This window comes from Aedes aegypti, chromosome 2 (genome assembly GCF_002204515.2).
Source record: "Aedes aegypti strain LVP_AGWG chromosome 2, AaegL5.0 Primary Assembly, whole genome shotgun sequence".
Classification (NCBI taxonomy): Eukaryota; Metazoa; Arthropoda; class Insecta; order Diptera; family Culicidae; genus Aedes; species Aedes aegypti.
In genome coordinates, this window is record NC_035108.1 from 356,587,576 (window position 1) to 356,731,754 (window position 144,179).

The 144,179-nt window shown below is 39.1% G+C and overlaps 6 protein-coding genes, 4 long non-coding RNA genes and 1 other non-coding gene across 24 annotated transcripts; 6 read left to right on the forward strand and 5 right to left on the reverse strand.

The window, feature by feature from the left end:
• Positions 1-6,055: 6,055 nt before the first annotated feature.
• LOC5573389 (manganese-transporting ATPase 13A1) lies at positions 6,056-32,995 on the reverse strand. Its single transcript, XM_001654510.2, has 6 exons — positions 32,363-32,995; positions 25,528-26,206; positions 15,427-17,280; positions 14,805-15,144; positions 14,465-14,741; positions 6,056-6,768 (listed from the first exon to the last, which is right to left on the reverse strand). Exons 1-6 carry the CDS (start codon positions 32,642-32,644, stop codon positions 6,652-6,654), a joined length of 3,549 nt encoding a protein of 1,182 aa, XP_001654560.1. The 5' UTR covers positions 32,645-32,995; the 3' UTR covers positions 6,056-6,651.
• Positions 32,996-37,586: 4,591 nt separating this feature from the next.
• On the forward strand, positions 37,587-37,912 carry LOC110675895. The gene is made up of 2 exons (XR_002499895.1): positions 37,587-37,725; positions 37,783-37,912. It is a non-coding gene; the product is annotated as an uncharacterized LOC110675895 (long non-coding RNA).
• A 1,281-nt stretch (positions 37,913-39,193) lies between these two features.
• On the reverse strand, positions 39,194-39,854 carry LOC110675896. The gene is made up of 2 exons (XR_002499896.1): positions 39,562-39,854; positions 39,194-39,504 (listed from the first exon to the last, which is right to left on the reverse strand). It is a non-coding gene; the product is annotated as an uncharacterized LOC110675896 (long non-coding RNA).
• A 358-nt stretch (positions 39,855-40,212) lies between these two features.
• LOC5573384 (TBP-related factor) lies at positions 40,213-41,553 on the forward strand. The gene is made up of 3 exons (XM_001654511.2): positions 40,213-40,477; positions 40,542-40,621; positions 40,903-41,553. The coding sequence occupies exons 1-3, from the start codon at positions 40,373-40,375 to the stop codon at positions 41,420-41,422; spliced, it is 705 nt and encodes a 234-aa protein (XP_001654561.1). The 5' UTR covers positions 40,213-40,372; the 3' UTR covers positions 41,423-41,553.
• Positions 41,554-49,506: 7,953 nt separating this feature from the next.
• Positions 49,507-49,578, forward strand: Trnap-cgg. Its single transcript has one exon. It is a non-coding gene; the product is annotated as a tRNA-Pro (tRNA).
• A 205-nt stretch (positions 49,579-49,783) lies between these two features.
• LOC5573395 (mitochondrial-processing peptidase subunit alpha) lies at positions 49,784-64,389 on the reverse strand. Its single transcript, XM_001654512.2, has 4 exons — positions 64,189-64,389; positions 63,606-64,124; positions 53,106-53,998; positions 49,784-50,161 (listed from the first exon to the last, which is right to left on the reverse strand). Exons 1-4 carry the CDS (start codon positions 64,242-64,244, stop codon positions 49,989-49,991), a joined length of 1,641 nt encoding a protein of 546 aa, XP_001654562.1. The 5' UTR covers positions 64,245-64,389; the 3' UTR covers positions 49,784-49,988.
• A 2,587-nt stretch (positions 64,390-66,976) lies between these two features.
• On the forward strand, positions 66,977-67,655 carry LOC5573394. Its single transcript, XR_002500794.1, has 2 exons — positions 66,977-67,094; positions 67,157-67,655. It is a non-coding gene; the product is annotated as an uncharacterized LOC5573394 (long non-coding RNA).
• A 179-nt stretch (positions 67,656-67,834) lies between these two features.
• On the reverse strand, positions 67,835-76,056 carry LOC5573393. 4 transcript variants are annotated; one of them, XM_021846363.1, is made up of 4 exons: positions 75,947-76,056; positions 75,734-75,893; positions 75,086-75,516; positions 67,835-69,422 (listed from the first exon to the last, which is right to left on the reverse strand). In XM_021846363.1, exons 2-4 carry the CDS (start codon positions 75,826-75,828, stop codon positions 67,942-67,944), a joined length of 2,007 nt encoding a protein of 668 aa, XP_021702055.1. In that variant the 5' UTR covers positions 75,829-75,893; positions 75,947-76,056; the 3' UTR covers positions 67,835-67,941. The 4 variants fall into 4 exon arrangements, with proteins under 4 accessions (XP_021702055.1, XP_021702054.1, XP_001654564.2 ...); XM_021846362.1 differs by having other exon boundaries at positions 75,734-75,879; positions 75,947-76,038; XM_001654514.2 differs by having other exon boundaries at positions 75,734-76,017.
• A 3,782-nt stretch (positions 76,057-79,838) lies between these two features.
• On the forward strand, positions 79,839-89,310 carry LOC5573392 (hydroxymethylglutaryl-CoA lyase, mitochondrial). The gene is made up of 4 exons (XM_001654515.2): positions 79,839-80,034; positions 80,096-80,368; positions 80,426-80,594; positions 88,666-89,310. Exons 1-4 carry the CDS (start codon positions 79,978-79,980, stop codon positions 89,142-89,144), a joined length of 978 nt encoding a protein of 325 aa, XP_001654565.1. The 5' UTR covers positions 79,839-79,977; the 3' UTR covers positions 89,145-89,310.
• An 8,719-nt stretch (positions 89,311-98,029) lies between these two features.
• LOC5573391 (myosin-2 heavy chain) lies at positions 98,030-134,438 on the forward strand. Of its 11 annotated transcripts, XM_021846368.1 has the most exons (20): positions 98,031-98,345; positions 98,483-98,588; positions 107,254-107,551; positions 121,712-121,919; positions 121,982-122,228; positions 122,293-122,516; positions 122,577-124,012; positions 124,273-124,738; positions 124,794-125,118; positions 127,232-127,391; positions 127,482-127,633; positions 128,352-128,631; positions 128,690-129,081; positions 129,265-129,377; positions 131,519-132,431; positions 132,501-132,706; positions 132,761-132,893; positions 132,953-133,177; positions 133,789-134,043; positions 134,110-134,438. In XM_021846368.1, the coding sequence occupies exons 4-20, from the start codon at positions 121,738-121,740 to the stop codon at positions 134,212-134,214; spliced, it is 5,814 nt and encodes a 1,937-aa protein (XP_021702060.1). In that variant the 5' UTR covers positions 98,031-98,345; positions 98,483-98,588; positions 107,254-107,551; positions 121,712-121,737; the 3' UTR covers positions 134,215-134,438. The 11 variants fall into 11 exon arrangements, with proteins under 11 accessions (XP_021702066.1, XP_021702067.1, XP_021702065.1 ...); XM_021846374.1 differs by having other exon boundaries at positions 98,030-98,588; positions 134,113-134,438; XM_021846375.1 differs by having other exon boundaries at positions 98,030-98,588; positions 124,294-124,738.
• LOC110676877 lies at positions 115,211-135,345 on the reverse strand. The gene is made up of 3 exons (XR_002500796.1): positions 135,196-135,345; positions 131,591-131,594; positions 115,211-115,265 (listed from the first exon to the last, which is right to left on the reverse strand). It is a non-coding gene; the product is annotated as an uncharacterized LOC110676877 (long non-coding RNA).
• Positions 135,346-144,179: the final 8,834 nt, after the last annotated feature.

Here is a 144,179-nt window from a genome sequence, read left to right on the forward strand (position 1 = left end):
CGAGTTGATATCCTCTTTCTGGATATTCTAATAAAAATTTTTAGCTCGATGAGCTTTTCCTTATACCTGATAGATTACATTCAACTTTTCGCAGTAGTTTATGAGAGTAACTTAAGTTGTTTGATGATTATTGACCACCCTATTGATGGCACATATAGGGAAAAGCGGCCATCCAGGAACCGGGAGAAGAGACAACGACTCATATACGGTGTCTGTAGATATGTAAAACGAAGGCTCCAGCAAGTCTGAACAGATGATGATGTTATTACGCTAAAGTTTTGTGTCATCGCCGCAGCCTTTCGGGTGTTCTCCGATTTTCCTCCCGTGGTGTTGCTCCTGCAGCAACTGCATATCCTTTTCCCTAGTCGGTAGGATACATGTGCATGTGGAAAAAAGTACAGAAACTGTAATTCTGGAAGCCATAGCTATATGTTATGATGGACGTTGCCGTCGTCGTCGTCGGAGAGGATCGTATGTGCGGTATACATAGTGAACCCATTTAGGGAGTTTTTATTTTTAGATCGGACGTGTCGTCATCTTCTACATTGTTCTGATTGTGCCTTGCAGCAGTGTAAGGTTTTGCTACAGATGCAACTGAGACAATTATTTGAATGCAAATGACTTATGCAGATTATTGTTAACTACATATTGAATTATGATGCGGCTCAGGTCGGTACGCAAATCTAACACGAAAAATGCAACTTCTATTATTGATAAATAAAAGTTGAGTAATGTTCCGAAAAATTTGACAACCAATTTTGCTACATTTTGATCAAATGTTGAGTTTTCAAAATAGAATCTCTCAGTTGTTGGGGAACGTGCCACCTAAGCCAATATTATGAAACATATGATTCTACAAGAATATCAAAAAAATGTTTTGAAAAACTTTTTTTCTCTTCTCTTCTTTTCTCTTCTCTTCTTGTCTCTTCTCTTGTCTTCTCTTCTTTTTTCTTCTCCTCTCTACTCTTAACTTATCCTATCTTATCTTATTTTTAATTATAATACCTCGAATTTCTCCTATAATTACTCTAGGGATACTTTTAGTTATATGCCTCAATTATTTATAACTCGTTTTTTAAATATAAAACGAAAATCTTCAATACGGAATACAATATTCCCCTGAAAATTTTCACAGTCAACCCGTTTTACGTTATCTCTAAAAAATACTGTGGCACAGAAAGCTGCAGAAAAACGAAAAACATTTTCAGCCACGATTTAAAGTCTATTACAAGAAGACTGTTACTAAAAACAAGTGAAACAAACGAGCAACTGAAAAGAAACAGACAAAATACATCATCAGTGCATCAATTTGGGTTAAACCATTTATAATTCAATTTTATAACAAATACCATTCCAGCTATAGCTTCAAGTCTCGAATCTAATTATCGACGCTTTTCTCTGCCCACATATTGCATTAACATCGGAAAGCAATGCATCAGATCAGCAGGTCAAAACTGATCCCCCGTAAACTACGTAATACAGAATCGGAAAACCCCGCCGATATGCGGCCGAGTGCACATCGACATAAATTTATTAGATTTACAGCCATTAATGTCAACCGGGAGAGCTAGAAACTGGGACACAGGCCAGGCCGCCACAGATAGGATGTGGGAAACCGCCGCTCGGCCGCCCATTTGTAAACGCATTGTGGGCTCGGCGAAAAGTTACCCTTAATTGGGTTTTCAGTTTTGAAAGCTTTTGTCGGTATCATCAGACAAACAAGATGCACTAAATTCAATTAAAAGCGAAACATATTGCAGTTGGGAAAAGGGAAAAGGTTCTTGTGACTAAAAGGAGATGAAAATGCTCAATCGAAAATCAAAAACTGCTCCATTATAAATTAAGCAACTCATCATTAAAATTTTTAGCATGCTCCATAAATAAAAGAATTAACTCCATATATAACCTCAGTGGTCCCATTAAAACCACTAATTTAGTAATTTTAAGCGCAAAATTGTACCACCAAATAATTTTAAAATACACCATAACTATAAAAGTTTGCTCCATAGACACCACGTTATGTATAAAATTATGTTCCATAACCAGTTGTTTGTGGTTAAAACACACGCCTCTCACGCCGAGGACCTGGGATCGAATCCCATCCCCAAGATGGTAGCTTATGACGTGAAAAGTTATAGTGATGACTTCTTTCGGAAGGAAGAAAAGCCGTTGGTCCCGAGATGAACTAGCCAAGAGCTAAAAATCTCGATAATAAAAGTAGAAAAATATACCATTTTTATCCATAAAGAATTCAAATTGATTGCACCAAAAAATAATCAAATTACACCACATGCATCGAAAATACTCTATTAATATTATCATTTTTTTACCATGAGCTGTTTTCATAGAAGACCAATGGCTTCATAAGATCCGTAATTCGTGTGCCGAAGAGGAATTTGTAGAAAACTCAAGTTTCGTAGGGATCTTGGTTGCACCTGCAGCTGGATACTGTTGAGCAATACCTGGCACTCGATCCTGGAAGCAGGCTTGATAGAAACTCCTCTGCGATGCAAAGAGGAGGTGATTGTGCCGTTTTTTGAGGAGAAAAAAGTGAACTCAAAATTTTCAACACAGATCCTCAAGCGATTCGAGTGAGAGTGCAAAAAAATGCGAGGATTTTTTCAGGTACTCTCTCTCGCTTGTTGCGATGCTCACCTTTACTCACACTTCAAAAGGACTCTTGAGTCTGCCGCCCGAACAAAGCAGGCCTCAGGGAGTTTTGAGAGAATTTTACTCTGTTGTGTTTTGTGCTGCATCTTCCTCGCTCATTTTTCGTTGCTTCTCTGCTTACCTTTTTTTCACTCCCTCGCAAAGAGGCAAAGACAGCACGCTGCTCTAGAATATTTCACCGAACTCTGATGATGTTGAGGAGAATTATCAAGCCTGCCTGCTAGTGAAGACATCCGAAACGAATAACGCTCGAGCCACATTATGACGTATTGTCAGCGTTTCCAATTGTAGCTGGGTAAACTGAATGGATTGTTCCATGGAAGGCGTCGGAGGGCGTAACGGATGAACCTTCCCTGTACAGTTTCGATCCTTTCCACTGCATTATTATAATAAGGATTCTATACTATCGAACAATATTCCAGGGTGAAACGCACCAGTGAGCAGTGTAAATTCTTCAGTCAGTAGATGTCAGTAAACTCCTTGCCAAGGCTTCTGGAAGCTTTTCCGACTATGTATGATATGTGCTGCTGGAAAGATAACACTGCGGAACACGTTTTTGTCTCAAGCACCAAAATACCACTATTTACTCAATTAGGGGTTTCTGAATCCATTGCCGTTTTCAAAAATATCATAGCACGTCTAGTTTTAGAGATATTGACTGTTAAAAATGCTAAATTTGACGATTTCAGCCAACTTGCATACAAGTTTTCCAACTTGTATGGCAATTTATTGGCTTAATTTGTCACAAAATTCAAACTTCATGTGTTAAACACAACTTATCAACAAAGTTCATAATTCTTCCGCTGGTAAAATGTTATTTTTTGATGGTTCTGAAAAGTATTCCCTTGGCCCTATAAGAGAAACGAAGAATTTTATATGGTGACTGCAAGCGTGTTGAAAAAATCGATTTAAACTGAATTTAATGGCAAAATTTACAATCATATTATATCTCAATTGAAAGTTCAAGTCATATTTTGCATGATTGGTGGATTGAATCACAAAAAAAATTGATAAATTAAAGAAACGTCGTTGTCACATGTGTAACGTTCCTTTTTGGCTTGTGATATTTGCTTACGGTACGACAACACGTACCCATGAAGGTTGCTACAATAATGAATTTATTCACTCTTTCCAAATTATTCTAACATAGATTTTGGTTCACGGACGGAGACACTTGAAACCTCTTTATGTAGTTATTCTGTATGCGATCACCAATCAGTGATCGATGCGAAAAGACAGAGAGAAAGTTTAAGAACGAGAGAAATGAGAATTACTGGAGAAGGCCAAGGATGGAAAAAATCGTCTCTAGCGACAAACAATACGGTATTTGAACGGTCGAAGAAGGCTGCCGCTCTTGAAGCAGCATGATTTGAACACATCACCACGCGCGCATTGTACCGACATATGGAGCATCCGATGCACTGTTTGTCGCGGGACAAAGAGTTTACCGGATGTTGTTACAAGTAGCGATCAACTTGAATCATGGCACATTGGCGCTATTAATTGTGCTAAACCCATGCCCGAATGATTTTAGACTTTCAAATAATATATCCGAAAGGAAATCAACAGATAAAAATAGAATAATCCTCAGAATGATAAAACTACCGTTTTGTCTCAAATTCCGAACAGACTCATATTCCGAACATTCGGTTTTTGTATGGCGATTTGGTTGAAATGTTTCGCTGAAATATGTCACCAAATAACAAGGAAATGGCAGTCAATTGCAATCCAATTTTAACGTTTCCAATATATTTTTATCCGCGGGAGTAGCGATTACTCTCGAGTTTGAGACCAGTAGAACAAGCTCAGATAAATTTATTTGCGAAATTATGCATTTGAATCCTATTTATTCGTGTTGTTCGGAAGTTGAATCAGGGTGTTCGGAATATGAGACAGAATAAACACAATGTTCGGCATTTGAATCAAAATGTTGTTCCATACTTTTACGTAAAACAATACTAAAACTAATTAAATCAATAATATTATTGGTACACCCAACAGCTAACAGTTAGACTTCGCAAAGAAATTAAAATTTTCACAAATATCAGCCAATTTATGCCAATCAGATGCATTTGAAGTCACTGTTGGCCTTAAGTGTTCGGAATATGAGTCAAAACGGTATGACTCGCGAACACTTAATCGCTAGCACACATACAGAACGATGCATTAATTGCGGAGCGTAGTTTGTTGTGATATCTTAACGACAAAAGGTTAATCGTTGTTGCTATGATCGCACGATAAAGAACAACCACGATGCATCGTGGATTTTGTCATGATCACTAGATTTCCATCCTTGGAGAAGGCTGTTTGCGTGTCTATAAGTGAAATGGACCAATGCATGAGTTCATCATTTGACATTTTAGCGGTGCCGTGTTATTTATGTGACCATGGAAACCAGTGAATTCGGCACCGCTCAAACGTCAAATTCGTGAACTCGTGCATCGGTCCATAGGATGCTGACACTTTTATTGCTCTGCCAGGCTTTAAGTCATCGAAGTGCTTTATGAATTCATTTGCATTTGTTGCATAGGCACTTCGATGTCATTGGTAAAGATTACAGTGTTTCTCGACGGAGTGCCACCAGTGTGGTCTTTTGGACTTGGTAATGGGATTTGCTAACATGTGAGATGCACATGTCACACATGTCACAAGTGTTCCAAGGTAAACAAATTCTTCAACAACTTCAAACACATCCCCATCAAACACTACCTCAGCACCTACATCAAGCCTGACTCTATCTCTACCTGCAACCTTGTACTTCGTTTTGGTAGAATTAATGGTCAGGCCTATCCTCGCTATCTCCCTCTTCAGAGGCACGAATGCCTCTTCCACTGACCTGCGATCGATTCCAATTAGTTCTATATTGTCCGCAAAGCCAAGGAGCATGTGTGACCTTGTGATAATAGTGCCATTTCTTTGCACGCCAGATCTCCTAATAGCACCCTCGAGTGCAACAGTAAATTCAAATTTACTGTATGTAACGGTAGAACTTATTTATGGAGCAATCACATTTAATTGAGGAACATATCACAAATTGTAATGGTGAATAACTGCTTTTATTAGGAAGCCGTTTTTTAGTTTTCTATAATGCATTTTCAATTCATTATTGGTGCATTAAATAGACTGCATTAGTGAAATGGCGCGGGAAAGCCACCGAACAATGGCACTTTGTGTCGCCTCATTTCCCCGGAAGAGAACGGAAAATGTCATCATCAGAAATGTCATGCTTTAGTTTTAAATATATCGTTTTATATTTTAAAGGTTTTTGTTTTCTCCATACGACGAACCATACAACGTTACCCTCAACTAAAAAACTTCGTAAGACAGTTATATAAAGTGTATAAGTCAAGTAAACGTTTTTTTTGCTATGAACAGATTTCAATGGTTGCTTTCCAATTCGTTCCCTGCTTATTCATTTTATTTTATTGAATTATTTCATCTAGGTTCCCTTGCGGCATTTTACGTTTCTCTCAGCATTATGGACATCCTAACACAAACTCACTTTCATCATCGTGTGTTCTTCGCATAAAGAAGAAATTACCTCTCTCTCTACTATCCGGTAGTCTAGATGCAACTCGACGATAACTGCTGCCTTTGCTAGTCCAAATTCTTTACTATATTAATTCCAACATCAACATCAATCCCACTAATATACCAACCCTTCATTGAACGGAACAGAAAACACCCGACCTTCTTTTTCGGATTTCTGTTCGTATCGTTTTGAAGTTCTCGATTCAGAAAAAAAAATGAAATACTCTATCACACGCTTAACCTGCCTGATGGTCACTCTAATCGTAGATTCACAATAATATAGTTAAAATAACCATTGCCCTGTTCTCACAAGTGTTCGCGCTGCGCTTCGTGCATAATTTGCTCTAATATTATAATAGGTTTTAATGTGTGCCGCGACGCTAAGGATACCTTAGTTGTTGTGTTGCACTGGATCTCCCAGGATGCGCTCCTCCTGCTTCCCCAGGGGGTCTAGGCAATGATGTCCGTCTTCTTTCGCATCTCGCCGAACAGGAACGAGCAAACCCGGTCGACCAGATAGGCGAGCAGCATGTCCGCCACCAGGACGCCGACCAAAATCTTTCGGAACTGTGGAAGGAATACAACGGAAATAGATGGTATTAGAACATACAAAATTAAGAATCTTTGTGTTAGATGTAAAGTTAGAAAATAAATCTTATATGATATGTACAATTGGGTAGTCCCTGAACGAATGTAAAGAAATATCCTTTTATCTTTCCCAGATGGAGATTCTGATAAAATTCTAAAACGAAACTCCGCACAAACTATAAGAAAAATCTCTCGACGAACACCATGAAGGAATCTACGGACGAACTTCAAAGTAAATCCCACATACAATTGAACACATTCCACGAAGAAACCTTGCACAAACTTCAAGAGAAATCACTAGACGAACTAAAAGGACACACTCTAGGAGGAATCCATGAAGGAACTCCAGGAAGAATTCCTGGACAAATTCGAACTCTAGAAAGAAACCTTTTTCAAACTCCATGAAGTCCAGAAGGCATCCCTGGACGATCTTCAGAGAAATTCAGAATCGACCCCAAGAGGAATCTCTAGACGAACTACAGAAGAAATCTTTGGACAAACTCCAGGAGAAATCCCTTAATGAACTCCACATTAAAGGTGGTTCATTATCATATGAACAAGTCGAACTGTAAAATCTTATGTAACACTCCCAAGGAAACTTCAAGGGTAACTAAAATGCTGGTTCATCAGGGGTGAAACTAGCGATGGGCGATTTTGAATCGATATTCCGAAAATCGATTTTTTTGTTCCGATTAATCGATTTTTTGAATCGATGTTTGGAGCATTCAAAATCGAGTGAATCGATTTTCTTTATTCGATTATTTGTTTCGATTCAAAATGATGTAATTGCTTAGAATTTTTCAAGGAGTTGACATCGTTTTGAATCAGTCTTGAAGTGTTTAATATATAATTTTTAATTTCACTCGTCATTCAATCGGAGGAATTTAACAATTATATGCAATTTCATTTGGTCTTATTTTGAAAGCTTGTTTTTTCTAAATTTTCGCATGAGCTTGACATTCGAATCGATTCAAAAACATCGATTCAAATGATTCGATTTTATCGATGAATCGATTCGATGTATGGAATTTGAATCGATTCAGTAACATCGATGTTCTGATCAAATTTGCCCAACGCTAGGTGAAACATGCCACTATGAAAAAAAGGTATTTTCAAATTTGCTTATAATAATATTATCTGGAGCGCACTATGAAGGAACATTAGAACTCTCTGAGTACTCCCAAGTGGATTATTTGAGGGAAGTGCAGTAAAACCATAGGCGTAACTCCAAAAGTCACGGAGGAATCTTTGAGCGAACTCCAGGAAGAATCTTTGAATTTATTTCAGCAGTAACCTGTGGAGCATCTCTAGCAGGAATCTTTCGAGCAATTTCAGGAGGAATCAATGGTGCAATTTCAACTGACAATTCCAAGTTTAAGAATCCCTGGAACAAATTCAGGAGGACATCCCAGAACAGAAGGAATTTTAAATGAACAAATTGCAGGATGGATCACTAGATGAACTATATGAGAAATTCCTAGACAAACTTCAGGAAAGATCTATGGAAGAACTCTAGGAGAAATCACTCGACGATCTCCAGGAGAAGTGCATAGGCGAGTTCTGTATCGAAACCTTGCATGAACTCCAGGAAAAATCCCTGAATGAGCTCTAGGAGCACTTGTTGTACGAACTCAAGAAGCAACCCCTGGACGAGCTTCAGAAGGAAATCCTGGACGAACTTCAAGAGAAAACTTTGAGCACCTCAAGGAGGTCCATGTAGAATCCTGAACAAGCACCCGGTAGAACTTCAGGAACAACTTAAGGAGTAATCTCTCAAGCAAAAGTAGGGACAACTCCTAGCGAATCCCAGGAGCAACATAGGGTGATATCCCTATAATTCTAGGTGAAATCTCTGAGATAACTCCAGTAGAAATTCCTGGAGAACTCCAAGAGAGATCACTGGTCGTACTCACGACAACACCAGGAGCAATTATTTGATGATCTCCAGAAACAATCCAGGAAAAATCCATTACAAATTTCAGGAGAAATTCCTGAGCTCTGGAAGGAATCCCCGGACGAACGCCAAGAGGAACCCCTAGAAGAACTGTAGGAGCAATCTGTGTAAAACCTCAGAAGAAACTACTGGATAAATCCACGGAAGATTGCCTGTGCATCCTGGTGGATTTCAAGGTGGGTATCCAGGAAGACACTCGAGATAAATTTTATGGGAATCCATGGCGCAACTTCAGGGGAAATCATTGAGACAACTCCAGAATCCCTTGACATTCTCCAGAATCTCTAGCCGAACTGCAAGGTGGAACTTTAGAAGACATCCTGGAAGAACTCGAGAAGAAATCCATGAGCGAAATCCGGATGAAACCTCCGGATGGTTTATAGAAGAAATCCCTAGACGAATTTCAGGAAAAACCCCAAGACGAACTCCAGGAAATATAAATGGAACAACTTCAGGAGTAATCTCTGAGAATCAACTACTATCAGCTCTGGAGCAAACCATCGAGTAACTGCAGGAGAAACTCCTGAACGAAGGAGTAGTTGTACGAACTCTAGAAGCATGAAGATGAGTTGTATGAGCTTCACAAGGCATCCCTGAATTACCTTCAGGAGAAAACACTGAACAGTGGTCACACTGTTATGGGTCACCCACTATTATTAATAATCGTGACTAGGTGACCCATAATAGTGTGACCACCGTACACCTCCCGATATACTTTTTAAGGGAACTTAGTCTCAAACCATTACTACAGGTGAACACGCTCAGAAATAACTTCTGGAGCAAATTTTGAAAGAAGCCTTGGAGCAACTCTAAGCGAGCCCTAGAAGCAATTTCAGATGAAATCCCTGAGATAACTCCAGGATGAATATCTAGGACTGAGACAACTCCAGGAGCTATTCCTAAATGACCTTACGAAAAACTTCCTGATCAAATCCTAGGATAAAATGCATAAAATCTTTAGGCAGCGTCAGGAGTAATCGCTGAGACAAATCCAGGAGAGACTAACGAACTCTAGAAGCAATCTCTGATAAACTGTGGGAGGGCAGTCTTGTTAGACTTTGGGCAACACACGAAGTTCGGCTTCTGATTCCAGAAGGAATCCCAAGACAAGTTCCAGGACGAATCGCTGTATGAAATCCCGAACAAACTGCAAGAGGAATCTCTAGACGAACTTCAAAAAGAATCTCTGGGCGAACTCAATCCTTGGACGACACCCGAAAGAATTCCTGGATCAACACCAAAAGGAATTCTTAGAGGAAATATAGAAGTAATCTTTAGATGAACTCTAAGAGAAATCACTGGACGAACCCATGGAATAGTCTTTGGACACGGTTCTGATTAATTTTATGGAAAATATCAAGATAGGAATAATTCTGATGATTTTTTTCAAGCAGCTTCAGGCGAACACCTTAAGATAACTCCAGAAGGAATCCCTGGAGCAACTTCAGAAGCAATGCGTCAAAGATCTCAAGGAGAAATCGCTGGTTGAACTCCATGAGGGATGAATCCTTGGACTAACAGTACTAACGCTATGCGAAGTGCAGAACGAAACCCTGGACAAACTTCAGGAGGAATACCCTGATTCAACTCCATGAGGAATCTTTAAATGACCCAAGAGGAACATTAGGACTAGCTCAAGTTAAAATATTTGGATGAAACTGCACAAACCTCAAGCCAACTTTTTGGACTCACTCACGAAAAATTCCTTTGGCGAACTCCAGGAGCAACCCCGTCGCGTGCTGCTGGAGGAAATCATGAAGCAAGCAATTCAAAGAAGAATCTCTGGAGGAACTCCAGTAGGAATCGGTGGACGAATTTCAGGAGAAATCCCCGAGCTAATTCCAAGAGAAGCCTCTAAACAAAATGTCAAATGAATCCCTGGACAAAGTGCAGAAGTAAATTCTAGACGGAATTATATTACGAATTTCTACTCCAGGAGAAATTACTAAACGAATATCAAAAAGGATCTTCGGCTAAACTCCAGATCTAGTTTATGGACGAATTCCAAGATAAATCCATGGGCGAAATCTGGGACGAATCTCTAGACAGACTGCAGGAAAAATCTCCAGACAAGCTCCAGGATGAATCCCTCAACGAACTCCAGGAAATATCATTGAAAGAATTTCAGGAGGTATCTTCAAACGAGCTTCAGAAGGAGATAATGGACGAATGCCAAAAGCAAAAAGAATCGCTAAGCGAGTCCCTGCACAAACTTCAGAATTTTAATCCCTGGACAGTGAATTCAAGAATTGATCTCGGGAAGAAACTTTGGAAAAATCCCTGAATGAACTCCAAGAGAAATTCCTGTAAGAGCTATAGGGGGAATCTTTGGACAATCTCCAGTCCAAATCCCTGAACAAAATTCAGAAGGAATTCCTATTCATCCAGTAGGAAACCCTGGACAATCTTTAGGAGGAATTTCTGGTTCCATTCAATGAGGAATCCTTAAAGCAGAATCCATTCCAGAAGGAACATATATATGGACAAACTTCAGGAGTAGTCCCGGGGCAAACTTGGGGAAGCCCAGGTTGACTTCCGACGCGACTTCAGAAGAAATCCTTGGGATGTGTAAATATAGAAACTTCAGACTAAAAGGAACCAAGAAAACAACATTAGATCAAACAGAAATCAGGACTGCTTCAAGAGCTTTAATAAGGATTCCTTAGAAACTTCGTCTGGACAGGTGTCTGGTTGTCTCACGACATTTCTAAGATTTTCTTTGGAGATTCCTCGAGAGTATTACTCTATGTGTTTCCCATTATTTTCTCCAGAAATCAATTTGCGTGTATTTTTCTGGCGTTGCTTTGACGATATCTTTAGGTGTTCATCCGGTAATTTCAGCACGGACTTCCAAAAGGCATTTCTTCAAAATTGTCATTCAGAATACCTTTAGAAGTTCAACCAGGATTTTTATAAGGCTAACTCAAGAAATAACTCAATAAATAGGTCTGCAGTTTTTTATGAATTTATCCAGTGATTATTTAATGGCTTTCGCTAGGATTTCCTAGAATTTTACCAGTAACTTATCTAAGTATACCTAACTCCAAAAAATACTCCACAGTTTATTCCTGGCATTTTCAAGACTTTTTCTAATTATCTTAAAGGATTTCTTAAACATTTCAACCATTTACCAAAAAATATCTTCAGAAATTGTCTTAGAGATTACTTCTAAAATTCTTCAAGAAATTTCCCCAAGAACTAGCAAAGAAATTTTCCAGAAGCTATTGGAGAACCTCATGAAAAGACCTGATATTTTTTAAGAAAACCCTCATGAATTTTTCGATTAAACTCCTGCGGAAAGACCTGAAGAATTCCAGCAGGAGCAAGGATCTACAAATGACCTTCAGAGGAAAGTCTTTAAATAAATTTCTAAAGTATAAAATAGAACTATTACCGAACGAAGCTCTGAATAATATCCTGCAGGATCGCACTGAAAGAATTTTTGAAGCTTTTCCTCGAGGAATCTGACAAGGAATTCTTTAAGAACCTGTGGAATACATTTTGACCTTTTCATATGACCTGCTAACTACCAATCCTGCCCGCATGAGGGATCTCTAGATGAAGTTTAGGACGAATCTTTGGAATAATATTTTGAACAACTTCAGGAGAAATCTTAGGATGAACTCCCGAAGAAGTCCTCTGAACATCTTCGAAGATATCGCCGAATTCCTCACTAGAAAATATCCAAGAAGAAACTTAAGAGCAACTCCGAAGAAATTTTTGGAGCAACCCCAGAAGAAAATCGTAGACGAATTCAGAATCAATCCCTGGAGTAACTCCACCAGGAATATCTGAAGCAATTCTACAAGGAATTTCTAGGTGAAACTCTAGAGTAACTCTGGAAGTAATTTCTGGAGCAACTTCAGGAGAAATCTCTGGAGTAACTCCTAGAGTAAGGCGACGTCATAAGGAATCTCTGCATCAAATCAGCCATCGTTGGAATTCCAATTTTATGTCATCGATTCAGGAAGGATTTTCAGAGCAACTTCAAAACCCCTATAGCAATTCCAGAAGGAATCCTTGAAGCAACTCCAAGAGGAATGAATGGAGCAAATCTATGAAGAATCTCTGGCATTTTAGGAGCCACTTCAGAAATCCAGCAGAAATTCGACGAATTTCTGGATGAATAAGACCAACTCCTGGAATGAATTCATGAAGCATTTTAAAAGGAGCTTCAAAAGGAATCCCAGGTCGAACTCCAGAAAGAATCATTGGACTAACTCCAGGAACAAATTTAAATAGGTCGAAATCTTTGGATAAAATCCGGAATGAATCCCTGGACCAACTTCAGGAGCGATCTCTGGATGAACTCCAGAAGGATTATCTAGATGAATTGTAGGATTAGTTTTGAGACGAAATCCAGGAAAAAATTTTGATCGAACTTCAGGAGGAATGACAGTAAAAACTCTAAAAAGTTGGTCAAGACCAATACCAAATCCATGTATGAAGGTCAGAAGGAATCCTTAGATGAACTACAGAAAGAAACCATGAGGAATCCTTGGATAAACTCCAGAAGGAATCTCAAAACCGAACTCCGAGAGGAATCCTTGGACAAACTTAAAAACGAATCTGTGGGAGAAATGCAGGAGAAATCGCCGAACGAACTCCCAAAGAATTCGGTAGGCAAAGTTCAGAATCAGGAGAAGCTCTAGACGGAACTCTTGACCAAATTTCGAAAAGAATTCATCGAGAAACTCAAGGAGAAATGCTCTTCCAGAAGAAGCCCCGAGGAAATCACAAGAGGAACTCCCGAACGACTCTCTGAAGCACCTCCAGGAAAACCTTTAGGCATAATAGGCATAAGCGTTGAAATACTAAAGAACTACCTGGAGTAAATTCTGGATGAATACCTCTAAGCATCCCTTGGAAAATCGCTGAAGGAATTTTTGGACGAGGAATGTTTAGAGCAATTTCGATAGACTCCTGGAAAAATTTTTGAATGAATTCTAGGAGAAATTTCTGGACGAATAACTGGAAGAATTTTAGAAGTTTTTGCCTGGATAAATATGAAGAGACATTTCTGAACGACTTGTAGAATACTTTTTTGACATTTTAGATGACCTGCTACCAACCTTGCCTGCATGAGGGATCCCCAGATTAACTCCAGAACTGCCTGAACGGAGGAATCCCTAGAACCAATTAGGGAGAAATCCCTGGAGCAATTTTAGAAGGAATCATTAGAACGTGGGGGAAACTCCAAGGGAAATCCTTAGAATAACATCAGAAGGAACCCCTAGATCTACTCCAGTAAGAATCTCCAGAGCAAGTCTTTAGAGAAGCTTCACTAGGAGTCTCTTTAGCAGTTCAAATGGACATCCCTGGAGTACCTCACTGAGGCAGCAGGAATTTTTGAAGAACTTTCAGAATGAATCGCTGCAGAAAACAGAAAACATAGAGGGCATAGATCAGCTGTACGGGAAATCTCAAGAGCAAATTCATCGAACAACCACAAAAAAAATTTCTAGAGCAACACCTGGAATCTGTAGGAATCCCTGGAACAACTCCAAGAGAATGTCTTAAAGTAACTTCAGGAGGAATCCCTAAAACAACTTCAAAGGAAATCTCTGGAAAAACTCTAGGAACTCATCTTAGACAATGATTAGAGAGTATGCCAGCAAAAAATAACGAAGCAAATGTGAATAGCGATATCTACCTACTCACCCAACCCAATTTTCCAAATCATGACAACACATTAACACAAGGCCCAAAGGAGATACTCACATCCGCTTCGAAATCTATCACTTCGAAGGTGGTCAACAGATCCGGCACAATGCCCAGCGCCAGGCACAGCACGATCGCACTGGACGTGAAGATGGCATACGACAGCAGTCGGTTCTCCCGCATGCTCTCCATGAACGGATGGCCCTTGTAGTTGACGGCCACCGTTGCGATCTGCATCGTCACGCTGATGATGTACACCGTACTGTTGACGATGTTCGGTACGAACTCCTCCTTCTCGTCCGGTTCCAGATCCAGATTGAGCTTTACTTTGCCTTCCCTGGAATCGTGAAAACGGTGGATTAAACTTTGATAGATGTTAAAAGCTAAATAGGTGGCTTACCTAGGTGGCGATCGCAAGTTGGCCTCGTGCACGAGATAGACCAGTGCCGTGAAGTGAACGGCAAACTGGGCGAGGATCGTTGTCACCGAGTACAGATTGAAGATGTTCGGCAGTGGCGCTTGCTTGGACAGGACCTTGAGGGGTTTCGAGCGGGTAATGAAGAGGAAACATGCTGCCGTCAGCAAACCGTGCAACGTAAGCTGGGTGTCGCTGTTCTTGACGCCATCGATGTACAAGACCGATTGACAGTAGGCAGAAATGAGCGCGTTCAAGGCTAGGATCTTGAACATCTGGAGCGTTGTGACCAGCGTACAGCGGCCCTGTTTGATGATGTGACACACTGCAAAAAAAGAGAAGCGTTTGATTATTAAAAAAAAATGTGGAAAACATCATTATCTTCAAGATAATTTTGTTTCAAATCAAAGAAAGTATTACAGAATTTCAGTTTATAACAGAGTTTTTAATTTCCAGGCGAAACAAATCTCCGGAGAAATCACTATGGAAATCCAGAGATACAATACTGAAGAATTCCGAAAGGATTATATGGGGGAATCTCCCAAAAATTGCATGATACATTGGTAGTTATTGCAGTGCTTAGTTGCCCTGATAGAATTCAACTTACCGCAATTGATCGACGACGATCGGCTGGTGAACGGCGCCGCAATACTGGCATCACCCAGCTTCACAACCTGCACCTGCTCGTCGTCCATCTCCTTCAGAACCTTCTGCAGCCTCTCCTGAGTGGAACTCAAATTGTCCCGATGCTTCATGATGGCCCGTTCCCTCGGAGTCAGTGCTTTCCGTTCATCCTTCGCGGTGTCTTTCTTCTTTTCCACTTCCCCATCGGGTGTCGTCACGGCTCGCAAGTGACGCTTCTCGGACTTGGTCGGCGGATGACTCAGCAGCGAAACGCCAACATTTGCGTGCTTCAGGGCTCCGACATCGTTCGTTCCGTCACCGCACATCAACGTGTGAAACCCTAGCTGCTTCAGGGTGGTTATGACCACTTCCTTTTGTTTTGGAGCGAATCTTGCGAACACCGTGACGTATGGCATCAGCTTCAGCAAGTACGAATGCTTCTCGCTGTCCAGATATTGAAGTCCTTCGCCGGTGATGCAGAAATCGTGTTCCTTGTACAGTTCCTTAACCGTTCGATTTTCTACGAGGGGGATCCTCACTTCCCGATTGATCGATTCCCAGTACCAGGAATCATCCGTGTCGTCTCTCGTAAGAACAACGATCGTTCGCTTGGTGAATCGAAGTTCCTTCGCTACGTGACAAGCGGTCAGCGGATTATCACCGGTGATCATCATCACTTTGTGAGAAGCTTGAATAATTTCCTTGATGGCGTACTTTGAATCTGGCTTCAGTGGGCAGGAAATGATGATGAATCCGGCAAATTCCAGGTCCTTTTCAACATCGGCACGTTTCAGTTCGCGGACCGTGGCGTTATCGAGTGCCCCGAAGGACTTGTACCCCAGTGCTAGAACACGTGCACCACGTCGAGAGTATTCCAGATACGTTTCTTCGTAGTTCTCCGGAACTGTCTTTAACATCTTCATCACCACCTCAGGAGCTCCCTTAACTGTGCCAATATAGCACGTCTCGTTGCTGAACGGAACGAGATGTCCTGCCAAGACAGACATCCTTTTCAGCGAGGAGGAAAAGTGGAATCGGTGATAGATACGTAGAGGTTTGAACTTTCCTCGCTTGGGAACCACCGAATCACCCTTGGTTAAGTTCCAATCGATAGCTGTAAGTGTCGCTTTCTCAAGTGGATCCCCAACCAACCCATCATCTAACTGTACCAACGAATGGCAAGACCCCAAAACGTGAGCCGTAGCTTCCGGAATTTCGTTGATTGCCGTAATACTCGTGTCCTTCTTCAAACCCGCCACTCCTTCCACTACCAAGTTATCACTAGTCAACGTTCCAGTCTTATCGAAGCAGCAAATTTGTACCTTTCCAGCGAACGGTATCCGGAACGGTTCCGTACAGAAGACGTACAACTTGGAAAGCTGCAGTAGCGAGGTGTTCACAGCCAGCGACAGTTCGATTGGTAGATCCGGTGGGATGATCGATGTCAAGATCAACGTACACTCCAGGAAGAGCTTGTACCGGTTTCGTTCCGGATCTTCGGAGCCCTTGATCCACACGTACACCGCAGCCGCAACCGCGAATACCATTAAGAACAAGATAAATGCAAACGTTTCCAGATTGTTCTCCGTAACTCGTTTCACGCCGAACAAGATCGTCCGCAGCAGCTTTCCTTGCGAGGTGTTGAATCCGGTTCGGAGGACATATCCGATACAACCGCTGTCCGGGGCTCGCATTGCTCCCTTACTCGGCGAGGAATGTTGGACCACTTTGGTGCCACCGAATAGAACATACAGTTTTCCGTCCGCCTCGATGTCCAGTTCCTTCTTGTGCTCGTCGGTGTTCTCCAGCGATTCCTTCATCTGCGGAACGGATTCACCTAAAAGTATAAAAACAGAAACTGGAATCAAATCGTCCTTGCAGGAATGTGTAAGATCGTTTAGCATAAGCTAATTCTACATGGAATAGACATTTGGCAAAGCGGTGATTTGGCGTAATGGACATTTGGTATAAACAGTAAAATGTACTTTTGTTCATTACTATTCTTTATTCGTGCATGGACATAACAGACCTAAAGAATGTAATTTTGAAGAAGTTTATGATTATCGTTGCTAAACGATAATAAGAATATTAGACGAAAAATCATTCAACTAAGTTGCGGCTGTCAGTGGGTTAGTGCTTTTGAAATAGGAGTTTTAGAGACAGTGTACTTCAAAAAACTACAAAACAGGAATAATGAGACCAAAATTAGACCGAATGGGACCCAAAATCAAGACATTATAGAATCAAGTTTTCAAAAAAATATGTTCTTTTTTCAGAAAATACGGCCAGAAGTATTTTATGAATATCTATATAAATAAAAATGGAATGGTGTTCGTATGTCACGAAATGGCTTGAGAACGGGTGATTAAACTTACATGATTCTTCCACTGTTGAATTCGTCCAGAGCTCCGACGTGTTTGTGTGAAGAAAAAGTTTGGGAAAGTCATCGGGATAGTGAGAAAACGGGAGAAAACGAATCTGTCATTTTCTACACGGGACTTGCATGGCGTTTTTCAACAGCCTACTTGATGGCAAGACGAAGTTTGGCGGGACCACTAGTTTTTAATATTTAGGGAACTACGAGTAATATTGTATGCATTTTTACAAGTTTTTTGACAAAAACTAAATCAAGTATTTTTCCGAAATATTCAGTCATTGATTCATCGAGGAATTCCATGAATTCCATATACTTTCAAGACTCCAACCTGCGATATTCAATGATAATTCCATAAATCCCTCCAAATGTTTCGATCACGAATTTCGCAAGAAAATCATGGATTTCATTTTCGTATTTTATCAAATACATGAATTTTGTATTTTACCAAATACATGTACTCCGGAAAACAATCTCATAATAGAGTTTTTACAGGGTGACCACCAAATTTCGATTTTGAAATTCCCGCTTTTATCCCGGTTTATTTTACATAATTTTCCCGATTTTTTAATCCATTCTTTCCAATTTTTTTTTTTTCATAGTAATTTGATTGTTTATTAATAGCTTCACTATTGGAACAGTAAGTTGACTATTAGATTGTTCTAATCTATATCTATATGTAGAATCTTATTCTGAAAACTATGACATAGAATAGTATTCATCTTATCAAATCAACGGCGCTCTGGAGCTATCTATTATAGGAAAGATATGATTAACTGTGCTAATAAAACAGATCCTACTCTTCACACGACAGGGGTTTATTTTGAATGCTATTTGAACCATATTTACCAACAATATGCCCTTTAAGCCAAACTTCGAATTTTCAAGTTCAAATTTTAAGATCTAAAGAACCTGACAACCGTTCACATTTAAGATTTGATGGATTGGTTGCATTATGCTGATGATAAAACGATCAAAATTTCAGCTCAGAGCTCTGTTTGGTTGCCTCGTGCTGTTGAAATTTCGAGGTTTGGCTTTGTTTTATAATCATGTTAAGTGCATCTTAATGCTGAATTTCAGATAATTTGGCCGACAAAAGCCCCAGGTGCCTAAGTACATCATCAAGATGTCTTTATCGTAATTGAAATTATTTCAATTCTTAATCCTTTCAATTTTTTCATGAAAATAAAGAGTTCTCTAAAGCAAATAAGTCGTCGAGCGGTTTACAACCGTCAGAACCACCACGCTGCTGTTGTGCCCGAAAAGCGAGTTTTTTTTTTTTCACCAGTGTTGTACAAAATACACGACTGAAGTGTTAGAATCGTAAATGAGCCCTTATTCAAAACTTTGTCGATTTGATAAGTAGTGACATATTAAAAGTTTTTTTTTAATTAAGGTTTTTTTTCAAGATAAGTTGTGGTCAGCAGTATGCGGCGCCGCCATCTTTTCGAATCCAACATGTTCTAAGCACGGTAAATGGCTGGGCATGGCGTACCATTGGTACCTCGCGTACCTGCAGGAATAAAATAGACCCCTTTGTGTGGTCCTTAGCCTCTTGCCCAGCAACTCCTATCCCTACCTCCTCGCGGTACTGGCCGGGGTACGAGTAACCTTGGGGAAGATCGGGTAACCAACCCCCGGTGGGAACTTTGGTCGTATGCTGACAGGGAAGGGGGGGTTTGCTTCTGCAAACCTTGAGCGTCTGTACTCCATGTTAGGAGCGGCTCACAACAGCGTCTGTTCCCCATGTCAGGGGCGGCTGATCATCGTCCGAGTGCCAGAGAAGGACTCTAAGCTAAACTGCGCACTATGGCCCTCCGAACATTTAGGGGGAATGGTCCTCCGGAAATCTAGGGGGTTGGTGTCAGGCCCTGCAAGCCAGCCGTAAAAATACACCAGCACAGGAACGTCAACGAGAGAATACGAACCGGAACAATCGGCAAAGACCACAGCGACGAAAATGGACTTGCGATTGGAAACTCGGTACGTGGAACTGCAAATCTCTCAACTTCATCGGAAGCACACGCATACTCTCCCATGTACTGAAGATCCGCGGTTTCGACATCGTAGCGCTGCAGGAGGTGTGCTGGGCAGGTTCGATGGTTCGAACGTTTAGAGGTAATCATACCATCTACCAGAGCTGCGGCAACACACGTGAGCTGGGAACAGCTTTTATAGTGATGGGTGATATGCAGAGGCGCGTGATCGGGTGGTGGCCGATCAACGAAAGAATGTGCAAGTTGAGGCTCAAAGGCCGGTTCTTCAACTTCAGCATCATAAACGTGCATAGCCCTCACTCCGGAAGCACTGATGATGACAAGGACGCATTTTACGCGCAGCTCGAAGGCGAGTACGACCGCTGCCCAAGCCACGACGTCAAGATCATCATAGGAGACTTAAACGCTCAGGTTGGCCAGGAGGAGGAGTTCAGACCGACGATTGGAAAGTTCAGCGCCCACCGGCTGACGAACGAGAACGGCCTACGACTGATAGATTTTGCCGCCTCCAAGAACATGGCCATTCGTAGCACCTATTTCCAGCACAGCCTCCCGTATCGGTACACCTGGAGATCACCTCAGCAGACAGAATCGCAAATCGACCACGTTTTGATCGATGGACGGCACTTCTCCGACATAACCGACGTCAGAACCTATCGTGGCGCCAACATTGACTCCGACCACTACCTGGTGATGGTGAAACTGCGCCCAAAACTATCCGTCATTAACAATGTACGGCATCGACGCCCGCCTCGGTATAACCTAGCTCGACTGGCCCAACCGAACGTCGCTGCCGCATACGCGCAGCATCTCGAGGTAGCGTTGCCGGAAGAGGGCGAGCTTGACGAAGCCCCTCTTGAGGACTGTTGGAGCAACATAAAAGCAACCATCAACAACGCAGCCGAGAGCATCGTCGGGTACGTGGAAAGAAGGACATGTGACGATTGGTTCGACGAAGAATGCAGGCAGGTTTTGGAGGAGAAGGATGCAGCGCGGGCTGCAATGCTGCAGCAAGGAACGCGACAAAACGTGGAGCGATATAAAAGAAAACGAAAGCAGCAAACCCGCCTATTCCGGGACAAAAAGCGCCGCCTGGAAGAAGCGGAATGTGAAGAAATGGAACAGCTGCATCGTTCACAAGAAACGCGAAAGTTCTACGAGAAGCTTAACGCATCCCGAAAAGGCTTCGCGCCGCGAGCCGAAATGTGTAGGGATAAGGACGGAAGCACCTTGACGGACGGACGTGAGGTGATTGAAAGGTGGAAGCAGCATTACGATGAACACCTTAATGGCACGGAGAACACAGGCGCCGAGGGTCACGACAGCGGAGGAAGTGGCTACGTCAGCACGGCGGATGAAGGAAACCAACCTGCCCCCACATTGAGGGAAGTTAAGGATGCCATCAACCAGCTCAAGAATAACAAGGCCGCTGGTAAGGATGGTATTGGAGCTGAACTCATCAAAATGGGCCCGGAGAGGTTGACATCCTGTCTGCACCGGCTGATCGTCAGAATCTGGGAAACGGAACAGCTGCCGGAGGAGTGGAAGTAAGGGGTCATATGCCCCATCTACAAGAAGGGCGACAAACTGGAATGTGATAACTATCGTGCGATCACTATCCTGAATGCCGCCTACAAAGTGCTATCCCAGATTATCTTCCGTCGTCTATCACCAATAACAAATGAGTTTGTGGGAAGTTATCAAGCTGGTTTCATCAACGGCCGCTCGACAACGGACCAAATCTTCACTGTACGGCAAATCCTCCAGAAATGCCGTGAATACCAAGTCCCAACGCATCACTTGTTCATCGATTTCAAAGCGGCTTATGATAGCATCGACCGCGAAGAGCTATGGAAAATCATGGACGAGTACAGCTTTCCCGGGAAGCTCACAAGACTAATAAGAGCAACGATGGACGGTGTGCAGAATAGCGTGAAGATTTCGGGTGAACATTCCAGTTCGTTCGAATCCCGCCGGGGACTTCGACAGGGTGATGGACTTTCATGCCTGCTGTTCAACATTGCGCTAGAAGGTGTCATGCGGAGAGCCGGGTTCAATAACCGAGGTACGATTTTCACAAGATCCAGCCAATTTGTTTGCTTCGCGGATGATATGGATATTGTCGGCAGAACATTTGGAACGGTGGCCGACGTGTACACCCGCCTGAAACGTGAAGCGACAAAAGTCGGCCTGGTGGTGAATGCGTCAAAAACAAAGTACATGCTGATAGGCGGAACCGAGCGCGACAGAGCCCGCCTGGGAAGCAGTGTTACGATAGACGGGGATACTTTTGAGGTGGTTGATGAGTTCGTCTACCTCGGATCCTTGTTAACGGCTGAAAACAACGTTAGTCGTGAAATACGGAGACGCATCATCAGTGGAAGTCGCGCCTACTATGGGCTCCAGAAGAAGCTGCGGTCGAGAAAGATTCACCCTCGCACCAAATGTACCATGTACAAAACGCTCATAAGACCGGTAGTCCTCTATGGACATGAAGCATGGACAATGCTGGAAGAGGACCTGCAAGCACTTGGAGTGTTCGAACGAAGGTTGCTTAGGACGATCTTTGGCGGAGTACAGGAAAACGGTGTGTGGCGGCGGAGAATGAACCACGAGCTCGCTAGGCTCTACGGCGAACCCAGTATCCAGAAGGTTGCGAAAGCCGGAAGGGTGCGCTGGGCAGGACATGTTGCAAGACTACCGGACAACAATCCTGCAAAGATGGTGTTCGCGTCGAATCCGGTTGGCACAAGAAGGCGAGGAGCACAGCGAGCGAGGTGGCTTGATCAGGTGCAACAAGATCTGGAGAACGTGGGCCAAAATCGAAGTTGGAGAGACACAGCCATGGACCGAGTAAATTGGCGTAACATCGTTAACGAGGTTTTATCAAATTAATTGATGTAACACCAACTAAATAAAAATAAATGTTCTAAGCAACCGTTGGATACTCAAATGCATTTCAATGCGGATACTCAAATGATCTTGTCTGCTGTCAAATCCATTAGGTGGGATTGGAGTTGCCATACGTGGGTGTGGTATTTTGTGGTATTACCTATTAACCCTGACAGTAATGTTGCGTCAGTTGGCGCCAGCCGCCAAAAGTTCAGGCAACAACCTTTCGAGCGTTCAGTTTCCTTCACTGGCCGCCAAGCGACGACACTGTTGTTTGTGTTTGTATTCTACTGACTGATCGCGCTACGCTGGATTCTCAAATTTCTCAAACATTCAACACAAGCGCATGGAAGAATGGTAGTCGGAGAACTGTCAAAACGTATGGAAAATAATGAAAAACGTAAATTACTTGCAATTGGCTTGTTTAGGGGTATCCTGTTTTTTACATATTTTGATTCTACGTTAAAAACTGAACCAGAATCCAAATTTTCATAATTTTCGGTGCCCTGGAACTATTTTTAAAACACGTTTGAATACAGTATGGAAATCGCGTTTGAATCACCCCTCGGCAAATTTTACTTCGGGGCGAGCTGTCATTATGCAAATTGAGATGTCATTGAGTCGGCGGAATGAAATCTTATTTAATCATTTACTATATCAAAATTAATATATCAAAGCGCAATAGAATCGTGTTACACTTAGAAAAATGTGCTCTTTTGATCAAGCTACAAAAAAATGTGAATTTTTCATCGCTAAACAATCCAATTAGGAAGCTGGATCAAAAAGTAGTGATTAGAAATCAAGTGTAAAGTGGATACATAACTTTTTGTGTTTAGTTCATCTTCCGTGGTGCTTTTTTTTTCCTTCAGGATTTCAATTTTACTACCACTGAAAAAGAGCCATCTATTGCCTTTTCAGTTTTGAATATCGCCCTTTTGCTGCACAATTCTTGTAGGGGTTTCTCGTGAAAACCATTAACGATTTTCTAAAAAAAAAACAGTGGAAGAACTCCTGTATGAATCTTCGGAAGGATTTGGAAGAACTACACTGCTGTGAATCACAAGTCAGTCCCATCTGTAAAAAGTGGCATAGAGAAAATGGGGTGTAAGTTTCCAAACTAATTTTCCATACGAATATTCAAAAAATTCCAGAGGATTGGAACATGTTCAAATCTTTATAAAACTTTCACAATTTGCTTTTTACTACGATATCTTTCTGATGAAAATATAAAGATGATCAAAACACGATTCGTTTTTGTGTTACACTGTGCGAAATTCTGTAGTGGGACTGATATGCGGTTACTTTTCATTACGGGACAATTTGACTTGCTATTTTTTCCTACTTTTTCCGAACAAATCTTATTATCTCATCAGGGCAGCTGAAAGAGCATTAAAAGATATGTTGAAAACTGAAGTCAACTCAATTTTGACGAAAATGCAGATGGGACTGACTTGCGATTCACGGCAGTACAGGAAAAATCAGTAAAAACTAATATCGGAGCGGAGGGAAACAGCTGAGGAGGAAATCCTGGACCAGCATTTTGTAAAAAATCTTGGTTAGGTATTTCGAATTAGAAATAACTGAAGGAGAAGGAAAACAGAGGCTTCAGAGACCACGTTTTGAATATAGAAACCTTTTAGAGATCTGCATTAAAATAGAGACCAAGTCTCCAAAAATAGACCTGCAGTTTGCAAAATGTGCTGAGGAATAAAGAAAATGTTGAAACTGCCGTTACAACTGTTCACAAAAAAATATACGAAATAATGCACGATGATATATGTACTATGACCCAGCTGATCCATAGCTTGATTTTGTTCAAAAAGTGATCGAAACAATTAGTTTCGCTTAAAAATTTAGGCTGCCTTGCACCTATATTTAAAAAAAAAAGACAAGCGGCACAAGCGATATTAAGTACAAAAATATGGCACAAAATAATGGCGCAGGCTTAATTTTCGATTTTATACGAACATTTGTTCTTAGCTCTGCGGCTATTGGTTCACCGTAATGGGATCGGTTAATGATTGTAACAAAACGGTCTACTACTGATTGACGACATGAAATAACTAAATAAATAAACGGTGCCTGTTATTGGTGAAATTATTTTATGCAATGTAACCAGGGCAGGTAATCGTCATCGTCAAATGGAAAAAGTCGTCGACGAAACTAAAAAAAGAATCGTCATCGTCACTCAACCAGCGTTGGATGACGATTTGCTGCAGTCGTCCGCCACAAAAGCTCGGCGTCATGACGAACAAATAAACCTCCTTCGTTATGGTCGAATCTTCGTTCGGGAGCTCTGAGCCGACTAAAACTATGAACCGTGGCGTCGATAGATTATGAGCCTTTTTTGAAAAAAATAAAACAAAAACAAAACAACAAAACGTGTCCGGAATTGAACAAACGATCTCTGAATTATCAACATCACGCGCTTACCAACAGAGCTATTGTAGAAGCTTGAGGAGTAAGGGTTAAATTGCCAATACAAGCAATTCTGGGATGGCATTCGCCGTTTTGTGCATAGCAACGAATATACAATAAACGCCTCCTTCGTTTGAGAAAGGGGAGCGAACGGAATGAAGACAAAGTGGTTCGCAGACGATTTTGGGTTGACGTTGGTCGTGCATTCTTTCGTCGATGACGAGACGACGACCTGCCAGAGTTATTATACTGGATGACGATGTCTTTTTTTTTTATTTCGTCATCGCACTGTGACGAATCTGACGATTGCCTGCCCTGAATGTAACCATTATGTCAAACAACCGTCATACCAAGTATCCTAGCCAAATGGTTTCATGCTAAATGACCGAGACCCGTCTCCTACCTGTCAGCATACTCTCATCCACGATGCAAGTCCCTCTTATCAGCAGCAGATCGCATGGTACCAAGTTTTCGTCCTGAGACCGCGTAATCGACACCAAATCTCCCGGAACCAACAGATTGGACTTGATCGGGCGCCATTTCCGGTTGCGGAACACGTTGATCATGTACGGTCTGTTGCCCATCTTCCTGATTTCGGACATGTTCCGCAGCTGCTGCTGGACCAGAATGCACTCGAACGAAATCAGCATCCCCAGCGTGAACAGCGAATAGTACATGTACTGATCCAGGCACCACAGCAGCACCGAAAAGATCTGGAACACAAAGAACGGAGCCGTTGCCCGTTCGATGAACAGCTCGAAGAACTCCGGAACAACCATCTCCATGTTGTTGTTGCCGTAGGTCCGCTCCGCCAGCTGCACGTCGCTGTCCTCCTGGTGCCCTTTGGATTCGAAGTACTCCTCGTACGTCTTGTGGATGGGGAACTCGACACTGCGGAACTGTTTCTTGTTTGCGTCCCATACGTATTTGGTCTTCTGGAACAGGAACCAGTAGATCGATCCATCGCCACTGGCAACATCGGTTTCGTCCGCTTTGGCGCGATGGAGTTTCACCAGCTCCGATGAACCGTTGTTCTCCGTGGGGACCACTTTAACTACCTTTGCCTTCTCGGGACTGTTTGCCTGTAATGGTAAGAGTTAGTTTCATTGAAATAAGTAAGAATTTCGATATTTTGGCTGTTATGGGAAATTAGGTTTCAAAAGTAAGATCCTGAAACTATTAAGAATCAGAGTAATAAGGCCATAAGTCCTGCACTTTTTATACTAAATTTAGGAGAGGGATTATTAGAGTATGTTTAAAACTACAAATTGAACTTTAACACATCACTTTTGCAAAAGAAATAAAATACTAAAAGCACTTGTAAGGCGAGCAAATACCTTTAAACTCTAATATGTGTTGCTTATCTTGACAAATAGGCCTATTTCGTCTGCGACTTACAGACTTCAGTGTCGCAGACGAAATAGGCCTATCTATCAAGATAAGCAACACATATTAGAGTTTAAAGGTATTTGCTCGCCTTGCAAGTGATTTAAGTATTTTATTTTTTTGCAAAAGTGAAGTGTTAAAGTTCAATTTGTAGCCATAAGTCCTGGTAAATCGGTTTATGTTGATAAGCGCATTCCTGTTTCCTCCCATCTTTTCCTTTCCTTTTTTTAAATTCTTAAGGATTTCCTGGATCAAACTATAATTAAAATCCTCTAAGTATCCTTTGAAATGCCGCTGGAGAATTTCTGGTATACTTCGTGGAAGAACTACTTAAGGAATTTTTGGTGGGATGCCTGAAAGAATTCCGAAAGTATGAAAGTCCCTAAGTCCAGATAATATCATGCATAAATCGCTAAAAAATCCTGAAGTCTCACGTTCTGAAGGGTGAATGATCAAATTGTAAACAGACCGGGAATTGATATCATACAATAGCATCTCCCAACACCCACAAACTATGTAAACATTGTCAACATAATCATGAAACTAACCGTTATAAACCCGATTTTCAAAACTGCCATTTTTTTACAAATCATTTATTGCTCCCTGCCTAAAACGGCTAATAATCTCTCTCTATTGAGAGGGCCTACAATCGGAAAATTTCGCAAACTGTCATTGGCCTTAGCATAGAGACCAATGACACTCTGTTGCTCATTCGTTGAGAAACAAAAGGTGGGCCAAAGCACGCTAACAAAATTCAAGTTGGCCTATAAAAGACCGATATCTGGTTGAAAATCAAAAAAGGGCCAAGCATTTAAACTCATAATTTTCCCCACATTTTTTACAGTTTAAAAAAAAAAGATTATTAATGTGTAGTGATAGTAATTCGTCACTCAACGAGCAAGAAATCATGGATTGATTCAAATACTGAGAAATAGGAATTGTGACGTTTTTGAATTGTTACGCGAGATTACACTGGATTAGGCCTCTGAAGAAATTATTGTAGGATATACTGAAAAATCCTAAATTTTACTAAAAACAATAAACTTAGATCAATTTTTCTTGCAAGGATTCCTGAGAAAATTCTTGAGGGAATTATTAAACGATTGAATTTCTGGAGGAAATCATGACAAAATGCCGAGAATAATGCCTGGCGCAAAGATACAAATCCTCAAAGAAAATCTTAAAAGTGTTTGACAATTACCGTTTTAGTATTCCATAATGATTGGTCTAGTTTTCTTTATTTTTGCTTGGTCCCTTTTTTTAATCATGTGGTAGGACTGATAGCGACTGAGTACATTTAAAATATGAACTTCAGAAACATGAAACCGAACAGGAAACAAAGAAACCAAAACGAAAGTTAAAGGGAACCAAAAGGAGGCCACACAAGAATCAAGAAAACACCAACAAGAATCAGGAGATTGAAGATCGCTTAAGAATTTTGCAGAAAATTCTAGCAGACATATGAATATTTTATTTTGAAATTCCAAGTATTACTACGCGTATAACTGTATGTATTTTTTTCAAGATGATTTTCAGGAATTTTTTTTCAGGACACTGGCATTTGCCAAAAAAAAACATTTATTGATTCTTCTCAAGACCATCTCAAGAAAATCCTCCTAGATTTCATAAGGATAACTTATTAAAATTACTCTAGAGATTCCTCCAATGATTTCTTAACAAAGAGAAATTTCCCAAAGAATTTATCTAGGAATGTTTACAGGGATGTCTCCAGGGAACAGTCAAGAACATATCTAAGACATTATTGGACAAATCCTATAGTAATCTCTGATGAAACTTCTACAGAAATTCTTGTTGAACTGTTGCGAGGCTCTCCGAAAAGCTTCCTATATTCTGACGAAGTCTTGGCGGTTTTTCTAGATAAATTTATTTGATAATTATTACAGCATTTCTCTTATTTTTCTTGAGACACCCATTGAGAAACTATGAACATAATCCCTTGCTGATGTGAAAACTCCAACGGAATTTTGAAGAATCCATGGAGGTTTTACCTGAAAATTATTCGAGAATTGTATGGAAAAACAGGAGTTGTAATTCGAGGATGAAATGTTGGATAAATTTCAAAATAAAATATATTTTCCTGGGATATTCCCTGGAAGAATCTTGAAATAGTCCATAGTTGAATTCACGAAGAAATCCATATGAAAATGACTGGAGAAATAACTGAAAAAATCGGCGTATGCTTGGACTGTGGAAATTTCTGATTAGGTACCTATTCGGAATCAGATTCCACTGCAAGGATCGGAGACCATTTTGGCTAAGAGACTTTAGAGCCCTTTCGTTAAAAATTGACTTCTTACATAGGTACTTGTCTTCAAAATGAGTGAGCTCTTATGTTCCTGTTTTTTAGACACTTCAGCTAGTTATGGGGGCTACCAGCTGGTTTATGGGCCTCCAGATATACAATTATGTGCAATCAATAAGTATCAATTCAATTTGTAAGTATTACAAATAATCCAAAAATTTCTTTGTCTTCTCAACAGAATGCGACTGAAATTCTGGTATATTGCCAAAATTTCAATCGCATGAAAAGCTCAGCCAAAATGAAGGAAATTCATCAAAAACTTTTATCTTCTTCTTTCAATATAATTCTTGGAACCGAAACTAGCTGGGATAAAAGCGTAAGAAGCGAAGAAATTTTTGGAAACAATTTTAATGTATTTCGGCACGACCGAAATTTGCAACACTGTAATAAGAAGTCCGGTGGTGGAGTTCTCATAGCCATTAATGCAGACTTTACTTCTGAAGAAATTGAAACTTTCAAACACAAAGAATTCGAAAATGTTTGGGCTAAAGCTCTAATTAATGGAGAAACGCATATTTTTTCATCCGTGTATTTTCCACCTGAACACGCTAACAAACATTCTTTTGAATTATTTTTCAAAATTGTCGAAACTATTATTTCAAATATGGAACCTGAAGTAAAACTGCATATTTATGGCGACTTCAACCAACGCAATGCCGACTTCATTACAGACAATGAAAATGAATCACTTTTACTCCCAGTCGTAGGCGAAGACAGTACTTTACAATTTTTATTAGACAAAACATCATATTTTGGCCTAAATCAAATTAATCACGTAAAAACCAGCAAAATTCTTACTTGGACCTCTTATTTACAAATTGCACTGAAGATTTCTGTGTGTATACATCATTATCACCTCTATGGAAAATGAAGTATTTCACACAGCAATTGAATATTCAATCTTCATACATAAAACTTCTCTCCCCAGCGACTGGGAGTACGAGGAAGTGCCGGAATACAATAAAGCAAATTACAAAGAAGCCAAACGTAGACTATGTACAATTAATTGGCAACATATCATAAGTATTGATGGAAATGTCGACACCGAAGTAGACAAGTTCCATTCAATTATTCAACAAATAATTAATGAAACTGTGCCAACAAGAAGAAAAAGACGAATACAAAATAACAAATTACCGGTGTGGTTTAGCCCACATCTGAAAAACCTAAAGAACAAGAAACAGAAAGCGCATAAATTATACAAAAAAGAAAATACTGCCACCAACTTACAAAATTATCATGACACATGTAACCTACTCAACTCAGCCATTAACTCCGCACATGAAGAATATAATCGTAAGGTCGAATCCGAAGTCAAATCATGTCCTAAAAACTTTTTTAATTATGTAAACACACAATTAAAAAGTAGCAATTTCCCTTCGCGAATGCATTTTGACGGAAACGTAGGTGAAAACTCTTCCGATATATGCAACCTCTTTACAGATTTCTTTCAAGAAGTGTATACCACCTACTCTGAAGAAAACCGCGACCGCAATTTCTTTTCTTTTTTCCCAGAAATTTCTAATAGTATATCTATTGAAAAACTATCACAACAAGAAATCTTATCGGCACTAAAAAACCTGGACGCAACTAAGGGAGCAGGACCGGATGGCATTGCACCCGTGTTCTTCAAAAATCTCTCAGAAGAACTTACCCTTCCCTTAGAACGCCTTTTCAACATGTCTCTAAATAATGGAAAATTCCCAGTAGCTTGGAAATCCTCATATTTGGTGCCTGTTTTCAAATCAGGTACAAAATCTGACATAAGGAACTATCGCGGAATTGCCATTATCTCATGTATTCCTAAACTCTTCGAATTTCTCGTAAACGACTAAATTTTCTAGCAAGTTAAAAACCAAATTACTTGTAGGCAGAATGGCTTTTTTAAAAGCCGCTCAACATCTTCCAATCTGCTAGAATTTGTATCTTTTATTCTCAACGCAATGGACAATGGCAAGCACGTAGAAGCCCTCTACACTGACTTCAGTAAGGCATTTGACCGACATACCATTATTAATCTTCAAATTGCAGAAAATAGGAATGGAGCCAGGACTCTTGAGTTGGATCCAGTCATATCTATCACATAGGAAACAAATTGTGCGCTTTCAAAATAAATTATCAGCACCCATTTCTGTAACCTCTGGAGTACCTCAAGGTTCTCATTTAGGCCCACTTCTTTTTATTTTGTATGTAAACGACATTTCCTTTTTACTTAGAAAAATAAAATTTCTTATATATGCAGACGACATGAAGCTCTTCATGGAAGTAAGTAATGGATCATTAAAATAACCAAAACGGCCGCTATGGAAAGCATAGATAGCGCCACCGTAGCCTTGTGTGTTTGACAGAACAGCAATGCTGGCACAATGTTAAATCCCATATACAGTGGCGCCTTTGTTTTGATGTGGTGAGCACTTGCAAAAACTATCTTCAATGATCCATTCTAGCGAAGCAGAAGAATTCCAGAATGACATTAACTTATTCTTCATTTGGTGCCATAAAAGTTTACTTTAGCTCAATATCAAAAAATGTAATTCAGTAGCATTTAGTCGAAAATATGTAACACCACCAATTGAAGTATTTTTAGGAAATCAAGTAGTGCAGAAGTGTAAAATTGTAAGGGATTTGGGCGTAATCCTAGACTCTAAACTCACTTTTGTAGAACATTATAATTCCATAATAAACAAAGCAAACAGCATGCTTGGCTTCATTAAGAGGTTCAGCAACAATTTTCAAGACCCATATACTATTAAACTATTGTATACTACATATGTAAGACCAATTCTGGAATACTGTCACCTAGTATGGAACCCGTATCATGTCGTACACGAAGAACGCATAGAATCAGTACAGAAGCAATTCCTTTTATATGCCCTTCGGAAATTGAATTGGACTGTGCTGCCACTTCCGTCGTATGAAGCACGCTGCATGCTCATCAACTTGGAAACACTTAAGCAACGCCGGGAATTCGCAATGATTCTCTTTATAAACATTATTTCGAACCGTGTAGACTCCGCTGCACTTCTTTCTGAGCTAATCTTCTACACACCCTCTCGGCATTTAAGAACAAGAAAATTATTTTCGGAAAAATCATGCAGAACGCATTATGCTCAAAACGGACCAATAAACAGTATGATGCGTCAGTATAATGTACATTGCGAATTCATTGGCATTACTACAGTCATCTCTCCCTTACTCGATATTAAAGGGACCATCGAGTTAGGGAGGTATCGAGTTACAGAACACAAAAGCAGTGCAATTGCGTTCCAAGGGACCATCGAGTTAGCCATGAAAACCAACTTTTACTATGGTTCTCTAACTCGATATCGAGATACGGAATATCGAGATACGGAATATCGAGTAAGGGAGAGTTAACTGTATGTCCAAAGAGCAGCTTAAAACACAACTAAAGAAGAATAGAAGTAATCCATAGCATGTAAGAAAGTATTGTAATTATTGTATGTAGTCTACCTGTGCTTGACGAAATAAATAAATAAATAAATATATTAGCCACTAAGCCTATCCTTACCTTCCGGCAGTTGAGGAACACCTGCACATGGACACTCCAGAAGCAGCAGAGGCACACCAGAATCTGCACGAATCCGATCCCGGCCAGCGTCAGCAATCCCGCCTCCCAATGGTCCTCTACGCCGTACACATAAACCCACAGATAGCCCCAGAGGACGTATACCATCATAAACGGCAGAATACTTCCACTCAGCAGGACATGGTTCGGAGTGTGCAACGTAACATATTGGACCAGCTCATCGAGGGAACCGTCCCTCCGGCGCTTGCCCTGGTCCTCGGCCATCCTTGGTCTTGCTCACCAACCGACCCCGCGCCTCTCGCTTCCACCCGCGTTCCGGAACACCGATAAGCCAGCTATCGACCGCAACAAGCTCGAAATTTGATCCTTTCCCTCCCCTAAGAACAGCAAACGACACGACCCCACAATCAGCAATCCAGATCGATTTCTGCCCGAACTTCAATGAATGGAAACAGCTTCCTGTTGATAGCCAACCCGCACGTACCGAACGACACTAGAACCGACACATTTCGAGGGCACTTTCCAGAAAATTATCCATTATATTCCGGCCGAATAAAATGCAGCGAAACTTTTTTTTTCCTGCTGGCCGATTTTTCTTTCCGAACAGACGATGATGATGGAGGTGCGAAAACCACTTGACAGGTGGATCGGTTTGCTTTTTTTCTCTCTTTGAGTGACGTGTGAATTTGTGTACTAAAAATGTTGCACTCTGAGAAACTGTGTGGCAAAATTAAATTATTAGCGCATTTGCCCAAAAGAACACGCGGCGTTCCTCGGAGGAATGGAAGAACCGCCCGGATAAAAACGTACCATTCAGTGAATGGAATATTTAATATTTTATATTTAACGGACCCAAGCCAAATGTCATATCAACTGATCCCTCCCTGGAGGCCGTTTGCGGCAGCCATTAGCGCTTTTAAAAAGCTGGACAGGTGAAAACAATCAAAAGTAAGAGGTTGTTTCCGAGATACGACCGCCAAAGTGACGTTGGATAACTTTAGCTTCTTCTATTTCCTGGCTTGAGACCGTACGAACTTATGAAAGATTTCTAAGAGAACAGCACCAATTTTCGACCCAACACTAATTTTCGACCGATTTTCGATGATTTTTGACCGACCGATTTTCGATACGGTTTTGGCCTACTTTGTATGAAAATCCGAAAATTGGCACAGAATTCTTGTAGGTCGAAAATAAGTGCTCTTCTAATCAATTTTTACACTATTTGTTGCATGTCAATTCTGACCTATTATGAACATTTTGTGTTATTATTTGGTTGGTTCGATTAACACTTCAACCGGTCGATGGAAGAAGAAGCATGAGCGGTAACTTTTGCTCAACAAACAAATATTCCGCTTGAAGGTCCACGCATGATCCACTAAGATTGATTGCTTAAGTGGGTTCCGAAGCCTTTCGATACTCGTCGCATCCGTGGCGAACGCGCTTAAATTGCATTGAAGCACAATTTCAAACAACTGCTCTTTTCAGGGCCACAATTGATTGATAAATTATTTAGTTATCAATTATAGTTTTGGATGATTAGTTTTAAACGGAGATAAATGGCAAACAAAGTTTAACATAGGTTCCCGTCGTTCGGGTCGGGCGACGGTAGCATTTTCGCAGTCTTTTCTGTGTGCGTATTTCCATTCGATTGACAATGTCTTACCAAATCGAAACGTCAGCAAAGCTGTTGCTGATTAGTTTTAGCTCTGTGTTCGACGAGTTGATACTGATCACTCTAGTATCATGTAGGTAGCGACGGCGACAACGGCATTATGCGATCATCTCTAAATGCGAAACAAACCGGGAGGGATTCTTCATTCAAGTGCCGTTCGCAATTTATCCGACTCATGCACACACTGTCGACGATTGCCCCATGCGCGCACAATGGGAAATTTATTTCCCATTTATGGTTGCGAGCAAATGACTGACCAAAATCTGAATCAATCACATCCAATAATCAGTAATGGAAAATTCTCACAACTCTTTTAAAATGAAATTGTCGTCCTGAAAAGGACGGTTGGTGGTAGTCACCGACAATCAAACTGGGTTTTCATTCCACTGTTAGACATAAACACACCAAAAGATCACCGAAGACGATTAAATTAAAATGCGGTCGGTAATTTTGTGCTTTTTTGTCCATCCTTGTATTCGATCGTTTGCTCACTCCTCCGACGGTAATTATCAAGGTTTCTGGACGCATTTTCCACGAATTCGATGGGCTAGCTGGATGCCAAGAGCCATGATGAGCGATTACACAGAACCCGCAGCTTTTAGCTTGGGAATAAACAGCAGCAGCAGCAGTTACGAACGTGTAAAATTTATTCCGATATAAGTCCTTCTGCGGTTGCTGGTCAACGATTGACTGATGCGCGCGTGAAGTCGAATTTGGTTGGCTTCGACTGAACACGAGATAATAAAGAGAAGTAAGAAGAAGACCGAAAGGGGCGTTTCCCTTTGAATGACGAAAGTGGCTAAGATATCGCGCGATGATGTCTGTGTTAGGAACAGTGCTGGGAATGGTAATAGTAGTAGGCTTGAATTTTCGCGAAAATCACGTGGCTCTCCCATTACAGTAGTTCAAAAACGCGAATCTCATCAAGTAGCCTATGTTGGGTGCACGAATTTTCTAAATCATGAGTGTCATTGAAGGCTCTAAATGCAGGAAATGCAGCGGGAAATAGAACATTTTTCTACAGTAGTTTTGGGTTGCCCTTAGCAACGGGTGTTTTGCTATTTTCAAGGCATTTTGCCTACACTGATAAAAAATATATGGTAATCTAAACCATTACTGATTGTTCAATTCTACTATGTCAAAAAACAGTGGAAATGATCACACTTTCTGGGACATTAACTACGTTTTAGTTCAGATAACTAAGGCATCCTAACTATGCGCATGGTAGCCCAAACCACACTTCGCAGTTAACTCTGGTGCCAAAATAATTCATCACGAGCTGCAAGTTAGCCAAAAAAATCTCTAAATTAAGTATTTTTATTACGTTTTATCGTCACTGGAATTGTGAAATTTTCAAATTAAATGAAACATAATGGTGGGTCCATTATTAGATTATTTTAGGTTAAGAATAACATGATTGTTTTCCAATAACGCAGGGGGATACCATTGAAAACAGTGGAGCGATTCGGATGAGCCATGGGAGAAGTAAAGGAACAAGTTGCCAACATCATTACAAGTTATTTCTGTCGAGGCTTTTGCAGTCGGCCATACAAAGCAAAATTCTGCCTTCATTCCGAACTGCTGAATTGATAGCGGATGATCTAATCTGCTTGCTAATGACGGTAAGCTCAGAGCTAAGTGCCACGAAGAACGGTGGAGGAGACAGATCCACACCACCAATAACGCCACCCTTCCACGATCGGTTCAGCTAGCTTCATCTGTAGCACCAACATCACCCTGGCCACCAGTACCCAACCTCAATAGCGATGCATCACGAGAACCTCCGGAACCGCTTGAAACCATTCCACCTCCTCCGGTTGGTCCCGGTGGATTCATGATTCCTGGGAGCTGGTATGCGCTACGATCCCACACAAGGCGATAAAGCATGCCATCTCATCAGACGGTGATCTCTACGCTTTCACCCTCCGGACGGGAATCTGTGGATCCCATCGGCGAAGTCCTGCAGCAGTTGTTCAGCGTTCGACGCGGTGGTGTTCCGCAGCTGCAACAGCATCAGATGCAAATCCAGTTGGAACGGTAGCAAGTTACGGTGGGAGCTTGGGATTTTCGCATTGTCGACAGCACCTTATTTTGCATAATTCAACATTCGATTTGTTTTTATTTGTATTCGAGAAGATGTTATTTCTCCCCATGTAAAAAAATGATAATAAAACATAAATTTACCAATGTAAACAAAACAACTAAACTGTATCTATCATACAACTACAAACGGGGGTTGATCTTACTAAATTCATATTGTCATTATTACCAGAAACATGGTAAATTTTACTATGATTCAACTCATATAGTAAATTTCACGATGGTATAGTCGCGCCAATTAATAGAACATGTTCTGTCAAAATCAAGTGGTAAAAATGTTTTAATTTCACCCTCGACATGGTTGGCGTTACTATGCTTTTCCTTTCAGTGTACAGCAGCGATGGGCGTGAGTTTCACTGGCTTCGCTGACTGTGATTGGCTTTGCTTGCCTACTGTAGAGTGAATTTCAGATTTTTTCCCAACCCTGGTCAGGAATACAAAAAAAATGTGCTTTTCTATGAAAAATAAGACATGCTTCGATATTTCCCAATTTTTCAATAGTTTAGTCATAAGAATCAATAGTTTTCATTGTTGGAGTAGATTCGTAGAAAGATTTCCAATCGATTGGTGCAAGAATCTTGAAAATCTATCCGGGCGTTCTGCCAAGGGCTGAAAGTCTCGATAATAAAGACCATTCATTCCGGGCGTTAGTACCCGCATAGAAAAACACAGTTTGTCAAACATTTCAAACAGTAAAGTTCCTCTAACCGAAGTGGTTAATGTATCACGAACAGTTGCTTTTACGTTGAACAATAAAAGAGTTTTAGGTTTCAACTATAAATAATTGTTTGCCTAATGTATATCAATTTGTCATAATAAATCATATTGTACAGACATTGTTGAACGGTATGAGAATGGAAACTAAGGAGAAATAGTTGAAATGTAACTTAACATTTCGTTGAATGGTTCGTAATAATATTTCGCAACACACTTTCACATATGCATTTCACTATACATTACTCATAACTAACAGTTTGGCAAATTGTTATTTTCTGTACACGTTACAAAATAACACAACAGCTCTGTAACTTTTAAACTGGCGTTTAATCCTACTTCACACACATAGTGAATCGTAGAATTAAATTTATTCAAATGTAAACAGGTTTTTCAACGAGATTTGTGAAAATGTTAATAAAGTTATGCCGTTATTTGAAACTCATAAGTTTCTAGAAGTTCCAAAAGTTCAGTTAGATGCTATGTAGAATTTTTTAAGCGTGCCTGCTGTTGTATTTACCTTTCAGTGAAAAAATAAATGAAAAAAATGTTCCAATATTTAGAGTGCTCTAGAGTGCCAAATACGTTGCTCCGCGCCATCAGTTTCTGTCTAAATCCTGCCGCAGCTCACAACAATTCGGTTTTCCATTATCGCTCCGGTACCATGTGCCCACGGAGACGAAACAATCGTCTTTCCCCGGCAATTTAATCGCGAATGTGTGGTAAATTTCCGTTTAGAGAATTCCTCATTCATTTGGAATTATATGTGCAGAATCGTCGATAGAAGGAGAGTGGAAATGACACAGGTAGAGCCGAATGGCCACCTCCGACGGCAGCAATCTTAGCGACCTCGTAGTTGGTAAGTTTTTGTATCTATATGTAATGTTTTTTTTACATCTTTTTTTTTCTCCGGTAGAACATGATTTCTTTTGATGACGCGCACGAAGATGGGGCAGCCTCCAGGAGCTTCCATTGGCCCCGCAGGGAAAAGATGTTCGGTGATGCGAGTTGGATAGAACAACGAAAAGAAATGTTTTCACATGACAGAACAATGAACAGCAATCACCTAACAATCACTTCGTATATTCGTGAAATAAACTAGTTAAAAAAGGCAATTCCAACATTACTTATGTTTTTTCATTTTTATCAAGAATCATCAAAACAGGAGGTACATGCGGTAAAATCTTATGGTATAAACACATACCCACATTATAATAAACGGTGAAAAAACAATAACGCACAGTAAATCAATCATTATACATACATTATTCGTTTCATTTCAAGGTTACAGTTTAACAATTCTGCAACTGTTTGGGTTACAATGAATTGTGCAGAAAATGGATGGTAAACCGGTCATTTGGCAAATTGTATTCGAAAAAAAATGTTCGAGGAAATCTGCGTTTTTAAATGGTTACATAACTTAACCGCCTATTCCCCATATTGTTATTTTCCGGATTACTGTTCATCAAACTGTTAAAACCAGTGCTGGGAATGGTAATAGTAGTAGGCTTGACTTTTCGCGAAAATCACGTGGCTCTCCCAGTACAGTAGTTCAAAAACGTGAATCTCATCAAGTAGCCTCTGTTGGGTGCACGAATTTTCTAAATCATGAGTGTCATTGAAGGCTCTAAATGCGGGAAATGCAGCGGGAAATAGAACATTTTTCTACAGTAATTTCGGGTTGCCCTTAGCAACGGGTGCTTTGCAATTTTCAAGGCATTTACCTACAGCAGCGATGAGCGTGAGTTTCACTGGCTTCGCTGACTGTGATTGGCTTTGTTTGGCTACTGTAGAGTGAGTTTCAGATTTTTTCCCAACCCTGGTTAAAACCGTTACTGGTAGAGTAGATATATTGTTTATTTGGATGTTTTAGGGAATTATTCAAACGTGGTTGCAAATGGTTACGAATGGTATGGGGAACAGTATGAATATGGTTTATAATTATGCGGGTAAGTTATTAACAGTCAAAATCTAACCACTTTTCGTGACGCGAACGGTTTTTCGTTTTTCGAAATTGTACCCCAGTATGTTGCCGTAAGACGTTATCCAACGTCAAAATTCTACATTGAATTTCAACCAACGCTGTTTCAAACTAAAGCTAAGTATGCTGTTTCGCTCAAGAAAAGTAAAGAAATTCCTTGACTGAAAGGGTCAAGAAATTTCCTACAGAGAGCCCCCTTTGAAGTGACATTTCTTCTCAACTGCGTACACGGTTAAAAAATTAAAAACTAAAACAATTAATAGTCATACTAAAACCATATTCGATCTATTCACCCCATGGGATGCATATCTTCGGATTAAGCAAGCCATAGTATAAACGGCGTTTATCCATTGTAATGCATATTACTCTTTTATTTCTATACGGCAGTATCCTTTGTTTACTTTCAAAATTTCCAGGAGAATCATAAAAAGAAAATGGAAATTGAATGAAACAAAAAGATACATATCAATTTATTTAACTATGTAATTTGAACAGAGTTAAAATCAATAATACTCAAAACGAGCTGTTATCCTCTCGGTAGTGATAGCTAGCAGTCGTATAAAGCCATAAATTAATTTGCCTGTGGTAAAGCCTCCAAGGGTGCTCCATCCTCCTGCCACGTGAGTTGCGAGAAAACCGGCCTTGGCTAAAATTGGCCTAAAAAGTTTATAGTAAGTTAGGTCGATGCTGCATGAAAAATATTTCTGAACTTACCATGTGTCCGCAGGTGGAAAACGGCACTTCTGAATCGAACGTTTCTATCGAAAAAGCTACCAAATTTGAAGACGCGAGAAAAATGATTCTCGTCGAGAGAGCAGTGAGTCAAATATGCTGAAGATAAAAACAACAAAGTCTCAAGTGTAGCATCTGTCAACGTAAATGCACCGCCAATAATAATTTTCGAAAATGCATTTGAAAGTATAATTGAATATGACAAGGAAAGATTAAACGTCTGAAATGTGATAGATGTAATAATTTGTAGTCTAATTAGTATTTCCATACTTCTCCGTGTACTGCGATCAGAAAAAAGTGTTTTTCTTGACCATTTCTTGGGAGAAATTTACCACGCATCGAGATAGGCGATTCCTTTTCTTGTCAGTAGCAAACCGGCCTTAAGGGAAGATTCAAATATGACGTCCATCGTTTTTCGGGAGTTTCTAGACCCCCCTCCCCCCTCTGCCACGCTTTTTCTAATACCTTATACACATAATGTCACACTTTCGAAGACCCCCCCCCCTACCCCAAATGATGGACGTCATTTTTGTATGACCCCTAAGGCCGTTTTTTTCGTGTTGGTGAACCGCTGTAAATATTTCGTACCTGTTCATCCAGTGTACTAATTTTTCAACACTTCGCTCTCGCGTATGCTGTGACAGTGACAGTTCAGCCATCCATAAACAAAGCTGCTCTGCATCTTTGCAAGCGGCCCAAATTTGTTGTGATTCGTGCTAGTTTTCGTTAAAATTTCCTACGAAATCAACGCATTTCCTAAAACAAGACTAAAGGTAGGATTACTAAAATCAAGATGGACATTAAACCGATCCCGGACAGTCCGCACAAAACGATGCTATCCAACCCGTTGCCACGACCTGCATCTACTGCCGGTTTCAGTTCCATGATGCATTCGAAGGTAAGGTTCCTGATATCAACTAGGACGAAGGATAAGGTGTTTTAATATTTGCGGTTGTCTTTAGTTACCGCCACAAAGCAGTATGGTAATGCAAACACCGATGCCTACCGGTCCTCAAGAAGCAATCAACTCCATACTAGTTAGGTAAGCTTTCAACTACCGTTTTACTACTAGGGTATTCAAATGTAAATCATTCCCGAAATTTCCAAAGCATGAGTACATAAAAACCTCTGGAGTAAATTACCACTATTTTGTGGTTTTTCATACCAACATGCTGTTTGTAGTATTTTCGATAAGTGTAGTAAATTAAAATGAAAAAAAAAATGTGTTCCACATGTATCATTTGCTACCGAGAAAGTAGTAATCTTAACTTTACTACATTATAATCTTACCGCCCCAATATGACGCTTCCTCTCGTTTTTCAGAAACTGTGTAGCAACGGTAAGTTTGGGCTGCGAACTCAACCTTCAGGCTATCAACTTCCGCCTACGGAATTCCGAATACAATCCGGCTCGGTTTCACGGCGTCGTGATGCGAATACGAGAGCCCCGCTGCACGGCGCTGGTGTTCCGATCGGGAAAAATCGTCTGCACCGGGGCGCGTAACGAAGCGGACGCCTATCTGGCCGCGCGGAAATTTGCACGAATCATACAGAAGCTGGGCTACAGCGTACGCTTCATAGAGTTCAAAGTGCAGAACCTGGTCGCCACCGTGGATCTCCGGTTTCCCATTCGGTTGGAGAATCTTAACCAAGTTCACGGACAATTCAGCTCGTACGAGCCGGAACTGTTCCCGGGATTGATCTACCGGATGGTGAAACCTCGGGTGGTCCTGCTGATCTTCGTCAACGGAAAGATCGTCTTTACTGGAGCCAAATCAGAACGGGAGGTCACCGATAGTTTGGAGAATATTTATCCGATTTTGCAGAGTTTTAGAAAGAATTAGATTTTAGGGAAGACACGAATCAGACAAAGGATCTTGTATTCTTTTCATAATGTAAATAGATATTTTTTTTTATTTTTGGATATTAAGCTCTATTAGTTGTATAACAAAAAGGTTGAACATTTTCTCCGCTATGACGTTGTTTTTTTTTTTTTTTGCTACTCCCCATAATACTCCAAAGGTTTCTTCAGGGATTGTCTCTGAAATTCTTTATTGATTTTCTCCAAGAACTGTCTAGTGAATCTGTCACGGATTTTATTTTATTTTTTTTTTTAATTGTTTAGATCTTTTCTAAGAATTTAACCAGTAATCTCCAAAAAATACTTCAGAGATTGCTTTAGGAATTCGCCTGAATCTTCAGGACATTCTGATATTCTTAACCCGCTGTGGTAATGAGCTATAGGCTCTCTTAACATTATAACTGCAACATTTCCAATGTTAGTTCTTACATTATAGGACAGCAATTGCATTTCTGCTCTGTAGAATTTCCACCGCTCGTTATTTGTTTTTGAGAAAGTCGGATATAATGTCGGATAACTCTTCGGGAGAAATCAAACCGAATCCTTCAATAACGTATTTAGAATCTTTTTTATGTGGATAGACTTATTCCCCATTTTTATGTTTTGAACTAGCTTTACATAGACATTCCACGAAATTTCCGTGTGTTCTCTAATATTGCAACATTTCAGTCAACGTCTTCCTTTCAATTGGCTGCCCGAAGTAGACATATTAATATTGTAATGTTTGGCAACATCTTTTAGAGAAATTCCATGATTTTTAATAGCTTTTAACGCTTGAGTATAGTGTTTTTTGAATTATCAGCACGTTATGTTTTTCTATGATAATTGCGAATCATGTTTACTTATGGCTACTTAAAGAGAAAACACAAATTCAATCTCTAATGATAAACTTTTCACTTGCCCCACCTGGTAAGAAAATTGACGGTGTTTAAATTTAGTTATTTTTAGGTCTACGTCAAATTAATTCTAAAACTTTTTTTATTGCAGTTTGAAACTGTCACAGAGGACAACTAAGAAGTGGTACAGGAAATTATTTTCCGTAACTTTTTGCCAATAAAAATATTAAACTGAGATTGTACGCCGCCAACTTGTTACGGAGTAACAGTTGACAGGTTAACAATTTTGCGCTCTATTATGCAATAATGGCTGAAAATCTCAGAAATCTCCTACCTATCGTAATGTTCTCAATGGCCTCAAAGGTTTACGCATGAGTTAAAAACGTTAATTCACATATTCAGTTAAATATACCAATTATTTTCAGTTACCCCATTTACCCACTTGCCCCGCGGTACCTTATTCGAAATATTTCAAATTATTGGAGCAAATCATGGTTAGTAAATGGCTGGGCATGGCATACCATTGGTACCTCGCGTACCTAAAGGAATAAAATAGACCCCTTTGTGCGGTCCTTAGCCTCTTGCCCAGCAACTCCTATCCCTACCTCCTCGCGGTACTGGCCGGGGTACGAGTAACCTTAGGGAAGATCAGGTAGCCAACCCCGGTGGGAACTTTGGTCGTATGCTGACAGGGAAGGGGGTTTTGCTTTTGCTTTTGCTTCTGCAAACCTTGAGCGTCTGTACTCCATGTTAGGAGCGGCTCACAACTGTTCCCCATGTCAGGGGCGGCTGATCATCGTCCCAGTGCCAGAGAAGGACTCTAAGCTAAACTGCGCACTATGGTCCTCCGAACATTTAGGGGGAATGGTCATCCGGAAATCTAGGGGATTGGTGTCAGGCCCTGCAAGCCAGCCGTAAGAAATCAAGCAACGAATAATCAACGAGAGAATACGAACCGGGACAATCGGCGAAGACCACAGCGACGTAAAGGGACTAGCGATTGGAAGCTCGGTACGTGGAACTGTAAATCTCTCAACTTCATCGGGAGCACACGCATACTCGCCGACGTGCTGAAGGACCGTGGATTCGGCATCGTAGCGTTGCAGGAAGTGTGTTGGAAGGGATCAATGGTGCGAACGTTTAGAGGTAACCATAAGATCTACCAGAGCTGCGGCAATACACATGAGCTGGGAACAGCTTTTATAGTGATGGGTGATATGCAGAGGCACATGATCGGTTGGTGGCCGATCAATGAGAGAATGTGCAAGTTGAGGATCAAAGGCCGGTTCTTCAACTTCAGCATAATAAACGTGCACTCCGGAAGCACTGATGATGATAAAGACGCTTTTAACGCACAGCTCGAACGCGAGTACGACAGATGCCCAAGGCACGACGTCAAAATCATCATAGGAGATCTAAACGCTCAGGTTGGCCAGGAGGAGGAATTCAGACCGACGATTGGAAAGTTCAGCGCCCACCGGCTGACGAACGAAAACGGCCTACGACTAAAGGCTCAAACGCAATGATAGCGGAACGGCAACGGAAAGCGGAACCGGTTCGCCAGCATGAACTACAACAAGCTTATCGACTCAGTGTTGGTTCGATTTCATTCGTTGTCAGCTCAGTCGAGATGGTGTGATTCATGCTGGCGAACCGGTTCCGCATTCCGTTGCCGTTCCGCTATCATTGCGTTTGGGCCTTAATTTATTTTGCCGCCTCCAAGAATATGGCCATTCATAGCACCTTTTTCCAGCACAGCCTTCCATACCGATACACCTGGAGATCACCACAGCAGACAGAATCGCAAATCGACCACGTTCTGATTGATGGTCGGCACTTCTCCGACATTAACGACGTCAGGACCTATCGTGGCGCTAACATCGACTCTGACCACTATCTGGTGATGGTCAAACTGCGCCCAAAACTCTCTGTCGTTAACAAGGATTAGGGACAAAACGTCGAAAGACAAAACGTCGAAAGCCAAAACGTCGAATGCCAAAACGTCGAATCCCAAAACGTCGAAAGGGACAAAACGTCGAAGAGACAAAACGTCGAAAGCAGTTATTTTTCAGGACTAGCGTTGCTAAGGGAAAAAATGGTTGCGATGCGAACGGCGTTTGAAACAGCAAAATTTTCACTTTTCATCAAAGTTAGCATGGAGAAAAAATTTCAGTAAGATGTCAATTTCACATCCATTTCTGACCAGAGAAGAAGCAGTGAAGCACTTTAAGAAGCAAAATCGCCGCACCTTTGGATGCTCATAACGGCTAATGAAGAGAATCTCAAGAACAGTGTAAAATGCACAGGGGCAACTAAAAACTGGTGGGGCAAGATGAAATTAGAAAGTTTTGTACATGATTTCTATAGATTTAAGTAGGTGTTTCATCCCTAAAAGTGTACTTCGTTTGGTAGTTTGGTGTTCCTGTATCTAACATTCTCATCTTCATGGAATTTCACTATGATACCTTGCCATTTCATCTTTCCCCAGCCGTTTAAACTCGCACCGATGAGCTTACATTTTTCCTTTTTTCTACAATTCGTGGGCGAACTAAATTTTAATTTCCACCAAAGCAATATGTTTCGATATGTGGGAATTACACCTGTTTTGTATATATGGTGCGTGAGAATTTTTCTATAGATTATTTGATTTTATTGAAACATTATTGTTTACCCCAAGGGGCTTAATTCTTTTTATTCGTGGATATTTTACGGTTAAATAACTTCTCAAAAATAGATGTACCAGTTAGCAATTGTTCGCAGGTAAATCGGATTTGCTCCTGGTTAAGCTATCGGTTGATAAATTATTCATTTTTATGAAACACACTCATTTTTTGAAGAAGCCTTTGACATCAATTTTATCATTTATATATATTATATATTTATATTTTATTTTATAGTCGACTCTCCACATCTCGATGTTCTACATCTCGATATCTCTCCCTATGTCGATGATTTTTGCGGTCCCTTAATTCTGCATACATTTTCAATCTCCATATCTCGATATCCTCCTTATCTCGATATCTCCTTATCTCGATGTAATTGTCGTTCCCAATTTTCTCTCCGTATGTCGATATGCCCATTATCAAAGGTTACTAGACGAGATTTTAGAGATTCAAAACAATTTGCGAAGACGAAATGACATCTGTTTGTTTTTGATTTTCCTGGCAACGGAGTGATTTTCAATCCAGTATTCGTTGAAAATTTGTTCTATGTCTCGATCTCTCCCTATCTCGATGGTCCCTTCGATATCGAGATGTGGAGAGGCGACTGTATATACTATTTAACTTTTGATAATTATTGAATTCTTTATTCTTTAAAAAAATACTCATTCTTTTATCGAATAGGTACCATTGAATCGATTCAATAACTTGCTTTACCAAAACATATGTTCTTCATCAGGATTTTCATTTCATGAACATTTCAGAATTTTTTTAATATGTACTATACAATTGATTTCTATACATTTGACAGCATGATTTTTTATAGAGATCGGCTATAGTCATATCGTTTAAACACTAAATAATAAGTTTTGGATATTTTCAATTTGATATTTTTGGTCTACCTTCCAAGACCAGCCAAAACTTACAAAATTACGATGATAACATCGGAAGAAAAGTATTTTTCACGGCCTTAACTGTTGAAACATTGTTAAGCGTTTGGATTTGAAACTACATTTTTATTGATTATCTCCGCTTTTCTTATTAATCAAGGTCAACGTTTTGCAAGAAAAACTCGTATTTTTTTTCTTTTCGACATACTGCACTTTAGACGTTTTATCCATTCGACGTTTTGTCCCTTCGACGCTTTGGCATTCGACGTTTTGGAATTCGACATTTTGTCTTTCGACGTTTTGTCCATTCGACGTTTTGTCCCTTCGACGTTTTGTCCTTTCGACGTTTTGGCATTCGACGTTTTGGCATTCGACATTTTGTCTTTCGACGTTTTGTCACCCAACCCGTTAACAACGTACGGTACCGACGGCCGCCCCGTTGTGATCTAGAGCGGCTCAAGCAACCGGATGTCGCAGCGACATACGCGCAGCAACTCGAGGCTGCATTACCGGAAGAGGGTGAGCTGGACGAAGCCCCTCTTGAGGACTGCTGGAGAACAGTAAAAGCAGCCGTCAACGATGCAGCTGAGAGCAACGTCGGGTACGTGGGACGGAGTCGACAGAACGATTGGTTCGACGAGGAGTGCCAGGAGGTTTTGAAGGAGAAGAATGCAGCGCGGGCGGTTATGCTGCAGCAAGGGACCCGGCAGAACGTGGAACGCTATAAACGGAAACGGCAACAGCAGACCCGCCTCTTTCGGGAGAAAAAAACGCCGCCTGGAGGAGACGGAGTGCGAGGAGATGGAACAGCTGTGCCGGTCTCAGGAAACGCGTAGGTTCTATCAGAAGCTCAACGCATCCCGCAACGGCTTCATGCCGCGAGCCGAGATGTACAGGGATAAGGATGGGAGCATTCTGACGGACGAGCGTGAGGTGATCGAAAGGTGGAAGCAGCACTTCGACGAGCACCTGAATGGCGTTGAGTGCATAGGCAATGAAGGACGGGACAACGGAGGAAATGCCTTCGTCAGTACTGCGGAAAATAAAAACCAACCAGCCCCCACTTTGAGGGAGGTTAAGGATGCCATTCACCAGCTCAAGAACAATAAAGCTGCTTTTAAGGATGGTATCGGAGCTGAACTCATAAAGATGGGTCCGGAAAGGCTGGCCATTTGTCTGCACCGGCTGATAGGCACAATCTGGGAAACAGAACAGCTACCGGAGGAGTGGAAGGAAGGGGTAATCTGCCCCATCTTAGATTGTGTTAGATTGTGAGAACTTTCGAGCGATCACCATTCTAAATGCGGCCTACAAAGTATTATCCCAGATCATCTTCCGTCGTCTGTCACCTGTAGTAAATGAGTTCGTGGGAAGTTATCAAGCCGGCTTCGTTGACGGCCGATCGACAACGGACCAGATCTTTACTGTACGGCAAATCTTCCAAAAATGTCGTGAATACCAGGTCCCAACGCATCACCTTTTCATCGATTTCAAGGCGACATACGACAGTATCGACCGCGTAGAGCTATGGAAAATCATGGACGAGAACAGCTTTCCCGTGAAGCTCACGAGACGGATAAGAGCGACGATGGAAGGTGTGCAAAATTGTGTGAAGGATTCAGGCGAACACTGCTGTTCGTTTGGATCCCACAGGGGACTACGACAAGGTGATGGACTTTCGTGCCTGTTCAATATTGCGCTAGAAGGTGTTATGCGGAGAGCCGGGCTTAACAGTCGGGGTACAATTTTTACGAGATCCAGTCAATTTGTTTGCTTTGCGGATGGTATGGACATCGTCGGCCGAACATTTGAAAAGGTGGCAGACCTGTACACCCGCCTGAAACGCGAGGCAGCAAAAGTTGGACTGGTTGTGAATGCGGCCAAGACAAAATACATGTTAGCTGGTGGGGCCGAGCGCGACAGGGCTTGCCTAGGTAGCAGTGTTACGATAGACGGGGATACGTTCGAGGTGGTCGACGAGTTCGTCTACCTTGGATCCTTGCTGACGGCTGACAATAACGTTAGCCGTGAAATACGGAGGCGCATCATCAGTGGAAGTCGGGCCTACTATGGCCTCCAGAAGAAGCTGCGGTCAAAAAAGATTCACGCCCGCACCAAATGTACCATGTACAAAACGCTCATAAGGCCGGTAGTCCTCTACGGACATGAAACGTGGACGATGCTCGAGGAGGACCTGCAAGCCCTTGGAGTATTCGAACGTCGAGTGCTTAGGACGATCTTTGGCGGTGTGCAGGAAAACGGTGTGTGGCGGCGAAGGATGAACCACGAGGTCGCCCAACTCTACGGCGAACCCAGTATCCAGAAGGTGGCCAAAGCTGGAAGGATACGATGGGCAGGGCATGTTGCAAAAATGCCGAACAGCAACCCTGCAAAGATGGTATTCACTTCGGATCCGGTTGGTACAAGAAGGCGTGGAGCGCAGCGAGCTAAGTGGGCGGATCAAGTGGGTATCGATTTGGCGAGCGTGGGGCAAAACCGAGGATGGAGAGATGCGGCCACGAACCGAGTATTGTGGCGTGAAATTGTTGATTCAGTGTTATCTGTGTAGATGTTAACTAAATAAATGAAAATGAAATGGAGCAAAACAAATAAATAATCAATAACTAAATAGCACAACTGGGTACCTAGTAACTATACTATAAAGAGCAGTTTACAGCACTCAATTTTCAAACACAAATTTCCCAATTCTGAACTGCACAACTGTACGCATCAAACCAGTTTGTTGGCGATTTTTGTGGTATGATTTGGGAAATCCACGATTTTCACGACAGAATTTCGTTCACTCGCGATTTTTGCGCCCAATCCGCGAAATTCGCGACTGTTGCAACCCTGCAGCTGAACATTTTGATCATGTTGCCAAAAACGGAATCCCACTGTATATTGGCTTTAAGGTGACGATGAATCGAAGCCACACTTCAAATTTTCAAGAGCACAAATCTGGAGAACTGAACATTCGTTTAAGTTAAAAATTTAATCGATTGGTCACCACCAGCTAGTGGCCAATCGATAAAATTTTCGGCTTAAACGGATGTTGGGTTATCCAGATTTGTGCTCTTAGAAATTTGAGGTTTGGCTTCGATTCATCTTCACCTTAAGGCGCAAGTAAAAATTTGACAAATGTCAAAACTGAAAAAGCAGTTTTCTCTTCAAACAGACTAATCGAAACAAAAGAAGTTGCCACTATCTCATAAATGGTTAACTTGTAAAGTAAAACAACAGAAATATCGGAATACGCCTAAAGGTAGGCTCAACATTCTGGCTGATATCATCCCTGTGAGGTCTGACTCTTGAGATAGGTATCGTACGGTTCATTGTTTGAAAATGTCTTTCACACAAACCTTTATAAGCTTAGAAGTAGACGATTGAAACACACCATTTATTAAAATCTATTGCTGGTTGTGGTTACTCTAGTTTCCGATTTTGAAACCGCCAATTTTTATATTTCAGGGATAGAGAATGGCCAATCAACTCTTTTAGTGATAATCTTCCAAATAAACATACCTATCTCTATATCGAAATTTTACGAGAATATTGAGAATATTGAAGAGCTTATAATGCCATGCCAATCGGCTATTCTGCGAAATGCACCTCAGGATAAAAGTAGGTACTTATAAAAGAAATGTATAATAAGTAAACGTTTTGCCCATTTAGTAAGCATCTGGCTCGTTGGTCTAGGGGTATGATTCTCGCTTCGGGTGCGAGAGGTCCCGGGTTCAATTCCCGGACGAGCCCATTTAGTTTTTATTTTCAATCTCAAACATGTGTTGGATTAGGTTAGTAATGACGAATCAGAATATCATAATCGATGATGTTTGAGAGAAGTTCATCCTACATATGGATTCAAAATGATGTTCTAGCTTAGGGGACTGAGACAAAACATAGATCCTGTGGAACACCAAAGGGCTTTCTTTCACCACCTATCGCATCCTCAAACCAATTCCTTTAAGATTTGATATATTTTAAAATAACTTGTTATCAGTTCCCGCGGGCGAATAAAGCACAATCATAATTACACAACTAACATCCTATAGAGTAGTACTCACAGTTTCGGTTTCACTTGACTCACGCTGAGAAGACCGCCTTCCGTCTCATCGTCCGAATGGGTAAATGTCTCCGATTTTTTTTTTCGTTTTGCCTTTGTCTTACCTAAACAGCGACAACCGCCGATTGCCGGGCAGCCGTCCTTCGCCTCCCAAAGCCGTCTGGATGTCCTTCACGTCGGGAATGCCCTTGATCTCGCCGCGGGCGGCCAAAGACGGAGGCGACGAAAGGAACCTCCGGGCCACGTTCTGAACATCTTCGGCGGTTATTTTCTCTGTGGGAAAGAAGGGGAAGGATAAGAAAGTGTTCGCTAGTTTTAGGGATGGTATAGCGATTAAATTTTTGGGAATTCCTCCTCACGACTGCTCGTATTCTTGTATATATTTGTTCCTGAGTTTCTTCAGGAACTTCATCAGAAATTAACTCAGGTATTTGTCAAAAGTTCGCTTCAGAAGATTTCTTAAAAAGTTTACACAGTGATTTTTACAGACTTCCAAAGAAATTCCTCTGAAAAATTCGTTCAAGACGTGTCTAACAATTCGATCAGGTCGTTTTTGCGAAGGAGCACACCGGAAATTACTCCAGAATTGCATCAGGAATTTCTTCAGCAAATCCTCCAGATTCTTTCAGAAAATTCTCAAGAAAGTCATCTATTGATTCTGCATAGATTCCGAATTTCCTGTTGGAATCTTTTTCTTCAAGAGTTCAATTTTTATACATTTTTTACAAATTCCATCAGGGATAACACCACGGATTTCTAAGAATTTCATAAAATAATTTCGCTCAGAATTTCTTTGAGATTTCAACTAGGAATTTTGTTCAACATTCCCTTAAGATTCCTCTAAAGATTTTTTTAGACAAGAAGCGAATTTTCAAGGACATTTTTCAAAAATTGATGAAAAAACTTCTGGAAAAATCCAGGAGGTATTTCTAAAGGAAATCTTTTTTAAAAAATATCCCACATCCCTTGTGTGGGACCTTAAATAATGCAGATTTTTGCTAAAGAAATTACTCGCGAATTGTTTGAAAAAAAAAAATATGAGGAATAGCTGGTCTAATTTATTGGGGGTATCTTGGCAATATCTTAATAGATTCATTTGAATAACACCTGTCGGAATCTCTTTTCCGGAAGAAGCTGCGGTTGTCGATGACGTCTTGAAGAAATCTCTATGAAAATGACTGGAAGAATAATTGACAAATCGACGTACGAACTCCTGGTTTTCTGGAAAAATTCCTAAGCGATTTATATTTCAAAAACATTTTTTAAACAAAACTCAACTTTTATTTGTCAATTGCCGAAGAGATCGCTCGAGGAGCTCCTGAAAGTATTCTGAAAACAATGCTCAGGATTCTTGAAGCGTTTCCTCGTCGAATCCATGAATAATTTACTGATGAACCTATGCAAAGGTCGCCTAAGGATCTCTGAAGCAGGGCTTGTAGAGACTGAGTGTCTTAAGAACATGCCAGCCAGACATTTCATAATGGACATTTCTAGTTTATTTTTTAATTACGACAAGTATGTATTACCCACACCCCGTGACACAATACGCCTACACGACTGACGCCGCTAACCGCACGGCCACGGAGCCGACAGGACATCTTCAAGACTTCAAGTACAAATATTATTCTTCTTCTTCTTACCAGCTTAGTGTTCTTATAAGCACTTCTACAGTTATTAACGGAGAGCTTTCTTTGCCAAAGTTGCAATTTTCGTATTCGTATATCGTGTGGAAGGTACGATGATACTTTATGCCCACGGAAGTCAAGGAAATTTCCATTACGAAAAGACGATTTCAACCAAGAATTTCTCTAAGGATATCTATAGGATTCAGAAATTACTTCGGAGATCTTTCGTAAGACTCCTCCAGGAAGTTCTCCAGAAATTCTTTGACAAATTTCCCAAGGATGATCTCGAAGAATTTGTCTATGATACTTCTAAGTAATCTCTGAATTGCAGAGACCTTTTTCAAGGATAACAGCAAACTCCTGAGGAAGTCATGGTTTGTATTTACTAATCTGCTAATATCAATGCATTCCAGATCTAATGCCTATCTGCGTTGCCTTTCACTAGGATATACGTTTACAAATTGCTAAGATATATATATTTTTTTTTTTCAAAAATGATCCATCGGATCCTACTCTGTAGAATTTTCTGAAAGAATTCCTTAAAGAAATGTGTGTAGGAATGATCAGAATAACTGCTGTAGTATTTGCTGGATTTAAAGAAATTTTGAAAAACCCATGGAGATTTTACTTGAAGAAGTACTACAAATTTGTTTGAGATAGCTGAGGAGTAATACGTACTTTTTTGTTTAGTGTTTATTAAATTATTTGATTTATTTATCTCGTCAAATTCGTAGATGCAATGTTGGAGAAATTTCCTGAAAATCTTCTGGAGGAACTGAATGAGGAATCCCTGTTTGAATTTACTTGAAAAAATCGGGTAGAACTCCGGATAGATTTCCTGAAATAATTCCTTGGCGAAATTTGGAGCAATCCCAGAGACAAACCATTTATGAAGGAATCCACATAGAAATGGCTGGAAGAATAACAGGAAAAATCGATGTAGTAGCTCTATTAAGAATTCTTGTAGGGTTTCCTGGAAAATCTCTCATAGAACTTATTCAAACACATTAGCATAATCCATTCAGGGTTTTCTTGAACTCCTGTAGGAATCTGTGGAAGACCTGATATAGTAATTTCTGGAACAATCGGTGAAAAAATCTCTGGAAGGACAATTTTAAGAGTAATCTTTGTGAAAACTACAGGAGATACTTGCGTTGGGTTTTCAGGGCATTTCCGAAGCAATTTCTATAGAAATCCTCTAAATATCTCTTGAAAAATCTTTGGAGAAATTTCTGGGCAAACTCCTGAGAGAATTCATGAGATATCTCTATAGAGAAATGTCTGCATGAATGCCTAGAGAAGCCCTTGAAAGTATTCCAGAAGAAATGTGTAGAGAAAACATTCCTGGCACTTTTCCGCGAGGAATCCGAGACGAAATTCTATCCTTATCCTTGTGAGAGTCAATGAGGCTTTCTTTTGAGCCTTTACTAGACTTCTGCTCCAGAATTCTCTACGAAGAGAAAACGGAAATAGTGACTAGCGATTATTTTGCTTACACAAGAGACTTCAGAGATCTTTCGTTAATAATAGAGACTTTCACTAAATTAGTGATCAAGCCTTCGATCAGCCCTGTAATTTATATAATTTCTTACCAATTTCCTGAATGAAATGGTCCGGTCGCCTGCGTTCACCGGTGGCCAGAACCTGTCGCCCGATGTCCTCGAAGACAACTGGCCGGGCCTCCAGGTTCATCAGCAACATGCTCTGCAGTTGAGTTTTGGCGCGTCGCAGTTCCTGATCGCCCGGACGGGCTTGCATCGTGTACAGCTCTCGGGTAATGACCTCAACGAGGCTTCTAATGTGCGTTGGAGGGGCAGTGGCATGGATGCAGAACAAACCGGAATCACCGTAAGCGTGGTTGTAGGCTGTGGCGCTGTACATCCAATGGTAACGGTTCAAAACGTTCGTATAGAGCCGAGTGTACATGCCCTTTCCAGGACCTCCGGCCGAGAAGGAACCTCCTCCGCCCATCATGATGTTCAACACGCAAGCAGCAATGAAATCTTTGTCCTGATGGGAGCATCCCTTAAGTCCAATGACAACATGGGCCAACTCCGGCAGCCCAACCGCCGCATACACCGGAATGGGACACTCTTCCAGCTTGGAACCTCCGGTATACTGAGCGATGGAAGTGTCAACTCCGCTCGGTTCTTTGGCAGCCACCTTCTCCATCTCCCAAGTGGCGGATCCTTCCACGAAGTATTTCTCAGCCAAGCGGACCAAATCGTCGTGTGGAACGCCAACCCCGGCCAGAACCATCCGATCCGGGCTGTGGTGATGTCGCAGATAGTTGAGCAGCATATTCCTATCGATTTTGTCCGCATTCTCCAGCGGGCAAAGCTTCGGCAGTCCCAGGGTGTTGTCTCTGAATGCTGCCGCGTGGATCATGTCCATCAGAATGGGTTCCTGCTCCGGGCGCATTCCCAGCGTTTCCAGCTCAAATTTTACCGCTTGCCGTGCCATGTCCACTTCTTCAACGGCCAATCTAAAAGTGAGACAATGATTAACACTTACTTACATCAAAATTATGTTATTTGAACAGGAAAATTGTCAAGGTAGTTGAATAAATACGTTCTATCTTGGTTCTGAATAAAGACAACTTTTGAACTAAAATTTTGGAAACCTATTCAACGTGCCATGACGAAAAGTATTATATTGCTCGTATTAGGTAAGGGGCTGTCCATTAATTATGTAAGACAATTTTGGAGGTTTTTAGACCCCCCCTCCCCCCATAGTAAGATTTTTTGTATGAAAACTAAAAATAATTTGTATGGCGCGTAAGAAATCTTAAACCCCCCCTCCCCCCATAAACCCTTACGTAATTAATAGACCACCCCTAATGTATGTTCTTATTTTTCATAAATTTTTAAAGAAATTTCTTCAGGTAGGTATTTGCCAAAATTTTCCTTCAAATAGGTTTTTTAAGAGTTCGTTTAATGATTCTTTTACGGACTTCCAAAGGAATTCCTTCCAAAATTTCATTCAAGATGCCTTCAAGGATTCAATCTGGTTTTTAGGATAATCACAGACACTTCGAATATTTTTTCTTAAATGTAATTGTAATTGTAATTGCTCAATCCACACCCTGGCAGACAATTATCCGCCCATCTAGACACGGGCTGGGTGAGGACCTACCAAGCCTCCCCCGTTAACATGTCCTATACCGTTTAGCACACCGGGATCTTCCACAAGCAGGCGCCGGAATTAAAGCGGTCCCACAAGCTTCAGATACATTAAATAGATATAGTCCCTCTGGCACTAAACCGAATAGCGGCCTTCATATCATCACTAGCACTGCCTATCCCGCACGCCAAACAAAATGCCGGAAGTAGCGTGCCGTGTAGAACATCCGATGTTCTACACAGCACATCACCTCCGACACCATGCTCAACGTACAGCAAAGACATCGCTAATAAAAAGCGGAATGCGTCATTCGATTCAGTGCCAGAGGGACTATAAATGTAACGAAGAGGAAATGAAAAGATAGTAGAGATGGTTTGGTTGTTGGATTGCTGAAACGAGAAGAAATAAAGTCATTACGTTAAAACGTGGTTTTTATAGTTGAATAAATGTATCGATAATTTCTCATCTGTTTCTTTTCCGTGTCGTTGTTGCGTCGATTCTATCCACCTCGAGTTTTGTCGTCTCCGCTCGAGCAATGAGGACCGCGATGAAATGAAAATATAAAAATATGACTATTAGTGTTTATCTATTATTTAATGTGGTTCTCATTTGCTTTTAAATACCTAAGTAGGTAACATGTGAACTCTGCCTCTATCAGAAAATTCTAATGAATTATATTTTATTCTCCTGCACTTTCCCTAACACAAAGTATTCCTATTTAGTAAGACATTTACAAGTGCAAAAGCGCAAATAAAAGTGTGGGACCTCATCGAATCATGTTGATGCCCTCAGAGCACTCATTCTTCGATTTGCGAAAAATGAGTCCGCTGAAAACACCGACCCGACTCGACGCAATCGCGCACCTCTACCAACGCCTCCGCACATGTAAAAACTTCTGCGATAAACCTGTGGTGTGAAAGAAATGCGCAATATTATTTTAATTTCAATCCTAACTGCATGACCCGTAGGCTCTATGCGTATGATTGTTCATTATTTTAGCTAAATATACCGTAAGGACGCCATTTGCCGCTCATGCTCCATTCACCGCTCATTGAATTATTTTGAAAAATCTGAATAAATTTTCGCAATAAAAGTCATGAACATGTATTAGTATCCCAGAATGGATTGTATCAGAATGCAATTCATATGATTTAATATTATATACTATTTATAAAACATAATTTTAGGCTTTTCAAGGCGGTAAACATGAGTTGAGCAATGAATTTATTATGGCGGATCGAAAAATGCTTCTTAGCTGCCACGCTTTAATATGTTGTTGTACTATTATACAAAGATAACGACCAGCTAGTAAAAGTAAATTAATTCCTACTAGTTGTGTATATAGAGCTTCATACTTAGGATGAGCGGTGAATGGCGCCCTACACATGTATCATTGGCATACATGTTATTCGATACCATTATACGTTGTTCTCATTTCAACTTCTTTCCTATAAAAACAAATGTTTTATCTTGCGTCTAGCGCAAAAAGTTGCGAAAAATATCGAAAAACCGATTTTTGACAGAATTTAATGTGTTGAAATGCTGTTAAATGAGCGGTGAATGGCGTCCTTACGGTACCAGTTATTCCTGTACATCAGAAGAAAAGAAAAACGATTAAGAATATCTTGCAGCGTAAAGTTTAAGTGATCAAATATTAATCCTTTCTTCGAACCTAATTTCATTATACATTGGGTTATGCTATGCTTCGCGTGTGATACGAACAATTAGATTTATCAATATAATGCATTAGCATCCAAACAAATACCCTAGAAAATTTTCTTATTGTCCGACAAACATTTCAAAACAATTACGAACTGCAAAAATTCAACGGTAACTTTACTCAACAAAGCTTTCATTCGATCACCCTTAAAATACACAGTCATCAGTAGACCATGCACTATAATATCCTCCTAATATAACGCAGAGCTAAAAATCCTCTCTTGCGTTAACCAATCTGAACAAGAAAACATTTTCAAATACTGCCCATAATTTGTGCACGGCAAAACAGATTCCACTTTCTACGTAATGTAACCTAGTATGAACAGCTGCCCAACTCTCCAGACCTGCGCCCTCCAAGATCCAAGGTGCTGCTGCCTTACGTTCAAAACTTCTTTCCTCAAAGTCTGTCTATCAATTCCGAACTCTATTGCATACTACCATACCAATCAGACCCTATTCCTGACAAGACACAGAGTCATAACCCCAATGTGATGGATTTACCCAGTAAATCCACAACCTTGTCCTAACCCCTCTTACGTTTCGCTATCCTCGAAAGTCACCCATATTGATGCTTGGCAAAAAATATCAGTATTCAATCCACAAATCCCAAATACCACCACATTACGTTGGTCCGTTTGGCGTCGCCGGTGGATACCTGTTCTGACATTCGTTTCTTTTAAACTCCATTTCAACCATGTCCCTCCACTTTATCAATACGAATGTTGACGAATCACGATAATCTGAAGATCGTGACCAGAACGGAGGTAGGATAAATCACTAGGGACCAACTACCACCTTCGAATATTTTTTCTTAAATGTCTCATAAAAATCCGAAACATTGAGTAATTTATAAAAATTTATAGATTTTCATTTGGAACATCTCCAGGAATTCACTCAGTACCTTTTTCAAAGATGTCTCCAGTTTTTCTTAGTATTTCCTCCGGAATTGTCGTTCAGGTTTTCTTTGATATTTCAACCAGGATTTTTATAGCAATTACTCCAAATATTCCTTCAGGATTTGCTGAAAAAAAAATTCCAAGAAAGTCTTTAAAGAATTTATCTAGTAATTCTTCCAGAGATTTTATAATGAAATTTTTCAGAAATTATTGGAAAAGTTCATGAAAAAAACGGGAGACATTTCTAGAGACAACCCTTAATTAATATCGAATGAATTTCTTTGAAAGTTTCTGATGAACTCCTGCTAGGAATTCTTAAAACAGATTGTGGATTCTTAAGGAATCCTTTCTCAATAACTGCTAAGACAATTATTGAGAAAATAATCAATCAAATCCAAAGAAAACATTCTGCAATTTTTTTAATGGTCGGATTCACTGAAGAAATTTCCCTATAGTATTTGCTGATCAGGGTTGTTAACGTTAATCAACGATAAACGCCGTTAACGTTTATAGTGCACTGGATCAACGTCAACGGCGTAGCGTTAATTTTCATGTCTGTTAACGTGAACGTTAACGTGTTTGCGTTGAATCAACGTCAACGATCACCGCTAACCCGAGCGTTGATTTTATGTTTTGAAAAGGTTCTCAGAGAATGTTTCGAAAAATCAATAAACAGCACGTTTCTATGCTAATACCCCGTATCCATGAAAAATTGATTAAAAAAATCTAAGTTCACAGTGTAGGAACCCAACAGTCAGCCTCTTTGAACGTCAGTTTGTGATTGGTTGGAACAGCTTTTACAAATTGCAAAGATTTTCCTAGCAATATTGTATCCGTCCTATGACCTCTCGCCGTTCCAGCAACCCACAACAATTAGCTGAAACCGTTACCAGAGAGCGGCTTCCTTTACCTCCATCCAGCACACGGCGTCCTTTTTTACCCATCCAACAACCAAATGTTTCTGACTTGCCGGCCCCCAGGATGACCCGACTTTTCTTTTCCGAATACAAGTTGCCATAATACCCTAACATACCATAGCAGACAAAAGTTCTCATTGCAATCGGAAGTGGCAATGGTCGTAGAGCAGATTTTCCCACTTCCGATATTGTGGAGCTCTAATATAAACGACATTACTTACTAAGAGAAAATCAGTTAACATTCCAAAGAACCTGCAATGAGATCAAGCTTTTTTCTGCTAAATAATTGTTTCTGAACATGGCATGTTTCAGTGTCTAAGTTGAAACTGTCCACAGAATTCGCAATCATCTTGTTCTTAGTAATAAAATGTTCACTCGTTTTTTTATTATTATCTAAACTGCATCATTTTCTGGGTTTCTACATTTACTTTTTTATAAATCAATCGAATATGACAGCCAGTAATTTTTTTTAGGCAGTGGAATCAAATCTTTAACGTTAGAAATAACGAAGTCGTTGACGTTGAATCAACGTTGTACGTTAACGTTATCGTTAAATTGTTTTTCAACGCAATCAACGCAAGCTTCGTTAAACGTTACAGGTTAACGTCAACGAAATAACGAAACGGCGTTAATCGTTGATTAACGTTAACAACCCTGTTGCTGATGTAAGATTAATCCTGTAATCCTTTGAGGTTACCCTTAGGAAATTACACGTGAAATGTTTGGAAAACGTGCGGTATTAAGGTTTAGACAAAATACTGGACATATTGCCATAGAAGTGGCTAAAGAATTTCATAAACAAATTCTTGTAGATTTTTTGGAAGAATTCCTGGAACCCATAATCGAAATTGTTCAAAAACTCTGGTATCGTTAGAAGTAACAACTGGAGAAGTCGGTAGAAAACTCTCTGGACGAAATCCTCAAATGGTTCTTGGAAATTACTGGACCACTGTAGGATTACCTGGAGCAAATTTTGGAGCATCTCTAGAATAATTACTGGACGAATTCCTGGCAGAATAGATTTAGCAGGGCTGGTAGCGACTGAGTGCTTAAAAACAAGATACCAGAAAGGCACCGAACAGGAACACAAAAAAAGACCGAACGGGAACCAAAAGACACCATACAGAAACCCAGAAAACGAAAATAATCCAAACATGAATTACGAGGCTAAACTTTAAAAAAAAAAACAGAAAATCAGGCTGGACATTTTTAATGATTTATTTTGTTTGTTTTAGAAATACAAATATTACTGTTCGCATTGATGTATGCAGTTTTCAAGGAATTTCATTAGAAACTATATCAGGTATTTGAACAAATGATTAATTTATTGATTCTTTAACAGATTGCTAAAAAATTCTTGATCAAGAATTCTTGATAGTATTTCATAAGCAATCTCTGGGGCAATCACTAAGATATTTGCAGAATTATTTAAGCTTTTCCTTGGAAAATCTGAGAGGAAACTTTTGAAGACTCTGTGGAATAATCGCGTTAGAGTCTTTTGAATTTTGTATCAAGATTGACAGTCGGCAAAGTGACTTTACATAAATGAAATATCTGAAGTACATCCTAAAATAGTGTAATGTAATATCTGGAGCAAATTTCTCTAAACATTCCTTGAAAATCACTGGCTGAATTTTTGGGAGAACTAGTGAGGAAACTATGGTGTATGTTCTGTACAGTCGACTCTCCACAACTCGATATACTCTATAACTCGGTCCCTTCATATTTCCATAGGCCAGGAGAAGTGGATGAACTTGTCATTCATTTTTCTGTCAATTCTCATACAAAATCTACTTTTTCTTTGACATAAATTCACTCTAGGTGAACCACTTCCCCTGGGCTATACATCGTGCACTGCTATAATCGAAAGAGAGCGAGAGAGGAGACAATCTCTCATTGTTACATAGGTCCTTCAGTAAGGTTTAGGAAAATTTCTCCTGGAGTTCATTTAGTGAACTTCCTAAGGAATCCCTTCAAGTGTTTCGTTTTAAATACCTTCGACATGGATTTTTTCTAAGGATAACCACAAAAATTACCAGATTCAGAGTGTCCATTCGAAATCAGTTTCTTAACTCGCGGGTTCTTCCCGAATGACTAAAATATTAAAAATAGATGATGAATTAATCATGCAGCTTGAAATTTTCGTTTTTTTTTTTTCATGCAAAATGGGCAAATTTGGAGGATTTAATCTAATATTTACGAATTAATTTTCATTGCATCTCCTAGAATTCAAAGAAAGTTCTGGGAGACTTTGATATACATTTTTTTCATACATTTCTGCACTGTGTATCTAAATTTAAACAATAATTTTCCGCAAAGGGACAAAGTTCAAGAGCCAACTTTTTTCCTTCTAAAAATGGCTTCGGAATTGTGCAATAGACAATGCCTATGGCTAGTTTCTGGGGAAATTTTTGATCTGACGAGACTTTTGTTAGATCAAGAGCGAGCAATGAAGCTTACCAAATTTTTTAACATATTTTTAACAAATCCAAGCGATCCATCAAAGATTAGCCCAAAAGAACCAAAAGACTCTCTCTATTTATTTATTCGAAGATGAATTGTAATGAATTCAATCTTGTTTGTTGGGAATGTTTGGAAGAATTCACTGTAAATTTGCAGAATTTCATACACAATCTCATCAGAGGCCTTACACGGACATATTCATAGATCAAGGACTAGTCAAATTAGTAATCCAGACAAGGCGTCACCAAGAATCAATATTACCTGTAAATCCAGAAATGCACCAAAAATTAATTCCTATTGAATCTACTACGAATTTAAATAAAAATCAGCCAATACTTTATTCTTCTTGGCATTAACGTTTTTACTGGGACAGAGCCTGCTTCTCAGCTTAGTGTTCTTATGAGCACTTCCAGTAATTATTATTTATTTTGTTGGTGTTACATCAATTGATTTGATAAAACCTCGTTCACGATGTTACGCCAATTTACTCGGTCCATGGCTGTGTCTCTCCAACTTCGATTTTGGAAACACGTTCTCCAGATCTTGTTGCACCTGATCAAGCCAACTCGCTCACTGTGCTCCTCGCCTTCTTGTGCCAACCGGATTCGACGCGAACACCATCTTAGCAGGATTGTTGTTTGGTAGTCTTGTAACATGCCCTGCCCAGCGCACCCTTCCGGCTTTCGCAACCTTCAAGATACTGGGTTCGCAATTCATTAATTACCCTAGTCAATAACCGCTTCGATTCGCATCGAACTAGAGCTCTAAATCTAGATGAAAATCTATCAAGCAGGACAATTTCTGGCAAGATTCGTGGTGAGATGATCTTGCCAGAAATCTCTAGGTACCTTTATAGAAATGTTTCGACGATATTAATGATGTTCTATTAAATCTCATGTGAAACTGTTAAATATCTTACCGCCAGAAGTCTACTAAGTATTTTACGAGAAACCGAAAAAAATGTTAAACACTCCATGCCAAAGTAAATCATAGAACTGCCCAAGAAGCTCTGTACCCTACCTATGGAAATTACTGAAGGTAAAGATATCAACGTTGGACTGCTGGATGATTTCCTGTTGGTAAATCGGGTGGAATTTAATCAAGCATTTCGTTAGAAAACCCTAAAAAAAATGTATAGATCACTAATGAAATTGCTGGAGAAATCGCTAAGTGGGAACGTATTTTTGAAGGAATCTCTGAAACAATACCTGAAAGAATTCCTGGAGTGTTTCTCCGAGGAATTTATGAAGAAATTCTTTAAGAGCTAGTGGAGGAGTTGTGTAGTATTTCTGGAATCATTCGAATTTACACCAAGATTATGCTCAAGTATTCTTCCACAGAATCTTTCACAAATTCCATCTTGTTTAACCATGGGGTTTCAACGAGGTTTCCTTGAGATTCTTTGAAAATTTCTTTAAAATCTCACACATAAACTATAGACTGTAGACATTCCTATAGTAGTTGCTGGAGATCTTCTTGCGGCAGAACATGAAAGAATCGATTCAAAAACTCCATTAGAATGAATGGAAGCTCTAGATATATTCTGTGAAAATTGTTCATGTTCTCTTTTTGTTTTCGATTCTTAAACTGTCCAAAGGAGTGATTTTCGTTAATGGGACTGCTTTGAACAATAAATCCAAAAACTAACAGTTACATTCACGATTTCTACTGCCTTTAACATTTGTTAAGGTGTCCCAAAGAACAATAATATAAGTAACATGTAAACAAAGAAAACTTTTTTCTTGTTACTTGAATTTTCTTCTGTTCAGTTATGTTTGTTGAAACAATTCGACAACATTATCACTGCAACATTTCCAATGTTAGTTCTTACATCATGGAACAGTAATTGCATTTTTGCTCTGTAGAATTTCCACCGCTCGTTATTTGTTTTTAAGAAAATCGGATATGACTCTTCGAGAGAAATCAAACGGGATCCTTCAAAAAAGTATTTAGAAACTTTTTTATGTGGATAGACCTATACCCCATTATTTATGTGTTGAACTAGTTTTACACAGACATTCCACGAGATTTGCGTGCGTTCTCTCATAATGGAACTTTTCAATCAACGTCTTCCTTTTAATCGGTTGTCAGAAGTATACATTTTGATATCGTAATGTTTGGCAACCTTATTTTTGAAGAAGTTCCATGATTTGGCCATGATAATAGCATTTAACGCTTTGAGTATAGTGTTTCTTGAATTATCAGCACGTTCTGTTGTTCTATGATAATTGCAGACCTTGTATACTTATAAATACCTAAAGAGAAAACACAAATTCAATCTCTAATGAGAAACTTTTCACTTGCCCCACGTGATTAGAAAATTGGCAGTGTTTCAATTTAGTTATGTTTAGGTCTATGTCCAATTAATTTCAAAACTTTTTGTATTGCAGTTTAAAACTGTCAGAGGGGACAACTGAGAAGTGGTACAGAAAATTATTTTCCGCAACTTCTATCCACTGAAAATATTTAAATAAGATTGCACGCCGCCAACTTGTTACGGAGTGATAGTTGACAGATTAACAATATTCGCTCTATTATGCAATTTAGGCTGAAAATCTCAGAAATCTCTTACCTATCGTAATGTTCTAAATGGCCTCAAAGGTTCACGCATGAGTTTAAAACGTTAATTCACATATTCAGTTAAATATACCAATTATTTTCACTTACCCCATTTACCCACTTGCCCCGCGGTGCCTTACAAGAATTCAGCAGAATTGTATGCAAATATGCTGTTGGGATTACGAAGTTTTCAAAACTGATAATTGGAATTTAGAAACAATACCTTTGAGATTATTTTTTCTACCAATATCAAAGGAAAATTACATCGAGAATTTGAAAAAAAGAGACTTCAGAGACCTTCTATTAACTTTTTAAAGACTTGCATTAAAATAGAACCCTAGTCTCTTAAAAGAGACCTGCTACCAACACTTGTGTTAAATGTTATCTATTCCCCCCTCAGAAAATTCGGACTTACTTTGGTCTCAGCACGACATCGGCCAATATCCGCGAAACCGACTCCAGCCCCCGGCTATCGGCACTGGCCGCATACACGAACGTGTCCCGCGAGCTCTGGCAATCGCATATCCCCCCGTGCTTCTCCAGCTCCTTAAAGATGACATCCTTCTCGCCGAAAGATTGCGTCGACTGGAAGGCCAACTTCTCCAGAAAGTGAGACACTCCGCTAGGGTAGGCCATCTCGTAGCGCGGACCGGAATCGATTACCACACCGACGGTGCAGAACTGGCCAAACCGATTCTCCGACGCGACCCGCAATCCATTGGAAAGTCTTGTCACTTGGGTGTTATTTCCTTGTTCCCCTGGTCGCGCATATTGGACCGGGGGAAGATCCGGAATGGCCTCTGAAAGTGGTGGCATCGGAGTGACGATTTCCTTCGACGGCACATTGAAGGTTGGCCCGTCCGGATTACTGGCACGGCCCCCTTCAATCGAGTTGCTTCCACTGGTGCTGACGTAAGGCCGCCAAATGGTGCAACTATGGAACCAAATTCCGAAATAGAGTAAAAATGTCTGAGGAACAGCTACGATTACGATCTTACCATTTGTTCAGCAACACCCGATTGGTGAGGGCTTTGGCGTTGAATGGCAGAGCCATTTTGTAGGCTGCGGTTTGTGCTGGGCGGATTTTTCGCGACGGAAACTGAATCTACGCACAATTTATTTTCCGGGACTCGGATCACGAACCAGCAACAGAAATGTCGCCGAACAAGAAACTGCAGTGCCAGGGCCGTTTGACAGATAGATGAACGCAAAAGCAAAGAAAAGGCAGAAAAAGAGATCTCGTTGCCGCTGTAAAAATATTTGTGAATGAGGGTTCGGTCAAGATGAATGTTATCTAAAAATCATCATTTGAGAATTAGGGAATCATTTGAGAATGCTTCTGAAATACTTCGGGAACATTTCGGGCCTGTTCACAAATTTCAAAACGCTGAAGGAAGTGGATGAGTGTCCGCTAAATGTTACAGGTGTCCCAATTTGGGGAATATTCATACAAAAAGCGTCACGAGGGGGTGGGTGGGTGTCGAAAATGGCCATTTTAGGTGTTATGAAATTTGTGAATGAACCCCCTTATGGGCTTTATGGGACATAAGGCATAAGTGAACATTACAACAACAATATGACGTTTATCATTAGGGGGAGGAGGGGGTCTGCGAAAGTGTGACAGTGTATCGCATCTCTGGTGTGTGCAGGGGGGGTATACGCAACGAGGTGCGCCTACCGTTCATGTTTTGTGGGTGCGTTCGTGTGGCTGCTAGACATCCCGCTGTTTGAGTGTTGAAAAGCATCAGCATTTGCTGCCTGGCATGGCCCGCGTTTTCGACCTGTGCTGTTTGGGCCGACCCGCGTGAGAAATGATGCTGTTTGGGACGGCCCGCGTGAGAGATGATTGTTTAGGTGAGCTTTGTTTGTAGTTGACAGCCGTACACCCACCCTGGGTGTGTGTTATACAGCGCACCTTGCCCAACGTAGCTCCGACACATGGGTTTGGAGAAAATCCGTTTTTCGCGTGTCGAAAATTCCGGTTTTCAACTGTGCGAATAAGGGTTTATTCACAAATTACATAACGCCAAAGGGGGTGGGTGGGTGTCCTCATAATGTTACGGTTCATACAAAATTTGTAAAACATTCATACAAAAAGTGTTACGAGGGGGTGGGTGGGTGTCAAAAACGGTAATTTTCAGCGTTATGAAATATGTGAATGAACCCTAATATGCATTAGGTATTAGGAAAAGCGTGACAGAGATGGGGGAGGGGGTCGACAAATCCAGAAAATGATGGATGTTATAATTGAATTGTCCCTGGAACCTTCTGCCATCCTGTGGGACAAATTTAAATTTCAAAACGCCGAAAAAAAAAACATTTTTCTAACTTTTTTTTTAACGATCTTTTCCGACGGTGGGTTTACACATCGGGTACCTCATTTTTGTGTACACTCAGGCAAATCATCCCTTTGAAATGATAATCATAATTGAGAAAATGATTAAATATAATTAACTTTTACAAATTTCATTGCACGCCTTATGATTACGTCTTTAGTCATTTTCTTAATGATAACATATTTCATAAGGCTATTATGGATTTCATATTTTTTCGATGAAAACCATAATTGCAAAGCATGTTTCACTTCATTACCATATTTATATCAGGACTACTATAGGAACAGAAATTAGGAATAGTGCTACTATAGGCACATGTATTCCTATAGTGGCACAAGCGATAATAAATACAAAAACATGAGTTTTCATATGTTTCATAATTTTTCCACTAAGCCAAGATAAAAAGCTTTCAGATGATCTAAAAATAATTCTGCAGGCTTTATTTTTCGATTTTATACGAATATTTGTTCTTAGCTATGCGGCTATTGGTACATCGACCCTACGAAAATTCGAGACAGTGACAAATAAATAAAAAATAAATAAAACATATTGTGCAATTCAAAAATATGAGCCCGTGCGAGCCAAAAAATGTACCCAATTAACTTTGACTGATACACGACAAATATCTATGTCAAATTTTTGTTTAAATATTTAAAAACAGCAAGAGCAGCATGATTTTTCTGTTCATGAAAGTTTAAGACGATCAATTCATTCATTTCTCACGTAAGAGCTCCAATCATAATTGGGGACTGAACGGGCCGTACTTGAGCAGTGGCTGGTTCTTGCTCGGAAGTTCACTGTCTACTGCGTTCTCGTGCAAATTTGGCTCGGGCTCCGTTCACTTTTGGCTCGCGTTCGGTTCAAAATGCATCACTTGAAGACACCACGCGTTTTCCGAACTGTAAAGTCTTTATTTATTTATTTATTTATTTATTTATTTATTTATTTATTTATTTATTTATTTATTATCGTCAATCAAAGTAGACTACATGTTAACACTTAAATCTATAAACTGCTATATCTTACAGAGTTAAAGTATATTCTTAGGTTACTACGCGACATTGTTAAGTCTATTGTTTCGCAATGTTGATTATATAAACTCATCATTCGGTTTAGAGGAGAAAATTTTGCATAATTAGTACGACGGTGATTAATAAAAAACAAGTTTACTCGTGATCCAATGATCAGTTGGATCAAAGCCTATTTTATTTTGCACAGGAACTCATCATTTTTTGGAGGTAATGCATAATGATGATTACATACACAATATTGTTCTCGTGAGGTCTCATTTTCAAGAAATTTCAAATTAGATGCCTTTCGCGTACCTACTCCAAGATTGTTTTATGTTATTACTTTCCCGTGTAGCTTCTATTCCAGCGGCACCAGATGAATTTACACTACACTAGCGGTAAAAGTAGCACAAAAAGCAAAAGAAATTGTGTACATTTAATCCCTTTTCAAGTGTTTACTCAGTTGTAAACAAACTTCAGTCAGTCCTCGCACGCAGTTATGCAAGTTTCATAGAAAACGTGAATGCCGTAGCTCCGTTCTGTTTTGTTAAAAAATTGGTATAAATATTAGTTTTTAATTCACTTGTAAACCCTTTTTAAAGCGATCTATTTCCTCGTAGAAGCTATGCGATACGGACGGTCCAGGCTGCCGGAAATAATCCTCGTGACAGTATTCGGTATAGGAGGTGGATTCTACGCTTTTCAGCCGGCATTCAAGCAGTACCAGGTTGACCACGAGAGGACGTCATCGGGGAAGCTTGAGGAAGGTCAAACGGCACCAGTTGGGAAATAGAACCAGTGCAACCAGAAGCAAAGAATCAAGATGTCCACCCTAGTCAACATGTACCGCGCCCTGCGAGGATCTCCGGTAACGCTTCTGGGTGGCGCCATTCTCATCACCGGATCCGTAATGTTTGTCGTAAAGAGAGTTTACGAACCGTACAAGGCGCGGAACCGTAGAGCCGAAGCGGAGTACATAGCGGACTATCTGTTCAGGAAAGAGCAGGAGTCCCGGGGGGTGGAGTTCCACGACGACAATGTAACATTGAAGGATTAGTGTTTAGGATGGATTTGGATAAAGTATGTTACAAATAAAATTTAGAATCTATTTCATTTTAATTTTGCAGCCTTTGGTGGGGCAATAAAAGCGCAGGTTGGTACAAGGTCGGTAGCCAGGGAGAGGTAATGGTTGTAATTGTCTATGTGGACTATTGATATGTTCACATAGGTTCACCGTCTACCCCTATGTTACAAATGAAATTTAGGATTTGTGATATGGACCATTTAAACGCGTTGGATACGAGATTTTTGGCATCTATATTATAAAATCGAGACATCCAGAAGACAAAAAAATGAGTCGAAAAGCACGCGAACCTAATATCCTATTCATTTTGAGAAGACCAACCTAGAACCGCCTAACATCCTTCAAAACCCTCACCGAAATGTCGCCCGATGCGAGCGAAAGGTCGGCCATGCTATCATCCACCACGCTGTCCTCCGTTAGCTGCGTTTCCCGTTGGTACCGCAGTCTGCCCTCGTGCCGGACAACCAGCGTGGGCGAATTGTTGAGCAGTTTGTGCATTTTCTCTCCACCAGGAATCCGAACCGGATTGCGTTCGTCCAGCACGTGAGCTCCACGAGAGCTGACCACCCCCTTCCGGGGCAGCGACGAACTGTACCCCTCCGGATCGACTTCCTGGTGGTGCAGCAGGTTCTCCTTCGAGCTCATCACACTATCCCGGTTGTCGTTTTTGTTGTGCAGCACATCGATCAGATTTCGGTTGGGACAGAAGATCCTGGCTTGGAGCATCGTTTGCGGGGTCTTCTTGATGTACTCTCCGATTGGGGAGACCACGTGGTCGAACTTCTTGGCCGACTTAGGCAAGGGGAAACGGCTCACCGGTTTCTTGAACGTTCCACAACTGTTTGAGCCGGCGGATAAAGCGGAAAAGGGTTTCTGAGCGGACTTGGGCTTGTTGCTTGCGCTGTACGAGAAGAGATTTTGTTTTGCATTGGAAGAAGTTTGTTGCTTCGGCTTTAGGTACCGATTGGGACTTATTGGAGTTACCGGAGTGGCGTGTGAACCTACGACCAACGTATTCTTCACATTGGCGGGAGTTTGCCTGGATTTCTCGGACATGGATTGCTGCTGTGCTTTTTGCTGTTGGAGAATTTTCATTCCCTGGCGCATCATGAATTCCATTTCTTCCATCGTGTCGTTGAAATGATCCGGAACGGCATCCAAAATGGGAGATCCTGGCAATTCTTCCCCAATGCTATCGTCTTCCTGGCAAAGAGAATCTTCCTGTAAACTGTCGCTGTTGTTGAACAAACTGCCGGTATCCATTTTCCCTCCGTCAGGATTTCCACTGTCAACGGAATTTTGCGCATCTTCTGCTTCACTGTCGCTAGAGCTTAGAATAATCACATCATCATCATCTTCGCCATCATCCTGTCCGTCCAACTGACCAGGTACGTACTTTGCCTCCAGTCTTGTTTGTTCACCGGCCGTGGCATCGAAACCTACCGCGGAATCCGCGGTGCTATCAACGGTCGAAACCTTACTCAGATCCTCCCTGCTTTCCTCTGCGGTACGATAAACTTCGCTTTCGGTGATGATGGAACAGTCATCGCTGCCGTTCAAATTTTGCTTTGCCGTGATGTAGCTTTCCAGGGAAGTGTTCTTCGAGACGCTGGTGGTCGTCTCGTTGATGGTGGCCTCCTCAATAATCGTCGAGGGGCGAAGCATGTGCATTCGTTTAACGGGGGAAATAGCCTTGGCAAAAGGACCAGCCTGGTGCATTGTATTTTCCCACATGCAAGAAGGTTCCTCCACATCTTCCAGCTGTGTTTCATCGGCCAATGCCGTCGTATTATCGCCGGAACCTGAAATAAGAAATATGTTTAGTTAATCAATAAAAAAAAACTGTTCAAACCACCACTACATGTCATTAGCACGGTCTCGCTTGAAGAAGTATTGCAACACTCAGCTGAATACTGAAAAGTTTAGCATTACCTATCTTCTTATTACAAGAGGGAAATCTGCAAACAGACGCCTGAGAAGGTAACTCAGGGAGTGTGGGGATGCCGCATCAACGACGACTCACTAAAAAACCAGCCCATGCACTATAGCAGCAATTTTCGTTGAATTGCTTTAGTGGTGTACAGAGTTCACCCACATTACCCTTGACCTCAGACCTTCATTTCCCCGGAACCACCTTACGGCATTTTTTCGGGAAGGGGCCAGTGCATATAGCACAATACATGTAGCAGAAGTAGCCTAGGCAAACTACTTCTCCTAGCCGACTTAAACAATGTTACAAGGGACAAGCCTCGGCAGGGCTAATCCTCTGCAGCCAACTCTTGGTCGGCGCGCAATAGGCGCTGCAATTCTAACATAATGTGAGTGACAGCCGTAGTTACTGCATTTCAGCACTCGGCATCTGCACACATTCTCTCTATTATATTGTCGGGGGACGTGTCCCCTCCGCATTTAGCGAGCATGCGACCTCTCAAAACAATGAAAAGGGGGCAATCGAACACGACATGCTCCGCTGTTCCCTCCACACCAACACAATTGGGGCACGCAGGAGATTCTGAGTGCCCGAACCTATGCAGGTACTGTCTATAGCAACCATGTCCTGACAGAAACTGCGTCAGGTGGAAGTTCACTTCCCCATGGTTTCTTTTATACCAATCTGACACATTTGATATTAGCCGATGGATTCATCTACTGCCATCGTGCTGCCAACCTCTGAGCGTTGCCTCTTCACACATTCCTCTGGTACCTCTTTGGTTGAAGCATTGAACATCTTCCTCGATGATGAGCCCGATGGGCGTCATCCTCGTTACTACGATGCACACTGCCTACGCTTCAGCAAATGATCCTATACGCACTTTCCAACCGCTTTAGGTTTCTGCTCGTCCTAAGCGTTTTTGACCAAATTGGTCCTCCATACCTTAGTTGTTGTTGTTGTTGTTTGAGAGGGACTTTAACCCGAAGGTCATTCGTCCCTTATCGTAGGTTAATACCTTAGTAACGGGCACCCCCGTTGGTTTGACCACTTTTAATCTGAACACTTTTTAATCTGTACCCCGCTAATTTGCACATCGTTCAGATTAAAAATGGTTCAAACGTCATTCAGCTCATGGAACGGAGTTAAGTGAAATGGAACACTGTGGAACGGAACGCAGAATCAAAACAAAACAGTGAAAGAGGTAACCAGAAACACGTTTCTAGGGTGACTAGATGTTCAAATTAAAAATGAATCCCGATGGTTTGCATGAGGTACCGTTCAAATTAGTGGGGGTTCACGGTATGGATAGCGCAAGGGGGATAAGATTGGTCCTCCACCTTAGTATTGATAGCTTGCGTTTGCTGGCAATTACAGCAGAGCTGTTAGACATCATCCTCGAAAGCGCCGCTATAGCAATAGATGTCCTTTTACAGGCATATTCAACGTGACTAGCGAAGCTGAGCTTGTCATCGATCATTAACACAAGATGCCTAAGGGATCGCTTGGACTCTATAGTGCAATCACCTACCGAGATAAGCGCCCGTTGCTCGGACTTGCGGTTGTTGACCACCACCAATTCAGCCTTGTGACGGGCCAGTCCTAGTTTCCTAGATTTCATCCATTCCTCAACTATTGAGATAGAATGCGCTGCTGTCGACTCTACTTCCTTCATCGATTCGCCATAGTCTACTAGGGTGATATCGTCGGTGAAACCAACAATTCCATAACATCGGGCCCAAGATTGAACCTTGAGGTACTCCGGCGGTAATTCGAACGCTTGTCTGCCCCTCCTCTGTGTCATACAATAGAATCCTACCATCAAAATAGCTTTCTAGAAGCTTACACAACTGCACCGGTACCTTGAGGCGGTGGAGCGCATGTGCTATTGCTTCCCAGCTAGCGCTGTTGAACGCATTCTTCACATCCAGAGTGACAACCGTGCAACAACTCCCGTTTTTAGGGCAAAATTCGGGATAACATCGGGTCCCGGTGCCTTATTTGACGCGAATAATTTCATGACTTCTACCAGCTCTTCGTTCGTCACTCTCGACACTTCTTCTCCTTCATCTGTCGTATACGGTGCTGGGGGCCATGGGCTTGTGGGATGATGTTGGAATAGTACATCAATTACACTGCGGAACACGATTTTGTCTCAAGCACCAAAATACCGCTATTTTCTTAATTAAGAGTTGCTGAATCCCTTGCCATTTATAGAAATATCATAGCACGTCTAGTTTTTGAGATATTGGCTGTTGAAAATGCTAAATTTGACTATTACAGCCAACTTGCACGTAAGTTTTTTGTATAGCAATTTATTTGCTTAATTTGCCTCAGAACTCAAACTTCATGTGTATAACAATAATTATCAACAAAGTTCATAATACTTCCGATGCTCAAAAGTTATTTTTTATTGGTTTAGAAAAGTATTGTATATTGCCATATACAGTCAACTTTCGTTCGTTGCACTAAACCCGTGGCCCGATTAGTGAAAGACTTTCACTAATCGGGCTAAGATTTGAGCTGTCAAAACACCGATTACAATAGAAATTCAGGGCTACCAACATTGACAAATTGCGGTTTATGTCAGAAAGTGACGCTTGCCTTCGTTTTAGGTGGGCTATAGCCCACTTAACGGGAGCCCAATTAAAACGAAGTGCAATTAAACGTAGTGCTACGAACGAAATTCGACTGTAATAAAAACGAAGAATTTCGTATGGAGACTGCAAGCATGTTGAAAAAATCGATTTAACCTAAATTTAATCGTGCAATTTCAATCAAATTATATATGAAATCAGGCTTTGCAGAATTCGCTCTCATTTGAGTATAAAGCACGATCAAAGCAAGCAAAGAAAAACATCCCATCTGTTGCGGTCCACGATCGTCATTGTTTCGCAAGGTGTAACAAGTCTGATAAATGGAAGCAGCGAGCGAGAGCCCCAAAGAGAGAGCAATGATAAAACCCATTTTACTCGCTTCTTTACCGTTGGGGAAAGGTTTTTTCTTTACTGGCACGATCAACAATCCACGAACTTCCAATAGCAATAGTGTCCCCCAGGCTTGGAGCATGTTTAGAGGGGTTTTATCATACACTACTATCCCCCCAATGTGATCAAAGTTGTAGCAGTATACGAAAAACAGTCTCTCATAATGTGCAGCATGTTATGATAGTTACAGAGAGCGATACGTGAGCGATTCTCTCAATTTTCTCAGGATTCAATCCCTGCTCCCCTTTGTCACGCCAATGCCATTACATGTACTGTCACACTACCGTAGACGCCTCCACCCTCCCCAAAATGATGGACGTCATATTTGAATTTTCCCTTAGCTGGGTCCTAACAGTACTGTACAGAATAAAGTACTCATTGGCCGTTTTGCATACGAAATGGTCACATTCGGAGGCATTAATATCGGCTTCTAGTTCTCCGTTTAACCTGAAACTTTACAAAGTGTTTAACCTGTTGAAAAATTACAATATTTAAACCACAAATGTTAGAGTTATGGCAATTTTTTTTTTCAAAAATGGTAAGAATTGAAATATTTTGAAAACAATCAGATTTACTGAAAAATAGTGTTCTACTTCTTTCCAAAAAGGCATATTGCTAAAAATATTATAATTTGAAAGATATTTCTAATTCGAAATTTTGTCATTTTCGTTGAAATTTTTGATTTGCGATAACTAAAACGTTTATTTATAAATGAACTGTGAATTTTAAATTACTTGACCACTTTGTATTGAAAAAACGGCCAATGCGTACTTTTTCAGTCTAACACTTTCATGAATGTTTTTTTTTTTTTCTGAGAAATTGGTCTCTATAAATGTTGTCTTCTGTGACATTACGATAAGAAGATCCAGTAATTCTTTTTTTCCAGGAATTTTATCAGAAACTAATTCAGGTATTCGTTCAAAGTTTCCTTTCGAAGATTTCTTCAGGCATTCATTTATTGATTCTTGACCGGTCTTTCCAAGGAAAATTAAAAAAAAATCGAGGCGTTTCTAAAGATGATGAAATTAGTGGAAGTTCTAAAGTACCGTAAAATGTGGCGAATAGAAACACTCTCCGACATGTTAGAGTGTGTACAACTTAAACCGTGTGAATAAAAACCAATTTTATTTGTCTCAAATATGGGTCGCGCCTTCCTTTGCTGAAACCCCAATTGCTGTTAAAAAATAAAAACTATATCGTATAAAGATTTATGAAAATGTTGCATATTTCTATTCACCCCGCAATGGGGCGAATAGAAACATTGTTCAGTAAATATCAATATTTTTTACATGTTAATGGAAAAAATATATATTTTTCCATGTGCATCTTGAAGAAATATAAAAATGTATTTGCTTAGTGAAGAAAAAAAATTAAAATTACTAAAAACAATTTCAACTTTGATCATGTTAGAAACTGACAAAAATGGCGGATGTTTCAAGCTATCGAAAATGATCCAGATTTCAATATTTTCTTCCTAATATTTTCAGGAGAAATGTAGCAAAGTTATTAATTTGAAAATATTTTATCGATGCTCAGTTGCTATTGAACTAATGGAAAAAATATATTTCACTTGGTTTTTCAAGTTTATCATTACATAATTGTCGCATTTCTAACTGTAGGTCGCTTTGTTTCTCTTCGCCCCACTTTTTCTATTCAGCCCATAACCCTGATTCACTGCAGATTTCCTTGAATCCTAGAGGAATTTTTGGATCAATTTCTTTGAGTAATTATGAATGGATTCTTGAACCAATAAAAATGACTGTAAAAGTCGACGTATATTTTTTTTTTACAGATTCATGAAAAAATCCCGAACAAATATTCTAAAATTTGGAGGGGAGGAACTCATGTACGTATCTTTGGGAGTCTCCAAGAGTACCGAACAACTGGATAAATTAGTGGGAAATATCTAGAGGATAGTATCTATCTGAGATAGTTTTGAGCGTAATCCTTGGGGAAATTTGAGGTAGTAGCATATGTTGTTAAATAACACTGAATTCAAATATTTCGTAGTTGGCCAACTGCTTACTAGTGGCGCTTGTATCACTTTTGCATGAGTTTGCGTTTGCGCATTACCGTCATCAAGTTTCCGGTTGGCCAAACACAATACCTCTAGTATTTGGCGATAATGTCTGTAGTATTATGTTTTAAATTGATAATAGCTTAAGCTTTTACCGTCTATTCGTCTGGCACTAGCTTTCGAGATCTCAAAGATTTTCTAAGTAAATTCTTTTGCAAAACCACTGAAAAATTTTCTGACATAATTAGATTAATTTCCGGACAGATCCTTGAAGGAGTTTCTGGAGTTATAGCAGAAGGTTAAAAAAAGGACTTTAGAGACGATCAAAATCAATCAATCAATCAAAATCAATCAAAAGAAACATTAAAGATCTTCCATAGAAAACAGAGGCTTTGAAAGGCTTGCTGGTAGTAATATAGTGAACAAATCATTAAAAAGACCTGTTACCAGCACCAGGTGATGCTAAATCTTTTGGGGAAAGATTCAATATTGAACTGAGTGTTGCAGTGCAGTGTTTAAATAATCACATACCATTCTTTTGTTCCGTGCCTTCACCACCCGAACTCGATTTGCTGCCCTTCGAACTCTCCAAAATCCTGCGAATAGCCTCCTCTTCCTCATCGTGCTGCTGTTGCACTCCCAACTTGCTTAAATTCATCGAACAGAGCCGTTCCATCTCCTCGAAGCTCTCGTCCGTGGTTTTCCGCATGGAATCGTTCTCCTCGATGAAGGTGGAATCATTGCCACGGAACTTACTGCTGGCATCTCCGCCGCCTCCAACTTCCGACAGGCGCACCGAGGCCGCGGTAGGTTCTTCCGAGGAAGTGACGTCCTCGAGCTGTTTCGAATCCATCATCTGTTGGCGTTTCCGCTCGATCATCGCCTGAAAGCTGTCATCGATGTCAAACGAGTCATCCGACGTTTCCGATGTGATATTCGCTTGTTGCTCCATGGGCATCCTCCTGTTGGCCATTTTCGAAACGTAAGAGTTAGAAATCATCACAATTCAAACCGAACTACCTCCACACTTTTCTTCCAACGTATTGAAACAATTTTGCAAAACCCATTGTTAGTAAATCTTCCATTGGCGGATAAATCGAGATTGAAATCTACCCCGCGTCAAAGCTTGGATCTAAAATCTACCTCCAGGGCCTACTAAGCATGCAAATAGGTACTTACTGAAGCCGCCGAAGATATTCCTTCACTTCCCCGATTGTGGGCGTCCCGAAGTAAATAGGGCATTCCTCCTCGGACGATTGACTGTCGTTGGACATCGTGCAAGCACTTCGATTTAACAACTTCACTTATCACCTATCACTTTCAACCTAATTTTACACAGCTAGAAGAAGTAAATATGACGCGGAATCGAAAATAAAACGGAAAATTTTGTACCTGTACGACCACGACCACTATCCACAAGCAAAACGGTTACAAATTTGAATCAACAACCAGTACTGTCAAACGCAGTTTTGTTTTTGTCGTTTTTGTTTCTCTCGCACGAAAACTACACGAAAAGTTAATGAGAGAGGCCCAGAGAGGCGCGCAGAACTTCAACGGAAGGGTTGCCAAACCCATTGAGGTCTGGAATCTGTGTTAATCAATTGGGTTGTTTAGTGAAGAACAAATTACAGTTTTTTGTAGCTCAAACGAAAGAGCACATTTTTCTAAGTATAACACGATTTTATTGCACTTGAATATCTTAATTAAAGTTGGTATCAGAAATGATTTAAGAAGATTTTAACTCGTCCACTCCACAATGACATTTCAATTAACATAATGACAGCTCGTCCTGAAGTAAAATTTGCCGAGGGGTGATTCAAAAATGATTTCCATACTAATTTATAACGTGTTTTAAAAATAGTTCCAGGTCACGGAAAATTGTGAAACTTTGAATTCTAGTTTATTTTTTTAACGTAGATTCAGAAAATGTAAGAAACTGGATACCCTTGAACAAGTCAATTATTGCGAATATTTTGTAAAATTTTACTTTCGTCGAGTTAGTTGCGCACCGACCAGTTACGCGCCAGGGTTACGCGCTGCCCAGATCCATTGTGTGTGGCCAACGAAAACGAGAACAAATGTCAAAACTGGTCTACCAGCTGACCGTTGTGAAGTGCATGCAATGCAATGCATGCTGCAAGGTACGGGTATAAATTTTGGTCCGTTTAAATATCAATTGACTGTGATACAAACGTTGCGAAAACTTTTCTTAATTTTTCTGTGGTATTATTAATTGTGCGCCAGGTAGTTGCGCGCAGTGTTGTGTGGATTAAATGCTACCGTTAAGGGCAGATTTGCTCTTAGCAGGGAAAATAAACGCGCTGTCCATGATAAGAGATTCACCCTGGCGCATAACTGATTGACTGTCACAAAAAAGAGAGAAGCTAAAATGTATCTCAAGAAGCGCAATATTTATATAAATAAATAAAACAGTTGCCTGGAATTTGCTCCAGAAATCCCTTCGGGTATGTATTTCCTTCTCCGTGGATATCGCCCAGAAATTCCTCCGGGGATTTCCTCCTGGAATTCTTTTTAGGATTTTCTCCAAAAATTTCTCTGGGAATTTGCACCAGGTTTTTTTTTCGGAGGTTTCGTCCAAGAATTCTTCTGGAGATTTCCAACAAAAAATCCTCCGGGATTTTCTCCAGAAATTGCTTCGGGGATTTTTCCAGAGATTTTCCCGGAGATTTCCTCCAGGAAATTCTTTGGGGATTTGCACCAGAAATTGCTCTGCAGATTTGCTCCAAAAATTCATCCGGAGATTTCATGAATTTCTTCGGGATTATTTCCCAACATTTACTCCGGGGGTTTTCTCAAGAAATTCCTCAAGGTATTGCCAATAGCAATTCCTCCGTGGATTTCCTTCAGGAATTATACCGAGGATTTCCTTCAGGAATTGAAACAGAATGTTTTCCGGAGATACTTACTTACTTATTTGGCTTTACATCAATTATCTTGATAAAGCCTCGCCAACAATAATTCGCCAATTCACTCGGTTCATGGCCGCTTCTCTCCATTCTCGACTTTGACCCACGCTCTTCAGGTCCTGGTCCACCTGGTCAATCCACCTAGCTCGCTGCGCCCCACGACTTCTTGTTCCGACCGGATTCGTAGCGAACACCATCTTTACAGGGTTGTTGTCCGGCATTCTTGCAACATGCCCTGCCCAGCGTATCCTTCCAGCTTTAGCTACCTTCACGATACTGGGTTCGCCGTAGAGTTGAGCGAGCTCGTGGTTCATCCTACGCCGCCACACGCCGTTCTCCTGTACGCCGCCGAAGATCATCCTTAGCACTTGGCGTTCGAAAACCCCAAGAGCTTGCAAGTCCTCCTCGAGCATAGTCCACGCCTCATGCCCATAGAGGACTACCGGTCTTATGAGCGTTTTGTACATCGTACATTTGGTGCGGGGGTGAATCTTTCTTGACCGCAGTTTCATCTGGAGCCCATAGTAGGCACGACTTCCGCTGAACACTGTTGTTAGCCGTCAAGCCTGCGGTAGAACTTTGACAGCTGCGGTAGAACTCGGCGGCTACCGCAAAACAGAAAATTTTCTTAACAACCGTAATACTTGGGATTTTATTATAAATCTTCACAATAAAGGACTGTTGAAATTATTCGATATTTTTATTGGGGCAAGGTAAGCTATAAGTATGCTGTTCTGCTCGAGAAAAGTTAAAATTTCTGCGCATGAAATTTTCTACAGTGAGCTTTATTTGAATGGATCATTAAAATAACCAAAACGGCCACTATGGAAAGCATAGATAGCGCCACCGTTGCCTTGTGTGTTTGACAGAACAGCAATGCTGTCACAATGTTAAATCCCATATACAGTGGCGCTTTTGTTTTGATGCGGTGAGCACTTGCAAAAACTACCTTCAATGATCCATTGACATTTCTTTTCAACTGCGTACTGCGAACAATGAAAAATGCTTTTCTTGAGCATTTCTTGCAAGAAATTTCCCACGCATCGAGATAGGCGATTACTTTTTTGTTCGAGTGCATACTTCCCAGTAAGGATTATCTGAATTCCCTGGTGTGAATACCTCATTAAGAGGTCTATTTTATAAGTCGAGTCGATCAAAATGACTCGACCGGAGTCACTGGCGACCAAAAATTTCACTCGACACGGCCCTGTTACTCGAGTATTTCGACAGTTGTCACTTTATAGAAGAGTGCATGGTGACGTCACGAGAAATTCTCCTTCTCTATCCCTCTTCCATCACGATCAATCAACTGTCCTGCTCTTTGACATTCACTGCTGGAGTTGTTGACATTTTTTTATATGAAGTTTCGAGACCATGACAGGCGTGCAACGATCTATGTGACTGGATTACTATGGGAGTCGACGGGTGACATCTGAAATATGCATGCTCACTTTGATCGACAGTGACCAAAAACTAGTCATATAAATCTGCTCGATTTACAAAATAGACCCCTAAAAAAATGACAATTGGTGCGGTTTAGCAGAACCTCAACTAATTCTCGCATACTCTGAGATAACGCCCTAAAAGCCATTGGTAGCCACGTGTGTAGCTCGTTGTTTCTAAGCAAAAGAAAGAATAAGCATCCAAACCAACATCACGGGCAGGTAGATAATGATCCTTTCTTTCCCATAGCGTTGTTAAATAACATGAAAATCCATTCAAATGCTCAGAAACAACGAGCTACACACATGGTTACCAACGGTTTTTAGGGCGAGATCAGAAGTTATGCGAGAATTGTTACGTCTGTTTGACTCTCCTGTTTGAATATCCCGTAAAATGGACAATGCTCGCATAACTTATGATCTCGCCCTGAAAGCCATTGGTAACCATGTGTGTAGCTCATTGTTTCTGAGCATTTGATTGGATTTAGGCGGCATCCACAAATTACGTAACACTTGAAGGGGGGGGGAGGGGGTAGGCTCGAGCGTTACGACTCATACAAAAATTGTAAAATTTCCATACAAAAAGCGTTACGGAGGGGGGGAGGGGGTCGAAAATTTCCAATTTTAGCGTTACGTAATAAATGGCTGTCGCCTTACACGTTGTTTACTCTATGGTGAAGAAAAGATCAATATCTACCTACCAGTGATGTTAATTTGGATGTTTATTCCTTCACTTGCTCAGAAACAACGAGCTACACACATGGTTACCAATGGCTTTTAGGGCATTATCTCAGAGTATGCGAGAATGTGTATTGAATATGGTTTGACCAATTTTATTTCACAGAATTCCATTGTACAAATGATGGCTATAATCTGGCAGCACTGTCCAAATCAAAACAACTTTCTGATGGATGATAATCATCAAAAAGTAAACTACTGATAAGAAAGTCCAATCAGTGGGTGTTTTGTTTGCGCAACTCAGTGCATTTATACTCACATATTTTTACAGTAAATTACGTACTGTTGCATAATTTCATACTACAAGTTCATCAACATGTTCCCAACTCTTCGACGCACAGTAAAGCCGCTGCTGGCGAGGTCTTATACCACGGTAAGCAACTTTGATCTATTTGCTCTTATCTAATTTGATTGGGATTCAATTCGTCCATTAGAACTTTGCCCAACCCGTTGAAGTGCGGATCGTCGAAGTCGGTCCCCGCGATGGGCTCCAGAATGAGCCCACCATCCTGCCAGCCGCCACCAAAATCGAGCTGATCAACGCCCTTTCGGAGACGGGCCTGCGCTCCATCGAGGTCACAAGTTTCGTCAGTGCCAAATGGGTTCCCCAGATGGGCGATAATACGGAAGTGTTCAAGGGAATCAACAAAATGCCGGGCATAAGCTATCCGGTGCTAACTCCCAACTTGAAGGGATTCGAAGCAGCGGTTAGTAGTCTGAAGTACGACTTGATTTTGGTATTGAGTTTGGGACTTTTCTTACAGCTGGCGGCGGGTGCCGAGGAAGTGGCTGTCTTTGGTGCGGCTTCCGAAAGTTTCACCAAGAAGAATGTAAACTGCTCGATTGCGGAAAGCTTGAGTCGCTTCCAGGATGTTATGGACGCTGCCAAAAAGGCTCAGGTCAAAGTGCGGGGATACGTGTCAACTGTTGTCGGTGAGTTTTAGTCATGCTTTCTTCAGGAGAACCAACGCATCATATATTTTCCAATACTTTCAACCGAGATCACTCTGCAGATTTTCCCGGTTGGCCCTCTAATACCCAAACCGGCTTTTAGACGGGGTACCTTTTGGAATTTTGTGTATTTTTTCTTAACCAAATCAAAATGTTTTAATTTTTGGCTTAAACCTTGGGCCATTCAGAGGACTGACACGACTGTCATCCTACATACATCTCGGCTCTTCCTCCCATCGTTTTTGGTACCCACTTTCTGGTCGGTTTGCCCTAACTTGCTCCTGATTTTCGAGTATACGGCTCATGTGTTGCTAGTGCTAGTTCCTGGCAATTAAACATATAAGCCATTTTCAGGGCTGATAGCAGTTGGACAGCAAAATAATAGTGACTTAAGTGACCAAAATTATCAAAATAGTGACCAAATAGTGACCAAAAAGTGACCTAAAAGTGACTTTAAAATTACAAGTATTAGTCATTAAAATGACTAGAAATGAAAATACGTTATATGTGTAGCCAATCTACATATTGGGTGAATTTAGAATGTAAAGAACTGCAGTAGTTTCAGATCTTAAGCAATTAGCTATCCGGAATGTGACAAAAAGATGGCTCATTGAAGATATCACATACCATTTTTTACGAGACGATCATTAACCTAATATAGGTTACTATTTTATATTTCTGATTTCAGTCGAAAAAAAACCAAATGCATGAACTATGGTACTCGAAATAGAATGTTTAGAATAATTCCTGTTCATAATGAACTAACAGGTAAAATTCATTGAAGATTTTGAAGAATTACTAGAAGCATTTCTCAACAAATCTGTGGAAAAATGTTGGTTGAAGACAAAACTGTGGTGAAAATCGTGAATTTATTTCAAAGTATTCTGAAAAAAATCCTTACAGAATTACAAGTTCAAAAACGAACGAAATATTAACACTCAAGCTAAATTTTCGACAGCATTTCTGTAAAGTTAAACCATTTCTTCCAAATAAACAACGGTAACTCTAGAACACAACTGATTATTGGCGAACTCGAGACAAACCAAATTCGATGAATGTCTTGCATAAAGATTTAGAAAATAATTCCATGCATACTTAAAATGTTAATATTTCAATTGATCGTTTCAATGACTAAATTAGGTTTTGAAAACAATCATATCACTCAGTGGCGACTCGTAACCACACGTTTTATCTGATCTAAAACCCTTAAAATGACTAATTTTAAATACTTAGATCATAAAGCAAACAATAAACGATAGAAATCGCATATGTTTTGCTCATATGAGTTGCTCCATAAACAGGTGGATTTGATTCCCTAAAATAGTCACTGATATCATCTTTAATTAATTATTATCGTCTCATAATGTTCAAGCATTCATTAGAGTAACGTGTTTTTTGTATAGAAAGAGTTGGCCCTAGTCATGTATAAAACTGCCAAAAGGTAATCAATGAAAACATGTATAGTTTATATGTTGGAATATCTAATGTAATATCTGCAATGGTTCCTAGCAAAACTAGTACTTGCTATTGAAATCCTGGACGAGTTTATGACAAACTTTTTGAATTTTTGTTGTTATTTGTAATCGTCTTTGGCTTATTATAGTATATTATAGTAAATAGGCATATAGTGGGCAGGAGGCAGGTTTAGGATTCCTTCTATAGCCGTAGATTACTGCAGAAAGTGCACTGGTAATTTATTCAGCACGTCTGTTAGATATTAATCCTGCGTTGTGTCAAAATTTATCCAAATATTTCGGACAAAAATTTCTTCCCGAAGTCGCTTCCTAAGTTTTGCCAATATCTTCTCCAAAACTTTTCCCAGGAAATTTTTACATTTTCCGTTGGAAATGTCTAGGGAATATTCACCTGAATTCTTCCAGAAAGTTAGTCGGGAGTCTCTATTTTACTTGAGTCAAGAATCTTAACACTTTGATTTCAAAATCACACTTTAGTTGGCCTGATAATGATAAATATCCATTTCTTTTTGATTATGTTTGAAGAGCTATCCCTGTCTAAGATTTCATTATCATCTGATCACGAAAAAAGTGACTTTAGTGACCATTTTCCTGAAAATAGTGACTTTAGTGACTTTTTGTCGAAAATAGTGACTTTTTAGTGACCAGGTCGAAAAAAGTGACCAAGTCACTAAAAAGTGACTTACTACCAGCCCTGCATTTTACGAGACGTTCGAATGACGTTTTCTGGCGCGCTCATTGTTGTTGTTCAAAAAACTAGCATGACATCTGAATGGCCCTGGTCACATTTTTGTTGGCGATGACGTCCCCGTCTCTTTCAGCGCATGTTTCTACCCGGTTTACATGTATTACAGGTAACGTAGATGAAAAATATCTTCCCTGTCTACTGATTTAAATTTTACATGCGAAAATTTAAAACTTTGTTACATTGCCACCAGCGCCATTGTTGAATATGCTCCTTCCAAATGTAACGCTAGAAGAAACGTAAATAAATCGGCCCGCCAGAAACTTTCAAAGCTGGTAAACAAACGGAAACCATATGATTCGAAACGTCTCATAAAATAGCTTATTGCGTTAAGGCTGTGAACCGTTTCACCAGATTGTTTAACTTTTAGTTAAAATTTGACAGCTCGAAAGTTATTTCCCCTCCGGTTAGAAATAACCCTGCCCTGGAGCATGGTTAAACTTGACAGTTCGAAAGTTATTTCTTGCTCCCGTGAATTTGAGAATAACTAATCATCTGTCAACTTTGTTCTGAAATAACTACTCGACTGTCAAAGCTCAAATGGGTCGACTGCGATGTTCAATTTAACCATTTGAGGGGAAAATAACTATCGAAATGTCAAATTTTAACTAATAGTTAAACGAACTGGTGAAACGATTCACAGCCTAAGTAGTCGTATTTGATGACGTTTTTCCTCTTTTCAACGTTTTGTTGAATGTTTTACGCACCAGTGAGGTATCATTGATGTCTTCTATCAAGAAAATCATATGTTTTGTCAGTCCTAAAAGAATCAAAACAAAGACACTGGACGCCATGTTGAATCAATGTTGGGTAGCTAATGATAGTGTCCAAAAAATAAACAATGATATTCAAAACATCTTGAACTGGTGTGTACACAATGGATTAATACTGAATGCGAAAAAAAACTCAAACGATCATCTTTAGCAACAAACGTATGAAAGTAATAAATCCTCCAAAAGTAAAAGTATAATGATTTCATTGAATACTCTGATGTTGTTAAAAACTTAGGAATACTCATGGACTGCAAATTGACTTGGAACAATCAAGTCAACGCTGTTTGTTGCAAAGTGTATAAAGCTCTCCATTCACTCGTTGCTCTCAGAAAGTGTACTCCTCAACATACTCGATTTCATCTAGCACGTGCTCTTATTGTACCCCTGTTTGATTATGGGGACATACTGTTTTCTCTAGTTTCTAACAACAACTTTCGTAAACTCAATCATGCTTTTAACACTATCACGCGATATATTTTTAATCTTCGAAAATTCGATCACATCTCTAGATATGTCAATCTACTGCTTGGTCGTAGTTTCAACAATCATCTAAGTTTAAGGGTTTGTACACAAACTTTCAAAATTTTAAATAATCCTCCATCATACCTTGAAAATTTCTTCTCGTATACCAGATCACCAAGAACACCATTATTAGTTGTACCCAGAAGTGCCTCTGGCAATTTAAAACTTTCGTTTCGGCACCGAGCAATTAGTGCTTGGAATAAACTACCTAGAAACTGCAGGAGTGCGAGGAATTATTCTTCATTCAAAAATAATATTGAGCTGTTTTATAATAGTTAGTCTAGTACATTAGCAATATTGTCGCATAGTAGCATATACTTTGAAAACCATTAGAAGGTTATTTGTGTTATTATTGTTATGATGTAAATAAATAAATAAATAAATAATTATTGGCTCATTTCACCCCCCTGGGGCAATGTTATATATAACAGGTCCAGCTCTTAGTATGTGTTTGCTTGTATTAGTCACGAAAAAGATGTAAACAAACGATCAGCTGATGGTGACGACAAGGCTGCGAAAAATTTTGTTCGCAGTTTTCTCAACATGACGTCATCTTCGGCTGCTTAGTGAACTTTCGGCTCGCCGAAGTTGGCATTGCACAACTACCACTTCAAAACTGATGTTATCACAAATACTGATTTGATGTTCGCCCGCACCTCTAAATACCCCACATTGCTCCTGGGGCCATTACACGCAGACAGGCATACCTCGATATAACGTAACTTATTTTGGCTCCCATGTATTTTTGCAGTTTTCATTATAAACATGAATTATAAGCTAAAAAAAAACACGTTCCTAAAGAATCAACCACCAACCAAAACCAAGTCGGAACAATAGGGGAGGTGTACCAGTTTTGCCACCCTAAGGAAAAATATTGTTTATACATTAATCAAAAGATCTTTGGTTAATGTCAATACATTAAACGAAAGCTTTCAATCCATGCTCAGCAGGAAATATATAAAAACTAATCAGAAACTTTGTTTTTGTATTAAAAATGGGGGTGGCGAATACTGGACCATTTGCACCAGTATTTGCCACGATTTTAATTTCGGTTCCTGAATTCGCCACCTACGTTGATTTCTTCCCAAGTAACCAAATAGCACTTTAATTCGCCTTGCCTGTCAATATAGTGCTATAATACAGCTGACATGCCCTATATAAGCCTTACAAAATCCCTTTTAGGCCAACAAGGTAAATTAACGGGCTAGTGGTTACTTGGGTTATGGAGGGTGGCGAATCAGGAACACCATGGCGAAAAATAGGCGCAGTGGAGCAAAATTTTTAAGGAAAATGATTTTTTTCTATTATTTTCTGAGAATTTTTTGCGGTTTCCAAGAATGTTTCCGTATCATCTTAAAGCAGTTCGGCGAACACTAAACAATTGGCAACCATATATGTCGTAAAACGATATATAAGCCGGGGTGGCGAACAACTGGTACATGGCGAATACCGGTACATCTTCCCTACAAGCGTTTGCTATCACTCAATAGAGTCAAATCGAAATCGAGTGAGCTGGCTATATTGCTATGTAATGGGCCAATGTTAAAACAAATATTTCTTTCATTATCGTATGTTTGTATGAAAAGTATTATCCTTCTTTATATTTGTTGGATTAACGGTGCTGTTGGAATCAAGCCTGCTACTTCAGTTTTATATGAAAACTTCAATAATTTATTGGTTACTTTCGACACTTTAAACCTACATTATGCATTCGTGTCGGAGTTAATAATTACAGACTTCGCATTCACAAAAAATTGATAGAACTTAGCTTGAACCAATGGGTTGCCTGGCCAAAGTAAGTTTAGGTTTAAGAATTCCTTCAGATATTCTTCAAATGAGTTCTCTAAGAATTTGGTGTTTCTTCTGGAATTCCTTTACGGATTTCAACTGGAATCATTCCTAGGATGCCTCGAGAGATTCCTCCAATAATGTATCTATGGAGTCTCTTGAAATATCTATAAGGATTCAACCAGACCTTTTTTCCAAAGTGATTTCTCCAAAATTCCCTATAAACATTTGAACAGTATCGACTAAATGGATTCCCGCCTTGAGGATTCCTTGAGCAGTTCCAACAGAAAATTCTCCTGGCGTTTAAGAAATCAAGAAATGGTTCAACATTCCTCCACAAATTTCTTCAGGAGTTCCACCGGAAGTTGTTCAAAACAAAAATCGCCCGGAAAATATTTTTCTTCTGGATTCAAGGAATTTTGAACTCACGAATTTTGAATTTCTCAAAAGATAAATCTATGAATCCTGCTAAGCCTTTGATAAAGAAACTCATCAAGTAATTTGTCCAGGATTTTAGGTGAATTTTACTATCAATTTTTCAAATGGTTATGCCTACGAACGTATTTCGACTGTACCACTGGGCGTTGCATGCTAGTCCGTTGTCTAGTGTGGTGCTTCCTTCAAAGGACATAATTGTCCATTGGAAGCATTAACGTGTCGGTGTCTTTAAAGAATTCTTGCGAAATTTATCCTTCCTTTATTATCCTTAATTCTTCCATGAAATTTCAAATGAGTTCGTTTTAAGTTGTTAACTATGAATTCCTGTATGAATTTCTCCTAGTAAAATTCTTGAATTTTCGTTATTATATCCTTCATAATTGTTTCCAGGATTCTCGCAGCATTTATTCAGAGAATCCGTCAAAACATTTGGTCGAAATCAAGAATGTCCTGAAAATGTCCATAACCTGCTAAACACTACCTTTTTTCAGATCCCTGAAAAAATCTTTCAGAGTTTTTCCGAGTCTTCAAGGGTTTCTCTAAACCTCTCTGGATTTTTCCGAACATTTTTGAAGGATTACTTGTAATATTTTCCAACCTACAAATACTTGGGTCTAATTTAATCAGTAATACAAACATTTGTACATTTTATATTTGTCTACAATCAACCTATTACAGAAGAAGAGCCTGGTCAAATCAAATAATTTCATATTGGTTTTTCCGTTAGTTACACGGAAAATAAAATATGTCTCAGAAAAAATTCAATGTTTTCAAAAGTACCGTAAAACGGGGTAACTTTGATAGTTTTTCGAAGAAAACTTGAATATTTATGCATGCTGTTTCAAAGAATTATAATTTATATTTTTAAAACAAGAACTGGCATCCTAGCTATCGATTGCTGTTGATAGATTGCCATTATTTTGAATGGATATATAATTTTTTATATAATCGATAGTCGGTTTTCTGTTTTGGGGTAACTTTGATAATGGAGTATGCATCGAACAAAATTGAATGAATTACGAACATTTGTAGGGCATTGCATGCCTATAGGCGTTTAACGTTATATGGAAATTTCTGACTTAGATTACAAAAATGGTCCCAGTTTGTGAAAATGCTTTTCGCTAAGAGATTTGAGACCGTATTCAAGTTCTATAATAACTAGGCTGCCAAATATAAGTGGCCAACTATTCAAAAGTACATCAAATAGTGATCGTAGAACAGATTGTTTGTAAGCGTTTCAAAAATGCTAAAATTGTGTCAATTTTTAATTTTCGTAAAAAAAGCCTCAAATGGTCTCGATTCAAATGAAAACAGCTTTTATATGGAGTGTCATACTAATATTCTTCAGTTTTGCATTCGTTTTGCATAACCGATTAACAGAAATTATGATATTTCGTTTAGTATGTGGTGGGTTACGCACTATCAAAGTTACCCGCATTATCAAAGATACCCCGTTTTACGGTACTGAAAAAACTCTATTTTTTATGATTGTCAAAAATCTGCATCTAGGGATGCTGAAAAATCAAAATTAGAAAACAAAATCATAAAAAATGATACTTAGATCGAAAATAAAAAAATAGGTATAAAAAAGAGTTAATATTCTAAGATTTCCTCCAGAGATTTTTCCACAAATTCTCCTATATTTTCTTCAGAAGTTCTCTAGTAGATCTTGCAAGTATTACTATAGTTCTTATAAGAAAATTCGCAAAGGTTTATTCCAGAGCTATTAAAGTTAACGCTCTCATTCCTATGCCAGCTTCAGAGCTCCATTGATTTTCAATGAACTCGTGAGTAGGTCGTCCCTTATTTTTCGAAAATGCGAAATGTTATAAGTTCTTCATTGTAAATTGCTCGTTTTGATATGAAAAAATCAGGTAAAAATTTGAAGTCCGTATGTGGACGTTAAGTGGTCCCCCAACGGCCTTAAAGGTATCAGGTGTAGATGACCCCATGCACAAATCGAGCTCGCTGCTCTAGTGCACGCTACATGGATACAAAAAGCCACTAGTTACACATTCTCCTGTGCGCGTTAATAGTCATCATAAAACTTTCGTGAACTGTGCCACGCTTAGAAGCAGGCTCTGAGGACTATGTGAGGACGTTATGTCAAGGAGAAAAAGAAGAACTGTAGATAAAAGATCATCAATATAAAATAAACGAGACGACATTTAGATTTAGATAGGGTCTTGCTGAACCAAAGGGCAGGGTTCAAGCATGAGGTCCTCAAGTAGCTATTTTAAAACACTCAGTCACTACCATCCCTGTTTAATTACAAAGTTTGAGATTGTTCATAACCCAAATCTGATTCACAGGCTGCCCATACGAGGGAAAAATAAAACCATCCGCAGTGGTTAACGTCGTGGACAAGCTGCTGGAAATGGGCTGCTATGAGATCTCACTTGGCGATACCATCGGTGTGGGAACACCGGGCTCATTCTCGGAAATGCTTCGAGAAGTGACAAAAATCGCGCCGGTCAGCATGCTGGCCGTCCACTGTCACGATACCTACGGCCAAGCGCTTCCGAACATTCTCACCTCGCTGGACTTTGGTGTATCCGTTGTGGACGCGTCCGTTTCCGGCCTCGGAGGTTGTCCATACGCCAGAGGTGCATCGGGAAATGCTGCCACCGAGGATGTGGTGTACATGTTGCATGGCTTGGGAATTGAGACCGGAATCGATTTGCCACAGCTGGTGAACGTTGGCAAGTTTATCTGCGATAAACTAGGACGGCAATCCGAGTCGAAGGTGAATCGGGCCATGAGGAAGACAAATCCAAAGGCTGCATGCTAGGAATTAACTGATGTTGCAATACACTGACTATCGCATTAGAAACATACTAAGCCAATAACGGGTATCGGAATTTATGCATTTACTGTATTTAGGAAACAACGTGTGCCAGATCTATTTTATATAACGACATATTTGAGACATAATAAAATAAAGAGAATAAAACCTACTGCCTTACCTTTTATTATATGATTATACATAGCATCACAAAACTGAAAGCAGGAAACCAATTGAGTATCACTTCAACTTGCAACTTTCCCAGTGTACGCTAAGCACTTTTATGAAATGGAAAGCAAAGAAAGGTTTCCAATTACCATCAGTGCACCAGTATGTAATCGGCCAGGCCCCTATTACCGCTCACAAGTGTAAAAATTCAATCTCTTGGCACGGCTGTTTTCTAGCAATATCAACGGCTTTCAAATGAAGCCGTCTGAAATTATTATCATGATCAAAAATAGTTCTTTATTTAAAAAACACAACACCTTGTTAGCGGGTGTTGTATCAGTAAGTATTTTTGTGTGTTCCAATTACTGCCCATGAAAAAGAAACTAACAAAAATTTTAGTTATTGGCGATGCAGCCTTCTTCATTGCTGTTGTAGCAGTATCGCGAGATTAGCTGCGCTCATACAAGGAGTTAGGTTCCACCGTTAGATACGAACCTTTATTTTTGCAGTACTTCGAGATACTGGAGATTGAAGAAAGTTTGTTACTAGCGTTATCTAACAGTTTAATTCTCAATCGGACTTTTCATGGCCAGATAGTCCTTGATCAGCTGATAAGGATCTTGAGATACATAAGGTTTTTTTGGTCAGTAGCGATAGGGTTAGTACTGGCAATTTTAATCTGCCCTAAGCTCCTTCCCAGCATTTGTTTTATAAGCCTCTATTGCGTTCATCACACAGACGTTCCTAAGCAATGTTGCTCAAATGGTCACTGTGTACCCCAGCAGTAATCAGCCCTTACCGTAGTTTTGCATTGTAACAGCATTGCAGTTCTGTCAAATGCACAAGGCTACGGTGGCGCTATCTATGCTTTCCATAGCGACCGTTTCGGTTATATTAATGATCCGTTATGCGAGAATTGATCTACTGGTCTCCGAATTGTGGCCGTCGCGAGCTTTTGAGCTGGCAGGATCCGTCATTGATCCCGGAATTTTCATTCAAAATCAATAAAATTTGCAGGAAAATGTGTTCATTGTGTTCTATTCTCCAACCGACACACAGTGAACACATTTTCATCGAATATTGTTTAGTTTTGAACAAAAAACTGCTTTTGAAGTTTTGATGATGACGATAATTACGATGACGGAGAGTTAAGGGTTAAGGACGCACGGCACACCCGATCTATTTGAAGAAGCAAATCTTAAGTACCACTCCACATATCGACGTGAAAAAATTGTCATATAATTCTATATGTGTAAGGCACAACCCATTCAATTTTCAGCTTCATCGGTTCACTAAACTCTGCTTTGCTTCTGCAAAGTTTCGATGAAAATTGTTAGAGTGAGACAAAAGATAGAAAAAATAACAAGGTCTCCTGTGTTACCTTATGAGTGAAAGATTAAAGCAAATGATAGATATACCTAACTACAAAGTACGAGTACGAGGGATGGGTTTGGGATTGATTGCTTAAGAAGCTGAAACGGTAGACCACTAACTTCGTAGATGTGCACCCGCATAAAATGAGGACATTTACCGTGATGCTACCATATTTCGCGTAGGTTCCTAATTTCGCTCACTGTAATTTTATTCATATTTGATGATACATATTGCACTACATAATCGCATGAATGAAGCTTGAGCTTGAGCTTGATTGGCCGCCCGTGGATGCACTCCAGTATCGCCAGATCAGCTGCACTTACACAAGGAACCAACCGAATGACTGCTTGGGACTAACAGGCATTCCCAGTGTATAAGTGCTGGTGTTCTTCTATTTTTAGGCAACAATGGCACCTGCTACGTCAGAATGCAGACCAATGAGGGGAAGGGGGAGGAATTGATGATGCATTGAACTGGCTCCCACGTAGACCGTATATTCCACTGCATCCACGCCAGTTCAGAGAGGTTTGCTTTTGTGGTTAGCAGACTGCCTATGTATCAGGCGTAAGAAAGGCGTGCGCGTGGAAGTAGGAAGCGTTAGGGAAACGGTTTCTTGTCCGTCTCTTGTTCTAGCGTTTGCTATGAACGAATAGTTTGAGTGTGATATATTTAGAATGGAAGATAGAAGCAAGTGAGAGATATACAACTACAAAGTACGAGGAAAGGGACGGGCCTGGGATTGAACCCATGACCTTCTGCATATGAAGCAGAAGCGGTAGCCATCAGACCACCAACCCCGTCAGCACTACATAATCGCATGAATGAAGTAGAATTATTCAAAGTACTAGGCAACCAGCACTTTTATTATTAACCAATGTATGCTCTACCACTAAGCATGATTTTTTTTGGAACAACATCAACAATAACAGGATAAACAAGAAAGCATTTCAAAAAAGTCCGAATAAATATTCACAAGGTATAAAACATTGGCTATGCAAACATTGTTTGAATTTTACCCATGTCGTGGAAACTTATTGGGAGCATCACAAAACTATCGAATCGTCATGTTTCATAAAAATCTTGTGATTTGTTTTGTTTAAAATTGTTGTTTTATTGAAATAATTGATCAAAAGTCTTATTTTCACGACTTTTATTTCATTAAAATGTTTTGGTTTGTATATTTTACAACATAAAAAAACATAATCTCTAAAAAAATATTTTCCGTCATATTTTATATGAATTTTCAGTACAAAACAGTTTGATCCTTCAAATTCTTAAAATAAACTACTCTTAAGCCAGCTCCAAACTGCTAAGAAGCTAAATGCACATTACAAAAGCAAACTTATTTCTTTACGATATTGCAAAACTTTACTTCATAGATTACGTTTTAAATGAAAATTACTTACTGGTATTAAACTAGTTACTGGTATCAATGTGATCCTTCTACATATCGTTCATATAACAGTAAGAATAGAAAAAAACAGTTTTTGTACATAACTCATTAATTATCGCAGTATCTTATAGCACAGAGAACAGACGTTCATCTTTTCTTGTCAGCGTGTGTTAAGCATTGTACTGGTCATTTCAAAGTATGTCGTTATGCTCCTGTTACGCGGCGCTGTCGTCATATTGAGAACGTTACAAATTTGCCGCTTTTTACACTTTGGCGCTAGTGTCGATATCGAAAATTGCCACTTGTCGCAAGCGTTGCTTTGTGTGCTAATGCATTTTGACGTTCACTAGTGACATCGTGTTGTCGAAACGAGTTTGTATGTCGGGCTGTCTGCGTTGGCGGCGCTGATGGTTGATTCGAACCTTTACACATGGTTTAGATGAATTTTTTTTCGAAACTCCATGTCTGTTCTCTGTGCTTATAGTTTCATCGTTCGTTTAAGTCAACTTAAAAACCAAGCATTCTTAACTGATAGTTTAATTTAAGAGGAAGTTGAAAGTTTAAGTTTCATACTGCAAACTGAGAATAGTGAATGCCATATTTCGTTTAAATTTGTTATGTGTAACTGTTTCTAGCTTTGCAATTTTCTAAATTATGTTTATTAATGAAAAACGTTCAATAACATCACAATAGACGATAATCTATAGAATCGGTTTGACAGTTAGGGGGAGATCCCCCAGTACCGGACACTTAAGCCACTAAATTCATAATCCGAAAAATATTGGTTACATGTGCTCGTGTTACCCATTTATGATAAATATTATCATTTTTATAGTGTACAAAAATAAATTTGATAATATAAATATGAATTTTGACATTGCGTTTTGATGATGTATTTTAGAACCAAATTGATCGATCTTGACAGGTGGCACCCAATACCGGACACGATCCGGAAATGCCTCGAATTATGTGAATTTGAATATCATTGAATGTGTTTACTATAGGAATAGTACATAATCGCCAATTCAATGCATTTGCAACATTTACAAGAACAATTTGAGTTTTTCTTAGTTTGCAAGATGTCCATCAAAAACCTCTTTCATATAAGAAGAAAAGTAGCACATTTTACGATGTTGTTCTGAATGTTCATTCTTCTTAATTTTATTGCATGTTCGATACCAGGATCGAAGAAATCCATGAAAAATGAATGTATTTTGAGACACTGGTGCAATAATTACAAAGATATCATATAACAAATCAAGCTGTCCGAAACTGGGGGACAGGAAGCGTTCAACCAAAATTGTAATTTGTCCATATTTAGTTCAATGTTGGTACAAAATACATTCATACTATCAAATAAGGATTAGGTTCGAACATGCTTGCGTGATTCAAATTATTTTTTCATATCTTAAATAATTACTGAATAGGCTCAAAATTAAGGCAAAACGTCAAATTTTTCAAAATTTTCAAACTTTTTTACTTTTTTAAGAAGGCATGCATATTTCAAGGATGTGTTATTCTACGGAAACAGTAGTCTCCATAATAGCTTCCTTTTCTACTAATACACCATCTTAATTGTACCATGATATCTCAATTTTTCGACTTTGTCCGGTATTGGGTGCTGTCCGGCACTGGGGGACCTCCCCCTATAAGGAAAAATCAATTCATTATCAAATTGTGATAATGTCCAAAGTACCGTAATCCGGGGTAACATTGATCGGTTTTTGGGATATTTTTTTAAATTTTCATTTGAAAATGCAAATGTCACCAGTTTTATATTTTTAAAACAAGTACTGGCATCCACCGCTCGTGACTATATACTGTATTCTGGTTTTCGAAAAATTTAAGTATGTTTAAATAAATGTTTTAAGTGATTTTTTGATTTAGCTGATATGGGGTAACATTGATCACCCATGTTAATAACGTTCGATAATATTGAAAATATCGTTGCTTACTTAAATCATGGCCCTGAAGCCGAAAATGAAGTCCAAACTCTTACAAGTCATTAACTTTTTGAGATATTTCAAAAATAAAATCACTTTGAACCGCACAATACGCCTAAAAGTAGGCAATTTCCTAAGGAAACTCTGCATTCTTAATAGTACTTCGTTAATATTGCTTAATTGAATAAACTTATGACAGATTTGACAACGGAATCATTTTCGGCGATGTCATTTTTAGTAACAATCGCATTTTGCTTGCTCATACCATTTGCAGAACTCGTAGAAGACATGAATCTTCGGCAGTGTCATCCATGATGATAAAAATCATTGATTCAAAAAGTTGACAAAATTACGCATGAACGAAACGCAATTTTCGCAAAAACCTCAATTTTCGTTAGCTTATGAATGTAAGAAAGAGAGGCACCATTCAGGATTTGAAAATATCTCATCGATAAATGATGATTCGACCTTTTTACGAGAAGGGTCATACCGATCAAAGTTACCCCGCTGATCAATGTTACCCCGGATTACGGTAGCCCCTTTTTTGTCTTAAAGGACACACTTTTTTCGCTATTCAAGCATTTTTGTTATTTCTTTATGGATTTGTCTCATATTTTGCACATTTATTACGTACACATACAACTTAAATATAGGCAAGAATTATCAATATCTATCCATAATTCTAAGAGTTACAAATTATCAAAGTTAAAGAATGTGGAAATAATGTCAAAAGAAGCCCCGTTTGACGGTACTACTGATAACCAAAACAAAGTAAGCGAGAAGATGAACTCGAAATCTCGTCGACGTGAGAACGAAGATGAAGAGAGGATATCTCGCATAACATCCTAAAAGCCATTGGTAACTGTGTGTAGCTCGTTGATTTTAAGCAAATTGATGGACAAAGATAAAAACTACCACCACTGGGAGATAGAGGAGGATCTTCTCTTCATCATAGCATTATTGAATAACATGTAAATTTATTCGTTTGTTCAGAAACAACAAGTTACACACTAGGTTACCAATGGCTTTCAGGGCGGGATCACAATTTAATCGAGAAATCATTGGAACTTTAAAAGCCAACACTGATATTTTTTTTTCTCACATTTAATTAGTGTCTTCAAGAAATTTCAACCCTGGTAACTACTTTGGACTGCTTTGTACTTTTGGCAATATGAACGTACTAGTTTGAGTAACAAATTTTGGCCTTCTTGTAAATTTATTGCTATCCATAAGATTCTTACATCTTGTTCTTCTTTCTGGCGTTACGTCCCAACTAGAACAACAGAGCCTGCTTCTCAGTTCAGTGTTCTTATGAGCACATCCTCAGTTATCAACTGAGATTGACCATTTTTGCAGGTGTATATCGTGTTACAGGTACGAAGCTGTTTAAATTTTATAACAAGTAACCGTACACTCAGGCAAATAGACTATCGAAATACATGAAATACATAGGAACCACCTATGAAAATTCGCCAGCATAAATCGGGTTGAAATTCATAGCTTTGCCTTATGGAACAAAAATTTTAAAACAAAAAAATGTTTTCGCGGCATCCTGGAATCGAACCAAGGACCTTGCGATCGATAGGCCCGTGCGTACACCACGCGCCTATCGACGACTTGATGCTAAGACGATACATAAAGCGTTCATATTGCAATAACCAGTTCACCTTTTATAAGGAAAAATGTATGAATTTCTATAGTCTAGTTCACAGCGTGTATGGAGCATGATCTTTGATACCCGTACAACTCATACATTACTAATTAGAACAATCAAAATTGCATAATTTTCGAACCTCTTGGTAAGTGATGCCATTTATTAGAAAACGTAACCGTGGAGGACGCCGACATTCATGTCTATTTAAAGATTATTATTAGTAATGATGGAAAAAGGAAGGTATGTGTATTTTAAATAATATAAAGCAGAAATAAGGGCACCATCCATAGTTTGTTTGAAAAATACTTAAAAAGAGCGTTACTATGATAAAAATATGTATTATCATAAGCATGAAACGAGCTCACCCGTTGGTATTACTCCATCCTTGTACAGTCGTTAAAGCTGGAATAGAAAATAGCTCCGTTAGCGGCTAGCCACGTGTATTTCAACTTTGAATTACATTACAGTAAAGTCGGTATTTGAAAGGACCATCGACTCAAGGAAATATCGAGTCATGGGACACAAATGCCGTGGAACAACAAAATAATCATGAAATTTTGTTTTTAGTATGGTTCCATGAATCGATATCATGAATCGATATTCACTGTAGAAAAGTTTTTTATATGTGTACATATCATTCTCGTTTATCACACATATACTTCTCATTATCCAGGAAAAATGCAAAACTTCTGTGAACATATCGTCGGCGTTAAGTCAGAGTGGACCAAGTGACATTTAGAATATTTCGAGAAAAATGGGCTTAAAAGTTGAACACTTTGTAATTTTTTGACTCGTTAAAATTTTGACTCAATATTTCTACACATCTTTGAGTTACTTTCAAACATTGTGAAGTGATAATCACGAAAAAACATAATACAAACCACTAATAGAACGATTTTTTGATGGACTATGTGTACTTGGTCCACTCTGACTGAATTAAATACCACCATTCAGTAAGTTGGTTCATTCTGACTGAACAATTTCTATGAAAATAACAATCATTTAATGCTTGCATAGTCAAACCGGGTGTATATCTCTAAGATACACAGATTATCAACATCCTTTGATATCAGTATCGTGAATTCTTCAATAATCCATATCTTCAATCCCAGAATCAGTGGCATTACGATAGCTTGAAAATTAAAGTTTTGCAGGTTCAGGGCATTGAAGACCAGCAATATTCAAACACGTGTTCAGTCAGAGTGGACCCAGTGAAAATCTTGAGTGCCGGCCAACATATACTAGTCCAATGTGCGGGTTCTAGAACATTCCATTCAGACATCATAGAACTACCAACAGCTCCTATCAGTCTCTGAAATCGACTCAAAAAACGCTATAATCAAGTAGTTTATTGCTTTTTGACACTTGGTCCGCTCTGTCTGCACAGAAAGTGCTGCAACTTCTGACCACACTTCCAAATGTGGTAAATGGTCAAAAATCAAAATCAAACGCATCAAAATAAGTAATGTTTATGAATTTCTATTGATGAATAATTTGATGTGAAAAAAAATGACAAATCACTTGAAAACGTTTTTCATTTCCTCGCATTCATCAGCGCGCTGATCATTTTCGCTGTTATAGTAATAAACACTTGGTCCACTCTGACTGCATACTTTTATGGATTTTTATTGATCATCCACAGTAAATTTCTTACATATCTCTCGCAGTTTACAACATTCATCAAATCTAATCAAAGTGATATGGAGGTAAGGTAATTTCGCATCTAATGAAAGAATTATCCAATTTTCTCAAGTTTTGTATTTGGTCCACTCTGACTTAACGCCGACCATATAACGTGTGTACATGTGTATAATGTTATATTGCTATTTTACTTTTATCTAAAATATAAGAATTCTTCAAAGTATTTTGAATTGTATTAAAAAATGATTCAGAAAAACTCTTTTTAACTATCTTTTATCCAAGCTTATTACTTGATTCAGTGTACGATTAGCATTAGGATCAGCAAACCATTCTCAATGTGCACAAATCGAGCACTAAATATTTGAAAACCAATAATGGCGCTGCCACGTCCATACGGTCAAGAGCATGGGCATAGTAAAGGACTGAATCCTCTGAATTTCCACAACTGTCATGGGGAAGACTTTTGGTTTAGAGAGATTAAGTAAGGATCTGAGAGTAGCAACCTTAAGTTAGTGATGTGATCCATGCATTTCTCTGTAGAGCTAGCGCACGCACCACAAACTTACGAATCGTTGTCAGCCCACAGTGAACGTTTTCACGAGACGCCCCTCGTTTTCTCACGGCTTTTCACGATCTGCTAGATTTTCCCATGCCGTGTGATCTGTCAGCGCTGGCAGCATTCTAGTCTCTAGCCTATCGATCACACAATTTTAGTCGAGTTTCGTTCGGTGCCGGATTAGGATCGCATTTAACCGCGTGCGCACGTTTGACCGTCCGTCGGTACGGGAAACCCCCGGGGGGCACTGCTTTCTCACTCTAGCACATCGGAAAATCCACGCGCCAGACAGAAAAGCCACCAGACAAGAAGAAGCACCACAGTGAAAATTGGTGAAAAGTGTGACCTGCCTGCAGTGCACTGCGAAATCGAAGAAATTTTCCTTCGCAGAACAATTGCGATCAATTTTAAGGATTTCGGAAGCCTTCCGTGCATTTTTATCGAGCGAAATTCATCGAATAGTTGAATTAATGTAAAAGTACGACTAAGTGGGGTGAAATATATTCTTAGATTGGAAATCGAAGCGAAAATCGAATATGAAGTAGTGTCTTAAGTGTCCGGAAAAGTATAGGAAAAAAGGTCTAGAAAAATTCACACAAGAAGATATAATTTCAGCATTGGCAACCGGAGCAGCAAAAATAGCCGAAGCTGACAAGAGAGTACCCTACTAGAGTGATTCACGGTGCGAAAATTTTCGTCGTTGCCCACAAAGCAATGCGAGGTGAGACGATCTCTTGGCCATAATAGAGAAAAAATGGAATCATAATCCCCGCACCGTGCCAATACAGGAAGAAAATGTTCAAGCCCAGTTAAATATAATCCACCGTGACGAGTGAGGTATTTCACGGTCATATTAGAAGATGTTCATGTGCAGCGACTAACGACCAACAGTGCGAGATATAGGGAAAAGCCAATCAGAATTCGCGTGAAGATCAAAGAAGTCTGCACTATAGAGAAAAAGATCGTAAAAATCGGCAGAAAAAAAGGATCCTTCTTTTTCGCAACGACTTTTTTACCTTCGAGGGGGCTATTTTTAAATCGAAGCATAGCATCTCTATACGGGAGCAGCGCCCGCCAACCATCAGTGTCAGAATAGTGCTCTCCTGCTCTATATTATTGTTACGCAATTCGGCGAGTGGCTGGTTTAGCTAGACTGGCCCAACCTTCCATGGACAGACGCAACAGTGCTGTTACATTTATCTAATGATCATACATTTTGAAGTTATCAAACCTTTGAGTTCAAATGTAAATGCAGTCCAGGTACTCCATGCATTCGACTGAAAATCGAACCACAATCCAATGTCGTCAACTATGAACACCTATACCTAATTGTTGTTTTTCAATCCATCGTTAACATGTTGTTCTGCCCACAATAAGGAACTTCATTGCATTATTGGGATTCAAACATGTCTCAAGTGTAACGATAGTTTACAACGAATCGAAACCAAACTTCAAATTTCAAAGATCACAAATCTAGAGAATCAGACATCTATTCAAGCTAAAAACTTGATCGATTGGTCACCTTCAGCGAGTAACCATTCGATCACGTTTTCAGTTAGAATTGATGTCTAGTTCTCTAGATTTTCACTTTAACCACTAAAACCACTTTAAAAGGCTTTGTAGATGACTTCAACTGCTCTTGTAAAACTTATTTGCCAGCTAAATTTGAAGGAGCTGTGTAGTGTCTTTTAAAACCTTAAAACTAGCGCCGAGATATTTTTAATCGGCGGCGGCGTGAGGGCATTTTTGTACCGGCGGCGTCATTGGGGTCACGCCGTTAACAAGCTTTGGCGGCGGTGACGGCGGCGTACATCGGCGTGGAAACAATTGAACACCAAAATGTTTGAAAATTGTCTTCTTTTTTCCGGCGTCTCGTGTGTCTCGTTTGGCTGACACGATGCTGCCCAAGGAAGACATGGACATTTCCTATTATACGAAAAGATCCTGAACTGATCGGGAATCAAACCCCTTCAGTATAGCTTTTCTTTGTAACAGCCGATAATACAACTATGCTCTAAGATACGAGAAAATTACGAAAAAAAACTCCGGGCAGTGGGATTTGAACTCACAACCCAACACCCAAGTTCATACCGAATATTTTCGCGTCGAATTTTAGTGAAATTTGGGCGCCTAAATATAAACTACAATAAAAACGATGAAACAGTTAATGTCTTATTCTTCTTTCTGACATTACGCCCCCACTGGGACAGAGCCTGCTTCTCAGTGTTCTCATGAGCACTTCCACAGTTATTAACTGAGAGCTTACTGTGCCAATGACCATTTTAGCATGCGTATATCGTGTGGCAGGTACGAAGATACTCCATGCCCTGGGAAGTCGAGAAAATTTCCCACCCGAAAAGATCCTCGACCGGTGGGATTCGAACCCACGACCCTCAGCTTGGTTTTGCTGAATAGCTGCGCGTTTACAGCTACGGCTATCTGGGCCCCTTAAAAACAGTTAATATATCACCACAATAATTCAAATCTTGAAAAATCTCTAACGAAATATTTGCAACAAATCATGATACAAAAACTTGGAAAAACTTCTGATGAAATCTTTGCTAGAACACATATGGAAACATTTTTACTAGCAAATTGCAGAAGCATCTCCTAATGGGATACTAACAGAAAATATTTGAAAAATTTGATTATTTTTTTTTCATCTTATGTTTATTTTTTTAATTTCTGCAAGAAATGCAAGAACAAATCTTGTGAGCATTATTGTAAGTATTACTGAAGGAGTTCTGAGATGAATCCTAAGAGCATATCTTGGTTGAAATCGTTGCGGAATCTTAAGAGAAGTTTTTGGACGAATACCTGAAGAAACGCATTTTTGGAAGAACTCCTGAAGTATATTGAAGTATCCCTATTTTTTATGAGATCTTAGAATGGCTCTTAAACGAATATTTGGTTTAGTTCTAAATGAACACAAACAAGATTCATACAAAAATTTCCTTGCGAACAAATTTTTGAGGATACTTGGAATTTTTTTTTAGAGAAAGACAGAAAAGGTTTTACTTTTTCGAATGAATTAACCCAAGATCGGTCGCATGCGTGTACTGAGTACACGCACCTTTGAAAAAGCTCGCTTTTCATACACAGTTCAAGCGAGGTGGTACTTTCGATGGTTAAATGCGCGACCGCTCTTGAGTTAAAAACTAGTGCATCATGATAATTTTTGAACAAATTTACACGCGGTGTCATAGGCGATATTATTCTTATGCATGTGAGAGGTGAGCAGTTCAGTGAATTTGCTGCTGGAATCCTGGAAAAATATCTGAAGGAGCACTATGAGGAATATCTACAGTTGGTGGAACTCCTATTACCACTCCATTTTTCCAACAAACACAATACATTTTCGCCGAATGCAAGATAATAATACTGTAAGGAACATCAACAAACCCACCATAAACGACATGGGCATTTTTTGTTGATGTTCAGACTCTCACTTTCCCCCTCGTGGTGTTTATTCCACACACAAATTTTGAAATTTGTATGGACCGTGGTCATTGATCAGACCCCTTCTCCCCTAAATAACCACGTGGTTTATGGAAGACCTCAATACCAATACTAACAATAACGCATATAAATATTAATAAAAGTATAACAGTATACATACCATGCGATTTTTTTCTGTTAATACAATTCCCAATTCAATAAAAGTTGTCAAATCAATAACAAGTTTAGAAATTTATCATCCATTCGCTGGCAAAGAACAATAAAAATGTGCAAAAAGTAGCTGCTAAAAATTACATTTACATTACATTCTACATACATTTTTCTGATGAAAAAACAAGCGGTTTGTTTGGTGAATGACTTTTTTCAGAAATGGTTACTTATATGGTTTATCATTTCACTAAAAATTACCATTTTAAATACAGGTGCGCTCATAAAGATTCCATAGCCACCATACAAGGATTGACAATTTATGGGCTTCGTAGTCGTGCGATTAGTGTCACCAAGGCACTTAGCCGCATCGTGCTAGGGAGTGTGGGTTCGATTCCCGCCTCAGACCGAAAAACTTTTCGAGAGGAATGTTTTCCTACTGTGCCACTGGGCGTTGCATGCTAGTCCGTTGTATAGTGTGGTGCTTCCTTCAAAGGGCAAATTGCCCACTGGAAGCATTAACGTGTAGTGTCTTTTAACAGTGTTTTTTCATAAATCCCTAAGAACTTTCGTAAAAGCATTCTTGCTGATACCACATACAGTTTTGAAATTACAGTATGAAAAATAATACAAAATTTACTAGAGAATTCTGTTGAATAATACTGAAACAATCCTTAAGAGATTTTCCTTGGAAAACTTTAGTTAAACCATTGACTGATGTCGAAGAAGTATCTTCGATGGTATTCCGGCAAAAGCCGATGAAGGAGAACCTTGTAAAAACTTCTAGAAAAACTCTAGAAGATTCTATTGAGAATGTTCTGAATAAATTTCAAGAGTAATCCTTAGCGGTTTACCTTCTCATAAATTTGTTGAAGAAATTTAAGTATCTATATTCATGTAATCCTTTGTAAATAAAAAAAGTGGCAGGGGTTTTGAAGGAATCCTTGCATTAATTTTTCGACTTAACTATGTTTGGAGCGTATCTTAGATAAATGATTGGAGGAAGTCATACATGAACATATGAAAAAATGGCGGAGCGGTTTTTTAAACTTATAGAAGAATTCCAGCATTATTTTTTCAATAAATCCCTGATCTTTTAAAACACGATTGTTTCCAAAAGAGACCGTAGGGAGAATCTCTAAAGTAATTTATGCGAGAATATTTTGAAAAAAAAACTCCTACAGATCTGCGGAAAAAAAAGTAAAATATTGGAGAAGATATGGAGAAAAAAAATCTGTAATGAGTGCATAAAGAAACGTCAGAGGAATCTAAGAAATATCTGAAAAATTATTCATAAAAAAATCACTGGAGCATTCCCTAAAGAATTATATGAGAAAACTTTTAGAAAACTTCTTTGGAAATAATTCCTGGATATACAATTGCTACAATTCTTTGAGAAATGTTTATATGATGGAACTCCTATAAAGATTGCTTAGTAGTGTCTTAGAAGAACTCCTGGTAAAAACTTCAATTGATTTTCATCGAGAGAGATGCGTAGAGTAATTACTGCAAGAATCTCTATAAGTATTCTTACACCCCTATTGTTGTTTACGTTCGAATACTCTTTCGATAGAAAACCGTCTTGCATTCTCGTTTACGCCAGAAAAATCAAGTGGACCGTGGATTGCAACTAATATAATTTGATCGAAAGTTGTTTGTAAACGAGATTGAGGGTGTTAGAGTAATTTCTGGTCTTATGGGCATTCTAAAGTAATATCTGAAGGAATTCGTATAGGAAACTCTAAGAGTTCAAGGAAAAATCCCAGTATGTATTCCAGGATAAATCCCTGAAGAATCTTTGGAAGGTTTCAAAATAGAGTTGATGGAGAAATTCCTGAAGTCGGTAAAGAAAAACGTAGAGGAATTCTTGGATAAATTCCTTGATGAATTTCTGTGAGAATACCTATAGGACTTCCTTAAATGGGAAATATTCCTCTCGTAGAATCATCTGACTACGGGGTGTCTAAACAATTTCCGGATTTTCACATTTAATAGAACATTTTGATATTTTGTTTGACTTTCAAAATATTCGACTTTGAATTTTGAAGCAGTTATATTCACCATTGAAAATTTATGCTAATGACATATTCGATTAAATAGAGTAGAAGGTTTAGCAGGTATTTGAATCCAATTACTATAGAGTTTTGAAAATTCTTGCTTGCTCTTGGGTGTTAGCTATTGTACTACTAAATTATTCAAAACATTTGCCACATAATCTTTTTTTTTTCATACAAAATATTCAAGTTTGAAGAATGATCTGAGTTATTTCAGAATTAATTTCGATTTTAGAATACCGCAGGATTTTGAACCTGCAAATTTGAAACAGTGCTGATAAAACAACTATTGACAAATTATTGGAAAATCTTTAAAAAACCTTTTTCATCGACTTCTGCTAAAATTTCAGAACTGAAAGTCTGCTCCAATTACTAATTAAAGGTTTTTTAAGATCGTGCCTTTGATTTTTTATATATTCAATTATCAATTCAAATTATGTGTCGAACTTTGCGATCCTCTGCTGAGAATATTTGGCATGGTAAAAATAACCTTCATGTTTCAGTCAAGTGGACGATACCACAGAGTATATCGAAATTTATGGCATATTTCCACAAAAGAGTAAAGTTTAATTGCTTTTCTTAAAATGCTTTAACACTATGTGACAGGCATTGCATGGCATGGTCTGTTGAAAATTTTGCTTTAATGTTGTCAAGAACAAAACCAAAAATCTGCCGAAGAATACCTAAGGCTTCTTGGCCATAAATTTATAAAGTATCTCAAAACAAATTCACTGAAAATGGTCAAAAGAATTCGCTGTAAATATACGGAAATTTATACAAAATCTCATCACGGCTAGAAAAGTAAGAATTCCTAACGAGGCTTCACAAGTATCTCCAGAGCCAAACAGGAACAGTTGATAAATCTGCCCAGAATTTCTAAAGAAAGCCACCTAGATCTCCCAAGAGTTTCCTCCGAAATCCTTTCAGCACAACCTTTCACCAATCACTACGAGTTTGCTAAGAAGTTCAAGTAAAAACAGTCAAGGAGCTTTTATACAATTTACTATAAAATGTATGAATAACCCACTAATTCGTAAGAAATCCTGCAAGGATCTACAAAACATCTCACAAGAAATTGGTATAAATTGTAAATTTTCCTGAAGGTCTCTCCAGAACACTAACGATTTTACAGTATTCCGGTAAAAAATACTTCTGAAAAAGTGCATTAGCAATCCACCAACTCGTAAGAATTCATGCAAGAATCTACAAAGCATCTAATAAGAAATCGATTTAAATATTAACATTTTTTGAAGATCTCTTCCGAAAACCAATGAGTTTACAGAATTGTGGTAAAAAATACTAGAAATCATTAACTATTCCTTAGCATCTCATCAAAAAGAGTTAGAAATGGTACAGTCTCAACGACCTGCTACAGTGTAAGCCTTTTTGGGTTTAGCAGAGTTTTATTAAAGTTAAACAACTAAAGCTGAAAATTTCACATAACTCTATGTTATGGTAAGAAAGATATGGGAGATTGGATTTTCAAACATTTTTAAATTCTGAATCGCCTTAGTACTAACAAACCATAATAGGTGCAAAGGGGCAACATTTTTAAGCAAAATGATTGTTTTAAATAGCTTTAAGATTCAATTTTATGGATATCATCCGATTGCTTGTATCATTGTTATATTGTACATCATAGAAACATATCACAGTAATTTATTAGTTCGACACACGCAAAACATACTACCGCCACAACTGAAGCTACCTCCACTAAGGACAGCAATGTTTAGATTCCGACATGTTTCACCTTAACAAAGCACATAGTCTTCTCAATATAGCGATCTCCGATAAGGCAATTGTTTGAGCAAAATACGTTTCAAAGATCACGAAAAATTAAATCAGGGTTTCCCAACCGGTGGTCCATGGACACAAACATTTTAGTGGAATAAGAGTTAAACAAATCCCTGTTAACATATTCAAGCTGAATAAACTGTTGTTCAACTACTTATATTTCTTGGGTATGGCTACTTCTACTACTTCTGTGAGTTTTTTCTTCAATGTTGAATGAATCTGAGGTATCGACATCTTTCTTTATCCAGTTGCAGATTATCGATATTTTCAATGTTTATGAAATGTTGAATGAACATGACTGGCCCAGCTCAGTATGGGAGAAAAATAAAGTTGTGTAATTCCACGGGGCACCCCCCAGGATTATTCCTTAAGATTGGAGGAAGACTTCCTGAAAATTTCAGCTCATTTGGTCGTTCCATGAGCTGGCGCAATTGAATTGAAGTTAATATGGGATTTTCAGCTCAAACATATGGGCAACAGCACATCATCTACTGTTTGATTCAGGAAAATTGATGATCGCGTTCAATTGGACCCAGAATGTCAAAAACACTACTTGATGTAATAGCGAAGAATATTGTAGAAGATTGTACCATGATCAAAATTGATAAAATTGGTGTTTTAACCATCTGAAGTTTATCATGCATTACTGCTTGTATTTCTTCAACATAGCTTGGAGGTAGCCACTAAGCGCATCATAGCCACCTATGACGCTGGGCGAGCTGAGGCACATGTCGCATGCATATAAGTGACTGTACGGGAGTGCTGATCTAAGCCTAACTTTCAACAACTGAAAGAGTAATGAAAATTAGATTAAATCCAGATACAACCTTCTGCAATTATGTTCATTAGGGTATCAACTAGTGTATTTGTCATTCTGGGCTTATTTGAACGCGAACAATTAGTATACGGAACGAAACAGTGACATAGGACCAATTTTCAATATATTTGAGACGAATATCCCATACAAACTTCAAATCGAATGCGCCAGCTGGTGGAGCAACCAATTGAGTTGAAATTTTGAGAGAGCGTTTTTCTTACCCTAAGGCTCATATCTAGGGGGTGCCCCGTTGAGTTTTACAACTTTTTTGCTTAAGGGCCAGTCCAATGTTGATAACTTATTTTATTTTCTTCCAAGTTACATAGATGTGAACGAAATATCATCAATGTAAATCTCTCAGTAATCTCAATAACTTACAGTTTATTAGCTCTAATATTACCTGAGTTTATTAAGTCTAGCGTTACTTTTATGGTGTTTTTTTTTCAGTGCGAGCTTGAAAATTAAACTAGGATCATTTCTGAAGGTACTCTTAGGAAATTCCAGGCATGTTTGAGTTTTGACACTTGGTACATTTCGCCAAAAATTTAGTGAGAACCTTTCAATCTTTCAAAGTTATCAGCAGGATCAGTTTGTTTCTTGATTATGCATAGAAATTTCAGGGATTATTATTATTATTATTATTATTATTATTAAAGACACTTTACCATTTTTGCATGGCACTCGTGTCTGTTCAGGGATTATGATTAATGAATTGTTAACAATATGTTTGACAAGTTTACTGTCCAGAACATCAAGAATTTTCGGTGAAATCCTGAAAAAAAAAACATTAAAATTGTGTAGAAATATTACTTGTATGATTCCCGAAGAAACTTAATAATAACGTCTCTGGCAAAATATTTGCCAACTTTGTACATCAAATAATATAACTTTTCGGATTCAACATTGTTATCTTTTCAAACGCATTTCGAAGTAAAACTTAAATATCCCGATCATCGACCGGTCTAGTTTAAAACGTGAAGCAGATTCTGCGATTTTCGCGGTCATCGCCCATCCTGCGCCCGTCGCTTATTCTTGGCATACCTAAAGAAGATGGAACAGTGTGGTGTGCTGAACAGTGAAAATGAAAACCGATGTTTTTGTTGTTTTTGGGAAAGCTAGATGCTGCGTGTTGTTTGGTGCGAAAGTGGAAAATCAAGAATCGATGCTCTCTGCTTCTAGTCTAGTGCCGTGCGTGAACATATTTAGTTAGTGGTCATCGTTAGGGAAGTTATGAATTATGAGCCACATGGGATATACATGCATGTGGAAAATGTAACAGAAGTGTGCCGGAAACGAATAAACAAAACCTGAGCTGTGAATAATTGTATGGAAGAGGCAAACAACGGAATATAGGCAGTCGAAGCATGAATTATTGATGGGATATTTCAAACGATAGCAGTTAATATAAATAATGTAAGTATATGTATACGAAATCACGTTTGACACACATCTAAATGAGTTAAAAGCAGCGCAATTTTGCTTTTTTCGCTTCTTGTTTTTGATTACATTGTTCAAATATCAGACTCATCTACTTAGGTATTTAATTTATGTGAGATTTCCATTGCTTCATTTGACGACTATTCTTTAGACTCTATAATGAGATTCGAGCATCTTTTATCAGGAATAGCAGTTTTCCCAAAAATAATTAACAAATTTGATAGCATTAAAATATTTAATTTATTTGTTTCATACATGACTATAGAGTAATTTGTAATCATTCTTTACCATCACGAAGAAAACAGTTCATCCAGTTTGAAATCAACTGAAATCCAGATTCTAGCTTGAACATTTTGTATTTGGAAATAAATACAATGTTCCAGAAAGTAAGCTAAACTTTGAAAAATACCAAAAATATGTACATATTATTTATGATTTTGGGTTTTTATTATAAGACAATTTATGTTGAAGGATTTCCGATTTGTTTGTTGTACAGTATTATCGTACGTGCCAAAAGAAAGAAACCCAACCAACTTGTCCCTGTGCACAGAAATTCGATCTAGGACAAATGTCGGACAAAACCTCAAACTCTCCTTAAAATAGCTGAAATCATATATTTAACGTATTTTATGCCATATTTAGGTATTATGGACCTTTATTTTAAAATGTTTGGACTGATAATTAGAATATAAAGGTTTGAACAATACATTTACAATTTTTTCAATCTTCCGTACAAAATGGTCAACTTGCGCAGGCTTGTTCTCAGTTATTTACTGACTGAAATTTTCACAGCATGTCAGGCATAGCTTGAATTTTAACATATATTTTTGAATAATTTTTTCATGCCTAACTGAAGTGAAATTTTTGACAAGAACTTATGACTTTGACCTTGACTTATGTAAGCTATACACTAAAACTATCATATGGAAAATAGTTAATATCGTTCAAATTTGCAACTTTATTTTTGTAATATGCCAATTATCCAAATTTGTAAAAAAAAAATCACTAAGAACTCGTGTTTTGACAAATCACTTAAAAATATATGTTGAAATTCATGCGATGTCTGAAAAACTGTGAAAATTTCATGCAGAATTTATCCATAAATATCTCAGATCTAACCCTGCCTCAATGTCATCCATTTCATCAGTTTCAGCATGATTGTCATGTCTACATATTTATTTGGTGGATTCAGTAACAGTTCAAATTTTAATTCAAAGCACTTCAATACCATAATAATACCAAATGAAAGTGTGGACAATATTTAATTAAGGTATAATGCGAATGCCAAAATATTGTACGTGTAGGGTTCAAGAGAGCCATAGCAGTGAATGCGCAGCAATTCAGCAAGACCAAGCTAAGAATCCTGGGTTCGAGGTCCACCGGTCAAGATTTTTTTCGTAAAGCAATTTTCCCGACTTCCCAGGGCAAAAAGTGTCATTGTACCTGGCACACGATATACACATGCAAAAATGGTCAATCGGCAAAGAAAGTTCTCAGCTAATAACTGCGAAAATGCTCATAAGAAATATAAGTTGAGAAGCATGCTTTGTCCTAGTTGGAACGTAACGCCAATAAGAAGATGAAGAAAAATATTGGTGCGAGTTATTCGTTCTTTCTAGGAATGGGGCTCTGCACAAAAATCATCATCTCTCTTTCACTCTGCCATGAAATCAGTAAAATCAAAACAGTGCAGAGCCCCATGGCAATCATGGCTACTTCGATTGCAATGCACGTACTAGCGTATCACAGAATTGTTATTATTCAACTAGAATTGCACTCCGTAAACATTCAACCGCGTTGAAAGTGGTCTATCGCAAGATTTCACAAAATAATTTGTTCCCTACTTGAAAGCTCTTATTTTTAGCTTTCGAATGAGCTTATTCTCATCGAGGGCTACGAATGTCTTAGGGTACTTTTATAGAAAATAATATGTTTTTTTTGAAGATTTTTTTTGCCTTAATTTACTTTGTATAAATTCAATAAAATTTTTTATTCAATTCAGGTGTACTTTATGTATCTACAAACAACTTCTCTGAAGATACTACGGCGGTTTGATCTCTCTTTAAATTCATAAATAGCAGGTGAATTATGGATCGCAATTATTAAGTTTCTCGAAAAATCATGTCCACGGCCCACTTAAAGAGTTGTATAAAATTCAAAATTCAATGAATCTGCCTAAAACTTTGGATTTAAACCACCAATATGATAAGGAAGTCGGGAAAAATATTACCGTTCGGAGAAAACAACTTTGATTTTTGAGGTTTTTGCCGCCTTCGAACCATATTGCTGTGCCATCCCATTGAGGATTTCCTCGGCTCCCTCAGTACCATAGTGTACAAAAATAATTGGCGGGCCAAGGACACGAAGCAGTTGACCACGAGGATTTGGCATTGTATCCGGAAGATGGATTCCGCAAACATGTTTTGCCTGTCAAATAGTTTAAAAACGTGGGAGAGAAAGCGATTTGTACAATGGCTATAAAGCTAGTCTAATTAATAATTAATCCTTGTCCATTGCCTTTTTGACTTTAAAATGGAACACCATAAATTAGATTTATGGGTAAAGCAGTTATAATGTCTCTGAGAACTATAAAAAATAGTTTTTAGAATTTTTCTGTTTAACCCGTATTAGACAGTTTCACAAAAATCAAAATTTCTGGGATTCAACCAGTCACCCCCTACTCCTAGTTGCAATACTAAAACAAGCTACCAGACAAATTTTCATCCAATTTGGAGAAGATTAGGAGGTGCCTCAAGTCGAATTTGTGTTTTTTGGCTATTTTTTACATTCCAAAAATTCTAACGAGGATTTGGAAAAAGTAAAATCAAAATAAATACCACTAGTTGAACGTATTTTTAGTACTTTACAACTTGTGAGAACACTGTATGCCGATTAGAGATGGTTTTGACCTCATAAAATTGATTTCTGTTCATTAAAGTACCTGTAAAACATACATTTCTCTACAGTTTTTGTTCTACAAGATTCTTAACCGCATGCCTAATCATAAAAGTTCAACCGTAGTATCATTCCTTTGTTATTTCTGAACATTATTGTAGTACATCATTTTTGTATCCGAATTACAGATAAATTGTAAAAAATCGTCGGAAGTACGACATTCCTTATTCCCCTGCATTTAGAGCTGCTGCCAAATGGCGCAATTGCTGACATGTTACAAAATTGAACATAGTAGCTTTGCTTTTTCAATGATGGATGATGATTGAAGAAAACAGCTATCAAATGTCATCAACGCAGTCGATGCCAAGTAATTACATATGAGATATAGCCCCGAGGTTAAGCTTCTCGACTACCGATCTTGAGGATCAGAGTTAGATTACGGGAGTTCATTTAGAGTGTTGTTTTTTGCCATGGACCAAATGACTTGAGGCCAAATAAATTCATCACGATTCATTGTTCAAAAGTGCATCTTGTGACTCAGATAATCAATGGACCGATGCACGAGTTCACTATCTGACGTTTGAGCGGTGCCGTGTTATTTACGTGACCATGGCAACGAGTGAACTCGGCACCGCTCAAACGTCAAATTAGTGAACTCGTGCATCGGTCCATAGGACTCACAAAAATCTCCCACTCCTAAGTGAATGAAGAGAAATGCTCAAGTAGTGATTTGCGCCTTTAATCCTTTTTCTATGCTGCATAATATGCATATTATAATAAACATTGGTTTCTCTCGAAAAAAAAAAAGAATCATAACTGAACTCCGATCCTCAAGATCGGTAGTCGAGAAGCTTAACCTCGAGGCTATATCTCATATGTAATTACTTGGCATCAAATGCGAATGTTGTTTGAAACACGACTGCGTTGATGACATTTGATAGCTGTTTTCTTCAATCATCATCCATCATTGAAAAAGCAAAGCTACTATGTTCAATTTTGTAACATGTCAGCAATTGCGCCATTTGGCAGCAGCTCTAAATGCAGGGGAATAAGGAATGTCGTACTTCCGACGATTTTTTACAATTTATCTGTAATTCGGATACAAAAATGATGTACTACAATAATGGTCAGAAATAACAAAGGAATGATACTACGGTTGAACTTTTATGATTAGGCATGCGGTTAAGAATCTTGTAGAACAAAAACTGTAGAGAAATGTATGTTTTACAGGTACTTTAATGAACAGAAATCAATTTTATGAGGTCAAAACTATCTCTAATCGGCATACAGTGTTCTCACAAGTTGTAAAGTACTAAAAATACGTTCAACTAGTGGTATTTATTTTGATTTTACTTTTTCCAAATCCTCGTTAGAATTTTTGGAATGTAAAAAATAGCCAAAAAACACAAATTCGACTTGAGGCACCTCCTAATCTTCTCCAAATTGGATGAAAATTTGTCTGGTAGCTTGTTTTAGTATTGCAACTAGGAGTAGGGGGTGACTGGTTGAATCCCAGAAATTTTGATTTTTGTGAAACTGTCTAACCCGTATAGGCCTGAGTGAAGGAAAAATACTATAACCCTCACGGCTCAGCGAATAACGGATTCAATTATGTTTTTGTCGGTACCAGTAACTCACCACAACTCACCAACTCCGGCCACAGGAGCATTTCCGAGATCTTCTGGCCACACAGATATGTGTGCCGGTATACTTATGAACTTATCGCTGAGAAAAAGCATACACGGAAAAAAACTATTTTTTGAGTTGACCGTAATTCGGGGTATCATTGATCAGCGGGGTAACATTGATCGGAATGACTCATCTCGTAAAAAGTTCGTAGCATCTTTTATTGATGGAGTATTTCGAAATCATAAATGGTGCTTCTCTTTCTTATATTCATGAGCTAATGAAAGTGAAGATTTTTGCGAAAATTGCGTTTACCTTATGCGTAAATTTGGTAACTTTTCGAAACAATGATTTCAATGGGTAAGGATGACACTGCCGAAGATTCATGTCTCACATAAGTTCTGCAAACGATACGAGCAAGGAAAATGCAATTCTTACTAAAAATGGCATCGCCAAAAACGATTCCGATGTCAAAACTTTCATAAGTATGCTCAAATAAGGAGCACTAACGAATTACTGCAAAGAATATAGAATTCCCTTAGGAAATTGCCTACCTTTAGGCGTATTCCGTGGTTCGAAGCGTTTTGAATTTTAAAATAACTCTAAAAGTAAATGACTTGTAAGCATTTGGCCTTCATATTCGGCTTCGGGAGCCATGATTTAAGTAAGTAACGATATTTTAAATATTACCGAACGTTGTTTACAAAGGTGATCAATGTTACCCCATATCAGCTAAATCAAAAAATCACTTAAATTTTTTTTTTAAACATGCTTAAATCTTTCAAAAAACAAAATGCTGTATACAGTAACGAGCTATGGGTGGCAGTACTTGTTTTAAAGATATAAAATTTGCAACATTTGCATTATCAAACGAAATATTTAGAAAATATTCAAAAAAAAATGATCAATGTTACCCCGGATTACGGTATGTAGATTATTCTCTCAACCCAAAATCTCTCGGTATTCTTTCCCCAAAATGTTTTTCGATATTTTTGCATCATTTTTTACAAGGGGGGTTCGACGTGTTGCCATACCCACGTACCTATGTAAATATATCAGGCTACATATTTGTCTCATGTTCGGTTATTCGATTTTCGAAACAATACTTCAATGAGAGTCTGTTGTGTAAAATTGAAGCATATTGATACAACCGTTTTAGAGTAATGAAGATTTTTGTTTCTCGTACTTCTCAGGCCACATGATTTTTACAGAGAAACTCCTTATAACCTGACATTGTTAAGCCCACATTTTATTATTTTTTTTTTTTTTCGATAAACGAATATGGGAAATGTCGGTTCTTCAGGGAACATCTACATATCTTCATAACAAAAAGCCTTAACAGAGATCTTTTGGCGTCAACAGAAAGATTTCAACCTCTCTTATATGTATAAAACAAGACTTGTATGATACTGAACGACATCGTGAATGTTGGCAATGATACAACTATCTAAGCCTTCAACAACGTACTTTGGATAATTTGAAGTACGGCGGCAAACCAAGATCGTGAATTGAACCTTACATGTTTGCAAAAGTTGGCCCATCATACAACACATATGCTAAGACGCTAACGAAGATACAACTAACGTTTGGGAACGTTGTCAATCAATCATCTATTTTTAGTTAAGTAGCACATTATAGTAACCTAAATTTATATTCCTCTTTTGCGTTGTTAATTTGTATTAATTTCAATTATATTGCGCTGAAGTGATTCGACATCGAAATATTAAATAAAGTTTTTTATAAATCATATTAAAAACTTGAACAGCACACGATTCACATATTGTTTGGATTACAGCCTCAAAATGTTATCAAAATTAATCTTAGAATCATTATCATAGCAATTCTGCGCTTGTTTTGTAGTCCGAGCAAATCTCAAGCAGTATAAGAGAAAATATCAATACAAGCCGAGATGCGAAATAGCTAACTAAAATTTGTTTCATTCACACACAGTTTACCCATTTCACTCGCAATGGCATAGCTTTCTGTCTCATGTTCGACGATGTTTTCTGAGATCATGCGCAGTGCACTAAACCTAACCTAGTTCACTAAGAATAGACAAACCGATTATCGCCTCTGGTTTATCGGGAATGCCGGCGTTTCTGCAAACTGTTGTCATGGTGTTTATATACAATTTACGTCACCCACATGTTGTCGTCAACGGACTTCCCACATTGATTGTTGTGGTTGGTGTTGTTGTGTTTAAATTTACTCACGTTATTCTCACGCAAGTGAAAGTCAACATGTGTTTGCGAAAGGAAGCGGACATCCGTGGCTTGTGGATAATTTTAGGACAAGCGCTTTCTTTATACATCAATGAAACTTCGGAACTGATTTTAAGCTTAGTTCCATAAGCAATTAAACAGTAAATTTAATATTAACATTATAAAATATTGAAATGAACATAGAACGAATATTCATTTCGAATTGTCAATTAGCACAATTCTAAAGCCAGAAAGTTTGCACTGGAAATTGAACAGTTCGAATGAGAAACGAATGTCGCCAGATTTGTGCTCATGAAAATTTGCGGAGAGGCTTCGTCTCATCTTCATCTTAACCATTAATGAGGTCGATGAAATCAAGCAAGTTCTTCTTCTTTCTGGCATTACATCCCCACTGGGACAGAGCCTGCTTCTCAGTTTAGTGTTCTTATGAGCACTTCCACAGTTATTAACTGAGAGCTTACTATGCCAATGACCATTTTGCATGCGTATATCGTGAGGTACGATGATACTTTATACCCTGGGATAATTTCCAACCCGAAAAGATCTTCGACCGGTGGGATTCGAACCCACGACCCTCAGCTTGGTCTTGCTGAATAGCTGCGCGTTTACCGCTACGGCTATCTGGGCACCTAAATCAAGCAAGTAATCAACTTTAATACTACATTGCATGGGGCCCAGATAGCCGTAGCGGTAAACGCGCGGCTTTTCAGCAAGACCAAGCTGAGGGTCGTGAGTTCGAATCCCACCGGTCGAGGGTCTTTTCGGGTTGGAAATTTTCTCGACTTCCCAGGGCATAGAGTATCTTCGTACCTGCCACACGATAAACGCATGCAAAAATGGTCATTGGCATAGTAAGCTCTCAGTTAATAACTGTGGAAGTGCTCATAAGAACACTAAGCTGAGAAGCAGGCTCTGTCCCAGTGGGGACGTAACGCCAGAAAGAAGAACTACATTGCATGATAGTGTTAGAGTCCGCGGCTACAAAGCAAAGCCATGCTGAAGGTGTCTGTGTTCGATTCCCGGTCGGTCCAGGATCTTTTCGTAAAGGAAATTTCCTTGACTTCCCTGGGCATAAAGTATCATCGTACATGTCACACGACATACGAATGCGAAAATGGCAAATTTGGCAAAGATAGCTCTCAAGTAATAACTGTGGAAGTGCTCATTGAACACTAAGCTGAGAAGCAGGCATTGTCCCAGTGAGGACGTTAATGCCAAGAAGAAGAAGTAAACAAAATTCTAACAAAGTTTTTGTTAAAATACTTACGAAGTAAGTATAACTCATTGCCTTACGAATGCGCTATACAGAGCTTCAATTAGACGTGTAATCACAGAGGTATGGACACAACACTTTTGTATGTTTTTGAGCGGTTGAACTCGAACTTTTGCAAGGGAGTGTAAGTAGGATAGCATCCCCAAGTACCGGATACCTACAGCGCCGGATTGGCCGCATCGCTTTTGTTTGAGTTTGACGTTTGCTCACTACCGCCACCTAGTTCGTGGTTGGCCATATAAAGTATTAAATATTCACGTGACTGTGTTTTAAATTAATACTTGTTCTAGCTCTTACGTCTATTTGTATGTGATATTTCCATTAGATAACCGTCGTTCAACGGTCGTTATTGATGCAATAAGCAAAATATCATATTTATTGTGTAGACATTTTCTGATTTCCTAATTTATTGTTAAAAAATGTTTCTATCGTGACGGGGTTAAACAATATGCTTTAAGGTGAAGATAATTCGAAGCCAAGCTTCAAATTTTCAAGAGCACGGATCTGGAGAATCAAACATCCGTTCAAGCTGAAAACTTAATCGATTGGTCACTCGCTGGTGGCTACCAATCGATTAGGTTTTTAGCTCAAACGGATGTTTGGTTCTCCAGATCCGTGCTCTTGAAAATTTCAACTTTGGCTTCGATTCATCTTCACCTTAAATACTCGATTTGATTTTCGAAACGGTAAAGTTACAAATAATTGTCTAGCATTGCTCTAATGAGATATTAAACTAGGACCAGAAGCAATTGCTTTCAGAAAAATCTACAGTCTATGTCAACTAACAACTTTCAGAATTAGCTATATGAGCCTTCCCCAAAGCTCATGGCTCAGTCCCTTGCTTTATAATTTTAATGTTCCAGATAATAACAACAGTTTTGAAGAACTATGCACGATTAGACAACTTACAGGTGAAGCTATAGTCCCTCTAAATAGCCCTCGAGAGGAAATCTTGCAAATATTATATAAAAATTGATATTCTATCCACTTGGGCTAGTCATTTAAAGATTGAGGAAAGTAAAATAGAAATTATAGTCTGTAGAATTGAAGTTAAGTCTAAGCTCTTGGTAAAAATTTCAGTATTTCAACAAAACCATGAAAAAACAAACCATGAAAAGAATATAATAAAAAAGAACAAATACACGACACTGAAGACGGCCTTACAGTTGAGGTCGAAATTTGCGTATCTGTCAAACGATACAAACTCTAGTGGAATTAAATGGTATAGTACTAAATTAGGTTTTTTCATCTACATAGAGAAGATTACAGTAAAATATGTAAATATCGAATTTTCGGTCGAATTTCGGATGTGTTTGATAGAATAGTAATCTCAGCACCATGATATTAAAATCAAGAAAAAGTGTGAATTACCGAGAAAGCTATGACAGTTTACAATTCAACTCAACGATGTGAAAGTAGGCCTTTGCCAAAACGACCAATTAGAAGTGGTCTTTTTTGACAGGTTTCATTTTTATACTTTGACCTGACACGTCTTGTCTTAGAGGTTGGCACCTACCAAGGGCGTTGGATTTCAGCTTTTAGTGTCCGATTGATCTTTGATTTTTACCACAGCTTGAAAGTTGTTTCAAATTTGCTAGGTTGAAAATTCAGAGCTTTTCATAAACATACTTTTAGATTGTAGCAAATTTAAGATTTTTACATATACGATAACATTTTTCATTTGACATAATTTGTGAATGGAAATATTTCGAGCAATATGTCCTTTCGCAAAATTGTGTAGTCTAATAAGACACACAAGTTTTTAAAATAACAATTTTCAGTTGAACTGATTATTTTGAAAATATATTTTTGTGTATTTGTGATTTTTCACAATAAACCCTTTTCCGTAATTCAAAATTTTGTGCGGTAAAAATTTCAGGTCAATCGGATCACTAAAAGCCGAAATCTAAACCTACAAACTTGACAATTTTGTATGAATGTACTGTACTTTAGTAGTTGCAGTACTGTATTTAAGCCAAATTTTTACCAAATTTAACAATAAGCATAAGCATTGATGACCGTACAACTCGTAGTTGCTACTCCGTAATTGACCGGAATATTTTTAGATTTATTTTTTTGAATAGGTTTTAATTAAGATTTATATTCAAAGGCGGCATCCACAAATTACGTAACGCTCGAAGGGGGGAGTGGTAAGCCCAAGCGTTACGTCCCATACAAAAAAAAAATAAAATTTACATACAAAAAGCATTACGGAGTGGAGAAGGGGGTCAAAAATTTCCAAATTTAGCTTTACGTAATAAATGGACGCTGCCAAATTTTATTTTATTTATTTCTTGTATTGGACTATATGATTCAGTTAACATTAGTTTCAATCACATTGAACTTTTTTTTGTCTGAAGCACCAAATACCACTATTTACTTTATTTGGGAATGCTGAATACATTGTCGTTTTCAAAAAATATCATAGCATGCAAGTTTCCAGTTTGTATGGCAATTTATTTGTTGAAATTACCACAGAATTCAAACTGTTGTGTTAAAAGCACTTGTCAACAATTTTCTTAATATTTTTGTCGCTGAAAAGTTATTTTTTGATGCTTTTGAAAAGTATTGATTTAGCCTGGCATATAAAAGAAACAAGGAAATTTCTATAGAGAGTGAAGGAATGTTGGAAAAATCGATTTGAACGAAGTTCAATCATGAAATTTTATCTAAACTATTTACCATATGAAAGTTAAAATTATACTTTGCGTGCTTGGTAGTCATTCACTAAAAAGTTTGATAAATTTTAGTTGTAGTTTCTGGACTGTCGTGAATTGCAAGTCAGTCCCCATATCTAAAAGTAGGCATTGAGGAAAAACACGTTGAAAACTGATATCAACTCAATTTGACTTGCGATTGATAGCGCAAGCTGGTTATCACCGATGCTAGAAATATCCAGAATAAGGGAAGGAGAAGGGAAATTTTATGTAATCATTTTCTAGGAATTCTGGACAAACATTTGAAAAGGGCCCAAGAGGTCTTGAGCCTTTTTTTAGAAACGTTGCTGTTGAGCCCTTCTTAGCCCGCAAACTAACACCACTATCAGAGAGATTGGCGTTAGCTCTACCTGATAGTGGTATTGGTGAGTGTGATCGAGTTGAATTGGGCTCAACAGCGTCTTGCAAAGGCAATGTTTACCAATGTCGATGTGCCCTTTTGAAATGTTTGTCCAGAATTAATAAAGGAATATCTTGCAGAAATTTTTACAACAATTTGGACAAGAAATTCTACAAAGTGTGCTTCAGGAGTTCTGTAGGAATTGCTCAACAGATCTTCAGGAATGCCTAAAGAAATCAACAATGTCAGTGGTCATCGCCAGCAGCACTACGCTCGTGCTGTGTATGATGAGCGAGCTTTGTTTAACCTTCATCCAGCCAACATACTTTTCACATGCAAAAACTACACTAAAATGTGCATAACTTTTTTGATTCTCGATGGATTTTGTTGAAATTTTCAGAACTTCCCGAAAAACTCTTCTAGTTTATGGTCCAGGACACTTGGGAATATGGTCCACGTGGTTCCGGAGTTATTCCGGATTGTCTTGGGGTACCAAAATTGGCCACATCGTCCATTCAACGGATATCTCAAAACCCAGATGAGCTAGAAGGTTGATGTCTTCGGCAAAGTTGTTCAGCAAACTAAGGGCTATCCGTTAGTAACAATCTTAATTGGGAATTTATCCGCTAGGTGGCGCCAGTTACAATTTTTCTTCAATCTTCTATATCTCAAGATCCTGATGAGCTAGAAGGTTGGTGTCTTCGGCAAAATTGTTCATCAGACTAAGGGCTATCTGGCAATAACAAAATTAGTTGAGAATTTCTCCGCTAGGTGGCGCTAGAAACAAATTTTCTTCAATCTTCTATATCTGATGAGCTAGAAGGTTGGTGTCTTCGGCGAAGTTGTTCAGCAGACCACATTTTAGTATTTTTTGCATGTGAACAGTATGTTGGCTGGATGAAGGTTAAGATGCGTATACTCAGTACACGCCGCTCTTGAGTTAATCCATGAAATAATCCAACCGGAGACGAGACTCGCGGAGACGGTCTTCTTTTTCTGCGATTGCTGAGTTTTTTTTCTTATTCCACTTAGTGTTGACATCAATCATGTGCAAGCCGTTCAAACCTGCACAAACTGAACTCCGATCCTCAAGATCGGTAGTCGAGAAGCTTAACCTCGGGGCTATATCTCATATGTAATTACTTGGCATCAAATGCGAATGTTGTTTGAAACACGACTGCGTTGATGACATTTGATAGCTGTTTTCTTCAATCATCATCCATCATTGAAAAAGCAAAGCTACTATGTTCAATTTTGTAACATGTCAGCAATTGCGCCATTTGGCAGCAGCTCTAAATGCAGGGGAATAAGGAATGTCGTACTTCCGACGATTTTTTACAATTTATCTGTAATTCGGATACAAAAATGATGTACTACAATAATGTTCAGAAATAACAAAGGAATGATACTACGGTTGAACTTTTATGATTAGGCATGCGGTTAAGAATCTTGTAGAACAAAAACTGTAGAGAAATGTATGTTTTACAGGTACTTTAATGAACAGAAATCAATTTTATGAGGTCAAAACCATCTCTAATCGGCATACAGTGTTCTCACAAGTTGTAAAGTACTAAAAATACGTTCAACTAGTGGTATTTATTTTGATTTTACTTTTTCCAAATCCTCGTTAGAATTTTTGGAATGTAAAAAATAGCCAAAAAACACAAATTCGACTTGAGGCACCTCCTAATCTTCTCCAAATTGGATGAAAATTTGTCTGGTAGCTTGTTTTAGTATTGCAACTAGGAGTAGGGGGTGACTGGTTGAATCCCAGAAATTTTGATTTTTGTGAAACTGTCTACTGCACATGAACATCTCAGCAAAAAACGATTGCATTTGCATCACACTGAAGCATAAACGGTCTTTTGAGTGAATTTTCGTGCCAGGAAACCTAGCACACATTATGAATAACTAGTCTTGTGTTAAGATTTATCAGCATATTTGCTCCGCTAACTGAGGTTTATAATAATAGTTTATTTCGAATACAATAATTGTCACTTTTTCAGTCATAAAATCGACGGGCTGCATTTGACGTTTCGTGATAGCGGAATCTGGGCTACATATGACGTTGATATTTTTCCTCTTCGCGAGTCTCTCTCAGATTCCAACCATTCTTTAGAACTCTCTTGAAAGTTCTCCATGTATGCATTATGATCATGGCAACTTATCCAAGAGCATCTATATCTGGTTATAGAAATTCTGTAGGAATGATGTCGCTTCGTGTTGAATCATGGGTTGCATTGAAAATCGCATTAATTAATATAGGCCACCAGAACCAGTTTCAGTCCCATTCCTAACTTTGATTTCTAAATTGGCCAATCACATTGATTTCTTGGAAGAGTGGCCAAATTAATAATACCCTGGCAAAATTAGGATTATAGAAGCTAGAACTATAAGAAACACGTTTTTTTTTGTATCAATTTGGACGACTAACGAGTTCTTCCATGTGAATGTGTTCTTCTAGACACGAAATGTAACACACTAATTTTCTGTGTAAAACTGTGTATAATCCGCTTTGACTACAATTGGCGCTATGGCTCGGTGCTTCTACCTTACCAGTCATCGTGCAAAATTCGGGCTCACTTCTCAGTATGGTGTAAGCTGTAGAAGTGTATCGAGAATAATTACTCATAAGAATTCATGACTACAGCGATTCTTTCAGGGTTTTCAATTGGATAACTGGAATAATTTTGCAAAATCTTATAATGGGTTTTCTCAAAGACCTTATAAGAATAGAAAAAAATGTCTGAGAAAATTAATTAGGGTATTTTGGGAGCAATTCGATGCCATTTTCTACACTAATTGTTGAAGTATTTCGGGATGAACTCTTGGTAGAATTTGTAATTTTAAACACTTTCAAATTCAAATAAACAATTTGTAACAGAAATAATTATAACCCAGGCATCAATGTTGAAAGTTTTTATGGGATTTTTGAATAATTTTGTTATGATATTACCGGATTCTTGTATAGAAATGAGTTGACAACAATCAAAATTGAAATTAATAAAAAAAAATATACGAAGATACAAAAACTCAATGACGATCTGATATCTCAATTTCCAGATTCGAAATAATCAAAACCACACACCATGTCGCACCTGTTTCCTAGTGCAAAGGGCGATCAGCTGTGCCCACTTGGGTTCCATCCTCAGGTTCGTTGGCCAACGCGTTGTAAGCGGTGCTTCCGTGACTACAAAGAGCACGGCAACAAACGAAATGGCGAAGACATCACAGCTTCCACTCCAGTCCTACCCGGCTCGTCCCAATCGCGGTATGTATATTAGAGTATGGATACTTTGGGTTATATGAATTATATGTCGTGTACTCCCTTAGAAGTCGTGATGGTGGTAGTAGCACAAGTTTGGACAAACCCGTGCGGAGCTGGACATCTACTCAGAACTTGTTCGTGTCCAACAATAACAACCACGGAAGCAGTAGTGATAGACCACCGGGACTTCCGCAGCGACCTGCATCCTGGGCCTCGACGCCCGACTTAGATAACATTCTACAGCAAGTGAAGGCAGATTTTACAGTTAATTTAACACTCCCACGAAGGAGGCATACTACCACATTCGAGAACGTAAGTTTATCAGGAGTGTATCGAAAACATGCGTTGCGTGACTGTAGATTATAATGTATTTCAGTTAGAAGAACCAGAAACGACGGTAACATTAAAAAGGCCCCCATTGCCGCCAATACTTAAAGTTGAACCAAAGGATGCCAAGAAGGAGTTGGAAAAGGCAGAGGACCAGGGAGTCGTTATAGAGAAGGGAGACTCCCTTGCCGAAAGAGTGCGTAAGATGAACCTGATCAAGCGTCAAGGCAGTGCTGAGCGAGATAGCCGGGAACGATCGGTGCCAATGAAAGAGTGAGTATGAGTTGTGATCGTTCAAATGGCCTGAGTTTAATTCTTATATTTAATTTTAAGGGAGGAAGAACCAAAATCGGCTCTTAAACCCGTTAAGACCATCGAACCGGAAAAGGTAGAACGTAAGCGTCGTATTAGGCCCATTCCAGAATCCAAAGTCGAGGAACCAATCAGTAAACCCCAGTTAACGCTAAGTAAAACTACAATCACTTCCACGAAACCCCTCGGAAGCACAACGCTAACACCTGTAAAAGAAAAGGAGGTCAAGAAACCCACTACTAGCGCAGAACCAGCGAAAGATTCCACGAAGATAATTCGTCGCCGGCGTGTTGATACGGGTCCATTTGAACCTTCCCCGAAACCAACAATAACCCCTACACCGAAGCCGATTATAACGCCAACCCCGAAACCTGATCCGATTGTGAACAATAGCAGTGATGATGTGAGGTTCCTGATATCCATCAAAGATAGTAAATCCAAACAGGACGAAGACCTCCACTCGATTACTACAGAGACTACAGAAACCACGATTGTCGACCATACTGATAATAGCGAGCTGCAAGAAGAGATCGAAAGTCTAAAACGGGAATTAGAAACAGTGAAAGCCAGGTGTGACAGAGCAGAACGGGAGAAGAGTGACATACTGTTACGTAGATTGGCGTCCATGGACACTGGCTCCAACAAGACAGCAGCCTCGGAAGCCCTCAAGCTACAGCAGAAGGTCAACGAACAGAAACAGATGCTAGAAGATCTGCAGGATGAGAAGAAGTTCTTGGCCACTAAAGTGAAAGAACTAGAATCGGACATCAAAATTCGCGGCGCCAAAAACGTGGAAGAACAGCTTAGGCAGAAGCTGGAACAAGCGGAAACTCTGTGCGAAGAGTTGATGGACGAAAATGAAGAAATCAAGCGTGAGCTGCGCAATATGGAATCCGAAATTGAAGAGATGCACGACAACTTCCGGGAAGAACAAGCTGACGAATACGCTTCATTGAAGAAAGAGCTTGATCAAACTACGAAGAATTGCCGTATTCTTTCGTTTAAACTGAAGAAATCGGACCGGAAAATCGAACAGCTGGAATCAGAAAAGGCAGCACTTGGGACCAATACGGATCTAGCTACGAAGGTAAAACAACTTGAGGACGAGCTGAAGGTCGCAAACGAAGTGGCGCGTCGTCTTCAAAGTGAGCTGGAACAAGCGGAATCTAATCCCACTACGCCAACGAAGAAGACGCCCAGCTTAGGCAAGATTGGAAAGTCAACTTCCGCGGATAACAAGATTTCACGAGCTTCGTTGACCCGGGGAGGATCACAGGAAGATCCGGTTCAGCTGCTGCGCGATCTGCAAGATTCTTTGGAACGGGAAGCCGATCTTCGTGAGCAATTGAAGTACGCCGAAGAGGAAGCCGAAAACCTCCGACGTAAATCGGGACGAATCGAGGATGACAACGAATCTCTGATGATGCAACTGAAGAAGATGGCTACAAAGGCGAGAAGTACTGGTTCCTTAGAATTCGTTTGTTTTCGTGTAATAAATTTACTAACATGTACTAATCCTAATGCGTTTTATTCTGTTATGCATAACATACTAATTATGAGTTTTGAGCACAAAATCGATGGAATCGACTTGTAAGTTGCACATCACAAGATCAAGAGTGTGCTCTGTGTGCCGATCGTTGTTCTATCGTTTTCCGTGCCAGTAGAGTAGTAATCGAGTTTTGGTTTTGTTTTCTTCGTCATCCGATCAAATCTTCAGCGAAAGGTATCTTCAATACAGGTCGAAAGCTTAGTCCTAGTCCTCCGAACCGTCGTCTAACTCCCGAAGGTCCAATGGAGAAAGACGAAGGCATATCCGATGAAGACGATCCCGCGGAGCTCAGACTGCAGTTGGAGCTTAACGAACAGGAAACGGCAGTTTTGCGACGGAAGATGGAGGAGTTGGAAATCGAGAATAAGCGAAGCCGTGAACACGTGAAGGAACTCCAGGAAAGCTTGATATCGAAAACGAAGGAAATGGATAAACAGAATAAGCTACCATCCCTGCTGGGATCGAAGAGTAGTGGAACGAAGGATCCTCTGGACGAGAAGAAGATCAAAGTGATGGAGGAGCAAATCAACGAACTGCGCATGAAGTTGATCGAGAAAGATCGTGAGGTGGAACGCGTGCAGGCTGAATTGAGCATTAGCAAAACGAAGGGCGGTAAATCGTTGGTGAAATCGAAGTGAGTAGCATGAGATACTGTTAATTGAGTAAATTTGAATTGGATATTTTTGCAGATCTTTGGATGCAGATCAACAGGTTTTGGATCTGAAGCGTCAATTGCAGGTCATTGAACAGGAAGCTAATGTTCTGCGACAGAAAACGCAAACTTTGGAGCAAGAAAATGAGAAGTACACTGCGGAGATCAAGCAACTTCAGCAGACCAAATCGAAAACTGGCGACGCAGAAACCAAGAAACTGAACAACACCATTCAAGAGCTGCAAAAAGAGAAGAGTGATCTAGAGGGCAAATTGAAACGCATTACGGCGGAATCCTCTGCTAGTTTACCTTCGAGGACACCGAAAACACCCAACGATATGCACACCAAGCTGCAATTGAAGGTATGACATTAATAATCAATCTTCTGCTTGGCTTTAAGCTCCCACCAGAATAGAGTATGCTTTCCAGCTTCATGACCGACCGGGAATAGAACCTAGGTATCTTTAGCTACTTTGTAGAAACGGACTTCATAACAAGGCCAGCAATTGCTTATCTATATATTGACTCAAGTCACTAGTATTTTGATGGTACACCACAATAGATCAACTTAATGGTCGCAGTGGAATCATGTCCCCAAAGAGGAAAAAAAAAAAAAAATTCATGGTATAAAGCAAATTCCGTCTAATTGGGACATATTATGTATCCGGTAGAAATCAAGACCAACGTTTATTCATAATTATTATTGTTTTCTCGGGCCCCGTGCGTCGCGACTAATATGTGAATAGAGCTGCAACGCCACACAAAAAATGGTTTCAAAATGCGGCGAGTTGAGGCGCGTCGCGAGTCGCACTGGCGCGATCCGGTTTGGTGGCGGTGCGACAATATTATACCAAGAAGATTTTTGCTATAAACCAAAAAAAAGCATATTTTGCTAGAAACCAAATAAGCGAGTCAAAACAATATTATCGCATCAACTATGTCACATTGCGACTCTCATTCCTAATTTTTCTTTTTATCGTCGTCAACATCCATAATCACACATTTCTTGACTTCCCTAAACGTGGAGGACCTACATCTATCCGTTGACCATATTTTAAAAGTGATGTCTGCTGAAAACCGATGGTCTAATGCAGTAATTTATAAACTTCACCATACTTTGTCATATTAATACCACCCGGAAATTGGCTTCCAAGGTTTATCAATTATACCAATTTTATTCTGTGATGCACAGAACTTTGAACAAATACTTCGCCTATTTTAATTATTGTTTTTTTTAACATGTAATTTACTGAATTACCACCTTTCTACCATAGATTATGCTTGAGCTTTAACCCTCTCTTTCCCATGGTAGCTCCAGAGCTCCACTAGTTTTCGACGAACTGGAGACAAACCGAATTAGATGATTACTTAGTAATAATTACTAGAATATTTTTATATACTCATCAGATTAATCCAAAAGTAAACTGACTGTTTCAATAATAAAACTATTGATAAACAATCAATTTACTATTGAAAAACAATCAAAAACTTTTTTACCGAATTCGAAAAATTAAGACCATTTGCAACATTGTTTGTTCAAGTACTTTTGATAAAAACGCTTTTTTCGTAAAGAAATAGTCGATCAAAGTCGTGGGAAAGAGAGGGTTAAAACTTTAATTGATTCAAATGGTGTTATAAACCACCATCTCCCAAACTGATGTTGTTATATTCCGTCTTGTCTGAGCACAGCCGTTCAAGTGTTCATCTTAGTGCTGCTTCTACCTTCCAGTCACTTTATTTCCTCTCAACGATATATAGGGGTAGTCGGGGCGGTTTGGCCAATGGGGTGGAATGAGCACCCCTTGAAAACTACATAAATTCTTGAAATTTTATCTGAAATAACATGCAACCCCAAAGCTGATGAGGAAATGAAACAATAGGCATGTTATAAGTCAGTGTTCAAAACTCAAAGAAAAATAAATAAATGATGTTCGAAAAAACTGCCCATATTGCCCCGAATGGCTCTTTTAAATTTCATCATTTCAGAATGATGATGTTTGACTGTTAGAATGTTCTTAAAAAATTATATCTTCTTGTAGGGAGTGTTTATATATAGTTATAACTTTGAAGTGTAGTAACAACATATTTGAATTGTTAGATTATATGAGATTATTTTGCAATCAAAAATGGGGTGCTCATATCACCCCATCAGTAAAAAATCGATCCGAAAAATGACAAAATTTTGAAAATTCAATCATTCATCCGTGAACTTTATAAGACAAGGGAAATCATGTGGATCTAATGTATTCATCTGAAAATTGTTGGAAATCATGCAAATATTCGAAAAATTCATAATATTTTCAGCACTTTTATCGACTTTTCCTTAAGATGGCCAAACTGCCCCACTTTCCCCTACTCACATACCCATATCTAATGTAGCGGGACACAAAACTAATGTTTCATGAGGAATTTAAAATTTTTATATAAATATGAGATATTGTATAAATAATCACATGAACATTTTAATAATTTCAGAGAATGGTTGACGAGTGCGAGAATGAAATCAACGAGTTGCGTGCCATTGTGGGGCGATCCGGCGCCATGAACATGACTACTTTGGAGAACGAGAAGAAGAAACTACAAGCCGACTTGGCCGAGTCCAAGGAACAACGAACGAAACTGGAAGCCGAAATAAGTAAGTGTGGACGGAGTTTTCGTAGTTATTATTCTTTTATTAAAACAAATTCCTAATTTCAACGGAACATTTTGATTTTGTTGAATTTAGGAAAGCTAGCTGCTCCCAAGGTTTCCTCAGAGCTTCAAGCGATCAAACTGAACGAGGCCCAACGTACGGTTCAGAAGTTGGAGGATGAAAACAAAAAGCAAAACGATAAAATCAAAGTCCTGGAAGAGAAGATTAGTAAAATTACTACCACCGTAAGTATGTTTCTTTAATTTGTGAGCACTTGCCTTTCATAGATGTTCAGAGGTTTTGCAAAGGGTGATATCGTGAAAGTATCCAATTAATCCTCGGATGCATTGCTCGTATTGTTGGTCGATCCCGTTTCGTTAGATGAGGCGTCCCCGCATTCTTCGAAGTGCACCTGTTTCTGAGCATTTTCGGATTCGGTTCCATCCGAAACCGAATGAATAGATAGCTTTTTTGTGAGCCTTTTGATTTCTTGTGCACCATCTCCCACGGTGTCTAGTTTACCGACGCTTTCTTTGGATATTTGACTGGCGCGAGACGAAGGGCGGCTTCGATGTCCTCCACGCTTGGCAACAAACGGACTACCCTTGACCGGCTTAAATCCAGGACCGGTTACTTTGGATGCAATCAGTCCGAATTCCACAATTTCCCCATCTCCTATCGACTTGGTAAAGTGGTTCCGATTCGGCTTAAAGATACAGCTCTTGTGTACGAAAATATCTTCACCAGTGTCATGCCGAGTAATGAAGCCGAAACCGTCCTTTGCGTTGAACCATTTGACCGTTCCGGTTATTCGCTTGCTCCTTTTGATACTGTCTTGGGGTTTCGAAGGGGACTCTGACTCAACAGTGTCCGGTTGGGCATTTTCAGTTACCGGTTCTTGAGAAGCCATGATTCTTCGTTTTCTACAAGTTTCGAAGATGTTGATTATCACATTTATTGTAGATGAAAACGGCAGAGTCAAACAAAACTCAGTTAGAAAATCAGTTGAAAACCGAGAAGGATAAGTTGGATGAGGCCGAGCAGGATTTGAACAGTTTGCGTAAAGAGAAATCGAAGATTGAAGGCAAAATTCTTGGCTTAGAAAAGGAATTAAGGGAAGAGCGACGAAAGACGGTTGAAGTTAGAGAAGATCTGGAAAGAGAAATTGCTAACTTGAAGAGGAAGTCTATGTCTAACGATCCATCCGCTCTGAGAATCCAAGAGTTGAGTCAGAAGAACGATGGTGAGCTAATCAATAGAAAACTGTTATATTCAACTAATTCAAATATTTTCCAAAATAGATTTGATGTCGAAACTTGAAGATGAAACTAGAAGATACCAGCAGCTTATATCAAAACACGAGTTGCTGGAAGAAGATCACGTCATGCTGAAGGCGCAGATGGAGTCCGAAAAGCAGAAGCTCCTGGAACTGGACGTCCTGAGAAATAAGCTAACCCAAGCGGACACTATCGAGGCTCGACTGGTGAAAGAGAATACAAACCTCAGTCGAAAGTGTGTCGAAATGCAGAAGAATATCGCTGCCCTGGAAAGTGCCGCTGACAGTCGAATGGCTGGTTTGGAGTTGGAGAAAAATCGACTGAAGAGCTCGTTGGAGGATAAACAGCGGGAGTATGAGCATCTGTGTCAGGAGAATGAAATGAACGCCTATCAAGTAGCGCAGTTGAGGAAAGACGTGAGTTTGTTTAACCTTCCAGTCGTCGCGCGGTTTGCCTCCGTTAGAACCACCGCGCTGCTGTTGTGTACGTAAAGTGAGGTTTTTTCAGCGGTGTTGTACAAAATACAACAGCGCGACGACTGAAGTGTTAACGCCGATAGTATCAGAGAAGAACACTATTTAGATTTCCGTTTCTTTCAGAATGATGATCTTAGAGGCAAACTAGACGACTACGAGAGAATCAACAAAGCTCAGCGAACCTTAAGTGAACACAACTCTCACTTAGAACAAGAGCTTAAAAAGCTCCATGTACAGTAAGTTTCCAACTAATATCTGCTTGCTTTCCAGCGACCAAGAACTTTTAGCAATTGGTTTATTAGCTTAGCTTAGCTTAGACTGACTACACATATTAATGGTTGCTATTCCGTGATTGACCGAAGTCAGTGAAAATGCACAAAGAATCAACTAGAACTTTGGCTGGGATTGGCCATAATCTTCTTCAGTGTGCATAATTCAGTGCCTCTATTTAAACAAGGTCAATAACGGCGCCGGCCACGTCCTTGCAGTCAGGTGGAATTGGGGGAAGGAATGTTAGTGTGTAACCTTTGCTATTTGGAGACCGTGTTTGCCTCTGCATCTCCACAAAGGTTACTGGAAGGGATGTTTGTTAATGGGGATGATCGTTGGGTCAAAGGACATTCCTACAGCTGTCAGGACGAAAGCATGTGTTATTATATTTTATTTATTTGGGACAATACTGTTTTGCTAGAAATAGCTCAGTTTTATAAATGGAGCCACTAAACAACAAGGGACATGAATCAGCATCAATGAATAGGGTTCACCCACAAATTTCATAACGCTTAAAATAGTCATTATTGACCCTCACCCACCCCTCTGTAACGCTTTTTATATTCATATTCAGCAAATTTAGTATGAGCTGTAACATTTTGAGGATACCCACCCACCCCGTTCAGCGTTATGCAATTTATTAACAAATCCATAGAGTGTGAAGATCTCTATCGTCGTTTATCTGTGGGCTGAACAAGCAACGCATAGATAACTTTCGTTTCAGATTCAAGTCGACAGAGAAGTCTTAGGATTTGGAACTCCGAAGAAAGAAACTTGGGAATTATCTTCTGATAAATTGTTCAGAGTAAACTTTAATCTATTAAGTTTGTTATTAAACAGCTCAATTTTCGCTTACCCATAAACATGAAGTCATGAATTGTTGACGTATATTTCGCCTGTGCAATTTTTTGCACTATAACGGAAAGTTAACAATATGAATCCTTTCCTCTCTAGACAGCTTGATATGCTGATCGAAAAAAGAAGTTTGAATTAGAATAATAAAAACTAGTACCTAGAACATTACTGCTCTGCTATTTAAGTTTACCATTTTTCTGATAAAAAGTGACTGTTCCTGCTTAATGCATCGCAGTAACGCAGCAGCTGTCCTAGTAGTCCAGAAACAACGAAACTAACATCCAAGTTTGCTATAAATACTGCTCTAATTTGAACTAAAGGTCATTGTAATTTAAACCACCAAAGCGAATACATCCAAAGTTCAGACAAACTCAAAATGACTCACTCAATTCATCTCTGCTATCTAACAGTGACTTTAATGACTCGCCGACTTTAATGACCAGTCCTGTTATTGGCACATCGATCCTACTACAAAACGGATAACGGTCGACAATAATCGTTATGATGCTAAAGGCAAGGAATTTATTATAAAGAATAGTGCTATATTGCTATCTATGATCAATCCATCGAAGATAAATAAAATTAAAAGAAACAAACATTAGATTATATAATAACATAATAAAACGAAAAAAAAAACATGTATTGTTGGCTACCAGAAAAAGTGGGGCAGAGTGATAACTTTATACCCATGATTTTGAAGAAAATTGTTCAAAACCTTCCAAGTTATAGTATTTTTAGCAGAGTAAAATCGTCTTGGATATCCTTCTTCTTCTTGGATATTAACGGATTAAATTAGTATAGCATAGTTAGTATAGCTATAGACGGCATGTAACATTGAAAATATTTTTTTTCGGATTGAACTCCAAGTTTGAAGTGTTATATGACCTACTTTCGTAAACATGGATTAAATCGGCTACGTTTTGAAAACTGTTAAGACTAGCAAAGAAATATTCAGGATTCTCTATCATTACAATTTTTGGCGTTAGTTAACGTTCAACGTTCTGTCATCGTAATCATCGTCATCATCGAAACTTCAAAAGCAGTTTTTCTGTACAAATCTGAAAATTATTCGATGAAAATGTGTTCACTGTGTTTCGTGTGGAGAATATAATACAGTGAACACATTTTCCTGTAAATTTCCTTGATCTTGAACGAAAAAACTGCTTTTAAAAATTCCGAAATCAATGACGGATCCTGCCCCCTTAACCTAAACTAATCATCATTTACTATAATATTTGCCTTTCTATTTTAGATTGGAAACAGCGGAAATGAACGTGAAATCCGAAGTGGCCGCTACCCGTTTGCGGTACGAACAGCAAGTGACGAACCTGCATAACGAGTTGACCGGATTGCAGAGGCAATGCGAGCGATTCAAGCGGGATCGTGATACGTTCAAGCAACTGGTGGAAGCCGCCCAGAAACAGATCGGTGACATGAAAGCTAATCGACGCAGTTTAGCGTCGGTGACGAGCAGTAGCGGCGACGACGATGATAAGTCAAAGATCATTGCACTGGAACAGCAGATAGGCTGTCTTGAGGATGAACTCAGTGAAGCACGCCTGGAAGCTAGCAAGGTGCGAACGGAGCTAATTTCCGAACTGAGTGCTTCCGAGATCAAGATTTCCGAGATGCAGTCGAAGATCAACGAACTTGAGGAGGAGAAGATTATCAGCGGTGGCAAGAGCAAGGTGCCAGGCACAAAGACAAGACTGGAGCTTTCGTGGCAGAAGGAACGTGAGGATCTACAGAGATTGGTGCAGGAGACTTCAACGCTCGCTAGGGATCTCCGACAGACACTGTTCGAGGTGGAAAGAGAAAGGGATAAGGAAAAGCTGGAATCTAAGCGTAAGATAGACCAGATCAAAAAGACAACCGAAGAAGAGATTGAAGAGGGCAGAAGGAAAGTCACCGAATTGCAGAGTGATCTGCTGGAGCTTCGGGATGCGCATGCCAAGCTGAGAACGGCCAACGAAAAGCTAAGACGTGACCGGGAACGTTCTGAGCGTGAACGCGAAAGCGCCACTAGGCGAAGACTTGAAGTAGAAGGCGATCGTAGAATAGGAGCTCTGCTGCAAACGGTGGATGAGCTGGTGAAACTTGCGCCAGAGCTTCAGAGGGCATCGAGCAGGCAAGAGCCTACCACCACAACTACAAGCACAGGAAAGGTGAGTGGCTAATCAAGCATTAAACTTTAGAATTAACGATACCAATGATGATATTTCATCCTTATACAGACCATCAGTGCAAATGCACCCATTCCAACACCTCCGATGCGCCACAAGAGTCCTTCGCCCGGCCCAGGCGGAGCAACCCCACAGTCACCGACAGTGATAGCAGTATTAACAAGACTAGCAGAAGCGTCAGACGACTTGAGACGGTACCAACGGATGTGCGATGAGGAAAAAGACAGGGATCGTATGAGACGTGGTGGAATGCGAAGGTAAGTTGCATTTCAATATAGTGTTGGGTAGAGTCTAACCCAAATGTCTTCTAGAGCTGCTTCCCAAGAAAACGACTCCATAGAAGGCCACACGGGTAGACCAGTGATGAGAATCAACCGCAATGGAGGAAGTTTGTACAAGAAGAGCTTATCGTTGGATCAATCACTACAGATTGAACAGCAAGGGGTTGGTATTCTACAAACTTGACAATTGTAAACTAGAACTAACAGTGCATTCATTTATAGCAACTCATCTGGAAGGAAGGCGACGACAGCATGTCTTCACTGCAATCTTTGGACTCCGAATACGGGGCCAGGTTTCAACGGGATTCGAGTTTAGATTCGCGCCTTTCGGGTGGATCAACTCAAAGCGATATGCCAAGGATGAGAAAGAAGAAACGTGGCCTTATGGGTAAACTGAGAAGTTTGAGTCTAACCAGAGGAAGCAAGGGAAGCGAAAGTGATTTTTCGGTAAGACGCCATATAATAGTGTTCCAAAATTTTACTTTGTCAGAAAACTTGGGAGCTTTGGAGGCTGCCAAATGGTAGCTCAGGATATGGTCGGTGTTCAGACAGACCGGACTAGACGATATTTTGGCCTTGCAAAGATTAGTCAAGGACTCCATCAATTCTGATTTTTCCGATGCTATTTTGATACAGTTGGTTCATCAAACAGATAAGTTACATTATTACAGCAAATAATGCCAATAGTCTGTTATTCCGAACGCTTGGGGTACGTTTTTCTGAAATCATTCAAAAAACACTTGGTTCAGTCTGTCTGGACACCGACCATATTAGAATCAAACTCTTGTATGGGATGAATTTTCTGAAATGACCTTTTAATAATCTTTAAATTAGAGGAAGAAATTTTTGAAAAAAAAAAAAATAGTGACTAACATAAAATACATCAGCAAAATTGCTGTATGTTCTCATTTTTGGGAAAAAGTGCGTTCGAAGTTCCTAGAATTGAGATACACTGTACGGAGGTTAAGCCTCCAAGTTTTCTGACGATGTAAATTTTTGGGACACCCTTGCATATGAAGATTTTCTACTTAAAATTACTACTAATCCCAACCCAACAGATGCAAGGGTCCGACTCGGATCTCAGCATGGCGGGTGATATTCGTTCCAGTAAGAGTAATCTAAAGGGCAAGCTGTCCGGAATGTTCCGGCGAGCGGGATCCTCATCCCGGGCAAACAGTAGCGAGGCGCTCGATCGAGAGCTTCAACGACCGGTTGCCATTCAGACTTTGGGTAACGGTCCAACCGCAGCACTGGCCGCAGGACAGGGACCACCGCCTCGACCGGTATCCGCCAGTAATCCGCATTTGGCAAGAGTAAGTGAAAATGAAATAAATTTTCGTGCAGGTGCAAATATAATACGACCATACTTAATCTTTTAGCAGGCAGGAAAGCCACCCACCCCATCGATGGCACCCACCCAGCGAAGAAGGGTAGTCGCATCGTCCCAGCCGGCCCCTTCGAATTCTGGGACACTTCCAAAATAATAATTTGCAATAAAAAGGCAGTAATACAATGACTCAAATTCGTACAGGCTACTGTTTTTACAGCAACTTGGTAAAAAACTATCAAATGTTAAATAGCACTTTATCAATAACGAAGGTCATAGGTATCATATATTATCCGGCATCTATAAACTGTTCATATCTACTATCATCTTGTGATAATGGAAAAGTATTGAATTTGAGTCTTAATTTAATGCAATTCCATATTTGTACACCAATAAAAATTCAAACACACAACGCTTAAAACTTTTTTTCAATACTACGATTTGAGTACGGTTTTCGGCAAAGTTGTAGCTGACGAATGTATCTTACAGTATCAGCATAGCTCTAACCCTCAAAAGCACATGGGCAAGCACTATGACCGATGAAATGGCATGCTTTTCTCATAGTAATTTTCATGCAAATTTTGAAGGGCTTGTGCAGTCTCAGTTTTCATCCAAATGAGCTCAAACTTAGGAGAACACTCAGAATTTGATCTAGAATTGAATAAGCGGTGTGGAGCAAAACGATTATACACATATACCTTGCTGTCCATTGCTCCAAATCTCTTATATTAACAATTAGGTTTCTAATCAATTAAATACTTGATAATCAATAATTAATTTCCTTTGAATTGATATTGAAACTACCAAAACTTTATAATACAATGTTTTCCATAATTTCTTGTAGAATATCCATAGACTTCTATCAATAACTGCCGTTTTCAGGTGAATAATGACGTGGAATTTGTCGAATACCAATAAATTATTTGTTTTCTATGTGCTTCACCAAATTTCAAAAATGTCATTCTTTGAAATGACTTTGTTTCATCGAATGATTATTGAAACACGTTTAAGATCAAGTTTTGCTCAAAACATTAGATGATTTTGTACTGTATTTATATCAAGGGTCTGAAACTATAATTTTATCATAAGAATAAAAGTTTGTTGCTCTACTTTTAACTTCCGAAAACAAATTTGTAACTCGCTTCGATTGAGCAATACTTCTACGTAGCAGTACTGGCTAGAAAATCTATTTATCTAGCAACGTATCAAGTACAATCTGTTCCCTAGGTGTATAATCAATTTGTCGGCGTTCAGACCAAGTGTTTTTCATGGTTTCAGGAAAATGTGCTCCAGGGATTGGAAATATTAAAATATTTGCATTACTTGCTGTAATAATGGAAATTTATCATACGGCTATATGAAAATAGCACAGGAAAAATCAGAATTTACGAAGTCAACATATCTTTAAAAAGCCAAAATATAATTTAGTCCGGTCTGTTGGAATTCCGACCAATTTATGCTAATATGATAGAAACTTTCATAAACTGCGCCTTTTTAATGAATATTTTGCGATCTCCGTAATAACTATTTTATCTCTATCTAATACAACTGAACGATGTTATAAAAGATTTGAGCAGTTTTAAAGAACATTAGAATTCCAAATTTTTTATGTAACAATTTTGATAGGTGTACGAAATTGGGTCAATTTTAGACACAAATTTATTATCTTACCATTAATCCAAATATGGAAGCATATTGAAACAGTTGCATATATGGTACCTGTGCCCTTCATTAGGCTTCATTCACAAATTTCATAACGCCAAAAATGGCCATTTTCGACACCCACCCACCCCCTCATAACGCTTTTGGAATGAATATTTTACAAATTTTGTATTAACCGTAACAGCACAGGGACACCCACCCAGAATGTATTTTAAAATCGATGTAGGTGAAAAGCACGAATCGAACCTACAAGGCTTTTGTGCCAATTATCGGATTTTCATACGAAGTATGCCAAAACCATATGATTAGGGCGAACACTAGTGATAGGTTGAAAAAATGGTGCTCTTCCCTATCATTCAATAGATTTACCAACGTGAAGTAGAAACAGTTTGCTGTACGAATACGAAATTGAGTCACTGTACATAATCTAATGGCGGAACACATCAGATAAAGGACATAACCACATTTTTAGTGTAGAACATTATCTGGAGCCCCATTTATTGGATACTTTGAATCGAGATGCACCAATATTATTCAGTTTTTTCTCTCTAGTTGTTATTGCAAAAAGTTGTTGAAATACGAACAAATAAATTATTGAAAAAGTGACTACTTACGGGTTTCTCTAACTGAAGCAGCCTTGGACGTGTAAGTTCGGATGGTGTTCCGGAAAGCAGCCAAAAACTTCACAAAATATCACAAATTTTCACTTTTCATTCAAATCTGCTAAATTTTCAAACTCACAAAAACATTTCCGCAACCAGATCGCAGCAGGTTATGATATCTACGATGCGCAGGGTAGCGTCCTCAAAGCTTACGAGAAAAGCTCTCAGGGGTGCGTTTAACTTGAACAAAATAGGGATGCATGTTTGTTTGTTTGTTTCAAAAAATCGATAAGATAATACATATGACACATATCTTGCATAACTTAAGCCCTCAGTACACTGTTTGTCAAGTGTGCAAATTTTTCCGCACGCATAAACCAACATGCAAACATCGGTCTCAACAATGACAAAACATCTGAAGTGTCAAGTGGATATTGAAGTGTTAGTTTATGCGTGTGGAAAAATTTGCACACTTGGCAAAGAGTGTACTGAGGGCTTTACAATCTCGCCTCAAAAGCCAAGGATAAAAGGCCCATTCACATATTTCATAACACTGAAGGGAGAAATATTCTTACAAAATGCGTTATAAAAGGCTGGGTGGGTGTTGAAAATCACCATTTTTGGCGTTATGAAATTTGTGAATCAAATCGTGATCAAACGTCAACATCCCACCGCAAAATCGCTAGTGTTTAGAGGTGATGTTAACCTCAAAATTGCGAAATTATCACCTCCAAATGAGTTTCAATATCCTCACGAGAAAAAATACTGTGGAGAAAATTACTAGTTTTAGCTGACTACGCTCATTCATGGAATTTTACAATGTTTACGGTACATCCCACCGCATTCAATGTTGCTGAACAACGATCGCAAACGCGAGGCACGATGAATTTTCGTAGGCATCAAAACAGAATCTGCGAATAAACACAAACAACCGTTCGGGCGCTTCATTCGTTCGTGTTTCATTTTCGGATCGCTGTTTCTCCCGACGCTATCATCGGGTGATTTTCCATCGCTCGGTAATGTGAACGGTACGATCCACGCTGCCTGTTCTTCGCGAAGAGCAGGAAAATATTCATTTCGATCATCTTCATACGGGCTCGCAACAATCACGCTAAACTTGCTCCGCTCAAAAATAAGTGCCAAGCGCACAAAATTGGCCTCTTTTCGTACAGCACAGATTCTGTGCAAAGGGGCTGTTCACAGTTTAGTGCAAACGGTGGTAAACAAAACTGAATGAGTGAAATGAGCACAGAGGTGGAACGCTTGGAATGCAGAATTCACTTCCAATTTTAATGTTTTTCAGAGATTTTTTCATTGGAATAGCCGAAGTGGAAGCAAATGGGGAAAAAATATTCGCATTTGCGACCATCTTCCGTCTTTTCGCTAGAAAACATCCCAGAAAACTCCCCATCTTACCAACAGCCAACTGTTTGCTGTCGCGCGGGAGATCATTAACAGTTCCGTTTGCATCGATCCCCGCACAGCCGAAGGCCAACACATCGGCAACTCACAGAATGAGTGCGACCTACACAGAATTTTCACTCAGTCAGCCAGTTCTGCATTGGTTGCCTCATTCTGTGTAGTTTTAATACATGCGCTGCGTGGAGCTGGCTCAGCGTGGAGTGTTTTCTTGACTTTACGAGAAGAAGCAACCTTGTAATGAATCACCAGAATCAACAGCGCGTGGATAAATGAACCCTACGAGTGGAAAGGCTTCGCGAACCACTTATCGGTGTGTTCATTTTGCTTCTTCGGCGTTGCATCCGTTCGCTTTTTGCGATGCTCTTCGTGACGCAAAACTGATAAATGAATTTTGGCGAATGTTGGATCGCGAAGATGCGTCGATCATTGTTCACGAAGAAGATCCATCGCAACACTGACCGCATTAAGCGTCAAACACAATGCAACGGCATTACGGCAACAACGGCAAAACGGCAACACCGACTTGAATGACATTTCAATGTTTTAGTCAATGTCGACTCAATCAGATTCAACATGTATTTGACAAGCATAACGTAGATCAAGATGAGCTTGCCGTTTTGCCGTTGTACCGTTCTGCCGTTCACATAGTGTGTGAGGCTTTACTGGTATTTACGACAGAAAGCATTTTCACCAATCTGATTTCGACTGCAGACATGGTAAAATCAAGCGCATTTTTGGTCTGCTGCCTGGTGGCGCCTTTGTTGTGATGCGTTGAGCACGTGCAAAAACTACCTTCAATGATCCATTGAAATACAGTTCGTTGAATTGTTTTTGTATTGTACAACAATACACAAATTGCTAATCGCGGCAATACATGAACAATAGAGTGATGCAAATTTTGAAATGTTGGCTCCCCTATGCTTAAACGATTTATATTTTGGTAAATAGCAACTTCCCAAAGTTTGAAACGATTCAGAAGAAATTTGACTGTGCATAAGCCATTTGAAATTTATATGGAGTTGAATTGTCACAACCTCTGCTCATGTGAAATCCTTTCAGCTACAACTTTGCAGAAGACCACATTTTGATTGGACTCAGAGATAAATTGCTATTCTTAATCATAAACTGGGTTTGCATTTTGCATGCTTAATAGAATAGATCAAAGTAATCCAGGCTACTATGTTCTACAGCAGCGATTTTCAGATCGTGCTCCGCGGAGCACTTGATGCTCCGCGAAGCCTTGGCTGGTGCTCCGCGACTGTCTTGAAGATTTGTACCAATGGCTTGAAATATTTCATTTTCGTGTTTTCAAATAGGGTAGATTGCCAATTATTGCACATGCGCTTTAGTTTTATCAAACCAAGCCATACTTATAATTTTCAAGTATAAAGTACAAACTTAGAGAACAAAACAATCAATCGTGCTGTAAATTTGATCGATAAGTAACTCGTTGGTTGCGTCCAACTGATCGATTTTTCATTCAATACCACTGCAGTGCACTGTTTTGTTCTTTAAATTTGCGGGTTACCAAAACTATAAAACCAAATTTCTTGGCTTGATCGTGGTTCCATAATCTTGATAACATTTTACATAAAAAAACATGTTTACAATGAAAATATCCTTTTTATGTATAAATTTCACGAAATGTCATTGTTTTTTATACAAATTGAGATGATAAGTTTAATATCATTGTCAATGTAAAATTTAAAACAAAACAAGCAAGCTAGAAAGATGTCTAATTCCATTAAAAATTAAAAACAAAATTTATTGCGTTTGTCAAATAAATTATCAAAAATTAACAAATTTCGTAGCATTTCGCGGAATTCGCCAAATTTTGCGTCAAAGGCCAAATTGCACGGCGAAATCGCTAATTTCCATTGTTTCTATTTATGATGGATGACACATTTTTCTACGAGTACACACGATGTGTTACGAGTACACACGATCGATTATTATCAAACTTTTACGCACCTCTTTAGGAAAACGTTCAGCATTTGGGCTAAGATTTTCTAATAGGAAGGTTGAAAATAATCTGCCGGCAAAAAATTTCCCATACATCCCAAGTAACCATGGAGCATTATATCATTGCATATATAATGCAGTTGCATTGCCGTAAGCCTACCATTAAAGTAGTTCAAAAGTGGAAAAGGGCACTTTTACAGTTAAATTAATGCAAGAAAGACGATGAAGCAATGAAGCAACTTATAAAGTAATGTTAATGCACCAGTACAATTTATAAAGTGATGTTAGTGCATTGATACATTTGTAATGTAGGGTTAATGCTTTATTGCTTGACAGCTCTTGCAATTTGTTGAATAAAAGCAATGATACATCAATGTTGTTGATATGCAGTAGAATACGTGCAATGTTATAATGCTTGTGGTTACTTGGGATTTTATATGGGACAGTTCTAGCTGCAATATGGGTTTTTCTTGAATAGGTATGAAAACAACCCTTCAAGTTGAAGAAATCAAATATTCCCCGGCAGAATATTTTAAAACTTTCAGGTGAGAATATGTGAGTTTCATCAAAATTATGAATAATTCTATGGGTGTTTAACTTGTAGTTATTATATTCAAAAACACTAATAAAGGGTTAAAAAAATTTTGCTTCAGAAACTCGCTCAATTCTTAGAACTCAAAATAAAACTGAAACATTTTTTTTTAACGAAAGCAATTTTGCGTTTTCAAGCCACGAATTATTTATTTTTGACGAAAAAACCAAATTAGTAGAAATTATAGGGCTAAACGGTCTTGTAAAAAAACAGTTTTTAAAGAAAGAACAGGTGCTCCGCGCAACAATTTTATTTCATAAAGTGCTCCACGAGCCAAAAAGACTGAAAACCCCTGTTCTACAGCAAAACAGCAGTGTTGCTCTGAAAGTAATTGAATGATAATCTCAGCATGATTTAGACTTTGTTATGACTAATAACAAATTGTCCTTACGTCCCATCAAAATGTGGTCTTTGGCAAAGTTGAAGCTGAAAGGATTTCACATGAGAAGATTGGGTTCACTTTTCCATAAAACATTATGACGAAGAGATAGAGGGTTGAACACAAAAGGATGGCGTTTTCCATAGTAATCTCCATATAAACTTCAAATGGCGGGTGCACAACCAAATCTTTTCCAAATCACTTCAAATTTTGGGAGAATGATTTTCATCATAATTGACACCGTTTAAGCATAGGGGAGCAAAAACTTCAAAATTTACATCAGTCTAATGAACAATATATCGTATTGTATTTTCAAAATGTATGTATGAGAAAATATCTATATTTGTATTGTTACGATACTCAACAACCCATACATTATATTGTAAAAATCTTGTATCCAGCTTTTTAAAAGCGCTAATGACTGCCGCAAACAGGCTCGCTTTCTGGTAGAGATCAGTCGATTTGACGTTTGGCTTGGGTCGTTTTATATTGAATGGACCCAAGCCAAACGTCATATCGACTGATCCCTACCAGAAAGCGAGCCTGTTTTCGGCAGCCATTAGCGCTCGTAAAATCCTGGATACCATACACTGAACTGTTCAAAACATTATATTGTACTGCAATGGATCATTGAAGGTAGTTTTTGCAAGTGCTCACCGCATCAAAACAAAGGCGCCACTGTATATGGGATTTGACATTGTGACAGCATTGCTGTTCTGTCAAACACTCAAGGCTACGGTGGCGCTATCTATGCTTTCCATAGCGGTCGTTTTGGTTATTTTAATGATCCATTGTATTGTAATTTTACAATGCACTGTATTGTATTTCCAATTTATCTGACATGATCGATTTTCTTGTATAAATGTTCTACAAATTTTTGCTTTTTTGTATGAATGTTCTACAAATTTTGTATGAGTTGTAACATTTCGAGGACACCCACCCACCCCCTCCAGCGTTATGGAATGGGCCCCAAGATGTAGTGATTCTTTATTATGAAGCACTGAAACATTTTTCGAAATGTGAATCAGTGTTCTGCAATAATGCAAACAAAGCAACGATCAGGAGAAATCGAGCAATGTAGATAAGCCCTTATAAAAAATCACTGTTCAATTATTTAGAATTTTAATTTTTCGTGTATATTATCTTCTATCTTAAGAGCACTTCCACCACTTGGATAAAGAAGGCCCCAGGCATTCAAATTATCTGAGGACTGAATTTAAATTAGAGCTAGAGCCAGATAAAATTCTAAGAGCCCATTCACAAATTTAATAATGCTTGAGGGACTGGGTGGGTGTCCTAACGTTGTTACGGCTCATACAAAAATTGTAGAGTATCAATACAAAAAGTGTCACGAGGGAGTGGGTGGGTGTCCAAAATGGCTAAATTAAGCGTTATGAAATATATAAACCAGCCCTACACTGTAAACTCGGCATTACCCTATAATGTGAAAAAATACCCATTATTTGCTGATATATGGAAACGTCAAAATGATGGGTACTTTATTTTTTCAGATATAGAGTATTTTATACCCTACTTTATTTTTTCAGATATAGAGTATTTTATACCCTATATATATTATATTCCACGGACTTACTCTTTAATGGGTGAAAATAAATATTGCAATTTTATAAAAGTTCTTTATGAAGCAGAGACATTCTTGCAGTAACACGATGAAATGAGTGGTTTTTTTTTAATTTGGATAGATCAATAGTAGGTATAATTTTTTTCATAATTTTTTTTAATAAAATGCATATCAAAATCGCTAAAAGTAGATGTCAGTTTGCTAGGCTAGGAACATCAACGTAAATCAATTAATTATGCTCCCGCACCTGAACAATAATTATTTGCAAATATTTTATTCAATAAAAGTTATGTATATGATAATGTTTGTTTAGTTGATATTTTGATAAACTAGAAGAAAATATTAAAATCAAATAGAATTTTCATATCTGGAAAAAGAGTAAATTTTACTCTGTTTCTCAGAACAAATGTTTTGGATAGTGGGTGAAATTCACTCGTTGATCTGACGTACAAGCCGTTTACTCTTTAAAGAGTAAAGGCCCTTTACTCTTGTTATGAGTTAAACTAATTTCTCTCAAAAAGGGTACTTTTTTACCCTTTAAAGGGACCTTTGGTCTTACAGTGTAAAGGCCGGAGCACAATGGATACGTTGCGTTTTGCGTTTGAGTTTGCGTTTATCAATCCGTTTGATCCGGTTTGTACTAAAATGGAAAACGTACGCAAAACGGATAATCAACGCATAATCAATACGTTTGGTTGCAGTTAACCAGTTGAGATCAATCTATTTTTTTTTTTTCATATTTTAAAGATTTGCATCAAGTAGATGCTGAACCGAGTCGAATTAATAATTTTATAGGGGATTAAACACCATAATCAAGGTTCCAGAAAAATCACTGTACAGTTTTGATTGATGCCTTGGAAGGTGTTAGGTGGGATTGTTTGATAACTCCTCAATACTTCTTGGGGCCCACATAGCCGTAGTGGTAAACGCGCAGCTATTCAGCAAGACCAAGCTGAGGGTCGTGGGTTTGAATCCCACCGCACAAAGATCTTTTCGGGTTGGAAATTTTCTCGACTTCCCAGGGCATAGAGTATCTTGGTACCTGCCACACGATATAAGCATGCAAAAATGGTCATTGGCATTGTAAGCTCTCAGTTAATAACTGTGGAAGTGCTCATAAGAACAACGTAACTCTAACGTAACGCCAAAAAGAAAAAGAAGAACTTATTGGATCCCTGAAACAATGCGCAAAGAAACATAGACGAAATTCTGGAGGACGAAAGATTTCTAGAACCGATCCGTAAACAGGTCCTTGGCCAACAGGTTAGATCCCATCTTTCGGGTGATATTGACCCACTCGGGGTGACTTTGGGCCACTATTTGTCAAATTGAAGCTTCGGCGTTCCATGAAGTGGCGATGCGGTGAATGGAAAGTCAAAATGCATGAATTTACGCAGCGTCGATGCCATGGTGATCTAGCAAATGTGTGCTCTTGAGTTGTTTCTATATATTCACCTAGCGTTTTCCCACAATCTTTAACTTATTTCTTTACCAAATCCACCAGCAGTTCTATCTGTGATTTCATCATAAGTATAATAAGGAATTCCTCCATGGATTGTAACATGAATTCCTACAAGGTATTTCACCAGGAATTCCTCCAGGTAACGCTGCAAGAATTCCTTTAGGAGTTCTACCAAAATTTCTTCATGAATTTCATTGGTAATTCCTTCATGATTCTACCAAGTGTTCAATCATGATTTTACCAGTGATTTAGTTAGAAATTCCTGTAAGGATTCTTTTTAGAAATTTCTTCCGAAGGTTCACATGGAATTCTTTACGGGAAAATTTCCTCCTGGGACTTTATCAGGAGTACCTACTGAGATTCCATCAGTAGTTCTTCTAGGGGTCAGGAGATTTTGTGGGTATTTAAACATGAGTTCGTCAAGGAATTCCATCGGAGTACTTCTCATCATTCTATCAT

Coding starts and splice junctions, on each gene's coding strand:
- LOC5573389 (XM_001654510.2), bottom strand. CDS start 32,644: ATGGCCGAGGACCAGGGCAAGCGCCGGAGGGACGGTTCCCTCGATGAG. Junction 14,742..14,804: donor AACTTGCGATCGCCACCTAG/GTAAGCCACCTA, acceptor TCACGATTCCAG/GGAAGGCAAAGTAAAGCTCA. Junction 6,769..14,464: donor TGATAGATTTCGAAGCGGAT/GTGAGTATCTCC, acceptor TTCCTTCCACAG/TTCCGAAAGATTTTGGTCGG.
- LOC5573384 (XM_001654511.2), top strand. CDS start 40,373: ATGGACATTAAACCGATCCCGGACAGTCCGCACAAAACGATGCTATCC. Junction 40,478..40,541: donor GTTCCATGATGCATTCGAAG/GTAAGGTTCCTG, acceptor GGTTGTCTTTAG/TTACCGCCACAAAGCAGTAT. Junction 40,622..40,902: donor ATCAACTCCATACTAGTTAG/GTAAGCTTTCAA, acceptor CTCGTTTTTCAG/AAACTGTGTAGCAACGGTAA.
- LOC5573395 (XM_001654512.2), bottom strand. CDS start 64,244: ATGGCTCTGCCATTCAACGCCAAAGCCCTCACCAATCGGGTGTTGCTG. Junction 64,125..64,188: donor CGGGTGTTGCTGAACAAATG/GTAAGATCGTAA, acceptor TTGGTTCCATAG/TTGCACCATTTGGCGGCCTT. Junction 53,999..63,605: donor GATGTCGTGCTGAGACCAAA/GTAAGTCCGAAT, acceptor TCTCACTTTTAG/ATTGGCCGTTGAAGAAGTGG.
- LOC5573393 (XM_021846363.1), bottom strand. CDS start 75,828: ATGTCCAACGACAGTCAATCGTCCGAGGAGGAATGCCCTATTTACTTC. Junction 75,517..75,733: donor GAATATCTTCGGCGGCTTCA/GTAAGTACCTAT, acceptor AATGGCCAACAG/GAGGATGCCCATGGAGCAAC. Junction 69,423..75,085: donor AGGCACGGAACAAAAGAATG/GTATGTGATTAT, acceptor TTCTTATTTCAG/GTTCCGGCGATAATACGACG.
- LOC5573392 (XM_001654515.2), top strand. CDS start 79,978: ATGTTCCCAACTCTTCGACGCACAGTAAAGCCGCTGCTGGCGAGGTCT. Junction 80,035..80,095: donor TGGCGAGGTCTTATACCACG/GTAAGCAACTTT, acceptor TTCGTCCATTAG/AACTTTGCCCAACCCGTTGA. Junction 80,595..88,665: donor ATACGTGTCAACTGTTGTCG/GTGAGTTTTAGT, acceptor TCTGATTCACAG/GCTGCCCATACGAGGGAAAA.
- LOC5573391 (XM_021846366.1), top strand. CDS start 121,738: ATGTCGCACCTGTTTCCTAGTGCAAAGGGCGATCAGCTGTGCCCACTT. Junction 124,739..124,793: donor AAATCGTTGGTGAAATCGAA/GTGAGTAGCATG, acceptor ATATTTTTGCAG/ATCTTTGGATGCAGATCAAC. Junction 132,432..132,500: donor CAACTACAAGCACAGGAAAG/GTGAGTGGCTAA, acceptor ATCCTTATACAG/ACCATCAGTGCAAATGCACC.